This window comes from Hemitrygon akajei, unplaced genomic scaffold, assembly GCF_048418815.1.
Source record: "Hemitrygon akajei unplaced genomic scaffold, sHemAka1.3 Scf000130, whole genome shotgun sequence".
Lineage (NCBI taxonomy): Eukaryota > Metazoa > Chordata > Chondrichthyes > Myliobatiformes > Dasyatidae > Hemitrygon > Hemitrygon akajei.
The window spans coordinates 1,247,284-1,391,462 of record NW_027332016.1 but is presented as its reverse complement, the minus strand read 5'-3'; the positions used below and the strand labels follow the sequence as shown (position 1 = coordinate 1,391,462).

At 45.2% G+C, this 144,179-nt stretch overlaps 1 protein-coding gene across 1 annotated transcript; it reads left to right on the top strand.

The window, feature by feature from the left end:
* Positions 1–32,089: 32,089 nt before the first annotated feature.
* LOC140723724 (NACHT, LRR and PYD domains-containing protein 3-like) lies at positions 32,090–77,593 on the top strand. Its single transcript, XM_073038272.1, has 11 exons — positions 32,090–32,168; positions 49,704–49,866; positions 52,492–52,587; positions 57,329–57,495; positions 66,780–66,951; positions 67,050–67,115; positions 73,188–74,937; positions 76,004–76,090; positions 76,245–76,415; positions 76,571–76,738; positions 76,903–77,593. Exons 3-11 carry the CDS (start codon positions 52,578–52,580, stop codon positions 76,988–76,990), a joined length of 2,679 nt encoding a protein of 892 aa, XP_072894373.1. The 5' UTR covers positions 32,090–32,168; positions 49,704–49,866; positions 52,492–52,577; the 3' UTR covers positions 76,991–77,593.
* Positions 77,594–144,179: the final 66,586 nt, after the last annotated feature.

Below are 144,179 nucleotides of genomic sequence, written 5' to 3'. Positions count from 1 at the left end.
TAAGAGAACGTGGACATGTTATGATGGTGAGACGGCAAAGTGGAAACATGAAAAATGAACGCCGGGCTCTGAAAACATCCCGAGAGCTTTTCAAAGGGAGATAGTTCCTTTAGCAGCCGAAATGTGAATATTCCCTTTGATAATATGGTGCACACGTCCGAAGGTCTTAAAAGCAGAGGGACCTGGTTAATGTTCCGCAACGCCCTAGGGTGTAGATGACAGTCAGCGATTAACTTCGGGAACACTGGGGGTTTGCAAAACAGTTTAATTGCAAGGGAATCTCAAGTGGGGAAGCAACTCGCTTCACAGCAGATATTCCCGAGTCCAGGATACGGCGGATGGAAAGGGGAATCAGAGCGGATTAAAAATGTCATCGTTTCAGTGACTGGCCGCTGTGTGCAACACATTTATGCAAGTTTACTCATCATAACTTTTCCTATTGCATCTAGAACATTAGTGAGGCAACGTGACCAGAACACCTGCTGATGTTAGTTAATGTTTTTTTTTTCCACCCAGCACGTTTTTCTTGCCTTCTTTATATAAACTTTGATGGCCCTGTGAATTACACTGCTATAAATCTCCGCTTAAAAACGCCAATTATTTGGCCTCAGCAACCGCTCTGTGGTTGAAATGAATTGTAAACTGAGGTTATGACGATTGGGAGGAGCTTAAAGTTAGGTCAGCAACAAGCGACTGCACTTCCCACCGATCTCCCTCCTGGCACTTATCCTTGTAAGCGGAACAACTGCTTCACCTGCCCTTACACTTCCTCCCTCACCACCATTCAGGGCCCCAGACAGTCCTTCCAGGTGAGACGACACTTCACCTGTGTGTCGGCTGCTGTGGTATACTGTGACCGGTGCTCCCCGTGTGGCTTTTTATATATTGGTGAGACCCGACGCAGACTGGGAGACCGTTTCGCTAACCACCTACGCTTGGTCCGCCAGAGAAAGTAGGATCTTCCAGTGGCCACACATTTTAATTCCACGTCCCATTCCCATTCTGATATGTCTATCCATGGCCTCATCTACTGTCAAAATGAATCCAAACTCAGGTTGGAGGAACAACACCTTATATACCGGCTGGGTAGCCTCCAACGTGATGACATGAACATTGAGTTCTCTGAATTCCGTTAATGTCCCACCTCCCCGTCTTAGCCCATCCCTGACATATTTATTTGTTTGCCTGTTCTCCATCTTCCTTTGGTGCTTCCACCCCCCCACCTTTCTTTCTCCCGAGGCCTCCCGTCCCATGATCCTTTCCCTTCTCCAGCTCTGTATCACTTTCACTAATCACCTTTCCAGCTCGTAGTTTCATCCCACCCCCTCCGGTCTTCTTCTATCATTTCGTATCCCCCCCCCCCCCACTACTTTCAAATCTCTTACTATCTTTCCTTTCGGTTAGTCCTGATGAAGGGTCTCGGCCCAAAACGTCGACAGTGCTTTTCCTATAGATGCTGCCTGGCCTGCTGTGTTCCACCAGCATTTTCTGTGTGAGGAGATGAGTTATTAACTGCAACCTTTCTGCATAATCACTCAAAGGTTGAGCTGCATGCGCATGCAAAGAGAGCTCTATAACTGATCCCTATGAACCGTAGGCCACGAAATTATCGAGCACCCATCTGTAGACACTTTCTGGAGGTCCAGGATTCGTATACTGAACGACCGCTGGACTAAGTGTGTAAATGTAGGAGTGGACTATGTTGAAAAATAAAAGTGCCAGATTTTCTGAAATTGGCTCCTTCTACCCGAGGCCACGAATTATCAATCACCCCACGTTAAAATACTCAACACATCAAGTATGCGGTTTGTGGTCCAATTATGTACCAAGGGTTACAAAGCAAAATTTAGAGAACCACAATTTTCCATATTAGATGTAAGGTGGACAGTGCAGCTAATAGATAGATACAACCACACACGTTGTCACATTAGGGAATTCACCTGAACGAACTCCTCCGTGTATATTATAGGAATAGGTCGGGATCACTTAATGTTGGAACAGGTCTTTATATTTTTTAACCATAGTTAAAAATCGAACATGCCCACTATATTGTGGGGAAGCGTCAAGAAGGAGCTTGGATTTCATTCTCCACTCACCTATTCATGCTTTCAAACGGCAATAAACTTACAAGGGGGAGCATTTGACTCCCTGTGGTCAGTAGAAAGAATCGTTCAGCCAAAGGACGGTCCCTTATTTCAGTTTCTGGAGTTTGGAGAGGTATTCGGAGTCAGTATTGGTACCATAGGAACAATAGAATTCTGGATTTAATTAGTGGCCCTGGGGTAACCATAGTTACGGTGATATTTATCTGGAGACATTAAAGTACGAGTGTTAAATTATTGAAAATATGCGCAGAGTATTGCCAAATCTATATCAGTTGGCGATAGGCTAACACCGCGAGGCATCATCTGGTCCAATGCCTCTGTTCCAGCTTTCAAATTTGTATTCGTGATTTCGGTGAGAGTTAACATCGCAGCACAGCGTGAAATTAAATCCAATTTCATTTAATCCGTAATGTTAAGCTGGAATCTACATGAGAGTGTCTGATTGTGGTCAGAAGTTCCAGAAAGACGCAAAATCAGTTATTATTTTAGAGACTCTAGGCAATTGGCATGTACTTTTCTGGTAACATGTAGATGCAGCATGCAATCACAAAGATGAAATGCGAGCTGGTAGTTGTTGGAAATTTTATTAAACGAGAAGAACATCTCTATGAAAGGAAACATTGGTATATTGAGATCACATCCACAGTCTCACAATTCGCTGCAAATGGGCTAGGTCAGCTTCGTTTCAGCAGATTCCTTCCTAACACATTGGCTCAGTCATTTAAGGAAGGACTGAGTCGGCACGGCAACAATTGCAGGACAGCAGAAACAAAAAGAATATGGTCTCCACGAACATATGTACAGACCTCAGCAGAACTGTTGCAGAGATTTTTCTTAATTACAGGAAACCACCTTTGGTTAAACACTGAAGCAAATAAATCGTTCTTTGAAAGGAACGCCAGCCTTCCACTAGATAGTCTTGCCAATCGGCATAGCCAGCACTCAGTATATTTTCTACAATCGAACGCATCGCTGTTAGATGTTAGCATACCTCTATAGACTCTGTCGTCACTATCAATGCCATAGAAAGACTGTACCTCAATCATCCGTTGCAATGGCGCATTAACCTCGAGAAATCACAAAGATTTGAACGATATCTGTTCTAACAGATATCGTCATTTACAAGAATAAATCTAACGACTGCTACCATGGAATTACGGGGGTTTTGCATCACTGTTGGTGTAGCTTCGGAGATCGATATCAGTGGTTGGTAAGTAAATATGTGTGACACCCAGATATTGCGTATCTGGAAAATCCCTACGTATTGACAGGGGGGGGGGGGAGGGAATTGACAACGGTCATTGCTGGTCAGTATTTACCAAACTAGGCAATTCGTTGTAACAACTGTTCTTTGCAAATACATGTGCTCATTGGATCGGCATTTGGGTGCTAGTCGCTGATTAAATATGCAAAGGTGAAGTCTTTTCGAGTTTAGACCAAATTTCCGTAACGGGAAATGGAACGCAAAACATTGCAAAGTTCTCTGGACTCCACTCAATAGCTAGTTTTCGTAATGAACCCAAAAACTGAGGTGGCATGATTTCTCACTTGCTCCCTGAACTTTGACTGGGTCGCCACGTAAATAAATGTGTTCGTGCAGCAGCTTAATGTTCTTAGCAAAAAAGCGACTTTATAAAATATATATTCAGAATCATTCCACTCGCCTCCTGTTCCTGTTAACTGATAGTAGAGGAACTGTGAAACAGCTGTCAGCCACAGGAAGATGAAGCTGCCGGAGAGAGTGAAGAGTAAAACCACTGATCTCCTCCTGCTCTCCATCTCTGGGTCATTGCGACTCCCCCCTTTGGTCTGACCCCTCAGCCCCTTCCGGACCCGACTGGCCACTAAGATGTGTCTGACTGTCAGAGCGTTGAGCAGCAGAATTGCAGCGAAAGGGAGCAATGGAGTTAATACCGTATCACACCAGTCAAATCCAATCCAACCCGGATCAGTGTAGTAACTTAATTTTACAACAGTGAACCACGGCACATCGTTAATAATTTCTCCCGGTTCAAGCGTGAAGTAGAATGGGACGTTTTTCATGCAGAAGAGCACGCCGACTGCTCCCAGAACCTCGGTCGCTGTTTTCCCGGTGCAATATTTTGCTTTCAGCTTGTGGCAACAAATGGTGACAAAGCGATCAAATGTGAAAGGGACAGTGAACCAGACAGAACAATCGAGGGCTATAAGAGACAAGACAACTCTAACACTCCCCACGGGAGTAATGTTCAGGACACTCACTGGGAAATAATGTTCGCTGATCCGATACAAAATTTCCTCCTTGATAATGACCATCAGATCTGCCGTTGCCATGGCCACCAAGTAGCGAGTGGTGCAGGTAGACAAACCGCACTTCCTCTGGGACAGGACTGTAATCGCCAATAAATTCACTGGAGAAACAGAATTAAGAGGCATTATGGACGACAATATATACCTGACAAGAAAAGTGGCTGATATATTTAATCAACGAAATCAAACAAAAGCCTTTGCCTCGGAAGAGTGGATACTGAGAGTACACCTGACTCTGGTTACCAACGAGTCAAGTTAGGGGTGAATTGGGCGCAGAAAGATTGGACGAATCAAACAGATTTCCATTTTTTAACCCGTGCAGAGCGTGTAAGCAAAGCAACTGGACACCAAAGGGAAGCAAGAAGACGTTCAGAGGACAGACAAAGCTAGTCCGTTGTTCAGAAGAAAACGGTTTCATTACAGGACTACCTTTGCAATGAGTACAATTCTTTTTTTTTGCTGTGACATGTCCTGCTATTATGTGCCGGGTAAGGGAACATACCAACTGAAACCATCTTAGTCTATCCTTCCGATGTGACCCCTTTGCTCAGCGCTGGCACACCAACCTAGATAGTGTCCGTGAAGGCTGCTTACATTTACGGCTTTACCGTACGTTTCATAGAGTTTTCTCACTCACGTTGCTGCAAGTAATAGGCAAACTACGGGAGGAAAACTGTGTAAATGAGCAAAGGATTATCACCACACGAGGCTTTGGATGCAGGTCGCCGATATAGTAAGCAAAAAAAACAAAACAGTCTCACTTACAGAGTTGCTGTGTTCTTGGATTCGCTTACCTGGAACGCCAATCAGGGCAATGAAGACATAAAATATTTTCTCGACACGGTAATACGCTTCAAGCATTTTCTTTCCAGGCAATTAGCCGGTCCGTTTGCGTTACAGGCAGTCTCTTTGACTGAACTATTTGCTGATGCAATTTATATCCTTTATGACCTCCCCTGGGACAATGGTTCACAACGACTACCATTGGATTCCAGAAATGGGAACAAACAGATGACGCCATCTCAGTTACGTTCCCGACGTGGCAGATTTTGTAAATCTCTGAGATCGAATGAGCAGACCCGAAACAATTAATCCTATCAGACCTATTGCTTACATTGCAGCAGCTCCTTTGCAGTAAATGGGATACCTTTTCAAATGCCAACAGCTCATCCAAGCTTCTCATATTGCTGGAATTCTTTTAAATCTCCCAATCATTTACAAGTTCACTTTAGACACCGGAATCGGTGGATGTACTGTTTACCAATGCTATAGTCGTGTATGCATGGTACTGAAGTATACATATAATTAGGCCCCAATTCCTGGCCTAAATATGGACAGATGGAGGGATGGCGGCCTAAGAAATGTGAGTCTGCTCTTCATCACATTCTCTTGAATGAGTCTAAGACTACTCGTGAAAATGAACATGACGGACGTCACTGGGTGTTTGTGACAGTCCCAGTACCTCTACAGAGGAAGCTATTTACGTTTGTAACATATCAGTATATCCGGTATACTGGATTCCTAGAGAATATTACCCAAGTTCAGTCATACGCCAATAGGCACGCCCTTAAAAAATGGACTTTTTCCTAAACTTTAACTATTTATTTATTTCCATAGATGCTGCCTAATCTGCTGCGTTCATCTACCATTTTGTCTGTGCGGCTTTCATTTCCAGCATCTCCAGCATTCATTGTGTTTTTCATTTGCTACTTCACTGCAAACTAACTTCGAAGGATGCCTACACTGAAAAAAGTTTAAATCTTCTTAAATAATAAAAAAAAACATTTTTTTCTGTTCCATACTCTAACATCTTTTCTGTTCTCACTTATTTATCACTTGCTACTTGGTCCCTTCCTCCTTCGCTTTCTCCTTACGTCCGTTCCCTTTGCGAATTAGATTCCTTCCTCTGCAGACCTTTACCATTCCCGGCCACCAGCCTTCACCTATCAGCTTCTTGCAGAGATCACATCGCTGGCAGTGACACCAATGCATACCCACTCATGGAACTCGTGAGGGTAGGCGTCCCATGGGAAGACAAGCCAGAACAAGGCAGAATCAGATATTAAAACAGATCTTGCAACAGCACCTTCGATTGAGACCCAGGCCTCTCCGAGCTATTCTCTTTCGAGATCGCTGCCGCCAGTAAAACAGTATCAGCTTTGTAACTCCAAAGATGACCGACTGACGCCAGTGACATTTGCAGATCGAATGTTTATCCCGACGAAACGAGATACCTAACATCTCAAGGTCATTATCGATTATTTGAACAGTTAAATATTTTATTTATATTCTGGCTTTTAATTCAATGATCATTTGATGCTCAATGACCTGAGCATACTCCAATTCATCTGGATGACAGTAAGAAAGATGCAACTGTCAGTCAAATTCCACTAGTCAGTTCGAAATTGTTATTACAGGGCTGTAACGCCGTAGTTGAAAGAGTTAGCAGTGCTCTCACGCTCGTTGAGAATTGAACTTATCGGGATGAAACTCATGTGTACCCGGTGACAGTAGTACAACAAAGGAAAGGACCATTCATTCTCATATTAAATTAAAATCAAGAGAGGCCAATAGGGCCATGCGAATGCAATGTCCATATTTATGGATATTTACTGACGGATGGCGATTAGTTCGGGACGAAGAGTGGTTTGCAGGATCTATCATATACATGCGGAGGGGGTAAGAGTACAGATAGAAAGTATTACAAGACATCTGCCTAAATTAATGTGTACACAAGTGCCAGAACTTGTTTTAATGGCTTTTATTGTTAGCAACCCAGACGAATATCTTTCAGGGACGGTATTACACACATACAGTGTGTGTGTCTGCGATAGTCTGGCTGAATAATTTCCATTATGGGAAGCCAGATCTTACATTTCAGCCGAGGGTAAACCTCTACCACCAACACCCCGCATGCGGTATATGTTTGAGGAGGCAAAATAAAACACATTTGGAATTTTCTTTTAATGTGAACGCTCACAGAAAAAAAATAACAACATTGGTTGGGAAAAGGAAGCTCAATGAGTTGGCCAAACCAAGAACAAGGTGTGGGGTGGGGGGGGGGGGGTTGGGTTGATGTGGCAAATGGAGTCAAGAGTGATGTCACAGAAACCAAGATAATTTATACTAATGGGCTTGGTCAAGATAAAGATGGGTCTATTTTCAGATCAGCGTCTGCACCTCACTGCAAAGGTTTTGTAAAGTAGGAAATACTGGTTCCTCATTCCTTGTGAAGCAATGCAGGGAAATGGTTGAACACATGAATGGAACATTGAAAAAATGCTAGTTAAAATGGCTGAACAGCACTGGATCACAGTCGTTACTGTCTCACCTTATGTCCTTCTGATACAGCGGACCAACAAAACCTACTGGATTGATCATTTCTAGGTTGATCACCGGGAGTGAAATGGGAGCGTTAGATTTCCTGATTGGCCGGATTTATCAGAGACTGAGAATGAAGCTATTGTAAACGAGGAAGCGTCATTCAAACTGTATCTCCGCCCATAGCATCAGACCGTGTAAAGTTCAGAACAAAATGTGTTTATCGTGCGAACAGGACTTAAGAGTGGAACATGGTAAAAAAATAAGGTTCTGATCTCAGTTCATCAGCCATGTCTATTGATATCTTGGAGATCTGTAGGACCATATGGTGTCGTTGACAGAGCTAGTCTGTCAGCCTGTCAAATCAAGATTGCTCATAATATGTTCGGTTGGTGTCATAGTGACCAAACTGAAACGCCTCGGAGTATTTTAGCGTCCTCTCGTAACTGTGGTCCAAAAGCATCTGATGTTCTGGATGGAGATGATGAAGTTCTCATATTTTTTAGCAATTGAGGATGGTGAGAATGAGGAACTACAGCACTTTCAGAGGTTTGAGCAATCACCTCCAGGTTTCAACTGGAAGCTGAGGATATCACATTCAGAATCAGAAGGAAACAGTTATGAAAAGCAGTTATTGTAATTGCCCCAGCCAAGTCAGAGACAACAGGAGAGAGAAAAACAAATGGAATCATGAGATCTCTTCGGACGAAAGCGGGACGGGTAACAGCTGAATTTAGCGAAGTATCAGAAAAGCTTTGGAATATTCCAACTGAGTGCACCTTACCCATTGTAGAGTCGACAACAACTGATGACACAACGATTGCAATGCCAACTGTTCCTTGTTCTTTGTTATGTAATGTGTTTTAGAAGAATTCAATGTGAGTAGGACTGGTACTAGAAGTCTACAGTTGACTAAACCCCGATTCCTAGGTGGCGTGGAATAAGTCTCCAGGAGCTGAGCTAAATTTTATAAACCGTGAAAAGTACCAAATCAAAATTTAATGTCGAGAGACTGGAAAGCGCGACGCACGGCCAGTTTTACTGTAGTGATTGAGATACGCTGCTGTGGATTCCGCGAAAAATACTCTAAATATGGCAGAGGTAGACTTACGCTGATTTTTTAAAGGTAAAATATGGGAATGATTGTAACTCGAGATTGTGAAGATCTGGAAGGAGTTTGCCACTTAGCTAAGTAAAAAGGGAATGCATTGCAGTATTGGAAATACTCCATATTTTACAAGACTTGGGAAGCAGGAAAACCGAATTTAACCACGGCTAATCGAGAATCGGAGAATCAGAGCTGGAGGGTGTCAGCAACATTAAATTAATGGCGCCTAGATGTTAGATAACCAATCTGTTTGTCACCTGCGCACTGACAGAAAAACAACAGCAAACAGAATTGCGGAAGAGCGATGGATTGCTATGTTGAAACAGAATCAAAAATGTTATTCATCGGAATTCCAAAAGAACCATCGGTAGCCCGAGACGAATCATTTTAGAAACTCAAGGACTCCGCGATAAACGCTAATTGGAAGTCCGCTTTAAATTGTCAAAGTACGTGGAAAATTCGTGCCTTTCAGAATAAACTGCATTCAACAAATTCCTTCCCTTACGATCTGGCAGGAGTATGGAAGATTGGATGGCACGAGTTATCGAGTTCGAAACCAGGAAAAAAAACATGCAGATCCCAAGGACAGTTACAGGCAACTGGGATGAAGGGAAACACTGAAGGCAGATGTTGCTGCCTTCTCAAGATGGAACTATTATTTACATAATGGATGGTGCGATCTTTAAATTTGACGATTAAAGGTAAATCATAACTGTGTTGTGGAATAACTAGTTGAGGGGATATAGGCCCTCAAACATCTATGTGATCGTTTATGCATGGTGCCACCGCGGGTGGGCACGGTCTTCAGTGCGAATATATTTTCCTGTATTTTAACCGCCGAGAAATAAATCAAGGTACATAGAGTACATATCTAGAGTAAGTCAACGATGATATGGTGCTTGATAATTTAAAATAAAGGCCACTAAATCTCCAGAGCCTGACCAGGCGCACACAGTACACGTATCAATCCAGCCAATGCCGTAGACACAATGGAATGCATAAAGGCTGGAGACGTGGTGACGTTGTTTCGTTGTGCATGTGTGGAAAAAAACTAATTTAAGAAACGTTGACTTTAAGTGGTTTGAAGATCTCAGGAACAGCTGATCTCCTGGGAATTTCACTCACAACAGTCTGTAGGTACGAAAACCTAACGAACAGAAACCTAGTGAGTGGCAATTCTATAGGCAAAATGTCTTATTAATGAGAGGATCAGAAGAGAATGGCCAGACTGATTGAAGTGGTCAGCAAAGAAATACTAATTTAAATATCAATAGGTTGCAATAGTGTTGGGAAGGAGAGCATATCTGAATATATAACACATCTAAACTTACAGGATGTTCTAGAGCAGAAGAATACCATGAACTTATACTCAGTAGTCAATTCATCGGCGACGTGAGCTGCCTGATAACGTGGCCACACTGAGTGTATATAAATGACTTGGCGTAAAATGTGGACACACTGGTTAGCAAGTTTGAAAAAAAGAAATAGAAAAAATGGAGGTGCTGTGGATTGCAAAGGAACATTTCCATTGAACCAGAATCAGAATCAATTTTATTATCACTGGCATGTGTCGTGCAATTTGTTAACATAGCAGCAGCAGTTCAATGCAATACATAATCTAATATAGAGGGGGAAAAAAACCAACAACAATAAATACAGAAGTAAATCAATTACTGTATACCTATATTGAATAGATTAAAGATCGTGTCTAAAACAGAAATTATATATATATATATATATATATAAAAGTGAATTAGTGTCCAAGTGTGCCGTGTCTATTTCGGAGTCGGATGTCAGAGGGGAAGCAACTGTTCCATACTCTCTATTTATGTCTCTTCAAGCTTCTATACCTGATACCTGACGGTAACAGTCAGAAAATGGCATGCCTTGAGCGCGGCAGGTCTTTAATAACGGACGCTGAATTTCTGAGCCACCAATCCTTGAAGATGTCCTTTGTAGATTGTAGGGTAGTACCCAAGATGGAACAAACTAAGTTGGCAACCCTCTTCAGCTTCTCTCGATCCTGTGAAATTTCACCCACACCGGCCCCTGCCATACCAGACAGCACAGCTGACGGACACTAATCTGCACGTATCCCCAGCCTAAAAGTAGCAAAGTATTCGACACAACAACCTGAAATCTGCACATTCCAAAACCTGCGTGCATCCCATATTTGGGAGACCTATCCCTAAATCTTTGCGCAGCTCCAAATTACAACGCAGCCCAAATTGGCCGACATTTTCTTAACTCTATGCTTATTCCCACTTCCGTGTGCACCAATTTCATGTTTACTCCCCAAGTCTGTGCGCACCTTCAAATCCGGAAGCAACCCCGACATCAGCGTGCACACCCCAATCCACAGACAGCTGAAAGCATGTGCTCCCCTAAATCGATATGCGACCACAAATTCGCCGCCCCAAACCGTCTGACACTTCACCATTCACATTAGGTTATTCCTGAGCACGATTCATTTCGGAGTGCTCACAAAATAGCTTCTTCATTGAAACAGACTCGAGCTTCATCATACCTCCAAATTTGCTGATACCGCAAATATGTCCGAAATACACAGACACCCCGAATCCGCATGCACACCCAAATTCGTGTGCAACCCTAAATATGCCGAGATACCCAAATCTGTGCACATTTACTGTTCCGTGTACGCCCCCATATTCCAGAGCACATCCTTAGAACTACACGCATGCTTAAATCCGTTTGTACCCCCCAAACATCTGCACCCAGAAATATGCGCACATCAAAAGAGCGCACACACAAATCGAAGTGCACTTCAAATCCGCTGACACCCCCAGATGCACAGCAGAGTATCTCCGAGCAAGGATTATTTTAAGCGATTCACAAAATGTCTACCCTTTACCATAAAATACCAGGAATACCGTCGACAGTTCAAAGTACATTCGTTTTGAAAATATCTGCAAATGAAACCTGCAGATACGTCTCAATCCGCAGACGCCACAGATCTCCGAGAACCCCGAAATCCGTAAACATTTGAATACTGGCCTAAACACCCTTAACGAGCATCCCGACGACTGTGTGTACCTTTATAATGGCGGTCACATGACTAAATCTGTTCACATGCCAAGCCAAATTTGCTGACACCGTCTTAATTCTGCGCAATTCCCAAATCGCTGTGCACTCCAATCACGCAGGCACTCCCCAGATGCATAATCGATTTATCTGGACATGAACGAAGAGTCTGGTACGTCACAACTCCAAGTCCGCAGACAACACAAATCTGTGTGTACCCCAAATGCCGCAAACATCCCCATGTTCGCCCGCGCAATCCCCTAAATCAATGTGCTATCCAAATTTGCCGACACTGTTCGACATCTGCACAATCTGCAAATCAGCGCGCACCCCAAATAAGCTGACACTCCCCAAATGCATAATGGATTATCTCAGAGCTGGAATCATTTCAAACTATTCAGAAAAGCGTTGTCTCGATATTAAAGATCCTCACGTGCCCCAAAATCTGTTTGCAGATCGGCAGACGCATCCGGATTTGCTCATCATCTCAAATTCATGTACACCTTCATACTCAACAGTATGCACGTATCTGAAAAATCCGTGTAAAGCCCAAAATCTGCGCTCATTCCCAAGTAAGAGTGCACCCCGAAATATATGTGCACCCTAACCCGCACATTCAATGACCCAGACGAAGATTCATTTCAAACACTAAATGGCTGCCTTGACAGTAATCCCAAAGATCGTGAGCACATCACCAAATCCGCCGACCCACACAGATCACCACAATCCAGTTACACCCACAGAAACGTGTCGACACCATATTCGGCTACACACCCCGAAATATGTTATCCCCAATTACCAGTGCACCCCCATATTCAAGAACAAACCCAAAAAATCCGTGTGCATCCATGTACACCCCGAGACCCTGTGCAACCCATTTTCGCTGACAGGCCTAATTTCTGCGCAATCCTCAATGCAGCGCGCACCCTAACCCCGCTGACAGCCCCACATACCCATGAGATTTTCCCAAGCAAGATTCATTCGAACCATTTAAGAAATTTACAGTCTCGACGTTAACAATCCGCGCTCAACACATTCGTGTGCAAATCTTGATCGGCCAACACACCCAAATATGTTTGAGACTGTATTTCGAGTGACGTCTACGTTTCTTCCCTAATTCTCACCGGCGGTTCTCTTATCGCATTCCCTTCAAACTTGCAGTAATTTCCAAAAGCACAGCGCAGTACCTTTAAATGTGAATTGAAATTATTTTAGCGAATCGTTATAGAATTAGACCAATAGTCTGTAAAGTTACCCAGCGCTCCGGATTATCGGAATTTACTTTAGCAGAGTCTTTGCATTGATAAATCAAAACTGCTCGCCATGAATCCTCAAATCCTCTGCACATTAACAAATCAGTGCGCACTCCAAACACGCTGACACACCACATACATAATAAATTATTCCAAAGCAGAACTCATGTCCAGCAGTTCAAACAATGGCTGTTTCGACATTTAAAATTCGCACGCACCCCAAAATGCAATCGCAACTGTTGATCGGTAAACAAACCGCCCACGGAATATACAAACATCACATCATCTAATTACGCTCCCCTAATTGACTCCAAGCCCCTAAATTTGCGCGTATCCCCAAATTCTTGTGCATATTTGTTGTGTATAGGGGTTGTGCCAACCCCTAAATCTGCCCTAAAACAAACTGCGGGAGTTTCCATATTGGTGATACCCAACTTAGATTAGGGTACCGCGTTGTGGAACACCACCGCTTTGATCTCACACTCTCAAATTCATGCGTTTAGCATGAACGAAAGGACGTGTTAATCATTCCTAGTATTTCTATCCAAATTGGGTCAGCGGCCGGTCTATCAGAATGGAACTCAATGAATCCTAGGTAGATTGGCGAACCAATTTTCAATCTGCCTTGCCACCAGATGCAGAGATTCATTACGGAGACTTGCTCTGTGACTCGCCTCTCAACATATCTTACTTTCTGTCCACGCTTACATCTTCAGCAAGTCATTAGGAATGTTGATGTCATCCAGAAAAGGAAACTGGCTTCATCACTTTACATTCTGCAGTGTGAACCGTGTTCAATGCTGAACCAGACAGTACCTCCAGCGTCTGTAATAGTGACCACGATTACAGGCAATTCTCAGCACCTTAGAGGTCCCGTGCGAGTCAGAAATCTGCTTTGCCGAAAAATATATCTCCGTCCGTCACCGTTCTTCTCTACGTCTTTCCATTTGCTACTCGAAAGGCTGCAGTAGAAGTTAAGTTCTTCATTGCCATCTGAAGAGCAATTCGAGACACATAATAAATGACGCCTTGCTAACAACACATATTGCGCAAAGTTATAAACAAATTCAGTGCGAGGGTTGATATATTAATCAGTTAACCTAATGTCTTGGATAATGGCGCCGTTTACTATAAAATGGAAGAGTAGGAATGGAAATGAATTGCTGTCGCAACAAATAGCAGCTGTTTACGAGATAGGGATGAAAGCAATTCATAAGAAAAGGTAAGACTAGCGCCTTTAGGCTCTCAAATAGCATTCAATGTGCGAGAGGGAAAGCGTGTTATCAACGCTGAGAAATTCTCAAAGAAGCCAAGGGCCACGCATCAGTACGAGTTCCACAGTGCATACAGAGTGGCGAGTCATCCTATAGTGGTGATATCAGTTTGGCACATCGCTGATCGATACCAGTTCGCCAATGGATACAGCCGGATGAGACTTTCTCGAGACAATCGAGGACTGCACATTGGTACGAGTTCCACAAGGGATACAGAGTGGTGAGACTTTTTTTCCCCAATTAAGCCAGGAATTGCTCATTAGTACGAGTTCCTTAATAAGCACAGAGTGCAAGAGCAGAGGGAAGTGTTTGAAAGGCGAGCTTATTCTGCATAAATTTACATTGGCGATGAAGTGGAAAATGAGCAGACAATGAATGGCGAAATGGGCAGAGATATTCATGGAGTTATAGATTATTACTGAAGGGAAATAGGCTCTTCGGCCGATCTGGATCATCTCGCAATGAAATATCGGCTCCTCACATTTATTTTCACCGTCCATCCGTCTCTGAGTCACATACCCACTTAACCTTCACTGAAGTGACACCATTGAATTTACATCTTCTATTTACGCAGACAGGTCCTTCTTCAATCGCTCGACATCCTTCTCTCAAAACCTATGAACTCTAGTTGTTGATTCACTCAGAGGATGGGGAAAATCTCCGGGCATTCACCCTGTCTATAACTCCCATTATTTTCTGTACCTCTGTAAGATCTCCACTCATTTTCATGCTCTTCTGGGAATAAATTCGTCACCTATTCAGCCTTTCCCTGCAATTCTTGTCCTCAGTTCCCGAAATCTTTCTTGTAAATTGTCACTGCTCCCTTTGAAGCTCAGTAACCTTTTTAAACTGTTGGTAGGAGGCCAGAACAGCCCGCGATCTACGGCCTTGCAAACGTGCTTTACAGTTTCAACAAAGTGTCCCAACTCCTGTACTCAGTGAACTGATAGTGAAGGTCAATGCTAATAGAGCTCTCGTTACTGCCCGATCAGCCTGGGAAGCCGCTTTCCTGAAATTATTCATCTGTATTCACAGGTCTCTTTTTTAAATAAAGTCCACCTATGCAATATGTGCGTCTTAACCTGCTGTGTCTTTTCCTCACAAATTAGGCCACCTCACATTTGTCTTTGTTCAATTCTGTTTGCCATATCTCAACCCATTCTCCAGCCAGTGAAGATCAAGCGACCTGTTCCTGACTTCACATGAAGGTCCCAAATTTAGTGTCATCGGCAACTTTTTCGATTCAGTTTTCTGCAATAACATCTAAATGATTGATAGGTAACAAATAACAACGGACTTCACACCAATCCCTACGGCATACTAGTCGCAGTGAAATAAACAACCATCCACTTTCTGGCATCGTTTACTACCCCAGCGTTCGATCCAGTTGCTTTGCGTTGAAGTGTCTGAATGAAAAGTGGAAGACAGCATGCGATTTTCACCTGAAGGAAACAATGTGGTTACTCATCAGTGTTTCACAGGGATTTGGGATTTTCAGGCACAATTTCAGTATGAATATAATGTATTGCAGTTATTGGTGTTTAACTGGTGTTTAATTGGGGTTTAATAGACCCCGGGGAATAGTGTTCCCGGGGAACTTGCTGGTAGATAACTGATCCTAGTTTCTACTTCTGTTCAACCCGAATATGGATGGCGAAATGATGATAGAATGGTGGCAGCTCTGGCTAATGTCTTTAAAGTTCATTAGACTGTACCGCACGCCATTCCGTTGTGGTAAAGTGGCCAAGTCTAGGAGAGGTTCAATGTCTCAAACCGAACACCCATATGTGTGCAGGAAAAGAACGTTCAGCAATCGGTCCACAAACAGCAGCTAATATCGTGTGGGCTCGTATCTCTTTATTATCAAATATCCCTGAATTATTGTTCTCGATCTCTTTTAAATGCTTTGAAGAACATACGTACAGCGTGTTTTATTGTGATACATGACATCAGCTGTCACTGGGACTTTCAACATTCAAAACACTTGAAATAAGTAGAACGAACGACAGAAAGAATATCGCATCTGGGCCTTCAATAAAGTACTCCATTTCACCTGGCAAGCTGATTTCCCTCCCTCAATTTTAGAAGAGAATGTGCTCCGACGAAGGTGACAAAATAAATTTGTCTGCAGTTGATTGTCTGTGCTGATAGTTCAAGATGATAGCCGATGTTAGAAATAACACTGAGCAGAAAAATGTCCCATTTCAGCAGCTGAATCCTGATGTCCTGGAAATTAAATTGGCAATGTGCATGTTATCTATTGTTTTAAAGTGTAACACGCCTCATGGCACAGTGACAGAGTGAGAAAAATAATTTAATGTAATTGTTTGTGACTGACATGATAACAACACTAACTGTCTCAGTGGAATTACTCTGAATTATACATAACCCTGCAAAACTGATCACCGTTTAATATGAGTAGTTGGAACATCCCGTACAACTGAACGCTGCCTCTGACGGATTATGGGATATCCAGCAATTTACCACATCGCGAGCATTTTCTATCCTGCACTTGTAGCGATCGGTATCCCTGGTAAGATAATAGGTCTGGTAACTATATGTATGGTAGCGTCGTCATGCTTTTGTTCCGCGGTACTGTTCGGAGTTTTACTCAGCACAGACGCTACCGTCGTCTGATAGGTGTTTCCAGAATGGAGGGTTCAAACATCTGACAGTTTTATTTTCATTATCCATGCTTTCTCGATGCAATTCTTTTCCTTTGTCAATTACGTTTGGTACTGTAATAGTTACACAATTTCAGATTGTTCTGCTTTCTGAAGCGCTGCTGATCTATGGTTTTCTCAGTCCGAGCCTCTGTCAATACAGACACTTCGACCATACAGAACAACATGGCAGCTTTCTCAAATTGTTCTGTTTCCGACACGCAGGTCTGTTCATTCATAAATCAGTAAATGATAACTTAAGCTTTCAAACTACTTGATTTCACTAGAATTACTCTCTTCAGCCGTTTCACTTTTAATAATGGAAATGATGTTGATTAGGAAACGGTAGACTCCTGACGGGACATGAGTCGTGGAAATCGGATGTCTCGTTCGAAACTGTCTCAAGGTCGCTAGCCCACTGCCACTCCAGTCCTTTTTTGTCCCCAGCTGGAGTTCATTGATGGAGTTCGCACACTGAGTTTCTGCTTCTCAATTCCAAAAGAAAAAAAAAACGTCCTGCATAGCATGGGAAGAATGGTGGGCATTCAGATATCAGCAACTAACAATATTTCTGCTTTTTCCAAATTTCTTGCAGTTAATTTAACGGCGATTGTGATCCTATCTCGGGGAAAATGCGGACTCTCCAAATGCATCACCCGTTACCTGGTTGGAATGGCAACAGCGGATCTGATGGTGGTTATCGTTGTTGCTTTACTTGATCAGACTAACAATATCTACATTTACTCCAGATCGCTGCTCATTACTCCTGTTTGCGCTCTGACACTTGTACTTGGGGTTATAACGATCGACTGTTCTGTTTGGTTCACAGTCAGTTTTACCTTCGATCGTTTCATCGCAATATGTTATCGAAAGTTAAGGGAACGATACTGCACTGAGAGAACATCAACCTTCGTTATGGTGACCGTGCTTACAGTGAGTTGCGGGAGATGTGTCCCGTTTTACTTTGCCGTTGAACCTTACGTCATTATTGACAACATACCGTGGCGTTGCTCCCTCACACATGAATACGCTACTTCACCCGAGTGGAAAGGATTCGAGTTGCTGGATAGCATTTTAATACCGTTGCTACCAATCGGCTTCATTCTTCTGCTCAATGGGTTAACAGTAAGACGTATCATTGAGGCAAATAGTGTCCGCAGAGGACTTCGGAACAGCAGTGAAAACAAAAAGGATCCTGAAGTGGAAAACCGCAGAAAATCGATGATTTTCTTGTTTGCTATATCAGCTAATTTCATATTACTCTGGATGCCCTCTGTAGCTCATTCCCTGAAATGGCAACCGCAAAACTATTTTTATCTGGATAGATATTTGAGTTCCCCGGTGTACATACTACAACAATTTGGGTATATATTGCAAATGCTCAGTATGTGCACCAATACTTGTATCTATACACTGACACAGAGGAAATTCAGAAAAGAGCTGAAGAATGGAATCGCTTATGTGTTCACATTAAATGGCCGTCTGTGTAGATAATGCCCACGTCCAATTGCAAATCAGGAAGGTTTTCTAATGAAACAGTTTTAAAATTGAGAAGACTTGTCATAAATTCAAACAATCATTTGCCTGGTCATCCTGAAATCGCAAAAACAAAGGAAGATTGAGGAAGGAGACTGGCCAAATGTTCAATGCGCTGGCGTGATTGTTACATTGGTTGAATCACTCCCAACTATTGCAGAGACATGACAATCAGAAGAACAGGAATGGTCTCTGGTCATACCCGGGATCAGATGTTTCAAGATGTACAGGGTGGGGTAAAAGATGGTAAAGGAAGTGTCCTTGAAACACAGGGAGAGTATGATAGTATCACAGGTGCAGAAAGCGAAGTCACAGTGGAAAAACTGCCTATTGATAGACTTTGAGTGGAGCTCAGAAAAAGAAATGGAGCAATCACAAGCATGCGCGTATTCTGTGTAGACCAGACCTGCCCGAAACCAACAGCAAAAAGAAAACTGACAGCTCGGACTCTTTGGGAGATAGACCTTTGGCCAAGTGCCATATTAACATGGTTGTTGTCACGGATAGCTTAATCTCCCCGGATATTCATTGGCATTTCCTCAGGTTAAAAGGTTTAGACATGACGTAATTTCTCTGTTGTGTGCAGGAAGGAGTCCTCGTACAATTTGCGGGCATTCGGACTGGGGAACAGTCCATGCTGGATCTTGTACTAGAAAATGAAACAGATCAGGTGACAGATCTCGCCACGGCAAAGCGTTTCAGAACGATAGAGCACAATTTCCCTACATTTACTGTAACCTTGCACTGGGAACGGAGCAACACTATGGTATGTACTTAATTGGCGCTATTAGGTAGGAACCCGGGAGCCGAATCTGGTATATGGTGTGCTCCTTGAAATGCGCAACAAAATCTGGAGATTGGTAATAGAACATTTGATTTGGAGTCAGTACAGGATTGTCTCATTGAGGCTGGGAACGCATGGTCGCATCAAGTAACCAGGTGGACAAAGGATATGGAACACCTCGGCAATAGGAAGAAAGACAAATACTTAAGGATTTAGGAAGAAAAGTTAAGGCAGAACTATGGAAATTCACAATGTAGCCAGGAGGGATTTAACAATAGACTTAGAAGATTTAGAAGGAGACATGAGAAGGCCCTGGAGAGCCGCATTAAAGTACGTGAAGAACAGAAGGATTACCAGAGAGAGGTTGGGACAGATCAGCGATGAAAGAGGAAGAATGAGACTGGTGCAAGGAGGCAGTGAAGCTCCTTATTCACCAGTGAGTGCGACCTTGATGAATGTGGATACAGCATAAAAGGCAGATATGCTGGAAACGTAAAACATTAAAAATAAATGTCTGTTGTTAATTACATAAAACGAGCGATGATATCACTACGCTTTTGTACATGACATTTGCGTCCTCGCTGGTCACAGGAGTAGTTCGAGGTGACTGGAGCATGGGAAATGTTGTTGCTTTGCTCAAGAGATGTAATATGGACTGTCTTGTTAATTACAGGCCTGTGCGTCTTACCTAAGTAATGGACAAGCAATTGGACGGTGTTCTAAGAGATAAAATTCATGAGTATCTAGAAACACGTATGCAGGTTGGGTAAAACGTCTCTTCTAATCAGACGAGCAGATGAAATATTACTATCGGAATTGTTTGCTCTGTGCCAAGTTCAATACAGATAAATCGGATGCAAAACTCAGTTTGAAAACATAGGCGCCCTGTAGAAGTGAAATGTTTTAACTGCAGATCGTCTGCGGATAAACGTTTGCTTCCATCCCCTAGTGTACTGGAATATCAGGTCAAGTCAAGTCAAGTCACATTTTATTGTCATTTCGACCATAACTGCTGGTACAGTACATAGTAAAAACGAGATAACGTCCATGGCGTTACATGACACAGTACAAAAACCAGACAGAACTACGTAAAAAAAAACAACACAGAAAAAGAAAATACTAAACTAGACTACAGACCTAACCAGGACTTCATAAAGTGCACAAAACAGAGCAAGCATTACAATAAATAATAAACAAGACAATAGAGCAGTAAGGTGTCAGACCAGGCTCTGGCTTTTGAGGAGTCTCATAGCTTGGGGGAAGAAACTGTTACATAGACTGATCGTGAGAGCCCGATTGCTTCGGAGGGAGAAGAGTTTGTATCTGAGGGGTGCGTGGGGTCTTTCATGATGCTGTTTCCTTTGCGGATGCAGCGTGTAGTGGAAATGTCCGTAATGGCGGGAAGAGAGACCGCAATGATCTTCTCAGCTGAACTCACTATCCTCACTATCCTAGTGGTAGAGCATACTTTCGCCGAGATGTTAGGGGCTTCTGGAACTGCTAATGACACCGATACCCTTACAGCCAGGAATCTGCAAGAGAAATGTTTTACACTTTAAAATAGCTAAACGGGTCTATTTTCAGATCAACGTCTGCACCTCATTGCAAAGGTTTTGTAAGTTATGAAACACGGTTCCGCATTCCTTGTGAACCCCAATGCAGTGGAATGGTTGAACACACAAACGGAACATTGAAGAAAATGCTAGTTCAAATGGCTGAACAGCAGTGAATCACATGGGTTACTGTCCCACCTTATGTCATTCTGCTAAACCGGACCAACAAAACTTCTTCAATAGGATTTGTAATTTTTAAATTGATTACCAGGGGAGAAATGTGTGTGCTGATTGGCTGCATTTATCTGAGTCTGAGAATGATGCTATTGTAAAAGACGAAGGGTACAGGAATTCACTCGCACTGTTAACAAAGCTAATTTGTTTCGCCGCCCATAGCATCAGACCGAGGAAACTGCAAAACAAAGTGTGTTTATCGTGCGAACAGAACCTAAGAGGTGGAAAATAGTGCAAGAAATGTTCTCATCTCAGTACATCAGCCATGTCTGTTTATACCTCCGAGATTTGTAGGACCAGATGATGTTGTTGACAGGGCCAGTCCGTCAGCCTATACGATTCAGATTGCTTATAATATTTTAGGTTGATGTCATATTAATCAAACTGAAAGGCTTCAGAGAATGTTAATCACCTCTCGTAACAGTGGTCCATAAAACATATGATTTTCTGGGTGGAGACGATGAAGTTCTCATATTTTTAAAGCATTTGAGGATAATGAGAAGGAAGGAACATTCCAGAGCAGCTTCAGTGGTTTGAGCAAGCTCCATCTGGAAGCTAAGGATAGTTCACCTCATATTCAGAAGCAGAAGGAGACAGTTATGCAAAACATTTATTTTAATAGCCCCGGACACATCAGAGACAACGTGAGAGAGAAACAAATGGAATCGCTAGATCTCCTCGGACTGAAGCTGGAAGGATAAGAGCTGAATTTAGGGAAGTATGAGATTAGCATTGGAATATTCCTACTGAGTGCACCTTACCCATTGCAGAGTCGACAACATCTGATGACACAACGACTGAATATTACTACTATATGTTAGTACCGAGACATAGAGATCTGTAAACTACTGCACTTGACAAAACTCCAATTCCTAGCTGGTGTGGAATAAGCCTCCAGGACGAAATTTATAAATTGCAATGAGTACCAAATCAAAATTTAATCTCGAGAGATTGGAAAGGGGGACGCACCGTTAGTTTTAACTACGTGATTGGGATAGGCTGCTGTGGATTCCGCGGGAAACATCAGATGGCACGATTTATTGAGGTCGAAGCCAGAAAAAAAAAACATTGCGGATCCCAAGGTCAGTTACAGGCAGCTGGGATAAAGGGAAACACTGAACGCAGATGCTGCTGCTTTCTCAAGATGGAAATATGATTTGCATAATTGATGATGTAATCTTTACCTTTGTCGATTAAAGGTAAATCATAAGTGTGTTCTGGAATAATTAGCTGAGGGGGAAAAATCCCTCAAACATCTGTGATCGTTTATGCATGGGGCCACCGCGGGTGGGCACGGTCTTCAGTGTGAATATTTTTTCTTAGATTATAACAGCAGAGAAATATATCAAGGTACATGATATGGTGCTTGATATCTTAAAATAAAGGCCACTAAATCTCCAGAGCCTGCCCAGGCGCACATAGTGCAAATATCAACCCAGCCAATCCCGTAGACAGAACTGAATGCATAACGGCTGGAGATGTGGTGAGGTTGTTTCGTTGTGCATGTGGAAAAAAAAGTAATTTATGTGACGTTGACTTTAAGTGATTTGAATATCTCAGGAACAGCTGATCTCTTGGGAGTTTTATTCACAACAGTTTCTAGGTTGGAAATACTTACGAACAAAACCCTAGTGAATGGCAGTTCTGTAGGCGAAGATGTCTTATTAATGAGAGAGATCAGAAGAGACTGGCCAGACTGCTTGAAGCGCACAGCAAGGAAATACTAACTAAAATAACTATATGTTGTAGCAGTGTTGGGATGGAGAGCATCTCTGAATAGAGTACACATCTAAATTTAAAGAGGATGCGCCCGAGCAGAAGAATGCCATGAATTTATAATATACTCTGTAGTCCTTTCATCGGTGACGTGAAATGCCTGATAATGTGGCCAAACTGAGTGTATCTAAAAGACTTGTAGTAAAATGTGGACACACCGGTTAGCAAGAGCGAAGATGATAGGAAAAATGGAGGAGCTGTGGATTGCAAAGAAACATTCCCACTGAATCAGAATCAAGTTTATTATCAACAGCATGTGTCGTGAAATTTGTTAACTTACCAGCAACATTTAAATGCAATATATAAAGAAAAACAAAACAACAATAACAATAAATACATAAGTAAATCAATTACAGTATACCTATATTGAATAGATTGGAAAATCGTGTATAAAACAGAAATAATAGTCGAAGGATGCAATGTCCATTTTGGAGTCTGATGTCGGAGGGGAAGAAGCTGTCCCTGAATCGCTGAGTATGTCTCTTCAGGCTTCTGTACCTCTTACCGGAAAGTAGCAGTGAGAAAATGGCATGCGCTGGCCGCGGCAGGTCTTTAATAATGGACGCTGACATTCTGATCCACGGATCCTTGAAGATGTCCTAGTTACTTTGTAGGGTGGTACACAAGATAGAACCAACTAAATTGACAATCCTCTTCAGTTTCTTTCGATACTGTGCAGATTCATCCAACCTTTAGCCTGCCATAACAGACAGCACCGCTGATGTACACTAATCTGCACGCACGCCCAATCCAAGGGCATCAGAATATTCGACAAAACACCCTGGAATCTATGCACATTCCCAAACCTGCGTGCAGCCCATATTTGGGATACATATCCCTACATCTTTGTGTAGCACGAAATTACGGTGCAGCCCAAATTGGCCGACACTTTCTCAAGTCTATGCGCATCCCTACTTCCGTGTGCACCAATTGGAACTTTAACCCCACCCTAAGATTGTGTGCACCTCCAAATCTGCAAGAAACCCCCACATCACCGTGCACACCCAAATCCACAGACACCTGAAAGCGTGTGCTCCCCTAAATCGACATGCAGCCGCAAATTCCCCGCCCCAAACCCGTCGTCATTCACTTTAGGTTATTCCTGAGCAAGAATCATTTCGGAGTTCTCACAAAATAGTTTCTTTAATGAAACAGCCTCGAGCTTCGTTATACTTCCAAACCTGAAGTGTCACATACCCCGTAACTGGGCGTCAGACCAGCAGAGAGAAAAGTATCCGTTGGAGTCTGGTGGTACTATATTCAAAAGTGTTTATTAGTATAATAAGCAAAACAATACCAATAATGCAAATATACATATAACACGTTAGCAGTAATAAACCTAAAAATGTAGGAATAATAATAAGCAATAACAAACAAGTTCTATCGATGTCTAGGGGTAAATAAATTGTCATAGAAAAGTATAAAGTTCAGTTCAGTTCACGAGCGCTGAGGTAGTTATGGTTGTTGTGTTGTAATCGTTGGAGAGAGAGAGAGAGAGAGAGAGAGAGAGAGAGAGAGAGAGAGAGAGAGAGAGAGAGAGAGAGAGAGAGAGAGAGCGAGAGAGAGAGAAAGATGGAACAGCTGCAGCAGGCAAAACTTCTATTACTTTCTTAATCCGTCGTACCGTTGTGGTGGTCCCTTCCGTCCTTCAGCTAGACTGTTATTCTGTGGTGGACTCGTCACTCTGGCATGAGTAGACACACACACAAGTCCCCACCGGCCCTGCTGTTACACTGAGAGCTTTATTGACCAATATCCTGATTCGGTCTCCGAAACCCCTACCTTCCTTATGTGTTCACAACCCTCAGTCAATGTCCACTGGTGTGTCTGAAGGGTGTCTCTCCAGACCTGCATTTTATCCCTACTAACGGGGTCTCAGCTATCAATCAATTCTGAATGACTGTGTCCATCAAATCAGGCCACACCTGCAGTCCCCCGAGGAATTTTAACGAGCAAAATAATGTTCTTGCAGCGTAATGATAAATAATCCAGGAAGAGTCACAATACAATAAATCAACAGTCTCTCTCTCTCTTTTGATGTTTTGCCTGTGTCCCACCTCTCCCTCTCATAAGCAGCATAGCAACATTAATAGTTCATGTTTCTCAGGGAGGGGGATGGGTAACTCTGTACCCCATTGTCCATTAGGTCTGTTCATCACTCTTAACAGCAGATACCGCAAATAAGTCGGTAATACACAGTCATCTTGAATCCGCTTGCACGCCCAAATTCGTGTCCAACCCTAATTAAGCCGATATACACGAATCTGTGCTCAACTACTAATCCATGTACGCTCCCATATTCCAGAGCTCACCCCTAAAACTGCGCGCATGCCTAAATCCGTGTGCACGCCCAAACACGTGTACCCAGAAATATGCGCACATCATAAGTTTGCACACACAAACCAAAGTGCACTACAAACCTACTGATACCCCCAGATGCAGAGCATGAACCATTTCAAGTTATTTAGAAAAGGGTTGTCTCGACATTAAAAATCCTCACGTGCCCCAAAATCTATTTGCAGATCGGCAGACTCATCCAGATTTGCTTGTCAACTCAAATTCCTGTGCACCCTCATACTGAACAGCACGCACGTATCTCGAAAATCCGTGTGAACCCCTAAATCTACACACATCCCCAAGTAAGAGCGCACCCCAAAATGTATGTATACCCGAACCCGCACTATCGATTACCCGGACGAAGAATCCTTTCAAGCACAAAATAGCTACCTTGACAGTAAAAGCCACACACATCGCAAAGTTCGTGAGCACATCACCAAATCCGGCGACACATACAGGTCAACCCAAATCCTCATCAACTTCCAGATGCACCCTCAGAAACGTGGCGACTCCATCTTCGCCGACATTCCCCTATATAGGCTATCCCCAAAAACGTGCGCACCCATAGATTCAAGAAAAAACCCAAAATCCCGTTTGCATCCATGTGCACCCCGAGACTCTGTGCAACCCATTTTCGCTGACACGCCTAATTTCTGTGCAATCCCCAATGCAACGCGCACCCTACACCCGCTGACGCCCCCACACCCCCATGAGATTTTCCCGAGCAAGATACATTCGAAAACAGTTGAGAAATTGGTAGACTCGACATTAATAATCCGCAATCAACAAATTCGTGTGCAAACCTTGTTCCGCCAACACACCCAAACGTGTATGTATCCCCAGATCTGTGTGCACGGCCAATTTAAAAACGCAACCTCAAATCTGCACACAATCGCCAATTGAGCGTGCACCCTCTAATCTGTGTACTTCAGCAAATTAATGCGTACCCAAACACGCTGACACCCCACATACATAACAGATGACTCCAAATCAGAAATCACTTCAAACAGTACAGACGTTAAAATTGTTTCCCAAATTCCGAATTCCGATAGCAAATGTAGATCGGCCGTCAGACTCGACTCTGCGTTTGACCCGAAATCCGTCTGCACCCCCATAATCCAAAAGAGCCTCAAAATCTGCGCAATCCCCAAGTCAGTGCGTACCCGAATATTTACAATAGACAATAGACCTTAGGTGCAGAAGAAGTTCATTCGGCCCTTCTAGCCAGCACCACCGTTCACTGTGATCATCACTGATCATACACAATCAGTACCCCGTTCCTGCCATCTCCCGATATCCCTTGACCACGCTATCTATAAGAGCTCTATCTAACTCTCTCGAGAGCATCCAGACACTTGGCCTCCACTGTCTTCTGGGGAAGAGCATTCCACATATCCACCGTTGTTTGGTGAAAGATTTTTTCCGCATCTCTGTTCTAAGTAGCCTACCCCTTATTCTTAAACTGTGGCCTCTAGTTTTGGACTCACCCATCAGCAGGTACATGCTTCCTGCCTCCAGCGTGTCCAATCCCTTAATAATCTTATATGCTTCAATCAGATCCCCTCTCATCCTTCTAAATTCCAGTGTATTCCAAATTTCAGTTTGAGACCATAACCCTAAATTCGTGCGCATACTGAAATCCATGTGCACCCAAAGCCCCCAGGTGCACAGCAAGGTATCCCAGAGCAAACATCACGTGGACTATCCGAGTCTAAGATGAGGGGGAATGTCTCCACTCCGAGGGTGGGGAATGTCTGTAAATCCCACTCACAGAGGACGGTGAGGACTCACTGATCGTCCTCACATAAAACAGAGTTCGGCAAATGCGTGGCTACCGAAGGAATGGAGTAAATGAGCATCGGGAAGAAACATATAAATTAGGTGGGGCAACAGCCGCCATCTTGTTGATGGTTGGAGAGGCGGAGTGGCCACCTCCTGCTGTTTCTCAATTGGTGATGTGTATGAGTTACTGTCCAGTGAGGCCGGAGAAATGCGAATGGAAATCAATGACTGTAAACACTGAAGTGAATTAAATGACACATTTCGGTTTTGGGTGCAAATTGTATGGCGGAATGGTATGGGGATAAATCCCGTGACTGTGTGAAACTGAGGAGGTGAGTTGGGGGAAGATACGGAAGAGAAAATAAAAATGTAGTTGTTGTAAATATGAAATAATGTAGAAAATGCTGCAGGTGGGCAGGGCAGCGCATGAAGGTCGAGGAGAAGAGTCACTGGGTTACGTGGAAGTCCGTAAATCGGTCACGTGATCCGGCTTCCCGCTACAATTTTACCGCAGATTTGTAGCATCTGCGGACTTGTTTCTCGTCTACGTCTGGTTTAATCTGTCGTACGTTCAGACAAAGCATTGAGATCCAGATCTGTCACGTTCTCTTCTTGTATGTGGGCACATTTCCCCTCACTCATTTGCCGAAATGTGACCAACATTCCGCAGTATATGACCGTATCTTTCCAAGATTTAGAACTTTTTCATTTATCTAGGCTTCATAAAAATGTGCACAGTACATGTAAAGCTCCCTGCAGATGATCTTAGTAAGCAACCCAGGCTGTCTAATATTTACACACAATTAAAATGGCCAATCGGATTATTACTCTTCCATTTAAATTTTGCACTCGTTTATTTTAACACACACACACACACACACACACGCGCGCGCGCGCGCGCACACACACACACACACACACACACGCACACACACACACACACCTTTAAAACGCCGAGAGAATGAGACTTTTGGACACTTTTGTATTTCTACTGACTACAACATTGCTTGGTTAATATGGTGAGAGAAGAGCAGTTACATAATGTACAATGAATGTTTAGTTTCTACAACTTCGAGGCTTGTTTTTAATAAGCAAGGTCGGATGATCCTCGTACAGGCAGATATGCAGAGACACAGGCTGAGAATCAAGATGGATTCTGTCAATGGAAGACACCAGTGAGTCGGTCGCTGGTTTAAACTTCCAGTAGCCCAAAAGGGGTGAGTAGAGATTGTTACGTACCCGTGACACGTGATAGTGGTACCCTTGTCACGTGACTGGGGTTGAAGTTATACTGGACTTGAGGTAATGGTCTTGTGATGGTGGAGTGACGTCATTTTCCCGCCAGTAGATGTCATGTGACAGTTTTTTTTTACAGGTTATAAAAGGAAGACCCACCCTGTGGGGAGGGGCAGTTCGTGGCTTGATTTGCCATGTTGACTTCATGCCACTGCGTGATTTAATGTGATGACGCACTTTAGTTGAAAGATGAAGTTTTATCTAATGCCTAAAGTTTAATAGGTCATTGCCAGAAGTTTCTTTACAATACTGCTAGTGGAGAGTGAATATCGGAGTTCGGAAGTTAAAGATCGAGGAGAATCGATTTTCGACGGTGGATTGGGTTCGACCTTGTGTGATCCTCATTCGGAAGGATTTCGTTGACTGTTCTCGTGTTAATCTCTGCGAGATAGCAGGTGATTGAGGACAGAGTGTGGGAGGAAAGGTCAGTGCATTTAAACCGTTGCGTTTCATAAAATTCTACGTGGGAAGAGTTCGACGCCGGGGATTGAAGGAAAACGACGTGGAAGAGAATTTAAATCGCCTTAAAAAAAGTCTCTCCTTTTAAATGGACTAAGCATTTTGAACTTTTGCCGATATCGCTTTAAACAACTGTTTTTGCTGCATCGCTTTAAGAACTGTGAAGCTGCCGCACAGCAGCTGTTTTCCGATTACGTTAGTGTTTGTTTACTTTTGGGGGGGTTGTTTTCAGTGTTTAATAAACGTGTTATTTGTTATAAAAACTCTTGCCTAACTCATATATATTTATTGTTGCCTGAATACGTAACAAGATTGATCCAGAGTATTAATAATCCACTCTCACAAGTGCAGCAACTAGAAGAAATTGGCAGAGAGGAGGGGAGAGGAAAATTTGAAACAGAAGAAACTTAGTGACACAAAAGTCAAAGTTTCGACTCTCTCGAAGTAGCCCATAAAGTCACACCTGTGGCAAATCACTATTGCAATTATTTCGTATGTCGTGGAACCGGATGAGTGGCTATCACGTTGTGTGGTTGTGGTAACCTTGTGGAATCTACCGGTGTGTCGACCTTTGCCTGGGTGGTGGTTCACTTGAAGGATGTCCTCTTTCTGATACGCTATAGTTCGTGATAATCCATTTGTGGATTCGGTTTGGGATGTCCCATAGTTGAATTCGGGTGTAGTACCACTTGTGTCGAAAGGAGATTCGTTCAAGGTCACTGTCCGTGAGTGTGGAGTGGAACTACTTCGGAGATTAAAAAAAACTACTGCTATTGTTATTTTGTATTGCTGTCGTGGAATCTGTGAAATATCGACCTAATTGCCTTCTCACAACATTCGCCTTTGGATTACAAATATCTCGGGTCAATTCACCTGAGGATGGAACTGAACTTTCTTACATGCCGTCCTGAGATTTACTTACCACCTAAGCTTCAAGAAATTTGGGGGTTTATATACTTACAACTATATATGCATAACACCGTTAACTCTTGATTTACCTGGTTTACGTTACCATATGGCGTAATTACTAATAAACTAGTGTTTTGTTAACAAGACTGCAGGTTTGTTCCACTGCTGCTGATTCTTTTAGTATTGCGTGCATATAACCAGTACTTTCCCCAGCGGTGTGTGTACGTGACAATATATATCATAAATTCAGTTTATGCTGATTTACATTGTACAGCTGCCATAAAGACAATACATTTCCTGAACTATAACAGTGATGTTAACCCTGATTCGGAAGTTGTCAGGGGAGTCCCCCACCGGTCACGTGTTCACACTTTACTGGATATCTGAAACAGTTGCGGGTATGATTCCCATGCCCCGCCCGCCGCATTTATTTACTGAGCCGAGGGAGCGATCACTGACTGCGGCGTGAAGACATCAACTTTACATCGGTGAGTAATGAGGCCGGCCCCAGGAGGGCAGGTCTTATGTTGGGCAGTAAGTCCCGTTAACCTCCCAGAATTGGCAGTCTCGTTTAGTTTCCCACACAAAACCTGCTGGCGTCACACGGTATGGGATAACGGCAGCGGAGTCGGGATGAGTTGAAGAATTGGAACAGCCCAAGATTGAATGACGGAGTAGACTCGTGCACCGAATGGCCTACTTCTGCTCCTATAACATATGGTCTTATGGCGTCTGACCGGGTTGTGGGACGTTCACTGCGAACTGCCTGAGATTAACCGGGGCGGGGAAGAATGAGGCGGTGATGCCGGGATGAGACCCATCTTTCATCTATCACTCGCTCAGACAAGGCGGTGGGATCCAGATCAGACACGGCCACCCATTATGGGGATGCATTCGTTTCTCACTCCATTCCACTGTTATGACCTGACGATGTGTAGCCAATGTTTCCCGATATATGATCCTATTTATGGGAGAATTGAATCTCCTCCATTCATCTGTGCTTACACATCTGGAGAAGAAGGATGCCTATGTGAGAATGTTGTTCTTGAACTACAGTACAACATTCAACACAGTAGTTCCATCCAGGATCGACAAGAAGCTCAGAAACCTCGGCCCTGACCTTGCCTTGTCCAGCTGGATCCTGGACTTCCTGTCAGATCCCCAGCAGGCTGTAAGAGTAGGCTCCATCACCTCTGCCCCTCTGAATCTCAATAGAGGGGACCCTCAGGGCTACGTACTGAGTCCTCTCCTTTACTCGCTGTATACCCATGACTGTATCGCCACCCACAGCTCCAATCTGCTAACTAAATTTGCCGACGACACTTCATTGATTGGTCTTATCTCAAATAATAACGAGGTGGCCAACAGAGAAGAGGAAATCTCTCTGACACAGTGGTGTCAAGAAAACAACCTCACCCCAATGACGCAAAAGCAAAGGAACTGGTTGTGGATTACAGGAGAAATGGAGACGGGCGAACCCCTATTGACATCAATGAATCTCAGCTTGAGAGGGAAACAGCTTCAAGTTCCTCGTCATCCACATCACTGAGGACATCACGTGGTCTGTACAGACCAGATGTGTGGTGAAAAAGGCACAACAGCGCCTCCTCAACCTCAGACAGTTGAGGCAGTATGGTATGGCCTTTATATCATAAGAACTTCCTACAGGGGCATAATTGAGAGCATCCTGACGGGCTGCATTACTGCCTGGTATGCAAACTGTACCTCCCTCAATCGCAGGACTCTGCAGAGAGTGGTGCGGACAGCCCAGCGCATCTGTAGATGTGAACTTCCCATCATTCAGGACAGTTACAAGGATGGGTGTGTAGCAAGGGTTAATAGGATCATCGGGGACCCAAGCCATCCCAACCAGAGTCTATTCCAGCTGCCGCCATCCGGGAAGCGGTACAGCAGCATAAAAGCCAGGACTAGCAATCTCCGGGACCGCTTCTTCCACCAGGCCATCAGATTAATGAACTCACGCGGACTTGAGTGTACTCTATATTACATTGACTGCCCTATTTATAATAAATTATTTTAAATTACTATGATTGCACATTTCACATTTGGATGGAGATGTAACGTAAAGGTGTTTACTCCCCACGTATGTGAAGGATGGAAGAAACAAAGTCAATTCAATACAATTCATTTCAAAAAATTGGGCAGTTTAGTTACTCCTTCCTCCAGATCTTTCAATTCAGCAACCCAGTTTGTTTAATTGACATGGGGGAGTCACAAATCGGTCATGTGAGCCTCTCTACTGTGGAGCTGCAGCATCTGCGGGTTGGTTTCCGCCCACCCCGCCCACCTCAGCTCTGGAGGGGGAGCTCATATTGCGCATGCTCAGTCTCTGGATAGCTGGTGTGTCCTTTTCCGTTGCGTGTTGATGCTGATCGCCGGCGGGCAGCGGGGGGAAGATTTACGGTCTGCAGGAAAAGCTCCTTTCGGTGAGTATTGAGGACTGTCCTGAGCGGGGAAGCCTGATGAAATGTAAAGAGACCCGTTAACTCACCAGAACAGGTTGCTGGACAAAACATGCCGGGGTCGATTCGGGTTTTGGACCTTCACACCGAACGCCTGAAATGAGCCTACCCTCAACTCTGCTGCTCTAGTCCCAGGAGCGGGATGAGGCAGGGTGTCGGGACTGCTCCCATCTGTGGAGTTGTTGCTGGTGAACTTTACCTCCATCACCCGGCCCGGTAGCGGATCCAAACGTCACCTGGATCGATAATTGGCCATTCGATTATGCTGTGTTCTTGCAGACACAGAAGGCTAGAGGCAGTAGTCCCACCTTTGAGGTACTACCCCATGTGTATGAGCAGTTTAACCTTACTCCTGTTCAGACAAAGCAGTGAGATCCACATTTCTGACGTCCCCTTATTTTGTCCGGACATTTTTTTCCTAATTCCATTCCCTTGTTACGTCTTGCCGAAGTGCAGCCAGTGTTTCCGGGTATATGACCCTATTAATGCGAGAATTAAGCGTATTCCATATATGCGTGTTCCTCAGAGGTTTGTACACATTCGGCAAGTCTTCCTCCAGATGTTCCAGAGCAGAAGCTCAGTCTGTCTCATATTTCAGCACAATGAAAGTGGGAGTCGTTTATTATTGTCACTTACGGAGGTACATTGAAAAACTTGTCTTGCATACCATCCATCGAGATCAACATATTACAACAGTATATTGAGGTGAGAGAAGGTAAAACAATAGCAGAATATAAAAATTATTATCTCATGGAGTTAGATAGTGAGGTCCAGAGTCCAGATTATTAAGCTGTGTCTTATACTGGAGACATTCAATTTGATATAGAGCGGCATGCAAAAGTTTGGGCACTCCTGGTCAAAATTCCTGTTACTGTGAATAGCTAAGCGAGTAAAAGATGACCTGATTCCAAAACGCATGAAGTTCAAGATGACACATTTCTTTAATATTTAAGCAATATTACATTATTATTTCCATATTTTACAGTTTCAAAATAACAAAAAAGGAAAAGGGCCCGAGGCAACAGTTTGGGAACCCTGGATGGTCAGTAACAACCCCCTTGGCAAGTATCACAGCTTGTAAACGCTTTCTGTAGTCAGCTAAGAGTCTCTCAATTCTTGTTTGGTGGCTTTTCGCCCATTCGTCCTTCTAAAAGACTTCTAGTTCTGTGAGATTCTTGGGTCGTCTTGTATGCACTGTCTTTTGAGGTCTATCCACAGATTTACGATGATATTTAGGTTGGGGGACAGTAAGGGCCATGGCAAAACCTTTAGCTTGCGCCTCTTGATGTTGAGGTGTGTTTAGGATCATTATCCTGTTGTAGAAAACATACTCTTCTCATCTTCAACTTTTTTTCAGATGGTGCGATGTTTGCTTCCAGAAATTGGTAGTATTTAATTGAATTCATTCTTCCTTCTCGAGTGAAATGTTCCCCATGCCACTGGCTGCATCACAAAACCAATGCATGATCGATCCACCCCAGTGCTTAACAGTTGGAAAGGTGTTCTTTTCATGAAAATCTGCGCTTTTTTTTCTCCAAACATACATTAGTTCATTGCGGCCAAAACATTCTATTTTAACTTCATCAGTCCACAGGTTTCCGAAAGGCATTATGCTTGTTTAGATGTTCCTTTGCAAACTTCTGACGCTGAATTTTGTGGTGAGGACGCAGGAAATGTTTTCTTCTGATGACTCTTCCATGAAGGTCATATTTGTGCAGGTGTCACTGCACAGTGGAACAGTGTGCCTCCACTCCAGAGTCTGTTAAATCTTCCTGAAGAACTCTTGCAGTCAAACGGGGCTTTTGATTTGCCTTTCTAGCAATCCCACGAGCAGATCTCTGGGAAAGTTTTCTTGGTCTTCCAGATCTCAACTTCACCTCCACCGTTCCTATTTACTGCCATTTCTTACTTACATTACGAATTGAGGCAACGGCTACCTGAAAACGCTTTGCTGTCTTATAGCCTTCTCCTGCTTTGCGGGCATCATTTATTTTACTTTTCAGAGTGCTGGGCAGCTGCTTAGACGGGCCCATGCTGCTGATTGTTGAGACAAGTTTTGGGGAGTCAGGGTATTTATAAAACTTTGAAATGTGTGGCCTTTCCTAACCATGACTGTGAACAAGCCATAGCCTTAAAAAGTTTGTTAAGTTCTGAAATCTTGGTAAAAGCTATCTGAGAGCTCAAATCCCATGGGGTGCCCAAACTTTTGCATGTTGCTACTTTCCTTTTTTCATTTTAAAATTGTACAAAACAAATATACTACAATAATCTTTCTTAAAATGTTGAAAAGAATGTTTCATCTTTAACGTTTTGATTTTTGGAGATCAGTTCATCTTCTACTCACTTTATTCACAGTAACAAAAATTTTGATCAGGGGTGCCCAAACCTTTGCATGCTACCGTAACAGCAAAATGGAAGCCACGTTTGAGCCTAGTGGCATGTTTTCCGTTTTTTAAAAAAAGTCTTCGATCAGGTGGGAGGGTGAGAGGTGATCATGTCTGGGTTTGTGGGAAACTTAAACTATACTGCCTGCATTGCAGCGGGAAATGTAGGCACAGTCTATGGAGAGGCGGCCTGTTTCTATGTTGTGCTCAGCAGTGTCCACAGTTCTCTGCTGTTTCAACTTGTCATGGGCAGAGCAGTATCCGTATGAAGGCGGGAAGTATCCCTATGGGATATCTTCCTTGACGAATTGATGCTTGGTAATAAGCCAAATTTCAAATTTCAAATTCAAAGATCATGCCGAATTTCTTATTGTTTGTTGTAGCTTTGTCATAAGTATCAGCAAACTGTCTTCTGACCTACATCTTCATCGTAAAGTGATCTCTTTCACCGTTTCCTTCATTGAATTTTCTAGGAATAGTTGTTTTATTTGTTTTCTATTTTGTGTTTTTTGTTGTTTTTTTTTTCTTTTGTTAGCTAGGACGACCAGGGGTCGAATTGAGTACAGCACGAGGCAGAGTAAAAGCAGGCATTACAATTTTAGTTTCACCGTTATGAAATAGCTGCAGTGTTGATCGTTCTCATAATGAAACATAGCATGTTTTATTGAGTTTGTTATTTCCTTTCTCAGTAACTTTTGCTGACCCACTTCCTCTGTTTCCATGGTAACGGCCCGCCAGAGCTGCAACAGGTGTGGCACATTTTATCGCTCTGTGGTCACGGCCTCTCAGGGTAGAGACAGTTGCCCCAGGAGCAAATGCAACAGAATGACAGTATGAAGGAAGTATGCTGTGAGCACTGACTGTACGGGATGTATTACACCGGGGTCGGAATAAACAGAGAACTGACCAATTGGAGGGGTGGGGATGACATTTTGGGTTGTTCGAAAAATTTTGAAATCAGCTACTATCTGTGCAATAAAAATAAATACAAACTGTTCTTGCCTGAACGTTTAAAGTAAGAGAAAAGAGAATAGTGGAAACGGTCAGCAGACCGGCAGCATCTTGGACGGTTCCATTTCTGAAACTTCCACCTTTTCTCCTTTCATGGATGTAGCCTGATGTACTGAATTACCAGCATTTTCTATTTTATAATTTTACATTTCTGCTACTGAAGGAAACATGCAGCCAATCATGTAGGGCAGGATCCCTCCCAGTAATAAGATATTGATCAAATGTGCTCAGTTGAGCTGCTGGAGACAAACAGAAGTTGCATCCGTGTCCTCTCTCAAGCGATAGCCTGGTTAATCACCCGAATGACCCGGCGCAGCACAGGGTCATTAGGTTCCAGTTCCACCTTAGTCACCCGAATGACCCGGCTCAGCACAGGGTCATTAGGTTCCAGTTCCACCTTAGTCACCCGAATGACCCGGCACAGCACAGGGTCATTAGGTTCCAGTTCCACCTTAGTCACCCGAATGACCCGGCACAGCACAGGGTCATTAGGTTCCAGTTCCACCTTAGTTTGTAAATCTAAAGTGGCAGGAACACCACGACAAATCGCCGAGTTCAAAGCGTTTGTGTGTCATATTAGGATGGAGCCTCTCAGAATATACAACTGACACTGTACGTGCTTCAGTTTGGGATCGGAATTTCCTCAGTCTGCAGTGAGGCTGAAGTCTCAGATGGTTAGCGACTACACCACCCGTTGGGACATCATACTTCTCACGTTTTCTGGAGATGTGTGAAGAATAACTATGGAGATAGGTGAAGATGGGAAGTGATGTTCTGTATAAGGACTTTGGTAAAGCCCAACGATCCCGCATGGCAGCTGATCTGGAAGTTTTGGTCACGTGGGATTCACGGGGAGCTTGCAAGGTGGATTCACACCGGGCTCAATGACAGGAAGCAGAGAATAATAGAGTTCCTCTTGTCCTTATCTACCTCCCCTTCAGCCTCTGCGACTTCCACCATATCCAAAGTCTTACAACTAAACATATCTTTACCTTCCTCGCTCCCACCCCGCCCTCTTCTTTTAACAGGGATCTCTCCCTCCTCAATTACCTTGTCCTTTCATCCCTCCTCACTAATCTCCCGGAAGTCACTTGACGTGCAAGTGGCCTAAGTGTTATACCTACCTGTACACCTCATCCCTCACCTGTATTCGGAGCCCGAAACAGTCCTTCCAGATGCGGCAACACTTCACCTACGGATCTGCTGGGGTCACTTCTTGTATCCCGTGCTACCGCTGAGGTCTCATTTACATTGGTGGGACCCACATACCGTTTTGTCGAGTATCTCTTTATCATTTGGCACAAGAGGGACATCGCAGTGGCCAAACATTTTAATTCTGATTCCCATTCCGATACGTCTCGACCAATGGCTTTCTCTTGTGCCAAGATGAGACCACCCTCTGGGTGGAAGAGCAGCACCTTGTATTCCATCTGGTTACCCTCCAACCTGATTGTATGAATATTGAATTCTCCTTCCAGTAAATAAATACCCCACCCCCACAAACTTCTCAATTCCCCACTCTGAAATTTAATTTCTCCTCACCAACCTATTACTTCCCCTGTGTCCCCTTCTTCCCTTTCTCCTATTGACAGCTTTCCGATTTTTTCTTCTCAGCCCTTGACCCGTCCAACGCTTGACTTCACCTGTCACCTTCCAGCTTGCCTCTTCCTCCTCCCCGACCTTTTTATTCACATATCTTCCCCCTCCCTCCTCCGTAGTGAAGAAGGCTCTTTGTCCAAAATGTCGCCTCTTTACTCTTTTCCGTAGATACAGCCTGATTTACTGATTTCCTCCAGCATTTTATGATGTTGCTTTGGATTTCCAGCATTTGCAAGCTTTCACGTCTTTAAGTGAGGTACTTACCATACTAGTTACTTGTGCCTTGTTCAGATTGTATCTTGGATGTGGTGTAAACTCCTGATCCCCAGACTAACACGGGTTATATAGACCAAAGCACAAATTGCCAGAGGAACTCAGTAGGTCGGGCAGCATCTGTGTAGGGAAATGGACCGTCAACATTTCGGGCTGAGACCCTCCAGGAAATAGTCAGAGAAAAGAGTTGCGGGGTGGGACGGTGCAAGAGCTGGAGAGTAAGAGGTGGATCCGGGTGAGGGGGAGGTGGTAAGTTGGAAATAGTGACAGACGGTGGTGGTGAGTGGTTGGGGCAACACGGGGCTGCAGAAATAGAATTTTATTCCATGAAGGATTAACAAAGAGGTTAGAGACTATATGTGTTAGAGATTTACAAGTCTGATTCTTGGAGGACGATGATGATCCGTGATCGTCTTTACATAAAACAGAGGTCGGCAGATGTGTGGAGACCGAATGGTGAGAGGAAATGCGGATCAGGCAGAAACATATGGCTGAGATGAGAGAGCCGCCGCCATCTTGTTGATGGTTTGACGGGCTGAATGCTCACCTCCTGCTGCTTCTCATTTAACTTTTCAGTTTTCCTGTCCTATGAGTCCTCGGGGGAATCTGAATAGAAATTAGTATTTATAAACACAGAACTGATTTGCATGAAATCTTTTCGGGTCTGACTTGTGTATCGGACTGGGATAGGAATCAAACCCGTAATCGAACCGAGAGGTGGAGCGATGGGGACGCCGAGGATACGGGGGGGGGGGGGCGGGGGGGGGGAGGGAATATATATATATAAAACGTATGAAGTAACTTGCAAAAGTGCGGCAGGTTGGTCGGGCAGTATGTGAGGGGCGAGGAGCAGCGTCACCGGTTCAGGTGGGAGACCATCCACACGTCACCAGATCCAGTTTCTCGCTCCCATTTCAACGCAGATCAGCAGCATCTGCTTCCGCGGCTAGCCCCCGCTCTCACAGTCTCTGGAATGGCGGTGGTTTTCTTTCTGTTCGCTGCTGAAACGTATCGTCGGCTGTGAGCAGGTGGGCTGATCGCTGTCTGCGGGACAAGTTGGTCGGGTTCTCATCGGTCAGTGTTGAGGCCCGTCACTCGGGGTGAACGCGACCGGTAATTTCCCATCGGTGAGTACTGAACCCGATCCCGGGTGTGGGGAACCTGATGTTGGGCAAAGAGTCCTCGACCTGGCGGCCTCTTCCCACTTCTTGGATACAACCTGTCGCGGTCGGTCCGGGTTCACACCGAACCGCCTGAGATGAGCCGCCGCTCAGTCCCTGGTCTGGTCCCAGGAGCGGGATAATAGACAATACACAATAGACCGTAGGTGCAGGAGTAGGTCATTCGGCCCTGCTAGCCAGCACCCCCATTCACTGTGATCATGGCTGATCATACACAATCAGTACTTCGTTCCTGCCCTCTCCCCATATCCCTTGACCCCGCTATCTATAAGAGCTCTATCTAACTCTCTCTTGAATGCATCCAGAGACTTGGCCTCCACGGCATTTTGGGGTAGAACACTTCACATATCCACCACTCTCTGGGTGAAAACGTTTTTCCGCATCTCGATGAGGTGGTGATGCCGAGACTGAACCCATCCATTAAGATGCACCTGGGAAAATCTACCTCCATCACACGGCCCGGTATAGGATCCAAACTCCACCTGGATCAATAACTGTTTTACATGCTCCCAGCACGCTGGAAGCGGCCGTTCGGCCCGTTGTGTTCTTGCAGACACAGGGGTTAAACAGAGTAATCGCACCCTCGGGACACTGTTCCACGTATATGAGTAGTTTTAATTTCCCCCGTTCGGACAGGACAGTGAGATCCAGATCTCTCACGTCCTTTCGGGAGACTGGGAACTTTATTTCCATCTTATTTCCATGTCTCCGACTTGCCGAAATGCTGACAGTGTCCCCGATATCTGGCCCTATTAATGTGAGAATTAAGTCTTGTTCATTTATCTGGGATTCTCGGAAATGTGTACACTCACTCTGGAATTTCCAAATGAGCAACCCAGGATGTCTATATTTCCACACGATTGAAATGGGGAAGCTTTATTTTGTTTAAAATGTACAGAGTTAGAGTGAAAATCGTGTCTTTAGTGTTATCCACACAGATAATACATTGCAGCAGTACATTGAGATAAAACAATACCAGAGTGTAACGAATCCTTCTGGGTACAGAGAAAGTGCAGTGCAGGTAGATATGTGGTGCAAGGTCACATCGATTTAGACTGTGAGGTCAGGAGTCCACTCGTCACGCTGTTCGCTTCTAACAGCAGAATGGACACCGTCCTTGACCCGGTGGCATGTCTGTTTTATTTTATCTTCGCCCCTATGGGAGGGTGAGAAGTGAGAATGTTCAGAGTTGTGGGGATCTTTCATTCTGTTGTCTGCTTTATTGAGGCACTGGGGAAGTATAGATAGATTCCATGGAGGGGACGTTAGTTTCTATGTTGTACTCAGCTGTGCCCACAGTTCTCCACTATTTCATTCAGTTAAAGGAAGAGCAGTAACCGTATGAAGATGTAAAGTATGAAGATGGGATAATTTCTGTGGTGTATTGAAAAAGCTTGTAGAGAAGAAGAGTGCATATACCAAAGTTCTTATTATTTATTCTGGCTTTGTTATATTGGAATCTGTTATCTACTAGTGCTTACTATTATTTCAGGATCTGTGTATTGCTGGAGGGCTATCAAGGATCGTCCTTCATTCCCTTCTCCCATCTGGCTCCATCTGCTCATCCCCTGCCCATCGTGTTCAACCTCTGTCCAGCCTGTATCCCATCACCTCAATGATATATATCAACCACCTTGTTCAAACTGACCAGCCTGTATCACATTGCTGCAATAATATATTTCAGCAAACTCTCTTTCAAACTTTGTCTTCATTCTGATGTTTTGTTTTGCATCTTTTCCGGGACTGGTCTTTTGACAGCTAGGACTACCAGTGGTGTAACTGAACACAGCACACGGCAGGATGAAAACAACCCTGTTTAGTTTCCCCTTTACAAAATGGCTGCAGTGTTAATCTTTGTCAAAATGGAACTCATAGCATCTGATGTTTTTCGGTTATTTTCGGTGAGCCACTTCCTGTGTTTCCAGGGTAACAGCCCATCGGAGCTGCAGCAAGTGTTGCCCATTTTAGTGTTCTGTGGTCACCGCCTCTCAGCGTAGACACAGTGTCCACAGGAGCAAATGTAACAGAACGACAGTGGAAGGAAGGGATGCTGTGAGTATTAACTGTGTGTTATGTATTACACAAGGTTCAGAATGAACTCCGAACTAACAAATTGCTTGGGCTGGGGTGGCATTTACAGTTTAGGGTAGCAATCAGTTATTATCCGTGCATTAAAGTAAAGAGGGAAAAATACTATTGCAGGAAATTTAAGTTAAGGAGGAGAAAATACCGGAGATGCTCAGCAGATCGGCAACATCTCGGACAGTCTCAGTTCTGGAACTGGGTCTTCCACCATTTCTCCTTTCAGAGATGTAGTCTGATGTACTGAGTTCCCAACATTTTCTACTTTATACTTTTACGTTTTGTTCCTGCTACACTGCAGGAAATATGGCAACCAACTGTGCTGGGCAAGATCCTACACAGCAAGTGATTATGATCAGATGTGCTTGGTTTAGCTGCTGGGGACAGGCTGAAGTGTAACCGCATCCTCTACATAGCATCGGCCCCGGCAGAGGGTCATTAGGTTCCAGTTCCACCTTAGTTTGTGAATCGGAAATGGCAGGAACACGAAGGCAAATCGCCGGCACCAAAGCGTCTTTGTATTGGTTATAATATTGCGCATGTGACTCTGAGGATATGGAAATGGCAGTATCCAGGGCTTCAATCCTGGTTGGTAATTCGACAGCTGGGATCGGAATTTTCTCAGCCTGCAGTGAAGCTGATATTTGGGCATTGGTTATGGGGAAATCACTACCTACACTGCCCAATGGGACATCCTTTCTGTCAAGTATTTGGGAGATTATTTAAGAGTTAACTAGGGAGTTAGGTGAAGTTGGGGAGTGATGTTGTCAAGATGGACTTTGGTACAGTCTCTAACAAGATCCCGCATGGCAGCTGATCTGGAAGGTTCGGTCACGTGGGATTCACGATGAGCTGGCGCGGTGGATTCACACCGGGCTCGAGAACAAGAGCAGAGGGAGATTATTGAAGATGACTTTTGCAAATAGAGGCTTGTGATGAGGGCGATGTGTGTGCCAGTGTCGAGACCTCTATCATTCTTTATTCATGCCATTGATTTGTATATGAACGTACATGTCACGATTAATAAGTTTGAATTGAATTAAACTGAATTGATTTCTTACATCTTTCACATACACCAGGAGTAAAAGTCTTTACGTTACGTCTCGGTCCAAATGTGTCAATGTGTAATCAAAGTAATGTATATTAATTTATAATACATTGAATAGATCATGTGATATAGAGTTAACTCAAATCAGCGTGAGTTAATTAGTCTGATGACCTGATGGAGGAAGCTGTCTAGGAACTTGTTTGTCCTGGCTTTTATGTTGTTGTGCTGTCTCGCGGATGGTAGCAGCTGGAATAGATTGTGATTGTGATGACACTGGTCTCCAATGATCCTCAGGGCGCTTTCTACACACCTGTCCTTGTAAATGTCCTGAATCATGGGAGGTCCCATGCCAGGCAGTAATGCAGCCAGACAGAATGCTCTCGATTGTGCTTCTATAGAAAGTTCTTAGGATTTGGGGGCCAATTCTGAACTTACTCAACCGTCTGAGGTAAAAGAGGCGCTTGTGCCTTTTTCATCATACAACTGCTGTGAACAGTCCACGTGATGTCCTCGGTGATGTGGATGCCGACGAACTTAAAGCTGTTTGCCCTCTCAGCCCCTGATCCACTGATTTCAATAGGGGTTAGCCCGTCTCCATTCCTCCTGTAATCCACAATCAGCTCCTTTGTTTTTGCGACATTGAGGGACAGGTTGTTATTTTGCCACCACTGTGTCAGGGAGATGACTTCTTCCTTGTAGGCCACCCCAGTACTGTTTGAGAGGAGACAAATCAATGCAGTGTCGTCGACAAATTGAATTATCAGATTGGTGCTGTGGGTGACCACACAGTCATGGTAATACAGGGAGAGTAAATTCGGGAGACTGGTTGATAAGGCAACAGGTGACAATGAATTTCAAAGACATCTTGGTCAGTTATAGAGATGGGCTGAGGAATGGCAAATGGTTTTCAACTTAGACAAGTGAGAGGTGGTTCATTTTGGACAGTCAAACTAGGTCGGACTGTAATAGTGAATGGGAGGGCATCGAGTGTTGAGGAACAGAGCGATCTTGGAGTACACGTGTACAGTTCACTGAAAGTGGGCGTGCAAGTATAGAGGTTGAAGAAGAAGGCTTTAATCATGCTGGCCTTCTTCAGTTAGAGCACTGAGTTCTGGATTATGGGTATTGTATTGTTGGTGCGGCTACACAGTATTATGTACAGTTGTGTTCACCCTACTGTAGAAAAGTCATTATCATTCTGGAGAGGTTGCTGACGAGAAATCTGAAGATGTTGCCTGGACTCCAGAGCCGAGTCATAGGAAGAGGTTTGTCGAGCTGGATCTTTATTCCAGGGGAGAAAGAAGATGACATTGTTGGGTATCATAATATTAAGAGTGTAAATGAGAAGTGTAAGTGCAAATGAGAACAAAAAAGGATCCAAAGCAACAGAATTTTTTAAAAAAACAAAATTATAGCGATCACAAGAATAAACAAAATATACATTAAGTATGACAACTTAAAAATATTGATCGTATATCCCTACAGTGACGTTAGGCACAGGAGTGTCTGGACATATGAGACTGACATTGATTCTGTGTCCATAAAGTGACGTTAGGCACAGGAGTGCCCAGAACTAACAAGAAATGTTAAATTAGTAGTAGGTGTGGTGTGGAGAGTGGGTTAGTGAGTGCAGGTGTTGATCAGGCTTACAGTTTGGAGAAAGTAACTGTTTTGAGCCAGATTGTCCTGGCATGCGTGTTACAGATCCACAATTCCTTCAAGGTAGCACCAGGGCCGTAAAGGGAGATTTGGGCATATTGACCTTTATAACATAGGCTATTAAGAGGGGTGTCACTTGGGGACAGGAGGCTGGAACCAAGTGCAGGACGCAGGCACTGATGTACAAGTGGCGGGACAGGAATAACTAAAGGATAGAACCAGATGGGGAGACCAGGGCGTGCGAAAGAGAAAGGGCCTGCCAGGTAATCCTGGGGTTCAGAGAGAGTTCGTGGCTAGGCTGGATCCCGGAGACCGTGGCTTGGCAGGGTGCTTGGAGTTTTCCGTGGCTAGGCCGGGTCTTGGAGTTCCGTGGCTAGGCCGGGTCTTGGAGTTCCGTGGCTAGGCCGGGTCTTGGAGTGAGTTCCGTGGCTAGGCCGGGTCTTGGAGTGAGTTCCGTGGCTAGGCCGGGTCTTTGAGTTCCGTGGCAAGGCTGGAGAGCCCCCTGGGCGGCCGCATAATTCCTGGGCAGGGCCGCCTCCCTGGCCGGAACACGGAGGCCCGGGCAGGACGCGGAACACCTGGGCAGGTGCGGGCACAATCCGTAGAGGGCAAGGGGTAGGAAAGGGCAGAGACCTCAGGGTGGGCCGCATACTTCTGGGCAGGTTCGCCTCCCAGACGGGAACACGAAGGCCCGGGCAAAACGAAGGACCCCTTGGCAGGTAGCGGACACAACCCATCAGAGGTGAGGTGTAGGAAGGGGAAAGAACCCCTCCGCCGGGCAAAGGCAGTCCGGCCTGCTACCTGACGGAGGCAAGGTATCCGAGGGGAACTTGGTCCGGGGTGACTCCAAGGCTGATTCACGGAACTTGAGGTTGAAGACATGAGCCCTGCAAGCCGGGACGTCCGGAGCGAACAGAGCCGATCGGACGAAACACCTCGGAACATGGCAAACGAGCTCGTACAAGACAACCAGTGAACAGGACAAAACAGGTCAGAGTAAGACGACCACCCCAACTCGGCTCGGTCTCAGAGTCCCTTATATCCCCCTGCCAGCTGATAGGCAACAGGTGCACCTTCTTAAGCCAAGGTGATCCTGTTTGGCTTAAAGGTGACAGGAGGGACGGCTGCAAGACCCGGAGTCCGGAGTACGCGGACCGGATCAAGACCCAGAACGCGGCTCAGGACCGGACCATAACAGGGGGTTGGGATAATAATGATAAAGTTGTAAAAGACACCGTGATTCCCAAATATGCAGAACTGTGTGTAGTTCTTTTCAGCTGCTTGGAGGAAAGATATCGATAGGCGTGGAAGTGTACAGGGAAAATTACACGGACATTGCTGGTAACTCAGGAAATAATTATAGTGACAGGTAGAACTGGATAGAACTTGATTACCTGGAATGCAGGGGAATGAGGGGGTACACTAGAAGTTTTTCAATTTTTCTATGCCATTTGCCCTACAATTAAAGGGAGGGTCCAGTGACCCCTGGTTGAGAACCCCTGCAATATATGATGGTATAAATAGGGTAAATGCGGGTGGGCATTTTCCCCTCAGGTTGGATCAGATCATCGATCTAGGGGGATCGTACATTTACGGGGAATCTGAGGGGGAACTACTTCACTCAGAGGGTGTGCGAATGCGGAAACAACTCTCAGCAGAGGTAATAGATGAAGGTTCAATAGTAGGATCTGAGAGATGTTTGGTTGGGTATATGGATGAGCGAGATCTAGAGGGCTATGGTCTGAGTGCAGGGCGATAGGACCACACTGGACACGGCACGGACCGGATGGGCTAACAGGCTTGTGTTTGTCCTGTCATTGTTCTATGAATCTGAATTGAAACTTCTACACATAATCGACATTTGTTGCAGACGTGTCGTATCCAACAATGTGTTTTTATTTCGGACCAGCATCTGCACTGCTGAGAGTTCAGTAGAGCTGGAATTACCATGAGGTTTACTGAATGCACCTCGAAAGGGTAAAAACAAGCACTGGAATTTGGAAGGATGTTGAACATGTTTCTCGCTCTCTGGTTGCTGACTCTCAGTGGAGAGAGAGTGGACTGAGATAAGAGGATTCTTTGAGCATTTACTGTACGAGATGGAATGTATTGTAGGGATTGTATTTATGCAATTCCTTTCAGGGTATCAATCATCTTGCAGCCAGTCCATTGTTTCTGCATCAATAAAATATAAAAAAATCTCCTCTACTGAGTTTCCAGTGCTATATTTTCAAAGTTATATTTAACACATTTTGTTCCTGTTACACGACGGGGAAAGTGGCTGCTAATTGACCTGGGCTACACCGCACTCAACAATAAAATAATGAACAAATGTACTCAATGTAACTGGGAGACAATTTGAAGTGTATCAGCACCCTCTTTGTGACCAAATGCCCATGTTTCCCAACTGCGCTCCGTCCAGACAAAAGATCATCAGGCTCCATTTCTGTCATGGTTTGATCTGGGTGTGTACGTTTTGATGCTTGCTATACAATCTTGGGATTTGGCTCCAAGAATATGAAACTGTCAGAGTTTGGGCTTCGGTCTACGTTGGTGCTTTTACAGATGCGGCTGGACGTTCCTCCTTCCACAATGAAGCAGACGTCTCCGGTGACTGGATATTGGTAGCGCGAATCTCTCAGTGTGGGATGTAGGAACACCCAGTGTGAGATGTGGAAAAGATGTGTGAGGCTCTCGGTGTGGGCTGTGACCCTCTGAAGTTGGTTCCTGGGATACCACACATGTTTTGACCCAGATAAAATGAATCAGGTGTCAAGTTGTCCGGGTTTATGAGCTACTGAGCGAGTATTTCTGTTCTGTGCTCAGATGTTTGGTTCCTTTGGAAGTAAAGCAGAGAATAAGTTCCCAATCCTTCCATCACAGGGAGAGGCTGTGATTAAATGCACTGTTTTATGTTTGCACCAGTAGAAAAAGACTGGGGTTTCAGAATTCAATTCACATTTGGAAATTCCCCCCCCCCCCACTGTCACCTGTCTACCTGCCAGTGGGAGTCAAACAGAAATTCAAGATGCTGAAGATAGAACAGAACGTTGAACAGTACATCACAGGAACAGACCATTCAGCTACAATGATGTGCAAACCAGCTGAAAAGTAAATCAACCTCCCCAAAAAAAAGCTAATGACTCCTACCTACACAATGTCCGTATACTCACAATCTTCCTCGCACCCCTGTGTCTATCTAAATTTATTTTAAAAGCCTCCAGCGTATTTGCTTCCACCACCCTAACAGACAGCGCATTCCAGGAATCCACACCTCTCTGAGTAGAACAACTTACCCTCAAATTTCCTTTGCATCTACTCCTTCATACCTTCATTTCATGTCCTCTGGTATTAGACATTTCTAACCAGCAAAATGATACTCCCTGTCTACTCTGGTGATGTCTTTCATAATCTGAAAAACCTGTATCAGATCTTCCCTCAGTCCGCACCGCCCCATGGAGAAAAATCCAAGATTTCCCATTAAAAACTGGATGATGTTTGAATCCATTCTGACGAAAGGTCAGGAAAACGAATCGCTGACTTTTTTCCTCTCCCCACAGCTGTCCCTTACCTGTTCAGCGTTTCTAGTGATTCCAGTTTCTCTTTATTACATTCACCCTAGAACATTTGAAATCTCCTGCGAATGGACCAGTGTACCAGCGCTCGTTTTGTCAGAGTTGATAGAAGAGTAAAGAAACCATAGCTTTTCCCACTCCATTATCCTGGTAACAATTGTCATGTTTTTTCCCGGAAATGTATTCAGTACAGCTGTTGCTAACAAGGTTCACCAGAATAATTTGAGGAATGGTAAGCATTATTCATGAGGAGCATTTGATGGCTCTGGGACTGTGTTCATTGGATTTCAGAGGTATGGTGTTTGAGGCTTGTGGGGTGGAGTGTTTGGTGAGGGGTGATTATTTACACCAATTGAATAATAGCAAGTCTGGATGCAGTGAGAATGGAGAGTGTGTCTTGACTAGCCACGGAGTCTGGGATCTGAAACTACTGCCTTAGAATAAAGAAGCATCACTTTAAATCTGAGATGTGAGAAATTACTTCAGAAAAATGTTGGGTGAGATGTGGAATTTGTTACCACAGAGGGTGGTGGAGGATATCGTTGGGTATATTTATATTCTGGATTGCTAAATAGGTTGAGTATTATAACAGGGAAGCAAGAATACGGTGTTGGAAAAAAATCCTCCATGATTGATTATGAAGCAGAATAGATTGACCGAATCACATGATTCTACTCCTATGTATACTTGTATCTTATATCATGACTGAACGATGACTTCTTTGTATCCCATCACAAACAAGAGAACATTTTCAAATGCTGGAAATCCAAGCAACACACTAAATTCTGGAGGAACTCAGCAGGCAAGGTAGCATCTATGGAAGAGTGTAGAGTCGACAAACAGATGCTGCCTGGCCTGATCAGTTCCTCCAGCATTTTGTGCATGTGTTCTTGTGTATCCAATGTCAGGCTTCTGACTCCGAGTTTCCATTCATTCAGTCAAGAGAAAGTTTGGTGAGTCTCATTTACGCTAGCACTGGTCCTTTAGACATTACATTTCTGTAGCAAGGAAAATAGAAAATACCTGGAGTGAGACTGAATAAATCTAGAAGTACCAGTTATGCCAGTTGCAATCATCCCAGATCTGCTGCCAGCATCAGCTCTGTGAAGCCACGCACATTCTCTCATATTGGTTGCTCATTTCAAACATACCACTTCTGATGTTTCCTTGCTTGTCTGTGTTAAGTCAGAATAATTTCAAAATGCCTGACAATTTCCTCCCTCTAGAAGACGCCACAGTTGTTTCCTGCTGTAGTGATTATATCACTGCAGTGATAGCCTAACAAACTTTTTCAACCTTTGTCCAGTCTGTGTCCCACCAACTCAATGATATCTATCAAACATCTTATACAATTTCTGTCCAACCTGTGCCCACCCATAATTAGCTATCAACAATATTTCTCCGCCATTGTCTTCATCGTGATGTATTTTGCCTCACTAAGTTACTTCCGTAATCGGTGTTTATTACTTGTAACTACCAGAGGATTTATTTAATGCAGAATGAGGAAGGATAAAGACAGTAACCACAATTTTAGTTTCAAAGTTACCAAATGGCCTCTGTGTTAATCTTTGTCAACAGGTGACACTCCATTTAAAGTTGAGTCTGTTATGTACTGTTTTGGTCATTTTTGGAGAGTTAATTTCTCTGGGAGCAGATGTAACAGATTAATAGTGGGGTGGGGAGGAAGATGTGAGCATTGACCGTATCGGTTGCATCGACCCTGTGTTGGAATGAGGAGAAAGCTAATGAATGTGGGCATAACATTTGTGCAACTTTTTCCAGGCCATCACAAACATCTTGTAAACAGTTAATAGTTGTGCATCTTTTAAAGTAAAAAGAGAAAATGCTGGACGTGTTCAGCTGATCGGGCAGCATCTTGAACAGTCCCAGTTCTGATGCTGGGTCTTCACCAGTTTTTCTTTTCACAGATACGATCTGATGTATGGAGTTACCAGCAATTTACTTTCAATTTTATATTAAACACGTTTCGTTCCTGTTAGCCTACAGGAAATGTGACGGCCAACTGTGCTGGGCAAAATCTCGTTTAACAATAAGAGAATGATAAAATGTGTTCAGTTTAGATGCTGGAGACAATGCGAAACGTATTCATGCCTGCTGGAGATCCACGCCCATGTTTTCCAGCCTAATATCTGGCTCAGTCAGAGGATTATCAGGTGAAAATGAAGAGTATGCTTTCATTAGACCGAGAGTCTTGGGTCTCACATCACATTCTCAGTATAAGGAAGCTTACCTTTAAAATTGAGATGAGGAGAATATCTTAATTAAAGGGTGGCAGATAAATGTAATTTGGTGTCACAGAGTGTGGCTGAGGCTGCCATTTAGGCATATTTATGGCAGAGGTTAATATATTTGTGATTTGAAGGTAGCTTCGGGGTTACAGGAGGAATATGGTGTTGGAATAAAACTCAGCCATGGATTGAATTGTAGAGCAGACTCGATGGACTAAATCAGTAATTCTGTTCTTTTGGCTCATGTCCCACCATGACTGAATGATGACTCCTTCATCACCCATACCAGCTTTAGTACCGTGCCAGGGACAATTACAGATTTGTTCACTACGATCATTATATTTATCTTAAATGTTTAAATTTCAGTTTTTTTGGAACATTGAGCAGAAATGTTCTCCTTTGTATTGGTAACGTGGTTTATTATCTCTCTGGTTAAAGTTTGACCTGTGTTGAGAGATTTATTGGAAGAAAACCCCACAACTGGAAGCGAACCACAACTGAAAATAAAAGAACAGCAGCAGGTGAACCAGGGCTGAGAGCATCAGCTGAAGAGAACGCGTCTGACTCAGGGTTTCCTTTGATTTCGTCAGGAGAAAGACTAGTGAGTCTCAGTTACTCAAGCACTGGTCTTTACATACTACATACCTACACAAAGGAGGGTAGGAAATAGTTGGAGTGAGACCAAATCTGCCCAGAAATAACAGTTATGCCTCTGTCAGATCCAGTTACAATCACTACAGGTCTGATGATGTGCTGTCCGTATTCCAGCTCTTTAAAGTCACACTCATGCTCCCAGTGTTTGCTCATTTCAAGGACTTGCATCTTGTGAAATAGGATTTGTTCATTTCTGAGTGGGGAGATGGAAACAAAGTGGAGAGTTCATAAATAATATCTTTCAAATAAAATAATTGTTTGAACTTGCTACAAACTTGCTTGGCCTTTTCTCCTTGGAGCGATAGAGGATTGGAGCTGAGCTGATAAAGGTGGATAAGATGATGAGAGGCATTGATCGTGCGGATAGCCAGAGATATTTTCCCAGGGCTGAAATGACTAATATGAGGGGGCATAGTTTTAAAGTGCTTGGAATTAGATGGAGAGGGGATTTCAGGGGAGTAGGGGTGTGTGTGGAATGCAACGCCGACGACTGTAGCGGAGACGGATACAATAGGGTCTTTTAAAAGAGTCTTAGATGGGTACATGGTGCTTAGAAAAATAATTTTATACATTTGGATAATTCTACACAGTTTCTAGAATAGGTTACATGGTCGGCAGAACATTGTGAGCTGAAGGACCTGTAATGTGCTGCAGATTTCTATGTTCCATCACTAGGTTATTGATATAGGTGACAAGTAACAATAGGTGTAAACACGGGGAACATCACTAGGCACTGGCCTCGATTCCAAGAAAGAGTCTCTCAGTATCACCTTCTGTTTCCTGTCATTCAGCTGTTCTCAGACTCTGGGGCTGTCACAAACATAATGTTAACAGGAAGATTGGACAGTAATTACCGTGAAAAAAGAATAGTTGCTTCCTGAAAGGTCACGTATCCTGTCTGATTCAATGGACTAACTCCTCCCTTGTTTACGACTTAATTTGTCCTGGGACCCATCTTCTGGGTCACACTGCATCTGACGACCCATATCCCCAAACCTCCCTCCACCCCATCTATGGCGCCAAACCCTTTCTACCCTTTACACCACACCCGCACACTAAGACTGATCCACATCTTCCACATCCTCCCTCCATCCTGCCAATGGCCCTACACCCTTTCCACAATTTACCCCACACCCGCACATGTAGACTTATCCACATTCTCCCTCCCAGCTTAGGGAACCACAAGTAACTGATCCCACAGTCTCGGCTCGGGCACGAAACTAGAACGAGAGCTGCAAGACCAGACAGCCTGGACTCTCCAGCCATCCGGCTCGGTCCTGGAACCACTTTCACCGCAACAAACGCTCGATTTACACAAATCTGGGATCAGCCTCTTCTTCCCCGCCGCCTGAACTGAAGAACCAGTGGATGACACCTGTTAGGTTTCCCTTGTTGTTCCCCTGAAATCATTAAAAACGTCTGTTGAACAGCTTTTCAAAACAAGCTGTCACTCGCATGTGACTTCACTCTGCACCCCTACCTGCCTGATGATACGTGTGGGTTTCCCACACGGGGATCTTGACGTCACTCTGCGCCCCCACATGACTGATGTCATATGTGGGTTCCCCACACCAGGATCTGACGTCGAGTATGTAGTTCCTTATGTTACCTAGGCGCTGAGATGGTTGAACTTTACTGGCTAAGGTAACAACTACCTGACCCACCCTACCCCACCATAGATTCAACAGAGTAGTTACACTCTTCCCATTGGTGCAAAACGATGTCAATCACTGTTTACACTTAATAGCCGAGGCGGACTAGCCGTGTGGGTGTTAACCCTGCTGATACATCTTCCGCTCCCGCACCGAAACTTCCAATTGAATGGGAACAATTCCCAAAGTTAATGTCGCACTTTTTGATTTATTTCCATTTCCCTCCACGGGAAGTAGGGAGCGTTTGTAAAGTGATTTCTGCGGCTGGAGTATAATGTATCTCTGACAGGCAGGAGGAGACCGTCGGTCCATTGGCTTGATGCAGGCTCCCTGCGGAGGGAGTGATCCAGCAGAAAGATGAGGGGGAGGGATTTTACTGAGAGGATAAAGGTGGTGTGACAGGAGGTGGGCAGGATGGAGTCTGAAAGGATGTTTGGCCTGGTGGGGGATCAAGGAGCCGGATGGGGAAGGAGCCCATTAACAGTCAGGAAGAGACATGAGTGGTTCGTCTATGGAAATTCCTAAGCCCACGGTGGTGGCGAGCAGAGATATTCACTACTTTGTTGGACAAACACTGACAGACTGTTGAGCAGCAAGTGGGGTTGTAGGACCTTCACACCGAACTGCCGCTCAGCCCCGTTGGAATAGGCCCGACACAGGAAATTAGGACCATCTCTGTGGGCACTGTTTTTAGCATTTTCTCGTTGGGCTGAAGGGTCTGTGTCTGTGCTCTGTAGCTCTGGGACTCTATCAGCAGGATGCGCCAGATATTATTGGACAGACATACAGATGTGGTGTGGAAGTTGATGGTATTGGGAATGTTTAGTCCCTGAGCAAAGTGCTGCTCTGATACAGGGGCTGGAGGTACTGTCATATTCACAAAGTGATCGCTCTCCTTCTGACCTTTTCATGTAATTCAGAACATCACCAGCAGGTGGAGCTTTCCTGCACCAGGACCATTGTGTAAACAAGAAGAGACAATCAACAATCACCAGTCAGAAGCAGAATGGACACAGGTATGATCAGTGGAATCTATATAATCTATTATATTGGTGCACAATAGTTCAGATGATGAATCTTAAACAAATGCAAACAGGGCACAGAAAAGTTTCATCAAACACCGGTAACGGTCCAATCATTCCGCTCACCATGCAAAACGTCACCTGAGTGAAAGCAGCAGAAAGTCGTGAATAAAGTGGTTGTGAGCGAAACACAGTCAGGAATGTGACAGTGGTCCTGTGGTTGACGTTACAGTCCAGAGAAGAGAAAGGGTCTGTTTCACCTCCAGACAGGCCCTGATATGGAAGATGTTTCCAACTTTCATCTCTTAAATCTGGTGCCAGATAATTGGAGCATGTCCAGGAAACATAGAAACATAGAACATAGGTGCAGGAGTAGGCCATTCGGCCTTTCGAGCCTGCATCGCCATTCAGTATGATCATGGCTGATCATCCAACTCAGAACCCTGTACCTGTTTTCACTCCATACCCCCTGATCCCTTTAGCCACAAGGGCCATATCTAACTTCCTCTTAAATATAGCCAATGAACCGGCCTCAACTGTTTCCTGTGGCAGAGAATTCCACAGATTCACCACTCTCTGTGTGAAGATGTTTCTCCTCATCTCGGTCCTGGAAGTCTTCCCCTTTATCCTTAAACTATGACCCCTCGTTCTGGACTTCCCCAACAACGGAAACAGTCTTCCTGTATCTAGTCTGTCCAATCACTTTAGAATTTTATACGTTTCAATAAGATCCCCCCTCAATCTTCCAAATTCCAGTGAGTATAAGCCTAGTCGATCTCAGGAGTTCTGGGCTTGAGCGACATGAGTACATTTCGGCTTGTGGAAGGGCGATTACCTGTAGGTTTTTGATATTTTTGCACAGTGGAGATGTGGGGAGCTTCCTGGAGTCCGTTTTCTGTGGCTGAGTTGGAGAATGTTTACAATGGGTGGAATAGTTTAGGGATCAGCTCATTGTAAATGAGTCACTCTTACAAATTTACTGTGTGTTATCACACTTTAATGCACCAATGAGCATGAAATTCTACTGATGCTACAAATCCAGATTAAACACACATGCGCAATGCGGGAGGAATTCAGCAGGTCAGGCAGCATCCATGGAAATAACAAAGAATCTACGTTTTGGGCCAAAGTCCTTCTTCAGGACTGGCCAAGGAAGGTCGGCTCTCATGAAGGGTCTCAACAGTTTTGAAAGTCCGTGAAACCGGCTTTACGGACTTAGTCACAGCCCGGTGTATAGTCATAGACTAAAGAATGCAGCGCAAGTGGCGAGAACCAAGAAGAGTATCCTCCAGGGAGGCAGAGGAATAAGAGGCTGTACGGGACAATATTCAGGAATCTTTGAATCTGAATGAATACGGCACAGTTGTCCCCGACTTCATTAAGACCAATGTGGATGAGTGGGTTCCTTCGAGAACATTTCATAAATACCCAATCAAAAGCTGTGGGTGAACCAGGGGATTTAAACTTTCATAAACTCTGCCCGTTTAGAAAATCGCCTGTACTTGTGTTCCTTCTAAGTGCATAACCATACACATTTCCAACTCTGTATTGTCTGCCAGTTCACTCACTATTCTCCTAATCTCTCCAGAGTAGGTCCACCTCCTGCCCCTCTGCTTCCTCAATACAACCTGCCATTTTACCTATCTTTGTAATGTCTGTGAACGCGGCTGCACAGCCAACAATTCCATCATTGATGTGTAAACAGAAGAGGTCCCAACACAGACCCCAGTGGAACACCGGCAGCCAACAGGAAAAGGCTCCATTTGTTCCCATTCTGTGCCTCCTGACAATCACCCTGTACTCTGTGCATGCCAATATCGTTCCTATAATACCATGGACACGTACATTGCTTAGCAGCCTCAAAGATCTTCTGAAAATCCAAGTAAGCAGCATCCACTGATTTTCCTTTGTCCACCCTGCGTGTTGTTTCTTTAAACAATTCCAACATATTTGTCAGGCAAACCATGCTGACTTTGCGCATGAGAAAAACTGCAGATGCTAGAAATTCAAGGACACACAAAATGCCGATGGGTCGCAGCAGGCCGGGCAGCATCTATAGGAAGAAGTACAGTCAACGGTTGTAGCCGAGACCCTTCGTCAGGACGAACTGAAAGGAGAGGTAGTAATAGATTTGAAAGTGGGAGAGGGAGGGTGAGATCCAAAATGATAGGAGCAGACAGCAGGGGGAGGGAAGAAGCTGAGCAGGAAAGTTGATTGGCAAACGGGATCAAAAGTTGCAGAATGGGGAGGATCATGCGACGGGAGGCGTACTGAGAAAGAAGGAGGGAGTGAATCCAAAGGAAGTTGGACAGCAGGCAAGGCGTGATTGTGAGAGATGGAGAGAGAAGAAAAAAGTGAAACAAAGAAAAGGGGGAAAAGTAAAAATAAATACAAAAACAAAAGGTAAATATAAGTAAGGAATACGGTAAGAAGGGGAGGAGCTGCATTAACGGAAGTTAGAGAAATCAGTGTTCATGCCGTCAGGTTGGAGGATACCCAGATGGAATATAAGGTGTTGTTCCGACAACCTGAGTGTGGCTTCATCTTGACAACAGAGTAGGCCATGGATAGACATACCAGAATGGGAATGGGGCGTGAAATTAATATGTGTGGCCATTGGGAGATCCTGCTTTCTCTGGCGGACAGAGCATAGTTTTTCAGCAAAACGGTCTCCCAGTCTGCGTCGGGTCTCACCAATATATAGAAGGCCGCACCGGGAGCACCAGACGCAGTATACCACACCAGCCGACTCACAGGTGAAGTGTCGCCTCACCTGGACGGACTGTCTGGGGCCCTGAATAGTGGTGCGGGAGGAAATATAAGGGCAAGTGTTACACTTGTACCGCTTAAAAGGATAAGTGCCTGGAGGGAGATTGGTGGGAATGGGTGTTGGAGACGAATGGACGAGGGAGCCGCGTAGGGAGCGATCCCTGCGGAAAGCAGAAGGGGGCGGGCGGAGGGAAAGATATGCTTCCTTTTGGAGGTGGCGGAAGTTACGGAGAATTATATGTTGGACGCGGAGGATGTTGGGGTGGTAGACGAGGACAAGGGGAACCCTATCCTGAATGGGGTGGCGGGAGGATGGGGTGAGAACAGATGTGCGGGAAATGAGAGAGAGGCGTTTGAAAGCAGAGTTGATGGTGGAGGAACTGAACCCCCTTTCTTTAAAAACGGAAGACATCTCCTTCGTCCTGGAATGAAAAGCTTCATCCTGAGAGCAGATGCAGCGGAGACGGAGGAATTGTGAGAAGGGGATAGCATTTTTGCAAGAAACAGTGTGGGAAGAGAAATAATCCAGGTAGCTATGAGAGTCTGTAGGTTTATAGTAGACATCAGTGGATAAGCTGTCTCCAGAGGTAGAGACAGAAAGATCCAGAAAGGTGAGGGATGTGTCGGAAATGGAGCAGGTAAATTGGAGAGCAGGATGAAAGTTCGAGGCAACGTTAATGAAGTCAATGAGCTCAGCTTGCGTGCAGGAGGCAGCGCCAAAGCAGTCGTCGATGTAGCGAATGATAAGTGGGGGACGGATATTAGTATACGCTTGCAACATGGACTGTTCCACAAAGCCAACAAAAAGACAGCCATAGCCCCAGTGCTGGGCCCATACGGGTGCCCATGGCTACACGTTTAGTTCGGAGGAAGCAAGAAATGCAAAGAAAAAAAATAGAAAGTACCAATTCCGCTAGACAGAAGAAAGTGGTTTTATGGGCGTTCTGGTTATGTCTGGAATCCAAAAAGAAGCGGAGAGTTTGAGTCCTTCGCTCTCCACTTTTCTTTGGATTCCAGACCTAACCAAATTTCTATAGATGTATCATAGCGAGCCTACTAATTGTCTGCATCAACATCTGTTATGGAAGGGCCACTGTATAGGATCAGAGAAAAGCTGCAGAAAGTCGCAAACTCAGCCATTTCCATCTTGGAGGACACCTTTCCAGCATTGGGGACGACATCAAAAGGCAATAATTAAAAAAAAAAACAGTCTCCGTTATTAGGAACTCCCGTCACACTCTTCTCCTTCCATCAACAAGGAGGTACGGGAGCCTATGGACACATACTCAGTGTGTTAGGGACTACGTCCTCTCTGTTATCACTGGAATACTCAAAGCGTTAATCATCAGATTCAGTGGAACCGTTTGGAAATATTATGGCGCTTTACAGCATTGGTCGAGGATTGAGTACTAACATAGAAAAGTCTTGATATAGCTGTTGGAAACTTTGATCAGGGCCCAATTGCAGATTGTGTCCAGTTCTGGTTGTGGGGTCTCCCGACAAAGTGCAGAACAATGCTGTATGGATTACAGAGTATCAGATATAAGGAGACATTGGACAAGCTTGTATTTCTTTCTTTACATTCTCAGGGTTTGATACTGGGGTGTATAAAGCAGAGAGGCATATATTGCATAGGCAGTCGGCCACTTACTCAGGAAGGACATATCAAATCCAGTGGGCATGAGGTTTTGTGAGGGGATTGTGCAAAGGAGAATTGCAATGCTCGTTTTCCATTGAGAGTGATCAGAGCCTGGAACACGCTGCCAAGGAGCTAACGGTAGAGATACGACTGCAGTGTTTCAAACACAGTCAAACCGGCACATGGACAGGCAGGGATTGGAGGTATATAGACCATGAGCATGTAGACAGGATTGTTTCACCTTCGCCTCGTGGTCGACACAGATGGGCTGTCAAGAAGGGGATGTTCTGTGCTGTACTGTTCCAATTTCTATATGCCTGTTCACAGATCTGAATTCCGCTATCTCCAAGTTCTTGTCAAACTGTGAGGATCACCAACTGTTCTGGTTGACGATATTCTACATGGAGCGACTGCAGCAGGCTATAGAAGAGGGTGTGGAGAATCTCGGCCTCATGTTAACCGGCAAGGATCGCTTCACGGCACGAGAGTATCATGTAAGTGGAAAGGACACCAACAGATTGAGTGTCGCTGGTTCAACAGCCTGGCAGAACAGATGTAAACAAACAGGTCTGTGTGGTCAACAGGGCAGACTAGGGGTGCAGCCATGCTGAGCCTTTATTTGGCAGATACAAGATGTGACAGGAGTCTCTCCAATTACCTGAACACATTCGTTTTTAGTCGGGTTAGGATACAGTCAATGATTGAAGGGTGATTGTTAGTGTTGTGACATGTGATGGGTAGTTTCAACGATCAGAGAAAGGTTTTATATTAATCTGTCCAACTTCCCAAGATTTGACCAATGATTGACCCGGCCGACCATGCAACAGTGTTGCCTTGAAGACTTCTGGGATCCCACAATCCATAATGATTGTACTGTCTTTCTCCACCCATGTCTGAGCTCTGCATTCACTTGTCATTCGATCCCACGGAATCAGTTGAACAGACAGAACTGGACTAGTGTCTCTCCTTTGAACTACTGACGCTGTCTCTTTTGATCATATATCCTATCATGCCTTATTGTCCAGTTACATTCAGTTCCTTGTGACAGTGTCAGTTTGAAGTAGCAATTACTACAGCATGTGATGTCAGCACTGAGAATTGCATAATTAGAGTAACTGAAAATATTCCAAATATCCACAGCTAACCTCGGCACATTTACTTGCTGCCAACCAGACTGAATTTTAGCAAAGATACATTAATTGTAACTGTCCACTACATTTTCCATCAGACAGCTGACTGTTTCACTTCAAACTTCCTTCTCTACATTGCTACCAGTTAGATTTGGCCTCACATACATGCACAAAGGTCCTGCGATTCACTGTCAGTTCCCAGCTGTCGGCTGACACTGGACCCTCATGGATCCCAAGAGTGAATTGTGAAATTGCTGCAGTTCACCAGGGATTTACCGCAGCCGAAATCGATACCCTGCTATCGTCCGATCTCCACAGTACAGCAACGGGCACTTCGGCCCAACTATTCCACACTGACCCAGCAACCTGCTTAGCCCCATCGAACTGCAACCAGTCTGGAAATGTCGTACTCCTCCCATCCATGTACTTACACAAATTGCCCTTAAATGCAGAACAACAACTTCAGGTGGTAACCTCTAAGTGAAGAAGTACCCCTCATATTCCCTTTCACCTTTCACCTTTAATCGATGACATCCAACTCCATTCACACCCAACATCACTAGCAAATGCTTATTTGCATTTATCAGTACTATACATTTTAAAAACTTTTATACTTCTCTTTCTGTTGTAGCAGAGTTTTAACACTTTACTTAAAATAGAAGACAGAGACTCTCTGGGCTCAGTTCGCAGCGAGAACCTTTATTGTCGTGATGATCACGGAGAGTCACCCCTCACGGTGGAGAGACTGACTCTGACCAGACGCGTATGCGAGTTGACCTTTATACAGATAGATGAAACGGTTTAACGGACAAGAAAGTAATCACATCGTATGTCACGTCTTAGCCTGCGGTTTTAACTAAGCTGCTGCAGTTCTCGTAAGAACGTTGCTCTGCGGAAGTAAGGCGTTAATCACCTTTGACACACATACTAAACCGAATGTTCCAAACAGGGGCCCCTAGCAGCAAGCAATCAACATTCTGCAAATGCAGAGTTTTCACCACCATACTTACTCTTACAAATGTCTCTTGATTCTCCGACACTCTAGGTAATAATGTTCTAACCTATTCAGACTTCCTCTATCTCTCACGTTCGCAAGTCCTGGGGACATCCTTGTCAATTTATTCTGCACTCTTTCAATTTTACCTATAGGTCGGTACACACAATACTCCAAATTATACCACAGCAATATCTTATTCAATTTCAACATAATATTCCAACTTCGGCAGCCAATAATATGATATATGGAATCCTAAGTCCTAAGTAGTAGCAGAAGGTCATACAAGAGTCTCCTGCGGTCATCACCCTCCAAAGCAGGTATACCACTTTTGAGTCTGTTGGGGAAGATGGCTCATCAGGTGAAAGCAGCAGTAGCCAGGATCATGGCACCATGGGTGGACTACGCAAGAGGGCAAGAAAAAGAGTGGCAGAGCTGTTGTGGTAGGGGTTTCAATGGTAAGGGGGAATAGAGTGGCCGAAAACGGGACTCCTGTATGGAGTGTTGCCTCTCGCGTGCAAGTGCCAGAGATGTCGTGGAGAGGCTGCAGGGCACTCTGAAAGTGGACGGTGAGCAGCCAGCTGTCGTGGTGCATGTAGGTACTAAAGATATAGGACAAAAGCGGGATGCGGTCCTACACACTGAAGTTAGGGAGCCAGGAGATAAATTAAAGAGTAGGACCTCAAAGGTAATCATCTCAGGATTTTTACCAGTGCCACGTGCGAGCCAGAGTTGGGATAGCAGGATAGCTAAAATTAATATGTGGCTTGACCGGTGGAGGTGGAGGAGGGAGGGTTTCCGATTCTTGGGGCAATGGAACCGCTTCTGAGGGAGGTGGGGACAATACCGACAGGACGGTCTACATCTGGGCGGAGCCAGGATCAATGTCCTAGGGAGATTTGTTTTGCTGGTGCTGTTGGGGAGGCTTTAAACTAATATGGCAGGGGTTTGGGAACCCACACAGGAAAGAAGAAAGAAATGATGCAGAGACTGAAGCTACAGTTAGTGAAGAAAAAAGTAAGAGTGCAGTGCATTAAAGTAAAAAAAATACAAAAATCGCTTAGGTCACTAGATCCTAAAAGGAGAATGAATATAAGGGCACTTTATCTAAATGCCCATAGCATTGGAAACAAGGTTAGTGAAATTGTGGCACAGATGTGTACCAAGGCATATGATTTATTGGCCGTTACAGAAAACTGGCTGCAAGGCGGAGATGACTGGGAATTAAAGATCCAAGGGTATCAGGTAACATGGAAAGATAGGCAGGAAGGCAAAGGAGGTGGGGTTGCACTCGTGATTAAGAATGAGATAAGGGCGAATGTGAGACATGATATAAAATCTACGGAGCAGAATATTGAGTCTATCTGGGTAGAGATTAAGAATAGTAAAGGGAAAAATATATCTGTAAATATCACTGTTGGATGTTGTCTACAGGCCACCTAATAAAAGTATTGCAGTAGCAGAGACGATTAACCAAGAAATAACTGAGGCTTGTAAGAAGGGAACGGCAGTTGTGAAAGGGGTTTTTAACTTCCGCACAGATTGGGGGAATCGGGTAGGTTAAGGATGTCTTAAGGAGGACTTCACAGAATGCATCCGTGATGGCTTTATTGAGCAGCATGTTAGTGAGTATATAAGGGAAAATACTACTTTAGATCTAGTCCTGTGCAATGAGGCAGATGAGATTAACGATCTTGTAGTCAGTGATCCTCTTAGAAAGAGTGATCGTAGTATAATTGAATTTCGCATTCAGAAATAGATCTAAAACTAATGTATTATGCTTGAACAAGGGAGACTACAACGAGATGAGGGTGGAGTTGGCTAATGTGGATTGGCAGCACAAGCTATTTGGTAGGACAGTTGAGGAACAGTAGATTAATATCAGAGAGGTTTTTCACAGTGCTCAACAAAAGTAAATTCCAGTCAAACGTAGAGACAGTAAGTATGGGGAGAGTCAGCCTTGGATAACGAAGGAAATAAAAGACAGTATCAAATTAAAAGCTCATGTGTACAGAGTTGCAAAGGGTTGTGGGAGACCGGAGGATTGGGGAAACTTAAAAAAAAAACTGCAGAGAAAAACTGACGAAGGGTCTCGGCCCGAAAGTCGACAGTACTTCTTCCTATAGATGCTGCCTGGCCTGCTATGTTCCACCAGCATATTCTATGCGTTGCAGAGAACAACTAAACAAGAAATAAGGAAAGGGAAGATAGAGTACTAAAGTAAATTAGCACAAAATATAAAAATAGCTAGCAACATTTTTTGTAAATATATAAAGTGGAAGAAGATAGCTAAAGTCTGCCTAGGTCCCTTCGAAGCCAAAAAGGGGAAATCGTTATTAGATGAAAAGGACATTGCTGAGGCATTGAACGACTATTTTGTGTCGGTCTTCATGGCAGAGGAAATGACTAAATATGCCGAAGAAGGATGTTATCGACGAAATGGGAGGTGAGAACCGCGAGAAAATGAATGTCACTAAATAGATAGTAATGAGAAAACCAGAGGGCCTGAAGGTAGATACGTTCCCTGCTCCTGATGGGATGCATCCCAGGGTGTTGACGTTATGGTAGACGCGTTGGTAATAATTTATCAAAACTCTCTAGACTCCGGGCAGGTGCCAGCTTGGAATCCAACAAATGTCAGGCCACTTTTAAGAAAAAGGATGTGGGAAAACGACAGACAACTATACGCCAGTTAGCAGAACAGCTGTAGTCGGGAAAATGCTTGAAGCTGTCATGAATGAAGAGGTAGCGAAACATTTAGAAAAGAGTGGTTCCATCAGACAGACGCAGCATAGATTCAGAAAGGGCAGGCCCTGTTCGACAAACTTATCGGAGTTCTTTGAGGACATAATGAGTTCAATGGATGGGGGGGGGGGGGGGCAGTTGGATGTCGCATACTTGGATTTCCAGAAGTTGTTCGATAAGGTGCCGCACTAGAGATTTATAAATATGATACGGATTCATGGAGTAGGAGGAAGTGCATTGGCATGGATAGTGTATTGGTAAACCGATAGAAGACAGGCAGTTGGTACAAGTGTGTGTTTCTCTGGTTGGCAGTCAGTGGTGAATGGAGTGCTGCAGGTTTCGGTGCTGGGCCGGCACATGTTTACCATTTACATTGATGATTTGGAAGAGGAGACTAAGTGTATCACAGCAAGTTTTGCTGATGACACTAAACTGAGTGGAAAAGCAAATTCTAAAGAGCATGTGGAGAGTCTGCAGAGGGATTATAGATAGGTTATGTGAGTGGGTCAAGGTCTGGCAGATGGAATATAACGTTGGAAATGCGAGATCATCCACTTTGGAAGGAATAATAGAAGACCACATTATTATTTCAGTGGTGAAAGTTTGCAGCATGCTGTTGTGCAGAGGGATCTGGGAATGTTTGTTCATGAATCGCAAGAAGTTGTCTTGCATCTTCAGCAGGTTATTAAGAAGGCGATCGGAATGTTGGCCTTCATTGCTAGAGGGACTGAATTCAAGAGCAGGGAGGTCATGCTGCAGTGCAGAGGAGGTTTACTAGGTTAATTCCAGGGATGAATGGGTTAATGCACAAGGAGAGATTGAGTCGCCTGGGAATATATTCTCTGGAGTTCAGAAGAATGAGAGGGGATCTTATAGAAACATACAGAATTTGAAAGGGATAGATGAGATAGAAGTAGGAAAGTTATTTCCATAGGCAGCTGAGACTAGAACTAGAGGACATTGTCTCAAGATTCAGGGGAGAAAATTTAGGACGGAGATGAGCATAAACTGTTTTGCCCAGAGAGTGGTGAATCTGTAGAATTCTCTGCCCGGGAAAGCACTTCAGGTTTCCTCACTAAATATATTTAAGGAACAGTTAGATAGGTTTTTACATAGCAAGGGGATTAAGGATTATGGGCAAAAGGCAGGTAGATGGAGAATACGGACAGATCAGCCATGATCTTATTGAATGGCACAGCTGGCTCGATGGGCCGGATGGCTTACTCCTGCTCTTATTACTTATTACCTTATGTTCTCACTTTACAACCCTATCTACCATCGACACTTCCAAAAGATTATGCATCTGTGCTTCCTGATACCATGGTTCTAGTACACCTTGCGATGGCTTACCACTCACCATCTGCTTTTATTTTGTGGTTTGTCCTCCAAAACGTAACACCTTATCCTCATTAAATACCATCTACTATTTTAATTCCACTTTTTCCTGCTACAGGTCTCACTGCTTTCATTAACTTCTTCGTTAACCGCTGCCTTGGTGTCATCCACGAGTTTGCTGATCCTGTTTTCCACATTATCTTCCAGAGGGTCCATATATTTGAGAAACAACACCAGACCCAGCACTGATCCCTGCGTCACACCATTAGTCATAGACCTCCAGCCAGAGAGTCAAGCATTTACTACCATGCTTCTCCCATGAATCCAATATCTAAAGAATTTACTTAGCGTGCCATAAATGTCAATCAACTGAATTTTCTTGACTAGGCTTCCATGTGGGACTTGCTGAAGTCCAGGCAAACAACATCCACTGCCTTGTATTTTCTTGGGAACATCCACTGCCTTGTATTTTCTTGGGAACTTCCTCGAGAAACTATAAGATGGGTTAGACAGTATCTGCGCACACGAATCAGTGTTGACTACCCCTAATCAATCCTTGTCCATCCAAATACTCCTACCCAGTCCCTTAGAATAACTGTCAATAAGTTTACCACCGCCAGTGTTAAACGTACCAACCTCTACTTCGGTGATTTACTCGTACAGCCTTTTCGAACAGCAGGACAACATTAGCTATCTTCCAATCATCTAGTATCTCTTATTTTAAATAACTTTGCTGGGGCTCCTGCGATTTTTGAACTAGCCTCAAAGAAGGCATGAAGGAAAACCTTGGGGATTTATCCTGCCTGATCTGCCTTTAGATAGCAAACACTGCTTCCTCTGTAATCTATTTACAGTCCATGATGTCACTGCTGTTTTGCCTCACTGTATGTGTCCTGAGTAAATATAACTGCAAAACTAATTTAGATCTCTCCAACCTACTTCAGCTTCATGCATAAATGCCCATTCTGAACTTCAAGAGGACCAATTTTGTCTGTTGCTATACTTATGCTCTGAATATATTTGATGATCTGGTGTTCCCCTTTTCCTTATCTGCTAGAGCAAACATGCCGTACCTATACCCTCTTGAATTTCTCCTTTAGTATCTCTTGATTTATTTATACTCATTCAGTACCTCATTTGTGATTCTCTGCCAATACTTGCTATGTACTCTGTGTTCACCAGGGTCTTAATATCTGTCAAAAACCAAGGTTCCCTAAACATCAAACACGAGAAAATCTGCTGATGCTGGAAATTCAAACAACAAAACACACAAAATGCTGGTGGAACACAGCAGGCCAGGAGGCTGTGTAGGGTCTCGAAGGGTCTCGGCCCGAAACGTCGAAATTGCTTCTCCTTATAGATGCTGGCTGGCCTGCTGTGTTCCACCAGCATTTTGTCTGTGTTGTTGTTGTTCCCTAAACATGTTACCCTTGCCTTTTCGTCTGCCAGGAACATTTACACTCTTCACTTGAGGTCATTTATACATTTGAAATCTGCAGTCTCAAAATTTCAGTTTTGAATGCCTCACACTTACCAAGCACAGCATTGCCCGAAAACAACCTGTCCCAATCCACATTCATCAGATCCTTTCTGATACAATTAAAATTGGCCTTTCTCCAATTTAGACTCTTAACCAGAGGGTCAGATCTACCCCTTTACATAATTATCTTTAAACTGCTGGCATTATGATCCCAAGATCCAAAGTGTTCCCCTGCGCACACCTCTGTCATCTGTCCTGTCATGTACACTATCAGAATTCCAGAATGAACTGTCTGTACTTATGACCTCAATGTATTGATCACAGAAACTTCCTTGAACCCATTTGACCAACAATATCCTATCCAGCCCTTTAAAGTATGGGTGTTCCGGTCAATAAATGGAAAGTTACAATAGCTTAGTATCCTAACCCTATGTGTCTGGTAACTGCCTGTGATTTCTCAACAAATTTGATCCTCTTAAACCCCAGTTTCACCCATATAGCCTCAGTGGATGAGCTCTCCAATTTGTTCTCTCTGAGCAATGCAGTCACATTCTTCCTGACGAGTTATGACAAATCTCCTTTAATCCCTCCTGCTCTATCAAATTGTGTCTAAAGCAACGGAACCCTTGAAGTCTGAGCTTCTAAGTCCTGCACCTCCTCCAACCAAATTATATTGATATTGTCATTCAATGTTCTGATCGATGCTCTAAACTGATCTGCATTTCCTACAATACTCCTTGTATTCAAATAGTACACATGTTTGAGCATTTGGATCACTGTGCTCTTCCTTTAGATTCCTGGCTTTGAATGCAGGACTGACAACCTCTAACCACACAACTGCTCCACTATCCACTCTGGTTCTTCATCCCCCTGCAACTTTAGTTTAACACCTATGCAACGTTAACACGCCTTCCCGCAAGGGTATCAGTACCCCTCCAGTTGGGGTGCAAAATGATCAAGTCTGTCCAGGTCCCAACTACCTTGGAAGAGAGCCCAATCATTCAAACATCTGAAGCGTCCATCGTGCACCATCTCAAAAGTCATACGTTAGACTGTATTATCATCTTATTTCATGCCTCACTAGCAGGTGGTGAGGGTGGCAATCCTGAGAACACCATCCTGGATATCGTGCGCTTTAACCTACGTCCATGAACTCCCTTTCCAGGACTTCTTCACATTTCCTACCCTGCTATTGGTGCTGATGTGAACCCTGACCTCTGACTGCTCACCCTGCCCTTGAATCTGTTTCAGATTCCAAGCGAGATATCCCTGACCTTGGCAAAACACCGCCAGAAATCTTGTTTTCATCAACAGAATCTCTAATCTGTTCTCCTGACCATTGTATTCCCCGTCTGTGCAACTCACTGCTTTCACCCTTTCTGAACCACAAAAACCAACTCAGTGGCAGGGGCATAATCTCTGTGGCTTTGCTCTGCTAGTATTACTGAAACAGTAAGTTATTAGTTACCTGTTATAGAGGGATGTCCTGCAGTGTCTGCATTTCCGATTTCCAAATCCTGATAGTCCACCCAGTTACCTACGTACTGTGTAGCCTGTCAGCCAAACTCTCAGTTTCCTCGAATACCCTGGGTTCATCTGGATGCAGCTCCATTTCCTTCGCTCAGGCTGCAGCTGGATTCATTTCTTGCAGGTGTAGTTTTCAGGGATACCGGTGGTCTCTTTGCCTTGACACACCCTGTAGGAATAGTTCTCCGCTTTCCTGCCTGGCATTCCAACTGTTCTAACTGTGAAAAAGAAAGAAAAGGAATTGCCCAAACTCTAATGAAAAGCTCCAATTCCGCTCACTGAACGCTCTCTGATTTAAAATCTCAACTTCCCACTCTATCTCTGGCTCACTCACGTGATGTCTGCTCCACTGAACCCTTGGCAAGCAGATAATTGCTCCGCAAACAGAGGCGTTCACAAATTCGTGACTGAACCCGCTCACTTCTTTCAAAATCTCTTTCCTAATACGAACACTTCAATGCCTATTAGTGATATGTGGCGTGCAGAATATGCTTGCTCAGTCCATGTTCGTGGTAGATTTGTACCCATCCCTCCGCTCCTCAATATATTCCCCATTTTTCATTACAGAGCGTGACTGAGCTTGCGAAGAAGGGAAACAGAGCGGGCGCTTCCAAACTCCTCCTGGATCTGGTGATGGAGAAGGGCTCCGGGGCCCGGAGGGTGATGTGGGAATCCTTTGTAAAACTACACCACCATTTACCGAAGCTGAGCAGAATACTGAATGAAATACGGGAACGAGGTACGGTGAACAATACACTGTGTGTTACAGATGTAAATGCTGATGAATTTACAGTATTACACAGAACAGACTTCATGCAGATTACTCTGTTTGAACAGGTGACGGCCAGTTCACCTACATGGACACTGAGCGGGGTTTATCTGAACTGCCCAAGCATCTGAAAGGTAAGCGATGGAATGGAAATCTCAAAGTCATTATTTCATTCTGAGTCTCTGAGTTCTTGTCTTTGGAGATTGTTAGAGTTTGGCTGAAGCTGGAGGACAGGAAACCAATTGCATGTGTGACAACACGTCGCATGTTCCGGGCCTCGGGCTGCGACCCAGAGATCTCTGTGACATTTATAAGCAGACTTTTCCGTCAGTCAGAGGAAGCCTCGGCGTTCCCTCTTTCCCTAGCGCCGAATATCCCGAGATCTGACCAAGCTGAAGCCAAACCATTCCAATTGGAACATCCACCACTGGTACGGGAAATACCACACCTCGGATCTGAAGATGAGATGAGATTTGCTGTTATTCCTCCATAATACCACAAGGCATGGGAGCAGAACTAGGTCATCCAGCTCACCGAGTCTGGTCCGCCATTACATCATGGCTGATCCCGGGTCCGACTCAAACACATACATCTGATTCTCACCATATCATTTGATGTTCTGACCTGTCAGGACACGATCGGCTTCCGACCTAAATATACCCACGAAATTGGCCTCCAGCGCAGTCTGTGCCTGAGTATTCTATAAAATCACTACTCGCTGGCAAAAAGATTTCATCTTTGTAGGGGCATCAGCTCCGGAGTTCGAAGCAAAGGCTCCCGAGTTCCAATCCAGCCGTTTGCCTTACACGCTTTCCATCCGTACTGTGTAGAGCGTCGAGCTAGCAACCTGGTCTCGTAAAAATAAGAAAGCCTGCTAAAAACAACGCCGTCACGACGGCGTCCCAATTACTCCATTCGGAGTTAAGCGCCTTCTCCTTCTTCTTCTTCTCCTTCTTCTTCTTCTCCTTCTCCTTCTTCTTCTTCTTCTTCTTCTTCTTCTTCTTCTTCTTCTTCTTCTTCTTCTTCTTCTTCTTCTTCTTCTTCTTCTTCTTCTGTTCTAAAGGATCACCCTTCAATTTTGAGGCTGGAGCCTCTAGCTATGGAAATATCCACCATAGAAATCACCACATCCACAATATTTTGGTCTTTCAACATTCTGTAGGTTTCATGTAGATCACCCTGCATTATTTTAAATTCCAGTGAGTACAGACCCAAAGTTGCCAAACCTCTCCACATATGTTAACCACTTCATTTCCAGAATCATCCACATGAATCTCCTCCGGACTTTCTCCAATGACACACATAATTGCAAAGATATGGAGCCCATAACTGTTGACAGTACACCAAGTGCGGCCTGCTTAGTGTCCATAAAACCTCAGCGTTATGGCATTGCGTTTATATTCTGTTCCCCCTTCAAATAAATGGCAACATTGCATTTGCCTTCTTTACCACAGATTCAACCTGAAAATTAACCTTCTGGGAGCCTTGCACTAGGACTCCTAAGTTTCTCTGCACCTGTGATATTTGAACCTTCTCCCCATTTCTACTTTTACCAAAATGCATTTCAGCCATTTCCCAACGCGGTATTGTATATGCACTTTTTTTTATTGACGTTTCTTACAATTTACCTAAGTCCTACTCCATTCACGTTGGTGCGTGGCCTAGTGGACAAGGCATCAGACTAGTAACCTGAAGGTCATTGGTTCGAGCCTCAGCTGAGGCAGCGTGTTTGTGTCCTTGAGCAAGACACTTAACAACACATTGCTCTGCGACGACACCGGTGCCAAGCTGCACGGGTCCTAGTGCCCTTCTCTTGGACAACTTCGGTGGCGTGGATAGAAGAAGGCCTGTAGCTTGGGCAACTGCCGGTCTCCCATACAACCCTGCCCAGGCCTGCGCCCTGGAAACCCCAGGCGCAGATCCATGGTCTCTCGAGGAGACCGACGGATGCCACACACACTCCATTCACATTGTTTCTTCAAGTACTTACTAACTACCCCTCCAGCGTTCTTCATATCTTCCACAAACCTTGCCACAAAGCCATCAATTTAATTATCTAAATCATTGACAATCAATGTAAAAAGCAGCTCTTCCCCTGAGGAACTCCAGTTGTCACCAGCAACGAACTAGAAAAGGCCCTTTTTATTCCCACTCACACCGTCCCACCTGTCAGCCATTCTGCTATCCATGACGTTATCTTTCTTGTAATGCCATAGGATTTTATTTTGTTAAGCAGTCTTCTGTGTGGCTCCTTATCAAATGTTTTCCGAAAATCCAAGTAAATGAAGTCCACTGCCTCTGCTTTGTCTTCGATAAACTCCAACAGATTTGTCACACAAGATTTTCCTTTACAAAATCAATGCTGACTTTGGCTTATTTTGATCATTAGTTCTCATCAATAATAGAGTCGAACATTTTCCCAACCGATATGGTTAGGCGAACTGGCCTATAATTTCCACACGTTTCCCTTCCTCCCGTCTTAAGGAGATGAGTGACACTTGCAATCCTCCAGTTCCTCGAGGCCATATCAGAATCAAGTTAGTACTGAAAGATCATGAGCAATGCATCCGTTATTTCTTCAGCAAACTCTCTCGGGACTCTGGAATATAGTCCATCTGGCCCAGTTGACTTATTCACCTTCAAATTTTTAGGTTTCCACAGATGACTTTTTCCTTTGTAATAGTGATGACAGTCACTGCTTCTTCCTGTCACTCACGGTACTCTGGTACACTGATAGTGTCTTCCACAGCGAAGACATATACAAAGTACGCAGTAGCCGCATAGGACACTGATCAGACCCTACTGGGAGTACTTTGCTCAGTTCTGGTCACTCCACCACCGGAAGGATGTGGAAACTCTAGAAAGGGTGCAGTGGAGATTAACAAGGAGGTTGGCTGGATTGGGGAACATGCCTTATCAAAACATATTGAGTGAACTCAGCTTTTTTCTCCTTGGAGCGGCGTACGATGAGAAGTGATCTGATAGAGGTGTTTAAGATGATGAGAGGCATTGATTGTCTGGATAGTCAGAGGCTTTTTCCCAGGGCTGAAACGGCTGATACGAGGGAGCGCAGATTTAAGGTGCTTGGAATTGGAGAGGAGAAGTCAAGTGTAAGTTTTTATGCAGAGATTGGTGAGTGCGTGGAATGGGCTGCCAGCGATGGTGATGGAGGCGGATTCGATAGGGTCTTTTAAGAGACTCCTGGATAGGTACATGAGCTTAGAAAAATAGAAGGCTATGGATAACGTTAGGTAACTTCTAATGTAAGTACGTGTTCGACAGAGCATTGTGGACCGAAGGGCCTGTATTATGTTATAGGTTTTCTATTTCTCTAAAGTTCATCTGCTAATTATTTGTCCCGCATTTCGACTTCACCAATATTATTTCCCATGGCCCAATATCAACTCTCAACTCTATTTTACTCTTTATATAACTGAACAAAAACAAATGCTATCCTGCTTTACATATTGGCTAGTCTAGCGTCATATTTCATCTTTACCTTTCTTATAGCTTTTTAGTTGCCTTTTGTTAGTTTTTAAATGTTTTCCCATTATCCAGCTTCCCACTGACTTTTGATTCCGTTTAGGCACACAGACACACACACACACACACACACACACACACACACACACACACACACACACACACACACACACACACACACACACACACACACACACACACACACACACACACACACACACACACACACACACACACACAACAAACAAAAGGCAATCAATAGAGATCACCAGCATTTCATTCGAAGTGGCACTGATGATATTGCCTAGCTGGTTAATGAAATATCTGCAAGCTAACAAACCAGCTCGCCGAGCCACACAAAATCAAGATCTGAGTTATTACACAACACTCAATCTAAGCTCGTTTTTCCCCAAGTAAGCTCGAGCACAATCACAATACAGACCCTTTCCTGTGACCCGACAACTGAAGTAGGCTTAATTTTTCTATTCCCTTTCTACATTGAAGTCCCCCAGTAAAAAAAAAGTATCATTACCCCTATTACTCGTACATGCCTTTTCCAGGTCCTTTACAATCTCAATTCCACATCTTAGCGCCTATTTTGAGGACTATATATGATTCCCATAATGTTTCTTGTTACCCTTGTAATTTATTATCTGCACCCACAATGATTCAACATTCTCTGACCCTATGTCCCCTCGTTCTGAAGATGTAATTCCATCTCGAAAATACAACCACACCACCGCCTAAGTCTTTCTGCCTGTCCTTTCGATACAAAATATACCCTTTGATGTAAGTCTCCCAATCAAGCCCTTATTTCTGCCAATACTCAGTTACGCCCACAACGTCATACCGACGAAAATCGCATGTTGCCTCTGTGGTACAATTTAATACTCGGCTGAGTCGGCATTTAAACCGAGCGGCACATCCTCAGCTCTATCATACTGGTTTCCATCACCATGCCTTATTAGTTTAAAACACTTGCAACAGCTCTAATAAATCTGCCAGCAAGAATATTGTGCACCCCTCGTATTCAAACGCAACCCATCACTTTTGTACAGTTCCCACCTGCCCCAGAAGTGCTCACAACTATTCGGAAATCTGACTCCCGTCCCCCTAATATAATTTTTTGGCCACACGTTTATCTGATACCTCAATCTATGCTCTGTACCCTTGCTAGGTCGGTGGTACCAATACTTACCACGACTCCCGGTGGCTCGCCCTCCGTTTTCAGGATATTGTGAATGTGTCCAGAAAAATCGGGCCCAGGAACCTGGGAGGCAAAGTACCATCTGTGACTTCTTTTTGTGTCCACAGAATAGCACATGACTATAGAGTCCCCTATTACTGCCCACATCCTCTTCAGTTTCCTGCTCTTCCACGTAACATCAGGAATTGCCTCAGTTCACGCACCAGATTCTCGGAACAGAGGGGACTGCAGAGATGGGGTGGGAGCAAATTGCCTGAGTTCATGTACTAGCTCCTTGGAGCAGAGGATACTGTTCAGGTGTGTGGTAGCGTGTTACACAGTGCCAAGCTCAGACTGGAATTCGAAACAGAAATTATGTTATTTTTCTTTGGCTCAGCACCGAGAGTTTAAACCTAACGGAGTATCAAGGTCTATTGTGAGAAAAGCAAAACAGAGAAGTATGTTCCACCCACCCCCCGCCCACTGTAACCCTCTGCAGTGTTGCACATTTCAGCAGAAGCTGAGCAGTGAAACCAGCCGCTCCACACAACACTCTCCTCTCCAGAATCACGTGTGCACTTGGTGCTTGCTGGAACACCGGGGAATCTGCAAACTACCAACAGAGCGGAGAGCGGAGACTTTAATAGCGAATCTGAATCAGATCAGAATTGTTTCTGCAAGATCGTTCACTTTCTGACACTCTTATCTCTGATTTCCCGATTTCACCCAAAAAATGTCGTTAACAAGTGTATTTTTTGTAACCCCCCCGGCTCACTTCAGGCTCGCTCAGCTCGCTTCCGTTTAGGGGGAGCAGCCTTCGGCCCCGCCAAACTGGGTAATCAGCTTGAGTGGATGTTGTGTGATGTCCCCAACCCCGCCAAATAACAGACAGTACAACATATGCGATTAAATGATTACACTTTATATATATTACTAGAACTAAGTGATTAATAAGGATACAGTATATATGAAGGGAAAAAAAATAAAAAAGGCGCCAAACTTATCGAAGTCCAAACCACTTCGTGCACAACCGTTGGAGCTCAATTAACGAAGTCTTCCGGCCACCAGTCGATTCCCTCAGACCTCCTCGACTCGCAGCTCAGCACCACCCGAAGTGATCAACCAAACCCATTTGTCCTTGTCTCCTCTCAACGCCGAAACTCCTGGTCTCGGAACCCCGCTTGGGGTCCTTTCCTCACCCAGCTTACAGCATCGCGCCATCTATCTCTGACCCCCTCGCGCTGACACCCCAAAAGCCCGCCAACAATAGCTTACAGACCCAGAAGAGAGAATAACATTAATCCCAATTGGTTAGAAAACGAATACAATTCTCGTCATGAGTAAATTTAACCCAAACTGCGAGAGAAAGCACTTATCATAACAAAGAAGCATTCCTAATTTTAACAAAACAAAGAAGCCATTTTGATTAACATACGCAGTTACAAAAGAACCCCCTTACGTTTTTAAATTTGCAAAATGTGTTCATTGTTCTGTTCATCAGATTAAGCATTGATAACTTATTTATGTCCGTTCGAAGATGTTCGACGGAAACACATGGAGAGTCTGCGGACACGGACTGAAACATTGAGAGCGAACACAATCCTGATGAGGGAGAAGGTGAAGGTTTTCCAGCTGGTTGATCGATACGCTGAGCTCACGGTCATTTCCACTGTTCAGGACTGGGCACTGGTGGAACATGAGCTGCTGGCAAGAGGCAGAGACCACGAGGAGTGGACAGAGAAACATCTCCACGGAGAGCTGGACAAAATCCGGACGGATGAGTTTTTCCAGATGCACTTTGTTAAAAAACTGGGAAGATCTTTCTGTGGAAACAAATCCGGGAAGTTCGCAGCAGTGGCCGGGGTCGCGGGGATCGGGAAAACAACAATGATACAAAAGATTGTTTACGACTGGGCCAGGGGAAAAATATACCAGCAGTTCCAGTTTGTCTTCAGTTTCAAATTCCGAGATTTAAACAACTTTAACTGCGGAATAAACCTGAGGGAACTGATACTGCATCAGTATCCTTACTTTTTGAATTGCCTGAGAGAGGTCTGGAAACACCCAGAGGTGTTGCTTTTTATATTTGATGGTCTGGATGAATTCGAGGACAGACTCAATTTTGCTGATGGTCGGAGAGACACAGAATCACAGTATACAGATCCTGAATTCCGGTGCAAGGTGTCTGACATTGTGTACAGTTTAATCCAGGGTAAGCTGCTCCCAGGGTGTTCAGTGCTGGTGACCACACGCCCCACTGCGTTACATTTCTTGGAAAAGGCAGAGATTTGTACCTGGGATGAAATCCTGGGATTTGTTGGCGAGGAATGGAAGGAATTTTTCATCAGGTATTTTGAAGATGACACGGTGACGGCAGCTGTTTTCAAACACGTGGAGGAGAACGAGATCCTGTACACCATGAGCTACAACCCCTCCTACTGCCGGATCCTCGCTCTGGCACTGGGCCCCTTCTTCACACAAAGAGTCAAGGACCCGCAGCGAGTTCCCAAGACCATCACCCAAGTGTACTCCTACTATATTTACAACATCCTGAAAAACCACGGCCGTGAGATTGAGAACCCCCGTGATGTGTTCCTCAGGGTTGGTCAGATGGCCTTCAGAGGAGTGTCCGAGAAGAAGATTGTGTTTACAGATGGAGATCTGATCAACTACAATCTGCAGCCTTCCCAGTTCCTGTCCGGATTCCTAGAGGAGCTTTTGGAGAGAGAGGATTCTGCCCTTTGTGTGGTGTACACATTCCCACACCTCACTATCCAAGAGTTTGTAGCTGCACTCGCAATATTTATGAATCCATATCCCGGGGATATCCTGAAATCCCTCACTGAAGCCTGCAATACGACAGATGGGCGATTTGAGTTATTTCTCCGTTTTCTTGCTGGTCTCTCCTCGCCAATAACAGCTCGGGGCCTGGAGGAGTTTCTGGGTCCATTTCCTCATGAAACAACCTGCCGGGTGATTGACTGGTTGAAGGAGGAGGTTAAACGCCAGAGTGGAAACACAAGGAGTGAAGCTGGTAAAAGGAGCCTCCTGAACACATTGCACTACCTGTTTGAGTCTCAGAATCGTGGGCTGGCTCAGGCCACAATGGGATCTGTGGAAACACTTTCATTCCGTGGAATGACACTGACCCCGATTGACTGCACGGTCCTGTCTCATGTCATCGGGCTCTGCGATACAATAAAACACCTCGACCTGGAGAGCTGCCACATTCAGTGTGATGGAATCCAGCGGCTGGCTCCCGGACTGCACAAGTGCCTGGAGTTGGGGTAATTTGATTTATCTCTCACTCTGAACTGTGAAACAGCTCTATAGTCTTATTTCAATGTAAAGGGATTTGGGTAAAACAGTAGTAAATCAGATTATGAAGAGTTATGAAAAATGCCCAGACATTGCCCAGGTCAGTAATTCCTCAAGAACAGGAAAGTTCTGGAGTTCTTTGTGAAGGGTTGTTATAGAGTTCATCAGATCCGTGAACAACGGCCAATGGCTTAATGGTAGTAAATCACAGGAATGGCCGTGTTTCTCGCTGCCCCTGACACGTCCATTGACAATGTTCCTTCTCACTGTTACTGACACCCATAGTGACACTGACTGCAGCGGGTGGGTCACAGATTTACACCCCCTTCCCGGTGAGGGACAAGAGACCGTCAGCAGACTGTCCGAGTGGGGAGAGAAATACCATTGAGTGATAGTCCTCCCCTGCCGTTCCCCGCGTGTGCCTATCACCATCAGTCCACCTTTGTGACTTTGCTCACTACCAGATATCCACACCACATGGCTTCATCTCATTTCCCATTGTGGTCCTCAGTTCGGACCCACCTCTCGTGTACGATCTATTTCTGGATCATCTCATCCCATTGGATTAACTTTTCTCATCGGTATACTGATATGGGATCTCTCATACCAATCCCCTCCCTACTTTTGGATCTCTGTTCCCCGTTCCCCTTTAGGGAGATAGGGGGTTTTCTCTCCCTATCCCTTTGCCTCAGGTGGGATCTCTTCCTCCATCTCCCATCGACATTTCCCCAGTCACAAACCATTCTCTCACTTTTCATCACGCCCCTCCTGACCATCTCACATCAGGAACGTTTGCCTCACCATTGGGGAATGAGACGGAATATGTGGAGTTTACAGGGTCACACCGACAGACTAAATTACTGACATTTGGTGAATGCCCTGGAGCTGGGTAATGAGGGACGTTGACAGTGATGGGAACTCCGATTGGCGATTTACTGAAGGGTTTAATGTTTCCTGCAATATCCGAGTGAGAGAAATTCCCTCAGACCTGCAGTTTGAATCACTTTGTTCATTAATTTTTCTGTTTGTGTTTAGACTCGGGGGGAATGAACTGGGAGATTCAGGAGTGAAACTGCTGTCTGCGGCTCTGAAGAACCCAGAGTGTAAAATACAGAGACTGTGGTAAGACCAGACTGTGGGAGATTGTGTTTACTCTCACTGGTTGACTGATACGGAACATTAATGTGATCAGTAATTGTGTTACTGATAAACACTGGGGATTTGTACCGTCTACCGTCTCCCTGTGACCTTCACCTTCACTCTCTCTCAATCCCAGGCTGCAGAGAGTCAGTCTCACAGATTCTGTTGCCGAGGATCTCGCCTCCGCACTCAGTACAAACACATCACTGAAGGGGCTGGACCTGAGTGAAAATGAACTGGGAGATTCAGGAGTGAAACTGGTATCTGCGGCTCTGAGGAACCCGGAGTGTAAAATACAGACACTACGGTAAGCACCCGACTGTGGGAGATTGTGTTTACAGTCACTGAGTGTTTGAAAGTGAACACTAATGTGATCAGTAATTTAGTTACTGATAAACTCTGGTGGGTTGTACCGTCCCCTGTCTCTCTGTGTCCTTCACCCTCACTCTCTCTCATCTCCAGGCTGTACCGTGTCGGTCTCACAGATTCTAGTGCTAAGGATCTCGTCTCCGCTCTCAGTACAAACCAATCACTGACGGTGCTGAGCCTGAATTCAAACTCGCTCACAGACCGATCTGTCTCTGCTCTCCGCCGCGTCATAAAGACCCTCCCGAGTCTGGAATGGATCAGGTGAGTGTTTGTGTGAATGTTCAATCTGGTAAAATATCAGCGGATCTGCGGATTTTCTGGTGATAGTTGTCTGTGAATGTTGTTGAAATATTACCACTGGTCCCCTGTTACTGACACTGTCCTGTAATCTGTTTAATTCATCTTTATTCTTCCATCTGTTTCAGCCTGTGGAGCAATAATTTCAGTCGGGCCGGGAGGAAGGAACTGAAATCCCTACAGGAACCCAGACGCGGACTGGCAGTGGCCGTGTGAACATCTGAATGTGTGGACATCCCCGCCCTCCCCTTTAACTCCCTCCCCCCCCCCCCATTCAACAGCAGCCCTTACCTTTAATGGCCGCTCGCCGGTTTTAAATCACAACTGTTCTAACGGAACTGGCTCCGGTCTCGCGCTCTGTGACATCGGAAGCGATCTCGCAGTGACGTATTTCCGCCTGTTGTCTGGCGGCGCTGCTTCCTTCCGCGGGATGTCCGGCTTCGAGACTGCCCCTGGTGAGACCGTGGGTAATTACACAGACAAGAAGAGGCCGGGACCGGGGCTCAGTCTGGGACTGCCGTGTCCCTGGATGGGATTATCCGGAGAGAATGCTTTTCTTCACTTTGCTGAGGACGGTGCATTGGGCAGTCTGGCCGATATAATGATGTTAATTTGACAGATCCCTCGGCAGTGACCGTGGATCTGCAGCGATCCAAGACATGTCCCTGAAGTGTGATTTTATTATCAACGGTTCCCCGGTGCAGAGTGGCGGTGATAAAGCGGGATTGATTATTCAACCTGTTACTCACTGTGGCCGGTCAGTTAATTGTGTGTGACTGTGCGAATCGGGAGCAGCTTATTTATTCCCGCAAGTTAGAAGCTCACATGTTCTTTAATTTATATTTGTCATGATGAAATCAATAAATCGCAGTAAGTTCCTGTCTTGGTCTCAGAATTGAGTCTCATTAGAGGAGAAACACACTCCCAGCGTCGGACACAGAGGGAAGCTCCCTCCACACCGTCCCTTCACACATGCCCAGGTTCAAACACACAGTGAAGCTCCCTCTGCACGATCCTATCACTCACTCACAGGAGCAGACAGAGACCGAAGCTCATGCCGCACTCTTGCCGGTCAGACACAGAGTGAAGCTTCTACCATATCTTCCCATCACACACAACCCGGATCACTAACAGATTGAAGCTCCCTCCACACCATCCTATCACACACCCACAGGGACAAACATAGGGAATTCTCTCCACACCATTCCATGATGCAATCCCAAGTACAGTCATTGAGAAAATCTCACGCCCGGTGTCACAATACAAAATTCTTCTGTCAGAGACAAAGTGAGGCTCCCTCCACCGTCACATCACACACTCACAGGGGCAGACGTTGACAGAATCTCTCTCCGCACCACCCAATGTCACACTTGCCGTTTCAGGAACAGGGTGAAACTTCCTCCACACCGCCCCATCAAACTCAACATGGGGTAGAAACAGTGAAGCTCCCTTTAAATCGTCCTCAAATCCCACACTGCCAAGATCAGACAGAGAGCGAAGCTCGCTAAACACCGTGTCATATCAGACACCCCGGTTCAGATACAATGCGGAGCTCCCTCCTCATCATCCCATCACTCTCTCACAGGGGCAGACGTAGAGTGAAGCTCCTTCGGCAGAGTCTCATCACATACTCCGCGGATCTGACAGAGATTGTAGCTCCCTCCACTAAATCCCATTACACACTCATCAGATCAGAATTGGAGTGAAGCTCTCTCCACATCAGCCCATCACACACTCCAAGATCAGACACAGAGTGAAGCTCGCAAAACACCGCCTCACCTCAGACACCCCGGTTCAGACACAACGTGAAACTCGTTCCGCATCATCCCATCACTCACTCACAGAAGCAGTAGCAGAGTGAAACTCTTTCGATAGTGTCCCATCACACATTTCCCGGATCTGACATAGACTATAGCTCCCTCCACAAAATCCCATTACACACTCCCCAGATCAGAAATAGAGTGAAGCTGCCTCTGCATCAGTCCATCACATACTCCCAGATCAGACACAATGTGAAGCTCCCTCCGCATCATTCCATCACAACCTACCGGATCTGACACAGAGTGAATCTCCCTCCACATCATCCCATCACACACTCCACTGATGAGACAGAGTGCGAGAGAGGAGTCAGTCTGGTTAGAGTCTCGGTCCTGTTCGCTGCAGTAGTGACGTTGGTCGCAGAACAATTTCTCCCAACTATCCAACGCTCGGACTGCAACCACAGAGGCGGGGAGTTGCGCCTTCAGATTCAAGATCAATTGCGCCTTCGAAACATGCTGAGCGCAATCTTTTGGTATGGCGAATGTAAGGCAATGAGTCGCTATCAGTAATACTTATCTCAATGAAATATCATGGTGACTGTCGAATGTTATCCACTGGAAAGTTGTGTCGTCCATGTTTAACTCTTTCCTTTGGAGAAAGACGCCTGTCCTCCACTCCACTCCGCATTCCAGATACAGGGCTAAAGTTTGTATATTGTCATTCTTCCATAGCCAGTGCGAAGGCCAGCGTGAGGTTCCTTCATCCCGATCCAATAATACGGTAGTGCAACGCCCGCAGTCAAGAGACTATTGTGCCGTGGCTGTTGAATTCACATAAGCCAAAATGGGGCCGTCGACACAATTGAACCATACCGATCAAGATTACATCTACGCTAGTTCCATTTCTCTCTGTGTGGCTCGAAACGCTCTAACATATCCTGTCCATGTGTCTATCAAGTTATCTTTCAACTGCTGTTGATATATACATTGCCTTGACCACTCCCTCCAGCTCATTTCATACACTGGTCACCCTCAGTATGAACAACCTTTCTCCTCGGGACCCTACTCAAATCCCCCTTTCCCCTGACCATAATGCTATGCCCTCTAGTTTGTCATTCTCTTCCCCTGGGGAAACGACTGTGTGTTCACTCTACAGATGCCTTTCACGTTTTATGCTCCAGTGTAAAACCAATTTCGTAAGGACCAGTGTAAACAGTCTCAAACTGGGCAGCTGTTCTCTATGACCCAGTCCCTCAAGTACCAGAAAATTCCTCTAAACCTCCTCGGCACTCTTTCAAGCTCAGTGTCATATTTCTTGCATCGGGGGGACTAAGACTGAAAGCTGTATATGAAATGTGTCCTCGCCAGCATCTGAAACTGAAACGTGCCGTCGCAAATTCTCTACCCAATTTCCTGATTGATAGAGACAGCAGGGAATCGTCGTCTTTTTCCCCTGCTCATTCTGGAGATAGCTGCGGAACTGCAGAGAATACTCCAAATTACGCCTCGCCAACATCTTTTAAAACTACACAACATCCCAACTTCTGTATTCAGTACTGTGATTTATGAAGGCCAACGTGCCAGAAACACAAAATATGAACATAGTTATATAATTGCTTACATCTGAATTTCCGGATCCCTCTGGGAATTACTATCTGTACTCCTGATCCTTCTGGGTATCATCAGCAGTGTCCCAGATCCCTCTTGTATTATTATCTGTATTAAATATCCCTCTGGGAAATATCATCTGCATTCCAGATCCCTCCACTCTGCTGGCCTCTCATTTCATTGTGTTAGCCCTGCCATGCCATGTCCTCCCAAAACGCCACACCTCACTCTTATCTGCATTAAATTCCACCTGTAGTTTCAGACCATTTACTGTAAACCATTGTGGCCTTCTTCACTACACACCCAGTACCGGTGTCCTCCGAAATTGTGCTCATCCATTTTAGAACGCTATCATCTAGATCGTTAATATAGGAAACAAAACCCAGTACGGATCCCTGCGTCACACTAGGACTCCAGTCAAAGAGGAAGTCGTCGATTACAGTCTTTGGCTTCTCACGCAAAGCCAAAGTACAATTCAACTTTCTTGTCCTAAATGCCAAATGACTGAACCTTGATTAACCTCTGCATGCGAAATTCTGTCAAACTGTGCTGTCTTCTTCAGTTTTCCTGGAAATCTCCTCAACAACTCTATAGGATTGGCTAGATATGACATACCTAATCTGCCTCACTGTTCTTTTGCCTCAGTCTGTATACTCTGCAACAGTCTCCAAAGTAAACAAAAATCATCAGCTCCATGCAGAGATGACAAGGCTAATCTTCGAGAACCAATTTTTCTCTTTGATATTCCTTTGCTTTCAGTAAATCTGTAGATGCCCTTACGATTCTCCTTTGCCTGGTCTGCTTGGGCATCCTCATGCCTTTTTTGTTCTTTTTCTTTTCCTTTTTAAATGTCCTCTTACAAGAGAATGTAAAATGGAAGATAAATGCAGAATATGCTGTGGAAGTCTCCAGACAGATGAAATATGAAGGTATTCTGGCCAATAATATTAAAAAAGGATACCAAACGTTTTTTTTTATTGTCATGTAAGGAAGCTAAAAAGAAGAGAGAGTCGATATTGGATCACTGGAGAGGTAGTAATTGGAGACAAAGTAACAGCAGGAGAGTTCAATAATTATGTTCCCTCACTGTGGAAGACACCAGTCATATTTGGAAATCCGAGTGTCAGAGGGCAGAGCTGCGCACAGTTCCTATTACAAAGGGGGAGGGAACTATAACGGATGGATTGCAGCCTAGGGCGCAGTAACTTGATGCTAAGTAGACTGTGGAAATATTCACAGTGATCTTTCCATTTGGAATGATTCCGGAGGTCCAGTAAATTGCAAATACTGTGCTACTCAGGACGACAGCAGAAGAAAGGAAATTATTGGCCAGGTATCCTGACCTCAGTAGCTGGGAAGATGTTGGGGTCCATCGTTAAGAATGAAGTATCGGGATAAAACAGGCCGAAGTCAGCCTGGCTTCCTTGAGGTGAATCGGTCAGATTTATTTGAGCTAAGACCTAACTCGCACAATAGACAAAGGGGAGTCAATTGCCGTGTTACACACTTGGATTTTCAGAAAACACGAGAGGGAGCGGCAAACGAGGATGCTAAACAAAACAAGATCCCATGGTATTACATAAAAAAAAAACATAGCAACATGGACAGAAGTTTGGCTGAGTGACAGGAGACAAATTGTTGGAATTAAGGGGACTATTTTTTTTTTCCAGCATCCTCGTGCGCGGCTCCCTGTCAAACACTTTCTGAAAATCCAAATGCGTAAATAAAGCAATTGACCCTAGGATTTTCTAGTTGGAAGCTTTTCCAGCAAAGCTTAGTTTCGGGACCTCTTCTGTTCACGTTATATATCCTAACGAGCTGGATGACTTGGGGCCAGGTTTGATGAAAGAGAAAGGCTGCGAAAGTTGAAAAAGCAGAAGTGTTTGGACAGAGGGGAATGAGCAGATGGCATAGGTGTAGGGAAGTGAGGTGTGGAGTATTTTTCAAACGGAGAGCAATTTCAGAAATCGGAGGTTCAAAATGGGAGTTTCAGTGCTGGAATACCTAAGAGTTACCTTGTAGATTGAGTCGGTGACAGGAAAAGCAAATGTAATCATATAATTAACTCGAGAGTGTGAGAAGGTACAAACATAGATATAATGCTGAGACATTGCTCGGGCCGTATTTGGAGTATATTCTGCACTTTGAGGGTCCCTTAAAAAGGATAAGCAAGCATTGGAGAGGGGACAGAGGTGACACATGGAAGTAAAGGTTTAATAGACGAGGATCGTTTTGTGGCTCTGGGCCCTTGTTCCCTGGAGTTTGGAAGACTGAGGGAGAATCTCATTGAACTGAAATGATTTTGATGGCCTGGTGGAAGAAGTTGTCCTGCAGCTTTTCTGCTGCGGTACCGTTTCCCAGTTGGTACTAGCTGGAACAGATTGTGGTTGGGGTTGACTCTGGTCTCCAATGACCTTTTGGGCACTTTTTACACAACACTCTTTGTAAATGTCCCCAACAGTGGGCAGTTCACATCTGCAGATGCGCTGGAAAGTCCGCACCAACATGGAATATTGAAAGGACTGGAGAGTGTGGACTGTGGAGTTATTCCAATATTCCGAAAGTTTATGCGCTGATGGGCCAGCATCAGAATGTAAGGACATCCCTTTAGATCAGAGATGAGGAAGAATTGATCAGCTGGGGCATTTGTGGAATTTGTCTTGATTAGTTCAGGCATCAGGGCTTACAGCGAGAAGGCAGGAGAATGAGGTTAAAGGGGTAATTAATCGGCCATGACGTAGGATAGACAGAACCAGGCCTGACCCGGACGGCAGCACAGAACCCAGCATCGATGACGTCATGCTTTGCGTGACCACGTCAGAGTTGTAACAGCCACAATTCACGTGTTCACGGACCACCTCTGCCTGACGTCACCATCACTGCCAACGCAGTGAACAAGGGCCAGGGAGTTACGGAGAAACGTGGCAGTGGTGCATCGCCCCGCGCCCCCCTAAATATGCCACCGGACCGCTGCCTTGTAGTTGCCTTAACGTACAATATTTATTGACATGCCTGAATTCAGAGATTTACAGTTGAGGCAGACGAGTGGTTTCTCCGGTGCTCAGAACTATCCAGCCGTCCGGCCACCGAGCAGAAAGTTTCCTCACAGAGCAGTCCGACAGTCCGCTCATAGAACATAGAATAGTGCAGCACAAGAGAGGCCCATTCGGCCTACAATGCTGTGCCGACCTAAACCCTGATCCGTCCAACCCACACCATGTCCATATACCTCCAACCTCCTTACAAACGTGCGCCTATCCAAACGTCTGGTGAAAGCCTCTAATGTATTTGTTTCTACCACCACAACAGGCAGCGCATGCCAGGCATCCACGAGTCCTGATTAAAAAAACTGACCCCCACACCCTCCTCCCGTTGAACCGATCCTCTAAATATACACAATATATTTAATGCTCTCCTTTACAGAAAGTCGCCGAGCTCATGGAGAAGGGAAACCGAGCAGAGAGATCCAAACTCTTTCTCAGTCTAGTGATGGACAAAGAAGCTCCGGCCCGGAGGGTGATATGGAAATCCTTTGTGAAAATGAGGGACGGGTTACCGAAGCTGAATAAGTTACTGCAGGAAATCCAGGAATTTGGTACGGTAAAACAATGCATTCAGCCTGAAATCAGATTTGAATGTTCCAGATTTAACCATGTTTGCCAGACATGATTTCATGAAAGCTTTACAATGTCAACAGGTCCTGATCCTTATGAGCACTTGAGTATCACCCGAGGCTTTTGTGGTTTGTCCTCGCAACTGAAGGGTGTGTGATGATGCGGTCATCTCAAACCAATTACTAAACTGCAGTCCCATGCAATTTCAGGTGGTTTAACGTGTGGATTACAGAGATCTGCCGAATGTTCAAAGGACTAGTTAGGGTGGATGTGGAGAGGGTGTTTCCGATGATAGGGAACATCCAGATCTGGAGGGCACTGCCTCAAAATTGAGGGGTAAAACAGAGGTAAGAAAGTTTTTATTTTAACGAGTGGTGAATCTGTGGAATGCTCTGCCATAGACCGTGGTGAAGGCCAAGTCCGTGGGTATATTTAAGACGGAAGTTGATCGTTTGCTGATCGGTCAGGACACCCAAAGATATGGTGAGAAGGCAGGTCTATGGGGTTGAGTGGGATCCGGGATATATAGATAGTTGAATTAATAGATTGATAAAATGGATGGATAGATAGATAGACGGATGGATAAAGAGATAAGCAGTAGATGGATAAAGAAATGGATGGATAAATAGTTAAATGGATAAATAGATGATAGATAGGTAGATAGATAGTTGAATGGATAGATAGATAAATAGGTAATGAGACAGATAGATAGATAGACATGCGGAAATCTGCAGTTACTGGAAACGCAAACAACACATACAAACTGCTGAGTTCTTTCCAGCATTGTATGTGCTGCCAAGAAAATGGTCGCTGTATTTTCAAAAGGAACATGCGTGGTGAACGAGCAGGGTATCATGGAGTACCGGGGGTGTGGGGCACAATCTACCTTCACCGCTCAGGATGGGATGTGAGATTTCCTTAGTCATTGACCGCATTCTCATCGATAGAAACTGAGTTATTTCCTGTCAGTTTAACAATGTTCCAATCAGAGTGTTCAATGTTTTCTAGTGCAGTGATAATTTTCTCACCGTTTCTATTGAAGATGTTCAACAGAAACACAAGGAGACTCTGAGGATACAGACTGAAACACTGAGAGTGAACACAATCCTGATGACGGAGAAGGTGAAGGTTTTCCAGCTGGTTGATCGATACACTAAGCTCCCGATCATTTCTAATGTTCGAGATCGGAGACTGGTGAAACACGAGCTGCTGGCAAGAGGCCGGGTCCAAGAAAAATGGAGACAGAAACATCTCCGCACGGAACTGGAAAAAATCCAGACTGATCAATTGTTTCAGAGCAGCTTTACCCAGAATAAATACTGGGAGTTCTGCAGCAGTGGCCGGAGTGGCTGGGATTGAGAAAACAGCAATGGTTCAAAACATTGTTCACGACTGGGCCACAGGGAAAATATACCAACAATTCCAGTTTCAAATTCCGAGAACTGAACTCCTTTAACGGTAGAATAAGCTTGAGGGAATTGATTCTGGCTCAGTATCCTTACTTTGGGAAGTTGCTCAAAAAGGTCTGGAAGAACTCAGAGGGATTATTGTTTACATTCGATGGTTTGGATGAATTCAAACACAGCATCGATTTTGCAGACAGTTGGAGAGATACAGAACCCAAGCACCAGTGTCCAGATCCCGAGTGGTGGCGTTAAGTATCTGACATTGTGTACAGTTTAACCCAGGGCAAGCTGCTCCCAGGGTGTTCAGTGCTGGTGACCATACGCCCCATTGCGTTACATTTCGTGGAAAAGACGGAGATCAGCGTCTGGGCTGAAATCCTGGGATTTGTTGGTGAGGAATGGAAGGAATATTTCGTCAGGCATTTTGATGATCAGACAGTGGCAACAGCGGTTTTCAAACACGTGGAGGAGAACGAGATCCTGTACAACATGAGCTACAACCCCTCCTACTGATGGATCCTCGCTCTGGCACTGGGCCCCTTCTTCACACAAAGAGTCAGGGACCCGCAGCAAGTTCCCAAGACCATCACCCAAGTGTACTCCTACTATATTTACAACATCCTGAAAAACCACAGCCACGAGGTGGAGAAACCCCATGCTGTGTTACTCAGGGTTGGTCAGATGGCCTTCAGAGGAGTGACCGCGAGAAAGATTGTGTTTACTGACGGAGATTTGATTTTGATTAACTACAATCTGCCGCCTTCCCAGTTCCTGTCCAGGTTCCTGATGGAGTTACTGGAGAGAAAGGATTCCGATCGGAGCGTGGTGTACACATTCCCACATCTCACCATCCAAGAGTTTGTAGCTGCACTCGCACAATTCCCGAGTTCAGTGCGCAGGGATCTTGTGAAACTTCTCACTGTGGCACATAGCAAGGAAGATGGGCGGTTTGAGGTGTTTCTCCATTTTGTTGCTGGTCTCTCCTCGGGGGTCAGCCTGGCGCTGGAAGGAGTTTCTGGGCCCATTTCCTGACGATACAGCCTGCCAGGTGACTAACTGGGTGAAGGAGGAGGTCAAACGTCGGAGTGGAAACACGAGGAATGAAGGAGGTAAAAAGCGCCTCCTGAACACTTTACACTACCTGCTTGAGTCTCAGAATCGTGGACTGGCTCAGGCCGCAGTGGGTTCTGTGATACAATAAAACACCTCGACCTGGATCACTGCTACATTCAGTGTGACGGACTCCAGCGGCTGGGACCCGGGCTGCACAAGTGCCAGGATTTGAGGTAAACGTCATTTTTTCTCACACTCTGGATCGTATTTTTATCACACGTTTTATTACTTTTGCCACCCCCAACTAAAGTCCCTCTCACTCTTCTTCTCTCTCCCTCGCGCTCTTTCTCTCTTTCTGTCTCTCCTTCTCCGGCTTTCTGTCTCTAGCTCTCTGTCTTTCTTTCCTCTGTCTCTCTTTCTCTTTCTGTTTGTTTCACTCTCTTGCTTTCTCTCTCCCCCTCCCACTCACACCTTCTCCATCTCACTGTCTCTCACTCCCACTATTTCTATCATTGTCTCTATCTCTCACTCACTCCAAAACTTCTTTTCCTCTCTCCTTTCCTTACCTCTCCCCAGACTCACTACCCACTCCCCCCTCACATCTCTCTCTCGCTCTCCTATATCGTCCAGTAACAATTCCTTTTCTTTCACTCACTCTGTCCCTCTCCATCACTTCACCACCCATCTCACTCTCATTCACCATCTCTCTCGCTCTGCCCTCTCCCCTTCTCTCTACCTTCTCTCAGTCACTCTCTGATCTCCCACTTTTCTTGACCTCTCCCCCTGCCTGTCTGTTAATCTCTCCGTCTCTCTCTCTCTCCCTCACTCCTCGCACTCACTGTTACGTTTCTCCGCCTGACGCCACCGCACTTTTTTTTTTTGCTGGCTCCTCCCTCCCCCGGTCGAAAGCATTATGATCTTGGCAGGCCCCTGTCCCCCTCGTGAGTGGGAGATTTCTCTCGATAGCTCTCACGCACAGCAGACAATGTACGGGAATAAGGTGCATTTACCAACGCGCACACACAGGATTTTATTTAGCATATTTCATAAATAACCAGGAGCCGCGGTGAAAGAGGGATAACTTGTAAATGACTTAATTTCATTATGTTTCCTTTGTTAGTACAGTGAAATCCTGTTATATTAGACCCAAGGTTTTGAATCTATCAGCATCTCTCTTTGTGTTTAGACTGGGAACAAATGACAAGTGAAACTGGTGTCTGCAGCTCTGAGGAACCCGGAGTGTAAAATACAGAGACTCGAGTAAGTACCAGACTCTGCGAGAACGTGATTGCGGTCAGTGGGGGGGGGGGGGGGCTGACACTGAACAGTAATGTGATCAGTAATTGTGTGACTGATAAACACTGGGAATTTGCACCGTGTTCATTCAATATCTCCTCTATATATCTCCCCCCCCCCACCCTCCCTCGCTCTCCTTCACCCACATCTCCAGGCTGGACAGGAGCCGTCTCAAAACTTCTTGCATAGAAGATCTCGCCTCTGCTATCACCGTGAATCGTTCTCTGACAGATCTGGACCTGGGTGGGAATAAACTGAATGATTCGGGACTGACTGTAGCTCTGAGGAAACCGGATTGTAAAATACAGACACTGGAGTAAGTACCACACACTGAGAGAACGTGTTTTCATACACAGAATATTGATGCCATCAGTAATTGATTCAATAATTAGATTTTCACCATTTCCTCTTAACCTGTCCTCCACTTTCTCTTCCCCTCTCCCTCTTTTTCTTCCAACCTCTCCCTCTCTATCACTTCCACTCTGTCTCTCTATCTCTCCCTCTCTCTATCTGTATCTCTTCATCTCTCTCGCTCTCTTTTTCACTCTCCCTCACTCCCTCTCCTCGTCCCCTCCCTGCCTTTCACACACTCTCCCTCTCTTTCTGTCTCTCACTCTTGCTTTCTCTCTATCTCTCCCTCCTTCCCTCATCCCATCTCCCTCCCTTCTCCACTCGCCGCACCTCTCTCTCCTGCTCACTCCAAATCTATTTCTCTATGTGTCTCCATCTCCCCCTCCCTCTCACCTCCAGGCTGTACAATGTCAATCTCACAAATGACTGCGCGGACGATCTCGTCTCCGATCTCCGTGTGCACGGCTCTCTGAAGGTGGTGAATCTGAAATCGAACTCCTTCACAGACAGATCTCTCCCTGTTTTACGCCACATCGTACAGGCCCTCCCGAGCCTCAGACAGATCTGGTGAGTGCTTTGTGTTCTGGTTCGATGTGATGAGAAGTCGGCGCATGCGCGGTCATGGTGTTAAATGTCAGTGTTGTTGAAACATTATCTCCGGTCCACTGCGATTGACCCTTCTTTGTCATTGTTGCTTTCCTCGCCCTTCTTCGATCTGCTCCAGCTTGTCGAGGAATCAGTTCAGTCAAGATGGGAAGAAGCAACTGAAGTCTTTGCAAGAGTCCAGACGCGGTCTGAAAGTGACCATCTGAGCATCTGAATGGGCGGACATCCCTGCCACGGAGTGGGGACATTCCTGGCCAGTTCCACGCACTGCATTTTAACCTTCGGGCAACGGTCCTATCGGATCCCAAGTTCCAGTCCAGGCAGAGGCAGTCTTACGGTGAAGTGACTCACACACCTATCCTTTCGGGTGTGTGTGCGCCACACAGAGGGGCATTCAACTATCCGAGAGAAACCTCTTGAGGACGGTGCAAGTTGTGAAGGGCGCGCTAACACGTACTCGAGTGATCCACAAGATGTGTCCTCCTCCCATCTTTTACCGAGTCACTCGGAGAGGTTAGAGAGTTGGAACACGCGATGGGGGAGCGGGAGGCCTCCGTCAGCAGGGCGCAGGCCTCGGTGGTAGCCGCTGTTACTCAGGCAACCTCTAGTGTCCAAAAGTTGTTTTACAGGATGTCGTGAAAAAATTTACAGCCAATGTGTTCTGGTCGATATCGGCGGGTGCTGTCACCAAGCAGGACATAGCCAATAAGGAGCCGGGCCCACTAATGGCATGTACCAAGCAGAGGCCTGCTTCTGATCTGGGTCCCTTGACTAGAGCAGTGACCGGTAGTTTCCATTATCACTGTGGAGAAGATGGACACTTCAAGTGAGAGTGCGAAGGACAGGAAAATCTTTGGAAATTCAGCGGTCAATCAGTCAAAAAGAGGTAAACTTACAGAGGGACCCAGTTAAGGAATGTAATGACGTTTGGGAGACCATACGTTCCTATCAGCGTGTCAAGGCATATATTCCTGAGGGGTGAGTGGGATGAAGCTCTGCTGTATTTATACGGATTGATGGTGCTTATTGCTAGAGCTACACCTGACACCGGCTCTCAAGTTACTTTAATTTATAGACCCTTTTACAACCAGTATCTGACGCGCTTATCATTGATGACACGCAGTGCCCTGGAGACTCTGGAGCACCCATATGATGGCTCCTCTCCTCGGCATTGGAGTTTATGCAAGCAGATGCTGGAGTGACTGAGTCCATTGACTCACTAGTGTTGGTCTGCCCAGATCCGATTGAGAAGGGTGGAGCCTCCGTTCATGTGGAGACAAATACTGGCGTTGTGAGAAACAGAGAAATGGAGAGAACTTTTAGAAAACTTACTCCATTCACCCTGTGTTCAGAGCAGCGTTTGAGGAGCTGCAAACTCCTCATAAGCAGGATGAAGAGGAGAATGAGGGAAATGTGGGTTGCACCCACACTAAACCTATCGTGTTCCCTCATGGGTGATTCGCGAGAGCGACAGAATCCCCCAAAATTGCCGGAATATCTGAAGAATGGGTAAGAAGCTTAACTGAGAAGATGTTGGGGCACAAAGCTCTGTTTTCTACTGGTGAGGCCACTGTTGGTCACTCCATTGCTTGCCACACTATTAAAGCAGCTGAGGACACCCCTTTCTGAGAGAATTCACACCGGTTAGCACCAGCGGAGGGTAAGGATGCTTGGCCGTGTCGCCATTCACTGACAAAGTTAAATTCGATCACTCAGTCGGGCTGTGGAGCCTGGGCTACCGGACGACACGAGTGGTAGACAGGGAGAGGCACCGCCCAGTAGACGGGAAGCCGGAGCAGGCCATGATACGAGAAGGAAGTCTGAAAGACTCAAGAAACCCCCAGATAGGCTTCCTGATGAAAAAACGAGGGAACAAACTGTTGCGCCTATCCCCCGAGACACTACCATTCACAAAAGAATTGGAGATCCTGATGTCACAAATTCTTCGAGAATTCGTATTAATGGTGGGCTGATACATTTCAAGGTCATGAGGGCACGATTATTTTTGGTGGGGGTAGCGCTCGTTCAGATTTTTACTGCTATGCTGTAGGTATTTGTATAGAACGTAGAAGTTTACATCATATGACAGGACTGCGGTCCACAATGTAACCTACTCTAGAAACTGCCTTGAATTTCCATAGCGCATAGCCCTCTATTTTTCTGAGCTCCATGTCCCTATCTAAGAGGATCTTAAAAGATCCCTTTATATCCGCCTCCACCACCATCATGGCTAATGCATTCCACTCACCCACCACTCTCTGTATGGAAAAAATTATCCCCGACATCCCCTCGGGACCTATTTCTAAACACCTTAAAAATATATCCCCTCATGTTAGCAATTTCAGCCCTGGGGAAAAAGCCTCTGACTATCCAAACGATCAATGCTTCTCATCATCTTATACACCTCTATCGGGTCACCTCTCATCCTCCATTGGAGAAAAGGCCATGTTCACTCAATTTCATTTCATAGTTCTGTACGAGCAGCCTCTTCGGCTTTCAGCTTGTTTAGGTTTGAGCTGAGATAAGGGACAATTTAGCAAAGTGCTGTTAGCCAATCGGGGTAGTGGAGTTGGGAGAAGGTTCTGGAGAATGCTTAGTTGAGAGTCTTTGTTGGCGGGACGTGGAAGAAGTTGGGTGGGGTGGGGGGGTGTATGGCTGAGGATGCCGTCCTTGTCGCAAAGATGCTTTGTGCAGATGAACGGCTTCAAGAAGGAAGAACCAACACTCCTGTGGGAGATCAGCTTGTTCAAGATGGATTGCGAGTGATGACCAGAAAGTGGTGTGGGCTTTCACGCTGACTGAGGGCCCAGTGCCTGAGCGACAGAGAAGCTCAAGATGAGCTCTATCTTCTGCACTTTTAACTGTTTAAGAGTAATGGACCATTTTTGATTTTTTTTTCTTTCATTTAGTAACTGATTAAATTAAGATTCTTAAATCCACTTAAATCGAAAACATAAACTGTCTGCAGTGTACGATTTGTTATTTATTGCCTACGGGGGGCTGGGGGGGTCAATCACACAAACTGGGGATCGGGTGGGCAAGACATCCCAACCTGACAGGTTTTGCAGGAACGAAACTGTACACACCCGAGACGTATGGATAAAGGTGGGTTTGTTGCTGTCTGATTCGGTGGCTGCTAGCGAGGGGCTAACAAGCCGGGATTTTACTCAATGAGTAGATGAGAAAAAAGCCTGTGTAAAGAATTGAATTGAATTGATTACTTATATCCTTCTTATACAGGCAACGATGCAGCCTGTCAGGATGCTCTCAATTGTGCCCCTGTACAAAGTTCTTAGGATCTGGGGGACCCATGCCAAACTTCTTCAAACATCTGAGGAGAAAGACGCACTGCTGTGCCTTTTTCACCACAGAGACAGTATGAACAGACCAAGGAACTTACAGCTGTTCACCCTTTCAACCCCAGATCCATTGATGTCAATTACAGTTAGCCAATAGACTGGTGAGTTTACATCTCTGGTAAGGAAGTTAGTGGACAAAATTCGTACAGATAGGATTGATGAGCATTTGATAAACCATGGCCTAATTAGGGATTCTCAGAATTGCTATCTGCAGAACAAGTCTTGTTTTACTGACAGCAGAGTTTCTGATGATGATGATACCAAACTTCTTCATGTAGGTCCGGGTGAGGATTGTGCGATTGACAAATGTAGGAAGGAGGGATGGAAAGAGGCGTAGAGGGATGGCGGTGATAGGTTTGTTGCAGATAAGCGTCTCTGATGGGGACTGAATGTGGAAAATAGACAAGTGGGGGAAGGAGGGTGGGCAGTTGGGAACTGAGGGGGAAGTGACATCATAGATGTAGAGTGAACTGGGTGCAGGAGGAGAAGGAAGCTGGGTGAGGCAGAGGGGGTTTCTGTCGGATTTTTAACGAGGAGTCGGCTGAATCAGGGCTGGGAAGGGATAGAGTAGTGCAGGTTAATTTTAACTGAATAATTCAGTCTATATACCAGCGCCTATCACCACCAAACCTCACTGACTATTTCCACCCCTGCCTCTTCCAAGTTATGACTGGCTTTACACCGCCGTCCGTATCAAGCCTGTACATTCTCCCCGTAACCGCATGTGTTTCCTCCGGGTGCTCTGGTGTCTTTCCACGGTCCAAAGACATATCGGTCAGTAGGTTTGCTGTTCGTTGTAAATTGTCCCGGAATTGCATTAGGATTATATTGAGGAATTGATTGGCCTCATAGCTCGGAGGGCTGGAAGGGCCTATTCTGCAATGAATCTGTAAACTAAAATTTAGGCATAACCTTCACAGTTGATGAGTGGGAGGAGAGGTTAATCTCCAGGTTAGAAACTTAGAGAGTGAAGTTTATTCAATGGTTTGAGGTGAACGGCTCCTGTCTCTGGCACAAATCCCTGCAAGCAGGTCAGGTGGTACACATGCCCCTTCGCCAACAGTCAAGGTCCTAAGCAATACTTCCAGATGAGGCGACACTTCCCCTGCAAGACTTTCTGGGTCACTGACTGTGTCCTTCTATCCCTTGCTCCCGGTGAGGCTGCCTGTACTTCAGTGAGGGGAGAGCCTCCATTGGGGGAATGGGAAGGAGGTGAGATGCTGTAAATGGGAGGTGTATGTGGAGAGCGGGGAGAAGTAGGACAAAGGCAGAGAAAGGGAGGGGCGTCACCATCATCGTTATATACACGTCAGGAATCAGACCTTCCCGTCTCCTCTCCCTCCTGAAACACGCATCCCCACCATACTCCCACCGCCGCATGGAACACTCTGCCCTACCATATCATCTCTCGCTTTGCGGTGGCTCGGCTGGTAGAACCCCTGGCATTCTGCGCCAGAGACCAGGGTTCGATCCCCACACTCTCCCACCCCAATGTGCAGACTGCCTGTGAGGCTTGCAACTTCCCTCCTCCATAGCGTAGAGGGAGGGAATGTGGGGGGGGGGGGGAGAGAGAGAGAAGGGAATGGGGAGGGGAAGCAGAAGGAACAGGGAAGGGGCTGCAGTGAGGGTCGAATAGAGAGTGACGGGTGAGGGAAGGGTGGAGCATAAGAAGGGGAAGGGGAGGGGTGTCAGGGAAGGGAGAAACTGTGAACGGATGCAGGAAGGGGAAATGGGAGGGAAAGTTATACGGATTGGTGAGGATTGGAGGTAAAAGTGGTGGAAGGAGGTGTGAACGGTGAGTAGAGGGAGGAGAAAATGGTGTGAAGCAGTGGTAGATGAGAGTGAAGGGAGGGGGAAGGTGTGGGGAGATCGGAGAGCGAGAGAGGGTGAGGAGGGAGGAGCAGATGGGATGGGTAGGAGGAGGGTATAAGTTGTGAAAGAATACAAGGAGGTTGTGAAAGGAGAAGGTGGACATAAACTGAGGGAGGGGGTGAAGTGAAAAGAGTGTGAGGGTTCTGGGATAGGAGGAAGGTGCAAGGGGAGGGGTAAGTGTCTGAGAGGAGGGATGAGAGGGTGAGGTGTGGAACAGGAGGCTGATGGTAGAAGGGTAGAAGGGTCGGATGGGGTGAATGGAGAGACAGAAGGGGTGAGGCTATGAGGAGAATAGGGAGGCCAACAATAAAGGGGCTGGAGAGCGGGACGAATAGAAAGTAAAGGGTGAGGGAAGGGAGGAGGGGTGTAGCGGAATTAGGAGCATATGAATGGAGGGAGGAGTGGGAAATGGGAGGGAGGGTGCGTGGGGAATGTTGGGGTTGGGAGGTCCGGTGAAGGTTGGTTACGGGTGTGAGTGGAAGTGGAGGGTGTAAAGGGGGAGATTGAGGGGATTAGAGAGGGAGGAATGAGGTTGGGTAGGAGGATGGAGTAAGGTGTGAAAGAGTGGAAGGAATGGAGAGAGGAATGGTGTGCACAGGAAGGTGGATAAGGGACGAGAGTAGGACATAAACAGAGAGCGGGTCGAAAGGGAATGAGGAGTGTCAGGACGGGGTGATGAAAGAGGAGAGCTGGGATGGTGAGAAGTTTGGATGGGATAATGGGAAGGTGGGGAGGTTGAGTGGATAGAGGAGGGTTTGAGGGGAATGGTGAAGAGTTGACAAGGGAACAAAGGAAGTATGAGGGGGACAGGACGTGAGGGAAGTGCAGAAGGGTGAGAGGATGGAGGGCACGAAGGGAGAGGAGGTCTGAGGGATGTGAGGATTGGGTATGGAAAGGGAGTATTGGTTGAGGCGATCAAAGAGGGGTGAGAAGGATGCTGAGATGGGATGGAGGACGTACATGCAGAGTACCGATGGAGTTCAACAGCGACTTCTCCGAGCTCATCTGCAGAAACAGCTTCATTTCTGGCTTTAAAGTCTCTCTTCTCCCTTTTCAAGGGGGATGGTGTTCTCTCTCTCTCTCCTGCTCTTTTTGCTCTTGCTCGCTCTCTTAACCTCCATCTCAGCCTCTTTCGCTCTCTCCCCCTCTTTTTATTCCCCCACAGTCACACCCTCCAAATTGGTCCAACCAGTCATTAGAGAGGAAGGGATGACGGTGAGTATAAATACCGATGGACTAGACATTGCCAGGCATCACCCCGATGGAGATGGCAAAGTTTGTCATGAAGGCGTCAATTACAAACTACATCTGCAACCGGCTGGAAGCCCGACAAGAGCTTAGTGGTGGGGGGAGGGGGAGGAGGAGGGGGGAGTTACAGAAGCCTGAAGCCCCATATTCAACACTTTCAGAACAGCTTCTTCCCCTCAGCCATCAAATTATTGAATGGTCCATTGACACTACCTCCCTATTCCCCTTTGGGTTACTTTGAATCACAGAAACGTTTATGCCCTGCTGCCCAAAAGGAACAACTTTTACGAGTTGGGTACTTTTTTGTTATTGATTCTGTGAAAGTTATTATTCTTCACCTTTGTTGAGTCTGCCCGTAGGAAAGTGACTCTCAGAGCTGGTATATAGTGAGATAGCTGTAATTTGATGCTAACATTTGCTTCGAACTTTGACTGACGTCAGTGATAAAAACTTGTCTGAGAAGAGCATTCATTTGGACAATAAATTAATTAGTACAGCACAGTACTGTGGGACGAAAGGCCTGTTCCTGTACTGTTCTATAACACTGTTAACTCTACAATGTTTCAATCTGATTTTCAGTGTGCTGTTTTACCGTACCGATGGTTCAGTCATTATCAGCAAAGCTCTGCCCCTTTCCAACCCGCATCCACCACTTCTGATGGCAGCTCGTTCCACATTCTAAGCAGTTTCACCCCAGCTTCCTGTAAAATATTTTACCCTTAAACTATGACCCCTAGTGTTGGTGGGAGAACGTGTGGTGGAAAGCGAAGGCGGGTGGGAAGAGTGGAAGGTGCAGGAGGATAGAGACGGCTTGATATCATTACTTAAAGAAGACCAAGCAATCGATCTGCTCCGACAAACACAAGTCTCACTCGCTGAGTCAGACCTCCGCTTGTACAAGTTCGCATCAAACTGTCAGGCAGTAATGGAGGCTTTTTCACACGATGACTGTGCTCCGGCAAATAAGGGCCTAGATCTGGATGGAGAAACCAAACCCACACAACGGAGCTTGGGCCTCCATTGGGAGATGACAACTGACACATTCACGTTCTCCGTGCCGACCGTGATCAGCCATTCACCCGCCGTGGAGTTCTATCCACTGTTAACAGTATTTTCGATCCCTTGGGTCTACTGGCGCCAGTTACGATCCAGGGAAGAGCCCTTATCAGGGAACCTACCTCTGAGCTCTCCGACTGGGATACTCCCCTATCAGATGACAAACTATGCAGATGGGCTTGGAGAGATTCACTTCAAGATGTAAAACAGATTCATATCCCATGCAGGTACACTGTGACCTCACTCACCGAGTCTGCGCACAGAGAATTGTGCGTGTTTTCGGATGCGTAAATATAGGCTATCGGTGATGTGGCCTACTTGAAAGTAGTTGGGAAGGATGGTCAAGTTGAAGTCGGATTTGTAACTGGTAAGGCGAAGCTCAATTCTCAGTCCGAGCCGACAATTCCAAGGCTTGAACTGTGCGTAGCTGTCCAGGCTGTGGAAATGGCGGATCTTATCCAGGACGAGCTAGACCTAGAGCTGGACGATACCAAGTTCTGCACAGATAGCAAAGTAGTGCTTGCTTATATTTATAACGAATCAAAACGCTTCTACGTGTACGTTCATAATAGAGTTCAACGTATCCACCTGTCATCAAAGTCCGAACAATGGCATTATGTGCGTACCGAGGATAACCCTGCAGACCATGCATCGAGATCCTTACCTGCATCCCGTCTGGCGCAGACTTCCTGGTTCACCGGACCCCGCTTCCTGTATAAGCCACCAACGCACAAAAAAAACTAAAATAAGCGGGACATTTGACCTGATCGAAGCAGAAAGAGACTCGGAAATTCGGCCGCAAATACAAACCGGTGTCACCTACCCGGAAGAATCAACATGTAGCACCGAACGCTTTCAGAGGTTCTCCACTGTGAATTGCTTAGTGAGAGGACTTACGTTCCTCATTCACATGGGCAGATCCCACAAGTACTCATCCACAAATAATAAATGCAAGGGATGGCACAAATGTAACTTACCTCGCACTGCGGACGAATTGACCCAGGCAAAGGACGTCATCCTTAAAGCAACTCAAAGAGCAGCTTTTGCAAAGGAGTTTTCGGACCTCCTAGTTAATAAGCCAATACGAAAGGACAGCCCTTGGAGGAAACTCAACCCCATCCTGAAGAACGATCTCATTTGCATTGGAGGCCGGTTCATATACTCTCATCTTTCAGCTGCAGAAAAGAGCCCAGTAACCCTGCCCAAAGACAGCCACGTGTCCTTACTGCTCATGCGCCATCAGCATGAACAGGTAACGCATCAGGGCCGTCGCCTGACGGAAGGAGCAATCAGAGGAGCGGGACTGTGGATCTTGGGAGGCAAAACACTGATCAATTTAGTACTCCACAGATGTGTAACCTGCCGGAAACTGCGAAGGGAGCCCCCACCAGAACGCTTCAAAGCCTGCCCTCCTTTTACGTGTCTGGTCCCTGTCTATTTGCTCCCTGGACTATCATCACTAGACGCACCAGAGGATGACAAGCAAAGAGCAAACGGTGGGCCATCATGTTCAGCTGCATGAGTTCGAGAGCGGTACACAGTGAGGTAATCGAATCTTTAGATACATCCAGCTGTATTAACGCTCTCAGGCGCTTCTTTGCACTAAGAGGCCCTGCAAACAGTTAAGGTCCGATTGTGGCACGAACTTTGTTGGAGCGTCCAAGGAGCTCAGGATAGACAAAACGGTGCAAAGGTACCTCAGTGAGCAGGGATGCAACTGGGAGTTCAACACACCACACGCCTCTCACCCCGGAGGCTCATGGGAGCGGATGATTGGTATCGCCAGAAGAATCTTTGATTCAATGTTTCTGCAGCAACGCACCCGACTGATCCACGAAGTACTGTGCACACTAATGGCAGATGTCACAGCTATTATAAATGCGCGACTACTCCTATCTGCGCCTTTCGAACCGGAAAGCCCCTTCATACTCTCGCCATTAATGCTCCTTACGCAGAAGGCAGGAGCTCCCCCTCCACCTGGGGACTTCTCAGTTAAGGATTTGTTCACAACGCAAAGGAGACAGGTTCAGGCTCTCGCAAATCCGTTCCGGTCCCGTTGGAGACATGAATATCTACTTTTGTTGTAACACAGACAAAAGTGGACAGAACCTGGCAGAAACCTTCAGCTTGGAGATTTAGTCCTGCTCAAGGACAAGCAGATGTCCCGCAACTGCTGGCCAATGGCCAGAATCACTACCATATTCCCTCGTAGGGATGGACATATCAGGAAGGTTGAGTTGAAAGCTTCTGACCAAGGCGATGTGAAAACTTACCAAAGGCCGGTTGCAGAAGTCGTTCTACTTCTACCTAAAGACTGATTTAGAGATTGAAGTTTTGTATCATGTTCATAGTGACGTTGCAAAGGTCTGGCGGGGAGTGGGTTGCCCTTAAGGTATTTGTTTAGCTTTATTCCTCTCTCTTTTTCTCTCTCCCTCTCTCTCTCTCTCTCTCTCTCTCTCTCTCTCTCTCTCTCTCTCTCTCTCTCTCTCTCTCTCTCTCTCTCTCTCTCTCTCTCTCTCTCTCTCTCTCTCTCTCTCTCTCTCTCTCTCTCTCTCTCTCTCTCTCTCTCTCGCTCTCCCTCCTCTCTCTCTCTTTCTGAACCAACTGAGCACTATCTGAAAGTGTAATCGATTTTTGGGGAAAAAAGATTAATACTGGAAATCCGGATTCAAACATAAGTTACTGGAAACGCTCTGCTTATAAAATACAGTCGGTTAAAATATTCATTAATATTTCAGTCATCTATGCTTACCGTTCATCACAAAGGTTAATTTTAAAAAAGTCAGATACCTAGTGTCTGAGGATTCAAAAAGTTTACCTTTTAACATTGATTATCGGATGCGGCAAGCCACACATAGAAATGTCGGAGAATTACTTTAAATGATGTTGTACCGCTTTCTGACTCTGTTGCATTTCCACGTCCGTCTCGATGATCTCTGTCCCTCAACCGTTATACAAAACCGGTGATTATTCTCGCTCGGGGTTTAACGGAAGTAAGTGTTCACCCGACGGGTAACTTCTCGAAGGATTTACGCACCTTTAGCCAGTTATTTGTAACTCAATAATTTTTCATAAATAATATTTGCAATGATACAGAAGTATTTTGTCCCATCCCCGGCCACCACGTGAACACAATAATCGTCTCAATTCCAAGAGAATTAGAAACATGGAAACAGAGAAAATATGTACTTACTTCAGAAGTTACCTCGGATTTCCCATAGCCCTCTAGTATTCTAAATCCCATGTACCTATCCAGGAGTCTCTTAAAATACCCTATTGTATCTGCTTCCACCACCGTCGCGGGCAGCTCATTCCACGTACTCGCCACTCTCTGTGTAACAAACATACCGCTGTTATCTCCTCTGAACCTACTTCTAAGTAGTTTAAAACAATGCCCACTAATGTTAGCTATTTCAGCACTGGGAAAAACCTCTCATTATACACAATCAATGTCCCCATTATCTTAAACACCTCTATCAGGTCACCAGTCAAATAAAGTCGCTCCAGGGAGATAAGGCCAAATTCACTCGACATATTCTCATATGGCATCACACATACAAAATGCTGGTGGAACGCAGCAGGCCAGGCAACATCTATAGGGAGAAGTACAGTCGACATTTCGGGCCGAGACACTTCGTCAAGACTAACAGGAAGATGAGATAGTGACAGATTTGAAAGTGGGAGGCAGGTGGGGAGATCGGAAATGACAGAAGACAGCAGGTGGAGGAGTGAAGCTACGAGCTGGAAAGTTGATTGGCAAAAGGGATACCAGGCTGGAGAAGGGAGGGGATCATGGGACGGGAGGCCTAAGGAGAAAGAAAACGGGAGGGGAGTCCAGAGGATGGGCAAGGAGGTATAGTCAGAGGGACAGAGGGAGAAAAAAGGAGAGGATAAAAAAATAAATAGGACATAATAATAACAATAAATAAATAAACAAACAAAGAAACGAATGAATGAACGAATAAATAAATAAATACATACATAAACAAACAAACAAACAAATAAATAAATAAATAAATAAATAAATAAATAGGTAGATAGATAGATAGATAGATAGATAGATAGATAGATAAATAAATAAATAAATAAATAAATAAATAAATAAATAAATAGATAGATAGATAAATAAATAAATGAATGAATGAATGAATGAATGAATGAATGAATGAATGAATGAATAAATAAATAAATAAATAAATAAATAAATAAATAAATGGATAGGGTGCGAAAGGGAGGTGGGGCATTAACGGAAGTTAGAGAAGTCAATGTGTATGCCATCAGGTTGGAGGCTATCCAGACAGAATATAAGGTTTTGTTCCTCCAACCTGAGCGTGGCTTTAACTTGACAGTAGAGGAGGCCATGGATAGACATATCAGAATGGGAATGGGACGTGGAATTAAAATGTGTGGCCACTGGGAGATCCTGCTTTCTCTGGCGTACAGAGCGTAGGTGTTCAGCGAAACGGCCTCCCAGTCTGTGTCTCGTCTCACCAATATATAAAAGGCCGCACCGGGAGCACCGGACACAGTACACCACACTAGCCGACTCACAGATGAAGTGTCGCCTCACCTGGAAGGACTGTCTGGGGCCCTGAATGGTGGTGAGGAGGGAAGTGTAAGGGCAAGTGTAGCACTTGTAAAGCTTAACGGGATAAGTGCCGGGAGGGAGATCGGTGAGTAGGGATACGTGGGATGAATGGACAAGGGAGTCGCGTAACCCTGCGGAAAGCAGAAAGGGGGAGCGAGAGGGAAAGATGTACTTGGTAGAGTGATTCCGTTGAATGTGGAAGGAGTTACGGAGAATTATATGTTGGACCCGGAGGCTGGTGGGGTGGTAGTTGAGGACAAGGGAAACCCTATTCCTAGTGGGGTGGCGGGAGGCTGGGGTGAGAGCAGATGTGCGTGAAATGTGAGAGATGCGTTTAATGCATTGATGGCGGAGGAATGGAAGCCGCTTTCTTTAAAAACCGAGGACATCTCCTTCGTCTTGGAATGAAAAGCCGCATCCTGAGAGCAGATGCGGGGAGACGGAGGAATTGTGAGAATTGGATAGCATTTTTGCAAGAGACGGGTTGGGAAGAGGAATAGTCCAGGTAGCTGTGAGAGTCTGTAGGCTTATAGTAGATATCAGTAGATAGGCCGTCTCCAGAGATGGAGACAGAAAGATCAAGAAAGGGGAGGGAGGTGTCGGAAATGGACCAGGTAAATTTGAGGGTAGGGTGAAAGTTGGAGTCAAATTTAATGAAGTCGACGAGCTCAGCGTGCGTGCAGGAGGCAGCGCCAATGCAGTCGTCGTTGTAGCGAAGGAAAACAGGGGAACGGATACCCGTATAGACTTGGAACATGGATTGTTCCACAAAGCCAACAAAAAAGCAGGTATAGCTCGGACCCATACGGGTGCCCATGGTTACACCTTTAGTTTTGTGGAAGTGGGAGCAGCCAAAGGAGAAATCATTAAGAGTAAAAGATAATTCCGCTAGAAAGAGGGGAGTGGTGATAGAGGGGATCTGGTTACGTCTGGAATCCAAAAAGTTGCGGAGAAATTTGAGACCTTCCTGGTGGTGGATGAAGTTATACAGGGACTGGATATCGATGGTGAAAATAAAGCGGTGGGGCCAGGGAACATAAAATCATTGAAAAAATTCAGAGCGTGAGAAGTGTCACGAACATAGTTGGGAAGGAATTGACCGGGGGTGGAGGGGAATAAAACAGTGTCGAGGTATGCAGAAATGAGTTCGCTGGGGCAAGAGAAAACTGAGATAATGGCTCTACCTGGACAGGCAGGTTTGTGGATCTTGAGTAGGAGTTAGAAACGAGAATTGAGGGGTGTGGGAATTATAAGGTTGGTAACAGTGGATGGGAGATCCCCAGTGCTAATAATATTGGTGATGGTGTAGGTGACAAAGGCCTGGTGTTCCTTCGTGGGGTCATGAACGAGGGGTAAATAAGAGGAGGTATCCGAGAGTTGTTGCTGTAGCTCGGCAAGGTAGAAGCCAGTACGCCAGACTTCTACAGCAACCCCCTTCCAGGTGAGGCGACAGTTCACCTGTTAGTCTGCTGGGGTGGTATACTGCGTCTGATGTTCCAGATGCGGGCTTCTGTATATTGGTGAGACCCGACGCGGGTTGGGAGATCGTTTCGCTGAACACCTACGCTCGGTCCGCCAGAGAAAACGGGATCTCCCAGTGGCCACACATTTTTTAAATTCACGTCTCATTCCCATTCTGTTATGTCAATCCATGGCCTCCTCTACTGTCCAGATGGAGCCATGTTCAGGTTGGAGGAACAACACGTTATATTCCGTCTGCTTAGCCTCCAACCTTGTGGCATGAACATTGACTTGTCTAACTTCCGTTAATGCCCCACTTAGCCTTCGTACCCCACCCCTTATTTATCTATCTATCTATCTATCTATCTATCTATCTATCTATCTATCTATCTGTCTATCTATCTATCTATCTATCTATCTATCTGTCTATCTATCTATCTATCTATTTATTCGTCTATTTATTTATTTACTTACTACTTACTTACTTATTTAGTTAGTTATTTAGTCAATCTTTTTTTTTCCTTTTTTCCCCATCTCTCTCCTTTCTCACTCTGTCCCACTCACTATAACTCTTTGCCCCCCTCTGGGCTCCCCTCCCAGTTCTTTCTCCCTAGGCCGGTCCCATGATCCTCTCCCTTCTCTAGCCTTGTATCCCTTTTGCCAATCAACTTCCCAGGTGTTAGCTACATCCCACCCCCTCCCACTTTCAAATCTGTCACTATCTCTTCCTTCAGTTAGTCCTGAAGAAGGGTCTCGCCCCTAAACGTCGAATGTACCTCTTCCTATACATTCTGCCTGGCCTGCTGCGTTCACCAGCACTTTTTGTGTGTGTTGCTTGAATTTCCAGATCTGCAGATTTCCTCGTGTTTGTTTCTCATATAGCATGTTCCCTAATCGAGGCATCATCAGCGTAAATCTCCTCTGCACCTTTTTGTTATAGTTTCCATACACTTCCGGTAGTGTGGTGACCAGAACTGTGCCAGTATTCCAGGTGGTGTCTGAACAAAGTCCTGTATAGCTGTAACATTACTTCTGGGATCTTAAACTCAATCCCACGGTTGATGAAGTCCAATGCACCGTATGCCTTCTTAACCACAGAGTCAATCTGCGCAGCAGTTTCTACTGTACTATGGACTCCAGGATCCTTCTGATCCTCTACATTGCAGTTCAGTCTTGGCCAATTGAAACCCAATCAGATTGCGTGGCATAACGACAACAACGTAACTACCTGGTAGGATGTAATGACAATTCCATTGCATTCCACAGATGACAATGACCTGGGGTAGACTTTGTTCTCTGTACGCAGCTCATGTCCTTCTTTTGTTTATTGCTCTCTGTCGAATCACAAACAAGATAATATATGCAGAGCTGGAATTCAAAGCAATACACACAAAATCCTGGAAGAACTCAGCAGGTCTTTGTAGACCCTTCATCGGTATGTCTTTGTAGGCATATACTCATCCACACAGGTTTTAGTGAAGTCCTTGCTGTTCATTTACAAATAATTGGAACAGGAGCTGGATAGTCAGATATGCCCAAAGCAGGGGCGGTTGACAAAACGATGTAAGAGTATTAGAGGCTGTGTTAATTTCCTGAGTCCACTGTATTTCGGAAGACATGTTCAGTAAAGTGGCTTGTCGAAGAGGAGCCTCCATCATTCGATAATCTGGAATCCAACGTCTACAATAATTGACCCTTCCCAAAACGAGAAGCACTTCAGTTCGGGTGCGGAAAGGTGGAGCATTAATCAAAGCTACAATTCGTCCTTTGGTAAGTTGCTCAGTTCCCTGAGAAAGCGTGTGTCCTAAATAATGCATAGTGGTCTGACAAAAACTGTGGTTTATTGAGGGATACATTCCGTCCATTTTCAGCCAGGTTTGTCAATAAAGCAACAATATCTTTTTCACAATTTACTGGGGCGGGGGACGGGACAGTCAGATAATCGGCACTGTGTAAAATTCTAATTTCCCCTGGGAACCGGAGGACGTTTAAATTTAGTATGACAGCTGCGGCATAAACCGAGGGGCTCTCAGTATACCCATGATGCAAACGGGTCCAAGTTCACGGTCCACTGTCACTGTAAGTAAAAGCAAACAAATACTGACTGTCCTTATGTCATGGGACGTAGCAAAACTCAGAACAGAGTCTATAACAGGTCAAATTTTGTTTTATCGATGAAGGAGACAAATATTTTCCTTCCACCCTAAGCGGACTGACGTTGTCGGGTAGCATTAGTATGAGGTGTACACTGTGTGCGTTTAAACTCTTGTAAAGTCTGAAGCACGGGTCTGTGTAGTTCAGGAGTTGCAGGGGTTTGATAACTATAGTGACATGAGGGGTTAGGTTTGGCAATTTAAATCCCTCACTCTATTCTTCACTCAAAAACACTTCTGCCACTTTGCCCTCTGGACCAGAATAGATGCGTCCGGTTAAAGAAAGAGTTTCTGCTCTGTTACGCACAGAAAAAAACCTTTTGGTGATTGCCCGGCTGAGACATTTCAGTGTATCGGACGGTGCAATAGAAATGTATCGGGGGTTGGCATGTCAGAATAAGCTGTATTAGATAACAAACGTCGTTAGGCAGCTTCTGTCTGTACTGCAAAGATGTTCTACAAGTCTATTCCAGTGGATGATTCCCATGTGTGAAGGAAACGGGAAATAAAGTTTTATTTTCTCCTGTTCTTGTCTGCACCTCGGAACCTCTCCGCAAGCACTATGCGAACGGGATGCCCCACAATGACAGCCTTACACGGTCTCTTTCAACCACTTTCTCTGGTAACGTTGTCTCTGCCATTATCGTTTCTACTTGCATTCCTAAGGGGGAATCCAAAGCCGCCTTGCACTGCAGATCAAGTGGGCTCATTGTGTGTGTTGTGGTGGGGGGGGGGGGTGGGGGGATGCTGTGTTCAGAGGTTGATGTCTCTTTGCTTGCTCCAGCACTTATTCAAGTCAAGTCAAGTTTATTGTCATTTAACTGCACACGTGCACAACCATAAACGAGTCAACGTGTCTCCGACCTCTGCAAAACACAGCAGCACACACAACACACACAAACTGATGAAAGCAAGGACAACATCCTCCAATGAGCCACGCTCAAATAAACAAAAGTAAAGTAAATAAAGCAAACACGTGTTTTTTTTAATGATAATCCCAAGTATCTTGTTTAAAATATTTAATTTGCTTTAAATCAACAGACCCCATAGCCTCGCCGACCTTGTGTGCAAACAGACAAGCCACACAGACAAACAGACAAAAGGAATCACAGATCTAGTCTACCCACTTTCTAACCAGACCGTATCAGGAGGGAGACACCAGCGGATCTCCCAGAGATTTATTTACTTGTTCAGCCTTCTGGTGCTTCTTTCTTCTTTTCTTCGTTACCTTTACAGAGAAAACTCTGCCCGCAATTCTCTTTACACAGTTCCAATCATTACTTACCATCTAACCTCAATCTACTTACATGGTTTTTATTTTTATCTTTAACGGTATCTCTCTCCCCGCATTCATAGAAACATAACATAGAAACCGTACAGCACAATACAGGCCCTTCTGCCCACAAGGTTGTGCCGAACATGTCGCTACCTAGAAATTACTAGGCTTACCCATAGCCCTCTATATCTCTAAGCTCCATGTACCTATCCAAAAGTCTCTAAAAAGACACGATCGTATCCTCTTCCACCACCATTGCCGGCAACCCATTCCACAAAGTCACCACTCTCTGCGTAAAAGACTTACCCCTGACATCTCCTCTGTACCTACTCCACAGCACCTAAAACCTGTGTCCTCTTGTGACAACTATTTCAGCCCTGATAAAAGCCTTTGACTATCCACACGATCAAAGCCGCTCAACATCTTATGCCCCTCTATCAGGTCACCTCTTATTCTCCGACGCTCCAAGGAGAAAACGCCGAGTTCATTCAACCTATCATCATAGGACATGCTCCCCAATTCAGGCAACATCCTTGTAAATCTCCTCTGCACCCTTTCTATGGTTTCCTCATCCTTCCTGTAGTGAGGCGACCAGAACTGAGCACAGTACTCCACGTGGGGCCTGACAAAGGTCCTATATAGCTGTACAATTACCTCTCGGCTCCTAAATTCATTCACACGATTGATGAAGGCCTTTCTAACCACTGAGTCAACTTGCGCAGCTGCCTTGATCGCCCTATCGACGAGATCCCTCCAATCCTTCACACTTCCAAGAGTCTTACCATTAATAATATACTCTGCCATCATATTTGACCTACCGAAATGAACAACTTCACAGGTCTGGGTTGAACTCCATCTGCCAATTCTCAGCCCAGTTTTGTATCCTATCAGTGTCACGTTGTAACCTCTGACAGTCCTCCACACTATCCACAACACCTCCAATCATAGTGTCATCAGCCGACTTACTAACCAATGCCTCCACTTCCTCATCCAGGTCATTTATAAAAGTCACTAAGAGTTAGGTTCCCAGAACAGATCCCCGTGGCACTCCACTGGTGATCGACCTCCATGCAGAATATGACCCGTCTACAAACGCTATTTGCCTTCTGTGGGCAAGCCAGTTCTGGATCTGCAAAGCAAGGTCCCTTGGATCCCATGCCTCCTTTCTATCTCAATAAGCCTTGCATAATGTACTTTATCAAATGTCTTGCTGAAGTCCATATACACTACATCTACTGCTCTTACTTCATCAATGTGTTTAGTATCCTCAAAGAATATCAATCAGTCTCGTAAGGCACGACCTGCCCTTGACAAAGCCGTGCTGACTATTCCTAATCATATTATACCTCTCAAAATGATCATAAATCTTGCCTATCAGGATCTGCTCCGTCGGCTTACCAACCACTGAGGTAAGACTAGCTGGTCTATAATTTTCTAGGATATTTCTACTCCCTTTCTTGAATAAAGGAACAACATCCGCAACCGTCCAATCCTTCGGAACCTTTCCTGTCCCCATTGATGATGCAAAGATCATCTCCAGAGGCTCAGCACTCTCCTCCCTCGTCTTTCCTAATAGCCTGCTGTACATTTTATCCAATTCCGGCGACTTATTCAACATGATGCTTTCCAAAAGCTCCAGTACATCTTCTTTCTTAATATCTACATTCTCAAGCTTTTCAGTCTGCTGAAAGTCATCACTACAATCACCAATGTCCTTTTCCATAGTGAATATTGAAGTAAAGTATTCATTGCATACCTTTGCTATTTCCTTCGGTTCCATACTCACTTTCCCGCTGTCATATTTGATATTCTTTCACGTCCTATCCTCCTTCTCTTCACTTGTGGAATTTCTTTGGGTTTCCTTAATCCTGCTTGCCAAAGCCTTCTCCTGGCTCCTTCTGGCTCTCCTAATTTCCTTCTTAAGCTCCGTCCTGTTACCCTTATAATCTTCTATATCTGTAACATTACATAGCTCTCTGAAACTTTTGTAAGCTTTTATTTTATTCTTGACTAGATTTACTATAGGTTTTGTACACCACGGTTCCTGTACCCTACCTTACCTTCCCTGTTTCATTGGGAAGTACCTATGCAGAACTTCACACAGATATTCCCTGAACATTTTCCACGTTTCTCAGGTACATTTCTCAGAGAACATCTGTTTTAAGTTTAGGTTTCTACTTTCTTACCTGATACCTCATAATTCTCATTACTCCAATTCAACTCTTTTCTAATGTGTCTGTTCCTCTCCCTCTGCAATGCTATGGTAAAGGAGATAGAATTATGATCACTATCACCAAAAGTACAAATGAGAGATCAGACACCTGACCAGGTTATTTTTCCCAATACCAAATCAAGTACAGCTTCTCCTCTTGTAGGCTTATCTTCATATTGTGTCTCTGAGATGCTAAGGTCAGTGATGCCGTCCGGACCAGCTGCAAAAACTTGTTTCGTAACTCTGGCAACATGCTCCAATTTCTGGAGAGACTCAGCAGACCAGACAACAACTGTGAAAAATAGAAGCCAGTCGACTTTTCGGTTCGAGACACTTCATTAGGACTCTGATTGTGAGTGTGTTGGTTTGTATTTCGGGCATCGGCAGATTTTCTCGTGTTTGTGTTGTAACTCTGTTCGTCATATCTTTTCCATTTACCTACCAGTGGGGGTGCAGAATCGGGAACATGAAGGCAGCTGAATTGTAATTCTTCACAAAATTTATTTCTGACGTTTCAACAGTTTTAAAATCCAACTCAGTGGGTATTTCACCGCATTCTTTAGTTCCCCTCGAAATTTGCTCTGCGTCAGGGCGTAAATACACGTGTTGGTGCAGGAGCTGAGAATCTGCAGCATTATCGATGTGTGTTCTGTGATGTAACGGGGATCTGTGACAGAATAACCAAAACTCATTGAAATTTGTTTATAGATATAAAATACCAGCTGTGTAGCCCACAACAATATGAAACTACCGGTTATGCCGAAGAGCAAAACGATGGATTTGCGTCGGTTCTCCATCTCCCGGTCCTTGTCATTCTCTCCACTCTTTTGTTCCCGGAGCCCCCTGCGGGCTCGACAGGCCGCTAGAATCCGCCTGACGGTCAGAATATTGAACAGCAAAATCAGAAAGAATGGGACACAAGGTGTTAGTATGCGGTGAAATATCGCAAATGCAGCCCATGACGGAGACTTTTGGAAGCTCCATGTAAAAACACAATACCAGGGAACACCATCAATCATTACCGAATACTCGTATATAAAGCCCCAGGGAACACACTCCAACCAGGCCAGCACACTCACTGTCCCGACAACCAAAGCCGCCGTCCTCTCGGTGCAATGTTTTGTTTTCAGCCTCTCACAACAAATAACCACAAATCAATCGACGGTGAAAGCGGCAGTCAGCCAGACAGAGGTAGCTGTGCTTCCAAACATCATCCATTCACGGAGCCTGCACACAGGAGTGATGAACAGGAATGAACGGAAAAAATAAATCGAGGCTGTCCTCGTCAGCAGCGGATCGGAGATAACGACCAGGAGATCGGCCGCTGCCATTCCCGTCATGTAGCGAGTGACGCATTTGGAGAGACCGCACCTCCCCGGAACAGGATCGCAATCGCCACCAAGTTCGCTGGAAGAGAGACAGAGAACAGCATGTAGGGAATATACTGAACAAAGAGCAATGCAGCAGTGTGAGCGGATCCTTTCATGTTTTCACTGTATTGTTGCCTTTACCGGTGGGAGGGTGGAGTGAAGTTCCAGAGCTGACGGAGACAGAGAGGAGTTTATGCAGTAAAATAAGATCAATATGATCTGAATACAGATTCCTTACTGAGGATCGAAATGTGAAGTGGCAGGGGAAATCTGAAACTGGGTAACTACCTCCTCAGAGTAAATACTGAATGGAACAATTTGTACCGGCGCCTTTCGCTTCTCGTGTGGATGAAATGAATAAATCCGGACTCTAATGGCCGGATGTTTCCATTAGACAATCAGCAACATCCATGACCAGCTTGTCAACGACAGAAGATCCGAAGGAATAAAACAATACCAGAAAATGCTGGAAATACTCCTCTAGGCAACAAGGAAAATGTGGAAATGCATTTGACGATTCTTTCCTCACAACTGTTCTAAGTGAGGTCCCTGACACGAGTGTTAACTAGCTTCGCTTTCCACACAAGCTGCTTCGGGCTTCGTTCTTCTAGAATTCCCCGGGTGAGTTTCCTATTCCCCCATTTGCATCTTTACTGACTTCATAACAGAACATTGACATACCATCAGACACAGCGCAGTCTGACACAACCTCTCAGACCGACATGGCGCCTCCCACTGAATCCATCACATGGAAGCCGGGGAGAGGAAGTCGACGTCCAGACTGAGCTCGGTGTCGTAGTCCCATGTTTGTAGCAGTGTCAGATGTAGACAAAAAGGAAGGCACTTCACGCTACTGATAGCTGAGAAACAACACGTCGATGGCGTTAATTGCTCAGCAATGACTTCATTGTGTTGTCCATCAATTGTTTCACATTCAATCATATCGTACACATTTATTAAAGATCCGCGATGTTCATGACACAACATGCAACTGCGCACAGTTGCTGAAGTGTTACTACCAGTCGATGATTTAGTTGCTACACCTAACTCAGACAACCGCTCCCATACAAACGTAGAGAATCAATCGGTATAATGTATGCGGAACAATATTTCCAAATGCAGTTCACCTGCTACAAGACCCGATCATCACATCATTGAACACAGGCAACTGGGAGATCACTGCCTGACACTTTGCGTTCCACAGGTGTTGGCGAAATCGCGACATTTCTGCAGCGGTCTTCAGATCCAGATACCAGAATCCACAATCCTTGTGGTTACATTCAATTCCTAGACATTGGAATGTTAGGACTGGACATGTGACAGTGGAAACCAGCGACAGAAATAATCACAATATTGGAATTAAGCCTCATTTCCCAGCAACGGCAGCTGACACTGGGGCTTACCGGGAATTCCAAAGGCTGAAATAAAAGGATAGTAGACGTCCTCTATCCGCCAGATGACTGGATACTCCATTTCAGTGAGAATGTGTGACCGCTGTTGCTCCTGACTCTACAGCTCCGGCAGACGCTCTGAGCTGATCCTTTCCAAACGGCCCCGATTTATACAGAGGATCGGTCTCCAGAGATACGATTATGCCCCTGACTAGCTTCCTTCGTTACAGTCACTTGAACGAACACTTGAATTCCGCACCATTGACTCTAATGTAAATACTAACCTCATTGAGGATAAGCGCATCAAAATTCGCGGGCGTTACCTGGGGCATTTTCCACTCATGTGGTGGAGCTCGAATGTTTGATATTCATCTGTAAGGAGTTCACCAGTACTGTCCGATCCCTAACATCTTTCTTTGCGGTATCCCAATTTAAACCCTCCTTCAGTACTTCATCCCTCCTGGCCACACACATTGTCCAACACACATACACGTGAGCGAAGACAGACAGACAGACAGACAGACAGACAGACACACACACACACACACACACACACACACACACACACACACACACGCACGCACGCGCGCGCGCACAGACACACACAGACACACACACACACACACACACACACACACACACACACACACACACACACGCACACACACACACACACACACACACACAGATACGAACAGAGATAAAATAGACAGAACAAGGTCGGCATAGCAACGGTCAGATGACCAGGTTGCTCATGTACAAAATTCGAGGACAACACAAACACACAGAATGCTGCATAAACTCTGCTGAGTTCCTCTCGCAGCTTTGATGTTGCTGATGTAATAAAATTTCATGAGCATCTCAAATCTGCCACAGGTCAAACGAACATTGAAAATAATTATTTCAACCGGCAGAGAAATGGCAATCCGGTTATATAAGAAAAAATGTACTCTATATTGGGAGATGAACAATTTCACGGACAAAGACAGCGTCAAACAGATAGACTGACAGGTTGACTCTGGCACTGTCCGCAACGGCCAATTCACAGAACCGTCTGACACGTAGATCCTCCTCACTGGTCCAGTTTCCTTCTCCTACCCACTCCCGCTATTCCTCCTGTCGAGGCACAAGGCACAGAACAGCCACCCCTCTCTCACTGGCAAGGTGTGTTAGAGAACAGAGAAGTGCTGACACCTCATGGTTTGCACATTCACGGAGAGAAGAGATATTCAGGCCCACCCTGAGCACAAACACGAGATACACGTTTCCAATACAGCTGTTAGCAATATACATTGTATAGCATATCAGTATCCTACACAGACCAAGACTCCATTTACCCACGCGAGGTTTTGGGAGGACAGTAACAAGAGCGTTCGCATAGTCAGTGTGGTGCAGGAAAGGACAATCAGATGGAAAATTGGGAAACGATGAATTAGGCGTGGGTGGAATTTAGAAAAGGTACTGACAAGCACATGGTGTTGCGGATAATGAGTTTGTGTGGGCTGACAATCAGAAGCAGGTCAAAGGCAGAAATGGGGAATGAATGGGGCACTTTCAATTTGGGTATCTGTGGCCAGAACGGAAACTGGTGGATTGGGTCTAGGCACCCAACTGTTCGCTGTCGATATAGTAATCCGGATGTGGGGCCCAGTGTATTATATTCGTGTCCGCTGCAGGAACAGAGCTTGGTGGCAGAATCAGTATTGCGATAGGTCGAGAGAGCGTTAGTGGATGCAGACAGAAGTGAGTGAGTGAGCATCTGCAATTGAACAATTTGGGGAAAAGTGATTCCATCCGCTCCGAGAGGAACAAAGTAGAAAAGATATATACTTCTGGAAAGAGATAACGGTTCAGAGGAACCTGGGGCTTGGAAACAAATCATTAAGAGTTAGCATTCAGCTACAGTGAATAATTAGGGGAAGAAGCTGTCTTTTATTCAATGATGCCGGAGAATTGGAGAAGAGTAAAACGATTGATTTGTGACAGCTTTCAATCTCCCGGTCCCTGTAAATCTCTTCACTCGTTTGTCCCCGGAGCCCCCTGCAAACTCGACAGGCCGCTACAATCAGCCTGACAGTCTGAACACTGAACAGCAAATTCAGAAGGAATTGGACACAAGGGGTTAAAATGCGGTGAAACAGTGTAAATGCCGCCCATGAGGGGGAGTTTCTGTAGCTCGCTGTAGCAACACAATACCAGTGAACTGGGTCAATAATTTCTATGTGCTCGTATATAAAGCCCCGGGGACACTCTCCAAACAGGCCAGCACCCTCACTGTCGCTACAACCACAACCGCCGTTCTCTCGGTGCTATATTTTGTGTTCAGCCTCTCACAGCAAATAGCCACAAATCGATCGACGGTGATAGCGACAGTCAGCCAGAGGGAGGTCGCTGTGCTCTCAAAAATTAACCTGAAGCGGATTCTACACACAGCAGTGATCCGCAGGTATAATCTGGGAAAGTAAATCCCAGCAGTCCACTTCAGCTGCAGATTCGAGATAACGACCAGGAGATCGGGCGCTGTCATTCCCACCATGTCGCGAGTGACACGTTTAGAGAGATCGCACTTTTCCCGGGACAGGATCAGAATCGCCACCAAGTTCGTTGGAAGAGAGACGGGGAACAACAAGTTTAGAAAATACTGAGCAGAAGGCAATGAAGCGATTGGAGTGGATCATGTAATGTTTCCATTTTATTGTTGCATTTAGCGGTGAGTGGATCGGGAAAGAATGCAGAGCGGGCGGAGACACGGAAGTTTATCAGTAAAATAAAATTAGTACAATCTGATTCCAGATTTCTTACTGATGACCGAAATGTGAAGTGGCAGGGATAGCTCAAACTGGGAAACTACCTCCTCAGAGTCAACACTAAATGAACATTTTAGGCCGGCACATTCCGCATCTCCTGTGTATGAAACAATAAATTCGACGCTGATGGCGAGATTTTTCTATCTGACAATCCTCAGTATCCTTGATGCTCACTGTAAGCATCAAAACAGCCGAAGAAAGGAACGAAAATCAGGAAATGCTGGGAAAAGTCATCCAGTAAAAACAGAATGTGTGGAAAAAAACAAAGAGTCTTTTCTCAGAACAGTTCTCAGATAGAACCCTAGCACGAGTGTTAACTGGCTTCTTTCCATACGAGCTGTCTGGGGTGTAGTGCCTCTAGAACTTCCCGTGTGTGTTTCCTATTTGCCACCTCACACCGGACATTGACTGATTCGAGCAGAGACAGCGCAGTCTAACCCAGCCGCACAGACGGACATGACGCATCTCACAGAATCCATCACCAGAGGAATTCTCCGTCCAACACTGAGCTCGGTGCCGCAATCCCGTGTATGTAACAGTGTCAGATGTAGACATAATAGAATACATTTCACCGTATTCATAACCATGAATCGACAAATATGGAAACACAGAAACATAGAAAACCTACAGAACAATACAGACACTTCGGCCTTAAAGCTGTGCCGAACATGTCCTTAACTTCGACATTACCTCGGTTTACCCATAGCCCTATATTTTTCTAAGCTCCATGGACTTATCCAGGAGTCTCATAAAACAGCCAATCGTTTCCGCCTCCACCACTTCTGCTGTCCGCCCATTCCACGCACCACCACTTTCTGCGTTAAAAAAAAAAACACAATTTACCCCTGACATTTCATCTGTACCTCCTTCAAAGCACCTTCCAACGAAGCCCTCTGCTTCCAACCATTCAGCCCTGGGAAAAACCCTCTGACAATCCACACAATCAATGTGTAATCTCCTGTAATCACCTTAAACACCTCTATCAGGTCACCTCTCATCCTTCGTCGCTACAAGGAGAAAAGGCCGAGTTTACTCAACCTTTTCTCATAATGCATGATCCCCAATCCAGGCAACGTACTTGTAAATCTCCTCTGCACACTTGCTATTGTTTCCATGTCCTTCCTGTAGTGAGGCGACCAGAACTGAGCACAGTACTCCGGGTGGGGTCTGTCCAGGGTCCTATATAGCTACAACATTAAACTGCGCTCTTTATCTCATTCCCACGATTGATGGACCAATACACTATTTGCCTTCTCAACCGCAGAGTCAACCTGCTCAGCAGCTCTGAGTGTCCTTTGGACTCGGACCCCAAGATCCCTCTGATCCACAACACTGCCAAAAGTCTTACAATGAATGCTGTATTCTGCCACCATATTTGACCTACCAAAATGAACTACCTTACCTTATCTGGGTTGGACTGCATTTGCTCCTTCTCAGGTCAGTTTTGCATTTTATCAATGTTCTGCTGTAACCTCTGACAGGTCTCCACACTATCCACAACGCCTCCAAATTTGTGTTATCAGCATATATACCAACACATCCGCCACTTCCTCATTCAGGTCATTTATAAAAAATCACAAAGATTAGGGGTCCCAGAACATATCCCTGAGGCACACCACTGGTCAACGACCTCCATGCAGAATATGACCTGGTAATAACCACTCGTTATCTTCAGTGGGCAAGCCAGTTCTGGAGCCACAAAGCAATGATCCCTTGGATCCCATGCCTCCTTACTTTCTCAATAAGACTTGCGTGGGGTATCTCATCAACAAAAACTTTATTGCTTTGTACAGCAACTGCTTCACATTCACTCACAGCTCACACACTTATTAAAAATCCACAAGTTTCATGATACAACATCGAACTCCCCGCCGTTGCCAAAACGTTACTACCAGTCGATGGTTTGATTATTACAACTAACAGAGACAACAGCTATTATCCAAGTGCAGACAACCAAATGGTATAATCTCCGTCGGCTGCATCAATTCACTAAAGGTTGAACAAGTTAGGTCTTTATTCTTTGGAGCTTAGAAGGTTGAGGGGGGACTTGATAGAGGCATTTAAAATTATGAGGGGGACTGATAGAGTTGACGTGAACAGGCTTTTTCCATTGAGGGTAGGGGAGATTCATCAAGAGGATATGAGTTGAGAGTTGAGGGGCAAAAGTTTAGGGGTAACACGAGGGGGAACGACTTAGAGAGTGGTAGCTGCGTGGAACGAAATTCCAGTAGATGTGGTAGAGGCAGGTTCGATGTTGTCATTAAAATAAATGGATAGGTATATGTACAGGAAAGGAATGGAGGGTTATGGGCTGACTGCAGGTAGGTGGGACTAGGTGAGAGTAAGCATTCGGCACGGACTAGAAGAGCCGAGATGGCCTGTTTCCGTGCTGTATTTGTTATATGGTTATATGGTTGTATTTGCCAAACTAGTGCAGCTGCGACAGGACCAACAGCACAGCGATCCGGACAACATATTATTAAACATAAATGGCAGGAAGGACGCTGCCTGGTCCGCTGAATACCAGAGGTATTGGTGGAATCGCTAAATTCCCGCAGTGGCTTGATTTTATATCCGGAATCCGGAATCCACAGTCCCTGTTTCCATTCCATTGTGGAAATGCGAGATACCTAGGACAGAACATCTGACAGTGGAACCTAGCGACAGAAACAATCTCAACATTGGAATTAAACTTCAATTCCCACCAACGGCAGCAGACACTATGTCTTACCGGCAATTCCAAAGGCTGAAATCAAAGGGTAGTAAACTTCTCGTATCCGCCAGATGACTGGATACACCATTTCAGTGAGAGGCTGTGACACCTGTTGCTCCTGGATTCACAGCTCCGGCAGACGTTCTGAGCTGATGCTTACACAGCGCCCATATTTATACACAGGATCAGTCTCCAGAGACACCTTTGTACCCTTGACTAGCGTTCTTTTTTTCAGTCAGATGAACAAACACTTAATTCAGTCCGATTGAATTAAATACTGGACCAGATGTAGGCACTGTCCGATTGAAGACAAATACATTAAACTATTGGGCGCACCTCAGCAGTGACTCAGCAGGTGTAAATATTGCAGGAACTCCAATGACAAGCTGAGCTTCGTCACGGAGCCGACACATTCACAGATTTCACCTTTTTTTTTTATTATTCATCTGTAACCGGAGTTCACCGACACCGACAGATCCTTAGCTTCTTTCTCTACGGTTTCCATTTTGTACTGTCCTGCAATTCCTGTCAGGAAGTCTCTCTCTCTCTCTCTCTCTCTCTCTCTCTCTCTCTCTCTCTCTCTCTCTCTCTCTCTCTCTCTCTCTCTCTCTCTCTCTCTCTCTCTCTCTCACTCACACACACACACACACGCACGCACACACACACACACACACACGCGCACACACACACACACACACACACACACACACAACCACACAGTGAGAGAGTAAGAGTAGCACAATAGGAACAGAGATGCAACAGACAGAACAGTGTCGGGATGGCAATTATCAAAAAACCCTAATGGTGATGTACAAAAACGAGGAAAATCTGCGGAATCTGGAAATTCAATACAGGACAAACCAAGTGCTGGAAAATCTTTACTGAACTCCTACAATATTTTGTATGGTGCTGAATTTGTAGACCTTTATGAAAATCTCAAATCATCTAGAGGTCAAACAGATCTTGAGAAGAAATATTTCAATCTGCAAAGGAATTGGGAGACACGTTAAATAATAATAAAAAATAGTACTCTGTCTAGAGTAGATGCAGGATATCTGGAAGCGAACGAGAGAAAGAGAAGCATCACGTGCAATGTCAGATATGAGAGCGAACGAGATAGAGAGTCAGGCAGACACATAGATAGACATGTAGGCAGACAGACAACCAGAGGCAGATGAGTAGTTGTCTCATGTTGCTGCTGTATGTCCTAGTCTCTGATACAATAGATGAATGTCGGGTTCAGTCCCTGTCGGTCTCCTGTACCATGTGAGAGTGCTGTATTGTGTGTGAGTGTGGGGTTCATTCCCTATCTGTCAGCATATTTTACAGTTTGAGAGTGTGGTGTTCATTCTGTACGTGTCAGTCTCTGGGACAGTGTAGGGTTCGTTCTGTTCCTGCTGGTCCCTGCTGGAGTGTGAGAGTGCGGATTTCATTCTGTATCTCTCTGTCTCTTCTACAGTGTGAGAGTGTCGGTTTCATTCTGTATCTCTCTATCTCTTCTACAGTGTGAGAGTGTCAGTTTCGTTCTGCATCTCTCTGTCTCTTCTACAGTGTGAGAGTGTCAGTTTCGTTCTGCATCTCTCTGTCTCTTCTACAGTGTGAGAGTGTCTGCTTCAATCCGCATCTCTCTGTCTCTTCTACAGTGTGAGAGTGTCAGTTTCGTTCTACATCTCTCTGTCTCTTCTACAGTGTGAGAGTGTCGGTTTCATTCTGTATCTCTCTGTCTCTTCTACAGTGTGAGAGTGTCGGTTTCATTCTGTATCTCTCTGTCTCCTCTACAGTGTAACAGTGTGGATTTCATATTGTACCTCCGTCTCTGATGTAGCGTGAAAATGACGGGATCATACTTTTTCTTTTTGCTTTTGTCCCATAAATTTGACATTAGATCATCGTGTACAATTAGCTGCATTTTTTTTATTCAAACTACATTTTGCACAACTATATCAAGCTACCTCCAGCTGACACCTCCAAATTCATTATACACGCTGACAGCTGGACGATAGTAGTTATGTTGGAATAATACTGCAAAAGTCATTCAGGCGGAAATAGGACTACGGGCCGACAATCTCAATGTTCACTCCTAATGATTAATATACGCTATTGCATTAACTTTAGTAGTTCTCGGGACATGTGCTGGGAGTCACTGAAAAAAGATTCGCAACGGTTCTATACTATTCAATGACGTAACTGTGGCCGTAGTAGTTGAAACAATAACGGAATGCAGAATGAAGTAGAACCGCTGTAGAGAAAGGTAGATGATAAGGTGCAACATCAAAAGTAGGCAGATTGTGAAGCCAACAGTACATCATATAATACTAATTCTATAATAAATGTTGTAATTAAGCCCCGTATATGTGTTTTCAGGGTGATGTCGTATTCACTCCTGTATCTTTGCTACTTTTTCCCCGGAAATGGTGATGAGAGCGTAGATTTGAGTATTTTGAGACAGCCGTTCGCAGATATTTGACAAATAAATGACTAAACGTTTCCAGAATGTACATCGGGATATGGAGTTTGGATTCTTATGAATCCATGCCTGGCATTGAAGGCAGAAGTGCTCTTGCACATCACATCCTCCTAATGTTAATGTTACTGTTTCTGTATTTCCCTTTGGCGTAATGGCCGGGCTGCGCACAACGCTTCATGTTTATGCAGGCAAGTGTTTCTATAGATCCAGCAGAGCTACCTGCTCTGGCATTCAGTACCGTCAGTCAACAGAATCAGATCTCAATTCGGCTGCTAAATTTCCCACCGAACTGGACCCTTACCTTCAGAGATCTGTCCATGTGCTTTCCGGGATCCCTCAGGTCCACCATTGTACTTCACATTCCACCATTTGATATGGATCTCCTGGCCTTACGTAGACATTTTGTCTGCATTGCCTCACTTGTGCATTGTCATGTACCCTCCAGATTTAATGGGGAAAGTTTCTCGTTTTACATCTATCTGTTATCATACAGAACGTAGAACATAGAGTTGTGCAGCACATTACAGGCCCTTCGGCCCACAATGCTGTGCTGACCCTCAAACCCTGCCTCCCATATAACCCCCACCTCAAATTCCTCCATATACCTATCTAGTAGTCTCTTAAACTTCACTAGTGTATCTGCCTCCACCACTAACCCAGGCAGTGCATTCCACGCATCAACCACTCTCTGAGTAAAAGACCTTCCTCTAATATCCCCCTTTCACTTGCCACCCCTTACCTTAAAGCCATGTCCTCTTGTACTGAGCAGTGGTGCTCTGAGGAAGAGGCGCTGGATGTTGACTCTGTCTATTCCTCTTAATATCTTCTACACCTCTATGATGTCTCCACTCATCCTCCAACTCTGCAAAGAGCAAAGCCCTAGGTCCCTTAATCTCTGATCATAATCCATATTCTCTAAACCAGGCAGCATCCTGGTAAATCTCCTCTGTACCTTTCATGACTTTTTAAATTTCAAACATCAACCATACCCCCCTCCCCTCCAAGAAAAAAAACAATTTCTCACAGGGCGAATAATACTCGAATATTAATTCATATCCTATCAGAATATTAATTCGGAATGCTCACCATTTGAGGAGAATGTAATTCAGCCTCAGCCCTTTGCCCTGTACAGACGGTGTTTGCAAGATGGCTGAATTTTGTCACAGTGCATTGCAAGTAGGCAGAAGCTGCGAGCTCCCGTGACGGTAGTAAAAGGACCCTGCAACCAGAAAAGCAGCGAGCTGTTGTAAGTTGTACATGCGGTGTGGGTGATCTAAACATATCTTTCCCAAGTAACATAATCCCACAGAACTCTGCACAACAAACTTACTATTCCTACAGGATTGACCAGAAATGACGTATGATTTTCGTTCCAGGGAGAGCTCCTTTCGACACACGGGGTGGAATGGCAGAACAACCCACTGTAAGTGAAATCGCATTCCCAGTACTCCAGTCCCACCCAGCCACAGTGGAGGAATTCACCTGGTCCCGGAACTGGTGAGAGTTGTTCCTGGAAACTGGCACCGACTCTTGCTGCTCCACAGCCAAGGGCAAAGGATCCATTCTGATCATGAACAGGGACTCAGACTAAGAAGGACATAACTGCCGCCGATATGGCTCTGACACTGAACACGGTGATTTCCCAGTCACCCATCGCCTCTTTCCTCCTTCTGTCACCTATGTACAGAAAGGACGGTATCCAGTTGCCAATGAACGTGCCATCCAGCTCGCGTCGTGTCAATGAAAGGAAGGCAGTGTAGTCACATTTTACTCTTAGTATCCAAAATCTGGCCTGTGGCCTGCTGTCCGAGACCTCCAGTGTCAGAGCACAGCAGATTTTAATCCAGATTCTCAGACAACAGCCCGAGTGCAATGACACTATCGATGTGTTTTGTCTGTACCAAACTATACGAATTTATTTAATTTCAAAATATGACTAAAAATTATTGGCGGTTTTCCTATGGCTAATCCCTTCAGCAACAAGTTTACCGATTTGGATACAACAGGGTGGGGTTGATGACCCCTCAGGGCAAAACAGCAGCCGTAGCAATGGAGCCGGCTCTGAGGCGCTGTATATAAGGGTAAAGTCAGGCAGTATTGTAGTGATAGGTGACTCGATAGTGAGGGGGACAGCCAGGAGACTCTATGACAGCAAATACACAAGGTTGGTGTGATGCTTCAGGGACGCAAGGTTCCAGCATGTATTGGAGTGGCTCAAGGATATTTTCAAGATGAAGGCGGAACAGTTAGAGCTTGTGAAGTGTGTTGGTATGAATGGCACAGGCAAAATGAGGATGAGCTTCACGCAGTGAGTATGTAGAGTTGGGAATATGACTGAACAGAAGGACCTCCAAAGTACTTATCTCCGGATCACTTCTGCTGAATCGAGCTCAAATCATCTAGAGGTCAAACAGATCTTGAGAATAAATATTTCAATCTGCAAAGGAATTGGGAGACACGTTAAATAATAATAAAAAATAGTACTCTGTCTAGAGTAGATGCAGGATATCTGGAAGCGAACGAGAGAAAGAGAAGCATCACGTGCAATGTCAGATATGAGAGCGAACGAGATAGAGAGTCAGGCAGACAGATAGATAGACATGTAGGCAGACAGACAACCAGAGGTAGATGAGTTGCTGCTGTATGTCCTAGTCTCTGATGCAATAGATGAATGTCGGGTTCATTCAGTCCCTGTCGGTCTCCTGTACCATGTGAGAGTGCTGCATTGTGTGTGAGTGTGGGGTTCATTCCCTATCTGTCAGTATCTTTTACAGTTTGAGAGTGTGGTGTTCATTCTGTACGTGTCAGTCTCTGGGACAGTGTAGGGTTCGTTCTGTTCCTGCTGGTCCCTGCTGGAGTGTGAGAGTGCAGATTTCATTCCGCATCTCTCTGTCTCTTCTACAGTGTGAGAGTGTCAGTTTGATTCTGTATCTCTCTGTCTCCTCTACAGTGTGAGAGTGTCAGTTTCATTCTGTATCTCTCTGTCTCTTCTACAGTGTGAGAGTGTCAGTTTCATTCTGTATCTCTCTGTCTCCTCTACAGTGTGAGAGTGTCAGTTTCATTCTGTATCTCTCTGTCTCCTCTACAGTGTGAGAGTGTCAGTTTCATTCTGTATCTCTCTGTGTCCTCTACAGTGTAACAGTGTGGATTTCATATTGTACCTACGTCTCTGATATAGCGTGAAAATGACGGGATCATACTTTTTCTTTTTGCTTTTGTCCCATAATTCTGACATTAGATCATCGTGTACAATTAGCTGCATTTATTAATTCAAACTACATTTTACACAACTATATCAAGCTACCTCCAGCTGACACCTCCAAATTCATTATACACACTGACAGCTGGACGATAGTAGTTATGTTGGAATAATACTGCAAAAGTCATTCAGGCGGAAATGGGACTACGGGCCGACAATCTCAATGTTCACTCCTAATGATTAATATACGCTATTGCATTAACTTTAGTAGTTCCCGGGACATGTGCTGGGAGTCACTGAAAAAAGATTCGCAACGGTTCTATACTATTCAATGACGTAACTGTTGTCGCAGCAGTTGAAACAATAACGGAATGCAGAATGAAGTATAACCGCTGTAGAGAAAGGTAGATGATAAGGTGCAACATCAAAAGTAGGCAGATTGTGAAGCCAACAGTACATCATATAATACTAATTCTATAATAAATGTTGTAATTAATCCCCGCAATATGTGTTTTCAGGGTGATGTCGGATTCACTCCTGTATCTTTGCTACTTTTTCCCCCAAAATGGTGATAAGACCGTAGATTTGAGTATTTTGAGACAGCTGTTCACAGATATTTGACAAATAAAGGGCTAAACGTTTCCAGAAGGTATATCGGGATGTTAAGTTTGGATTCTTACGAATTCATGCCTGACATTGAAGGCAGAAGTGTTCTTGCACATCACATCCTCCTAATGTTAATGTTACTGTGTCTGTATGTCCCTTTGGTGTAATGGCCGGACTGCGCAGAACGCTTCATGTTTATGCAGGCAAGTGTTTCTATAGATCCCGCAGAACTACCTGCTCTGGCATTCAGTATCGTCAGCCAACAGAATCAGATCTCCATTCGGCTGCTAAGTTTGCTACCGCACTAGGCCCTTACCTTCAGAGATCGTTCCATGTGCTTTCCGGGATCCCTCTGGTCCACCATTGTACCTCACATTCCACCATTTGATATGGATCTCCTGGCCTAACCTAGACATTTTGTCTGCATTGCCTCACTTGTGCATACTCATGTACCCTCCAGATTTAAAGAGGAACATTTTTCGTGTTACATCTATCTGAGATCTTCATGACTTTTTAAATTTCAAACATCAACCTCCTTCCCTCCAAGAAAAACAAATTCTCACAGGGCGAATAATACTCCCGAATATTAATACATATCCTATCAGAATATTAATTCGGAATGATCACCGTTTGGGGAGAATGTAATTCAACCCCTGCCCGTTGCCCTGTACAGATGGTGTTTGCAAGATGGCTGAATTCTGTCATAGTTCATGACGAATAGGCAGAAGCTGCGAGTTCCCGTGACGGTAGGTAAAAGGACCTGCGATTACAAAAGCAGCGAGTTCTTGTGTGTTGTACATACTGATTGACAGATCTAAACATCTGTTTCCAATGTAACATAATCCAGCAGGACTTCCAAGAACAATCTTACTGTTCCTAAAAGATTGAACAGAAATGAGTATAATTTCGTTCCACTGAGAGGTTCTTTCCACACACGGGGCAGATTGGCAGAACAACCCACTGTGAGTAAAATCGCATTCCCAGTACACCAGTCCCATTCAGCCACAGTGGAGCAATTCACCTGGTCCCGGAGTCGGTCAGAGTTGTTCCTGGAGTCTGGCACCGGCTCTTGCTACTCCGCATCCAAGTGCAAATGTTCCGTTCTGAGCCTGAACAGGGACTCAGTCTCAGATGGACATAAATGCCACGGATGTGGCTCTGACACTGAATACGATAACTTCCCTATCACCCATCGCCTTTTTCCTCCTTCTGTCACCTATGCACACAAGGGACGTTATCTAGCTGTCAATGAACGTGGCATCCAGCTCGCGTTGGGTCAATGAAAGGAAGGCAGTGTAGTCACCTTGTACTCCTAGTATCAAAAAGTTGGCCTGTGACCTGCTGTCCGAGATCTTCGCTGTCTGAGCGGAGCAGTTTTTAAGCCAGATTCTCAGACAACAGCCCGAGTGAGATGACACTATCGATGACTTTTGTCTGTACCCGACTCTACGAATTTATGTAAGTTCAAAATATAACCCACTGTGAGTGAAATCGCATTCCCAGTACAGACCCTATACCTGAAGGCTTAGAGTGATCACGCACCCGGGTGTCGTTACGGATGGATGGAAGGCACGTTAAAGCCATCCTCGACAACGGGGCGCAGGTCAAGTTGCTGTACAGTTCGTTTTACAACCGGTATTGGACGCATTTACCCTTGTCGACATTGAGGGCAATGGAGATTTGGGGTACCAGTGCCGGTGATTATCCAGACGACGGTTATTGGTCAGTGAAATTTGAGTTCCTGGAGGCCAGAGTGGTGGTGACTGATGATCGTGAATCGTTAATGCTGATGTGTCCGGACACTGTTGAGATGGGCAACGTTTCGGTTCTGGAAGGGACCAATACCCTGCTGGTGCGCTTGGGGGTCTGCAAGGAGGAGGCGGGTGAGAGCTGTTTGGAGGCATTGTCGAAGCCCCAATAGTTTCAGCTGCTTGTGCGGAAGTGTGTAGCAGCATGGGGCCGGTACCGAATTCAAACGAGAACCGGTGGTGGTACGGCCTGGGGGAAGTATCTGAGGATGAGACCCTATCAGGAGACGCTCCGAAATGCCACGAGGGAGGGGAGTTGACCGCTGAAGACACCACGGTGAGAGTGAGGTCGCGGCGACTGGGCCCTACAGCGGAGGGAGGCGTAGGCAGCGTGTGTGCGGAGTATAATGCGCTGTGACGCGCACTGTCGTTGATCAGAATACGGCCCCGAGGGCGGAAGATGCGATGGCCTGTCTGAGGGGTGCGAAGTGTTATAAGGGGCTAGATCTGAAAAGTAGATGTTGCCAGATCACGATGAGTGAGGCAGACAAGGAGAAGACGGCCGTTATAGGTCCCCTGTGATTCTTCCCGTCCGAAAACATGCCACGGAGCATATCCGGAGCCCTTGAAACCTTCCTGTGGGGCATGTGGAAGACCATGGCGGATGTGGAGGTGTTTGGAGTTTTGGCGTATGTGGATGATCTCCTGGATTTGGATTTGCCTCGGGAGCATATGAAGCGAAGTTGATGCAGGAGCAGCTGAGAACTACAGAGTTAAAGCGTTCTCTGGACACATGCCAGGGCTGGCGAAGGTCGCAGCTCGTGAGTGACTGTCTCTACGGGATCCAGTTTGAAGTGACGATGGAGAGACTGGAGAAAGTGATCGGGAAACTGAAGACCATCGACAGTCTAAATGAAGTGGAAAAACTGAATGTTGACCTGGAAGAAGTCATGAGGAAGAAAAAGCTGGAGATATGTGCAGTGAATACTGAACTGGAGGCTGGCCAATCTTTAATTGCTGCTTTTCAGGTCGGGGTGGAAGAAGCTGGTGGAGTAACTGCGTCCCAGATTGAGACGACCGGGACGCGTGAGACAGAACTGCTGCGCCTGTGGGGAGATTTGGAGGAGCCAGAAAGGAAGCTCCGGTCTCGATTGCAGGATGCTGAAAAGACTGCAGGAGCAGTCTATGCCACGTGATTCCGTTTGGAGAAGATCAAACAGAACCTACCGATCGCAAAAATGAGCAAGAATGCGGATTCGATGGATGCTGACTTCCCCTCGATTGCGGAAGAGACCTTTTGCGCTTCTGCCCCTTAGTCAGATGTAGTGTGGAGGGTTAGCCGTGGGCTGCAGGGGCTCAGAGTTGCAGAGGGGACATGAGTCAGAGATTGAGAAAGGAGTTGGAAAGCGGACCCGAGGTATTCCCAGTTGTGTCTGAGCCTGGAGGGTTAGGGAGCTCCCAGATAAGTTGACGTATGTAGGGCCTGAGGAACAGGATGTGAGGTTTACTGTGTGGAGAGCAATGTCACTGTTTGTGCCTAGGTTAGGTTGTGTGTTGGCAGGAAGAGTGGCGAGTTATTTAGTAGTCTTGAGGACATGACTAGATTTGGTGTGGGGAGAGTGTAAGGGGATTTCTTCTTTTGTGGGTGGGTTGTTGTGTAAGGGGGTTCTTTTGCTACTGCGTATGTTAATCAAGATGGCTTCTTTGTTTTGTTAAAAGTAGGAATCCTTCCTTGTTATGATAAATGCTTTCTCTTCCAGTTTGTTTGGGTTTAGAGTTGCTGATAATGTGAATTGTATTCATTTGTTAACTAATTGGGATTGACGTTATTCTCTCTCTTCTGAGTCTGCAAACTATTATTCACGGACTTTTGGGGAGTCGGCGCGATGGGGTGAGAGAGAGAGAGAGAGAGGACGCGATGCTGTAAGCAGGGCGACGAAACGGACCTCGAGCTGGGGTCCGAGGCCAGGAGGTTCGGCGAGGAGAGGAGAAGAAGACGGACGTGCCGGGGGTGCTTGGTTGATCACGTCTGGTGGTCCTGAGCTGCGAGTCGAGGAGGTCTGAGGGTATAGAATGGTGGCCAGAAGACTTCGGTAATTGAGATCCAACGGCTGTGCACGAAGTGGTTTGGACTTTGACAAGCTTTGGCGCATTTTCTCTTAATTTTGGCGCATTTATTTTCTCTTAATTTTTACTGTATCGTTATTCATCACTTAGTTTTAGTAATCTCTGTGAAGTGTAATCGTTTAATCGCATATGGAGAACTGTCTGTTATTTGGCGGGGTGGGGATATCACACAGCATCTACTCAAGCTGATTATCCAGCTTGACGGGGACGAAGGCAGCTCCCCCTAGACGGAGGCGAGCTGAGTGAGCCTGCGGCCAGCCAGGGGGCTACACTTAGCTGAAATGCATGCCCTAAGCGGGGATCGTTTTAAGACTTGTAAACCCTGGAATGGAGATAACTTTTGCGTGCTCTACCATTATCTATCCCTGAAAATATACGAAACGTCTATCAGATTCCCCGTCACCTCCGATGCTCCAGAGAAATAGAACAAGTTTGTCTAAACTCTCGTTATTGCACAAACAGTCTAATTCAGGTAGCATCTTGGTGATGCTCTTCTGCACACTCCCCGAATCCGCGTCATCCTTTCTCTGGAGGTTGGCCTGAACGGAGTGCAGCACAATTCCAGTGCTGTGATGCTGTACGCTCTGATTCCGCACATGCTCGGCAATCTGAGAAAATGCATACCGTCCATATTCATTTAAAATCCCAGGGTATAGTGTGTGTTTGTATGTATACCCTCGCAACAAAGCAGTCATTTAGTCCATTCCGAAATAAAGTTGTTTATCACCGATGTGAAGAGGGTACTGCAGGGCTGTCAGGGAGGCCGAGTGGTCTGAGCCGCGCGACTTAAGGCGGGAAAATCGCTTCCAAGAAAACGCGAGTGTTCTGTTCTCCACCTGGAGGCGTGGGTTCGAATCCCACTTCTGTTCTTCACTTGCTGTTTTTATAATGCAATCACTGTCATTTTACTGCAGCGATCAAAGTGTTGTCGTAAACATATGTATCCTTAAACTACCTTGCCATCTGTTCTAACGATCTGTAGGCTTGCAGTACGTGACAAGCTGTTGCAAAATCAAATTTACTTACAGCATGGTGCCGCCTATTGCAATGACCTATGACCTTACTCAGGAGCCAGCTGTTGTAAATATACGTATGTGTCCCTACAGAATGGTGCTTGGTATTATAAAGGCCTGTGACCTTACAATACAGTGCTGACGATGTTTTTATGACAGCATTATAGTGCAAAACTGGTATTGCCCAGCTCTGCGCCATCAGGGTTGTGCTTTAATAAAGCCTGGCGTTGTTCTAGAGTTTTGTATTGTTCTGTGCCCTCACTGGGAGGTGCTGTGCTCTGGCAGCTCATTGTGCTGAGAACCTGGGTGGATTAGAGGTCTGCTGGAGATTTGGAGGAAATTTGTTACCATTATTGGGCACAGGATCACCGTTTAACCGATCGAGTCTATACTAGCTCCTGGTTCAATATTCCCTCTGCCCCCTTCCCCCAATCTCTCCCACAGATCGGCAGGTACACACAGATTCAGCTCAAGCTTCAATTTAATCAGAAGAAAAGGTGAGGAGAAACGGACCTCCGGGACGCTAAGCCCAGTGATGCCATCGTGAACAGCTTTAAACAATTGCTTTGTAACTCAAAGACAACTCACTCAAAATGCTGGAGAAATTCATCAGACCACGCAACAGCTTTGAAATGAGAAGACAGTCGTCGTTTCGGGCCCAGATCTGACTTTGTGTGTGTCGTTTTGTATTTCGAGCGTCTACAGATTTTCTCCTGTTTGTTTTGTAACTCTGCTTATCACATTGTATACATTTACCTACAAGTGGGTGTAGAGAATAGGGAGCAGGAAGGCTGCTGAATGGTAATACTTTACATCATTTATTCCTAACGCGTCCCGAGTTTTAAAATCCAACTCAATGGATATTTCGCCGCATTTTTGAGTTCTCCTCGGAATTTGCTCTGAGTCAGAGCGTAAATACACGTGTTGGTGCAGGAGCTGAGAACCTGAAGCATTCCCGATGTGTATTCTGTGATGTAACGGGGATCAGTGACAGAATAAACAAAACTCCTTGAAATCCGTTCATAGATATAAAATACCACCTGTGTTACCCACAACGATATGAAACTACCGGTAATGCTGAAGAGCAAAACGATGGATTTGCGTCGGTTCTCCATCTCCCGGTCCTTGTCATTCTCTCCACTCTTTTTTCCCCGGAGCCCCCTGCGGGCCCGACTGGCCGCTAGAATCCACCTGACGGTCAGAATATTGAAAAGCAAAATCAGAAAGAATGGGACACAAGGGGTTAACACACGGTGAAATATCGCAAATGCCGCCCATGACGGAGAGTTTTTGTAGTTCGCAGTACGAACACAGTACCAGGGAACGCCATTCATTATTACCAAAGGTCCGTATATAAAGCTCCAGGGGACACTCTCCAAACAGGCCAGCACACTCACTGTCCCGTTAACCACAGCCGCCGTTCTCTCGGTGCAATATTTTGTCTTCAACTTCTCACAGCAAATAGCCACAAATCGATCGACGGTGAAAGCGACAGTCAGCCAGACAGAGGTCGCAGTGCTCGCAAAAACCAACCACATATTGAGTCTGCACACCGGGGTGATGCGCAGGAATGATGGGGGAAAATAAAACCCAGCAGTCCTCGTCAGCAGCGGATCGGAGATAACAACCAGGAGATCGGCCGCTGCCATTCCCACCATGTAGCGAGTGACACATTTGGAGAGACCGCACTTTCCCCGGGACAGGATCACAATCGCCACCAAGTTCGCTGGAAGAGAGACAGAGAACAGCATGTAGGGAATATACTGAACAAAGAGCAATGCAGCAGTGTGAGCGGATCCTTTCATGTTTTCACTGTATTGTTGCCTTAACCGGTGGGAGGGTGGAGTGAAGTCGCAGAGCTGATAGAGATAGAGAAGGAGTTTATTCAGTAAAATAAGATCAATATGATCTGAATACAGATTCCTACTGATGATCGAAATGTGAAGTGGCAGGGGAAATCTGAAACTGGGTAACTACCTCCTCAGAGTAAATACTGAATGGAACAGTTTATACCGGCGCCTTTCGCTTCTCGTGTGGATGAAATGAATAAATCCGGACTCTAATGGCCGGATTTTTCCATTAGACAATCTGCAACTTCCATGACCAGCTTGTCAACGACAGGAGTGCCGAAGGAAAAAAAAAAACAATACTAGAAAATGCTGGAAATACTCCTCTAGGCAAAAAGGAAAATGTGGAAAAAAAGCAGTTGACGATTCTTTCCTCACAACTGTTTTAAGTGAGGTCCCTGAAACGAGTGTTAACGAGCCTCTGTTTCCACACAAGCTGCTTCGGGCTTCGTTCTTCTAGAATTCCCCGTGTGTGTTTCCTATTCACCCATTTGCATCTTCAGTGACTTCATAACAGAGCATTGACATGCCATCAGACACAGCGCAGTCTGACACAACCTCTCAGACAGACATGGCGCCTCCCACAGAATCCATCACAGGGAAGCCGGGGAGTGGAAGTCGACGTCCAGACTGAGCTCGGTGTCTTAGTCCTATGTTTGTAGCAGTGTCAGATGTAGACAAAAAGGAAGACACTTCACAGTACTGAGAGCTATGAAACAACACGTCGATGGCGTTAATTGCTCAGTAATGACTTCATTGTGTTGTCCATCAATTGTTTCACATTCAATCATACCGTACACATTTATTAAAGATCCGCGACGTTCATGATACAACATGCAACTGCGCATACCTGCTAAATCGTTACTACCAGTCGATGATTTAGTTGCTACACCTAACTCAGACAACCGCTCCCATACAAACGTAGAGAATCAATCGGTATAATGTATGCGGAACAATATTTCCAAATGCAGTTCACCTGCTACAAGACCCGATCATCACATCATTAAACACAGGCAAATGGGAGATCACTGTCTGACCCGTTGCGATCCACAGGTGTTGGGGGAATCTCAACATTTCTGCAGTGGTCTTCAGATCCAGATACTAGAATCCACAATCCTTGTGGTTACATTCAATTCCTAAACATTGGAATATTAGGACTGGACATGTGACAGTGGAAACCAGCGACAGAAATAATCACAATACTGGAATTAACCCTCATTTCCCAGCAACAGCAGCTGACACTGCGGCTTACCGGGAATTCCAAAGGCTGAAATAAAAGGATAGTAGACGTCCTCTATCCGCCAGATGACTGGATACACCATTCCAGTGAGAATGTGTGACCGCTGTTGCTCCTGACTCTACAGCTCCGGCAGACACTCTGAGCTGATTCTTTCCAAACACCTCGATTTATACAGAGGATCGGTCTCCAGAGATACGATTATGCCCCTGACTAGCTTTCTTCGTTACAGTCACTTGAACGAACATTTGAGTTCTGCACCATTGACTCTGATGTGAATATTGGGCTCATTGAAGATAAGCGCATCAAAATTCGCGGGCGTTCCCTTGGGCATTTTCCACTCATGTGGTGGAGCTCTAAAGCCAAAGGCTGAGTATTGTCACCGAGCAGCCACGTTCACAGAGTTCACTCTTCTGATGTTTGATAATCATCTGTAAGGACCTCACCAGTAATGTCCGATCCCTAACATCTTTCTTTGCCCTTTCCCAATTTAAACCCTCCTTCAGTACTTCACATCCCTCCTGGCCACACACATTGCCCAACACCCATACAGGTGCACGAAGACAGACAGACAGACAGACAGACACACACACACGCACACACACACACACACACACACACACACACAGATACGAACAGAGATAAAATAGACAGAACAAGGTCGGCATAGCAACGGTCAGATGACCAGTTTGCTCATGTACAAACATGAGAAAGTCTGCAGTTGCTGGAATCGAGGGCAACACGAACACACAGAATGCTGCATAAACTCTGCTGAGTTCCTCTCGCAGCTTTGATGTTTCTGATGTAATAGAATTTCATGAGCATCTCAAATCTGCCAGAGGTCAAACGAACATTGAAAATAATTCTTTCAACCGGCAGAGAAATGGCAATCCGGTTATATAAGAAAAAATGTACTCTGTATTGGGAGATGAACAGTTTCACTGACAAAGACAGCGTCGAACAGATAGACTGACAGGTTGACTCTGGCACTGTCCGCAACGGCCAATTCACAGAACCGTCTGACACTTAGATCCTCCTCCCTGGTCCAGTTTCCTTCTCCTACCCACTCCCGCCATTCCTCCTGTCGAGGCACAAGACACAGAACAGCCACCCCTCTCTCACTGGCAAGGTGTGTCAGAGAACAGAGAAGTGCTGACAGTTCATGGTTTGCACACTCACAGAGAGAAGAGATATTCAGTCCCACCCTGAGCACAAACACGAGATACACGATTCCAATACAGCTGTTAGCAATATACATTGTATAGCATATCAGTATCCTACACAGACTCAGACTCCATTTACCCACGCGAGGTTTGGGGAGGACAGTAACAAGAGCGCTCGCATAGTCAGTGTGGTGCAGGAAAGGACAATCAGATGGAAAATTGGGAATCGATGAATTAGGCGTGGGTGGAATTTAGAAAAGATACTGACAAGCACATGGTGTTGCGGATAATGAGTTTGTGTGGGCTGACAATCAGAAGCAGGTCAAAGGAAGAAATGGGGAATGAATGGGGCACTTTCAATTTGGGCATCTGTGGCCAGAACGGAAACTGGTGGATTGGATCTAGGCACCCAACTGTTCACTGTCGATATAGTAATCTGGATGTGGGGCCCAGTGTATTATATTCGTGTCCGCTGCAGGAACAGAGCTTGGTGGCAGAATCAGTATTGCGATAGGTCGAGAGAGCGTTAGTGGATGCAGACAGAAGTGAGTGAGTGAGCATCTGCAATTGAACAATTTGGGGAAAAGTGATTCCATCCACTCCGAGAGGAACAAAGTAGAAAAGATATATACTGCTGGAAAGAGATAACGGTTCAGAGGAACCTGGGGCTTGGAAAGAAATCATCAAGAGTTAGCATTCAGGTACAGTGAATAATTAGGGAAAGAAGCTGTCTTTTATTCAATGATGCCGGAGAATTGGAGAAGAGTAAAACGATTGATTTGCGACGGCTCTCAATCTCCCGGTCCCTGTAAATCTCTTCACTCGTTTGTCCCCGGAGCCCCCTGCAAACTCGACTGGCCGCTACAATCAGCCTGACAGTCTGAACACTGAACAGCAAATTCAGAAGGAATTGGACACAAGGGGTTAAAATGCAGTGAAACAGTGTAAATGCCGCCCATGAGGGGGAGTTTCTGTAGCTCGCTGTAGCAACACAATTCCAGTGAACAGGGTCAATAATTTCTATGTGTTCGTATATAAAGCCCCGGGGACACTCTCCAAACAGGCCAGCAACCTCACTGTCCCTACAACCACAACCGCCGTTCTCTCGGTGCTATATTTTGTGTTCAGCCTCTCACAGCAAATAGCCACAAATCGATCGACGGTGATAGCGACAGTCAGCCAGATGGAGGTCGCTGTGCTCTCAAAAATTAACCTGAAGCGGATTCTACACACAGTAGAGATCTGCAGGCATAATCTGGGAAAGTAAATCCCAGCAGTCCACTTCAGCAGCAGATTCGAGATATCGACCAGGAGATCGGCCGCTGTTATTCCCACCATGTCGCGAGTGACACGTTTAGAGAGACCGCACTTTTCCCGGGACAGGATCAGAATCGTCACCAAGTTCGTTGGAAGAGAGACGGGGAATAACAAGTTTAGAAAATACTGAGCAGAAGGCAATGAAGCGATTGGAGTGGATCGTGTAAAATTTCCATTTTATTGTTGCATTTAGCGGTGAGTGGATCGAGACAGAATGCAGAGCGGGCGGAGACGCGGAAGTTTATCAGTGAAATAAAATTAGTACAATCTGATTCCAGATTTCTTGCTGATGAACGAAATGTGAACTGGGAAACTACCTCCTCAGAGTCAACACTAAATGAACATTTTATGTCGGCACATTTCGCATCTCGTGTGCATGAAATCAATAAATTCGACGCTGATGGCGAGATTTTTCTATTTGACAATCCTCAGTTTCCTTGATGCTCCCTGAAAGCGACAAGACAGCCGAAGGAAGGAACAAAAATCAGGAAATGCTGCGAACAGTCATCCAGTCAAAACAGGATGTGTGGAAAAAAACAAAGAGTCTTTTCTCTGAACTGTTCTCTGACAGAACAATGGCACGAGTGTTAACTGACTTCTCTTTCCATACGAGCAGTCTGGGGCGTTGTGCTTCTAGAACTTCCCGTGTGTGTTTCCTCTTTGCCACCTCACACCGGACATCGACTGATTCGGAAAGAGACAGTGCAGTCTGACCCAGCCGCACAGACGGACATGACGCATCTCATAGAATCCATCACCAGAGGAATTCTCCGTCCAGCCGTGAGTTCGGTGCCGCAGTCCCGTGAATGTAACAGTGTCAGATGTAGACATAATAGAATACATTTCCCCATATTCATAACCATGAATCGACAAATATGGAAACACAGAAACATAGAAAATCTACAGAACAATACAGGTACATCGGCCTTAAAGCTGTGCTGAACATGTCCTTAACTTCGACATTACCTCGGTTTACCCATAGCCCTATATTTTTCTAAGCTCCATGGACTTATCCAGGAGTCTCATAAAAGAGCCAATCGTTTCCGCCTCCACCACCTCTGCTGGCCGCCCATCCCACGCACCACCACTTTCTGCGTTAATAAAAACACAATTTACCCCTGACATTTCATCTGTACCTCCTTCAAAGCACTTTCCAACGATGCCCTCTGCTTCCAACCATTCAGCCCTGGGAAAAACCGTCTGACTATCCACACAATCAATGCCTGTAATCACCTTAAACACCTCTATCAGGCCACCTTTCATCCTTCGTCGCTACAAGGAAAAAAGGCCGAGTTTACTCAAACTTTTCTCATAATGCATGCTCCCCAATCCAGGCAACGTACTTGTAAAGCTCCTCTGCACACTTGCTATTGCTTCCATGTCCTTCCTGTAGTGAGGTGACCAGAACAGAGCACAGTACTCCGGGTGGGGTCTGACCAGTGTCCTATGTAGCTGCAACATTAAACTGCGCTCTTTATCTCATTCCCACGATTGATGGACCAATACACTATTTGCCTTCTCAACCGCAGAGTCAACCTGCTCAGCAGCTCTGAGTGACCCCAAGATCCCTCTGATCCACAACACTGCCAAAAGTCTTACAATTAATGCTGTATTCTGCCACCATATTTGACCTACCAAAATGAACTACCTTACCTTATCTGGGTTGGACTGCATTTGCTCCTTCTCAGGTCAGTTTTGCATTTTATCAATGTTCTGCTGTAATGTCTGACAGGTCTCCACACTATCCACAACACATTCAAACTTGTGTTATCAGCATATATACCAACCCATCCGCCATTTCCTCATTCAGGTCATTTATAAAAAATCACAAAGATTAGGGGTCCCAGAACAGATCCCTGAGGCACACCACTGGTCACCGACCTCCATGCAGAATATGACCTGGTAATAACCACTCGTTATCTTCAGTGGGCAAGCCAGTTCTGGAGCCACAAAGCAATGTTCCCTTGGATCCCATGCCTCCTTACTTTCTCAATAAGACTTGCGTGGGGTACCTCATTAACAAAGACGTCATTGCGTTGTACAGCAACTACTTCACATTCACTCACAGCACACACGTTTATTAAAAATCCACAAGTTTCATGATACAACATCGAACACCCCGCCGTTGCCAAAATGTTACTACCAGTCGATGGTCTGATTATTACAACTAACAGAGACAACAGCTATTATCCAAGTGCAGACAACTAAATGGTATAATCTCCGTCGGCTGCATCAATTCACTAAAGGTTGAACAAGTTAGGTCTTTATTCTTTAGAGCGTAGAATGTTGAGGGGGGACTTGATAGAGGTATTTAAAATTATGAGGGGGACTGATAGAGTTGACGTGAACAGGCTTTTTCCATTGAGGGTAGGGGAGATTCATCAAGAGGATATGAGTTGAGAGTTGAGGGGCAAAAGTTTAGGGGTAACACGAGGGGGAACGACTTAGAGAGTGGTAGCTGCGTGGAACGAAATTCCAGTAGATGTGGTAGAGGCAGGTTCGATGTTGTCATTAAAATAAATGGATAGGTATATGTACAGGAAAGGAATGGAGGGTTATGGGCTGACTGCAGGTAGGTGGGACTAGGTGAGAGTAAGCATTCGGCACGGACTAGAAGAGCCGAGATGGCCTGTTTCCGTGCTGTATTTGTTATATGGTGATATGGTTGTATTTGCCAAACCAGTGCAGCTGCGACAGGACAAACAGCACAGCGATCCAGACAACATATTATTAAACATAAATGGCAGGAAGGACGCTGCCTGGTCCGCTGAATACCAGAGGTATTGGCGGAATCGCTAAATTCCCGCAGTGGCTTGATTTTATATCCGGAATCCGGAATCCACAGTCCCTGTTTCCATTCCATTGTGGAAATGCGAGATACCTAGGACACAACATCTGACAGTGGAAACTAGCGACAGAAACAATCTCAACATTGGAATTAAACTTCAATTACCACCAACGGCCGCTGACACTATGTCTTACCGGCAATTCCAAAGGCTGAAATCAAAGGGTAATAAACTTCTTGTATCCGCCAGATTACTGGATACACCATTTCAGTGAGAGGCTGTGACACCTGTTGCTCCTGGATTCACAGATCCGGCAGACACTCTGAGCTGATGCTTACACAGCGCCCATATTTATACACAGGATCAGTCTCCAGAGACACCTTTGTACCCTTGACTAACGTTCTTGTTTTCAATCACATGAACAAACACTTAATTCAGTCCGATTGAATTAAATACTGGACCAGATGTAGGCACTGTCCGATTGAAGACAAATACATTAAACTATTGGGCGCACCTCAGCAGTGACTCAGCAGGTGTAAATATTGCAGGAACTCCAATGACAAGCTGAGCTTCGTCACGGAGCCGACACATTCACAGATTTCACCTTTTTTTTTTATTATTCATCTGTAACCGGAGTTCACCGACACCGACAGATCCTTAGCTTCTTTCTCTACGGTTTCCATTTTGTACTGTCCTGCAATTCCTGTCAGGAAGTCTCTCTCTCTCTCTCTCTCTCTCTCTCTCTCTCTCTCTCTCTCTCTCTCTCTCTCTCTCTCTCTCTCTCTCTCTCTCACACACCACACACACACACACGCACACACACACACACACACACGCGCACACACACACACACACACACACACACACACACACAACCACACAGTGAGAGAGTAAGAGTAGCACAATAGGAACAGAGATGCAACAGACAGAACAGTGTCGGGATGGCAATTATCAAAAAACCCTAATGGTGATGTACAAAAACGAGGAAAATCTGCGGAATCTGGAAATTCAATACAGGACAAACCAAGTGCTGGAAAATCTTTACTGAACTCCTACAATATTTTGTATGGTGCTGAATTTGTAGACCTTTATGAAAATCTCAAATCATCTAGAGGTCAAACAGATCTTGAGAAGAAATATTTCAATCTGCAAAGGAATTGGGAGACACGTTAAATAATAATAAAAAATAGTACTCTGTCTAGAGTAGATGCAGGATATCTGGAAGCGAACGAGAGAAAGAGAAGCATCACGTGCAATGTCAGATATGAGAGCGAACGAGATAGAGAGTCAGGCAGACACATAGATAGACATGTAGGCAGACAGACAACCAGAGGCAGATGAGTAGTTGTCTCATGTTGCTGCTGTATGTCCTAGTCTCTGATACAATAGATGAATGTCGGGTTCAGTCCCTGTCGGTCTCCTGTACCATGTGAGAGTGCTGTATTGTGTGTGAGTGTGGGGTTCATTCCCTATCTGTCAGCATATTTTACAGTTTGAGAGTGTGGTGTTCATTCTGTACGTGTCAGTCTCTGGGACAGTGTAGGGTTCGTTCTGTTCCTGCTGGTCCCTGCTGGAGTGTGAGAGTGCGGATTTCATTCTGTATCTCTCTGTCTCTTCTACAGTGTGAGAGTGTCGGTTTCATTCTGTATCTCTCTATCTCTTCTACAGTGTGAGAGTGTCAGTTTCGTTCTGCATCTCTCTGTCTCTTCTACAGTGTGAGAGTGTCAGTTTCGTTCTGCATCTCTCTGTCTCTTCTACAGTGTGAGAGTGTCTGCTTCAATCCGCATCTCTCTGTCTCTTCTACAGTGTGAGAGTGTCAGTTTCGTTCTACATCTCTCTGTCTCTTCTACAGTGTGAGAGTGTCGGTTTCATTCTGTATCTCTCTGTCTCTTCTACAGTGTGAGAGTGTCGGTTTCATTCTGTATCTCTCTGTCTCCTCTACAGTGTAACAGTGTGGATTTCATATTGTACCTCCGTCTCTGATGTAGCGTGAAAATGACGGGATCATACTTTTTCTTTTTGCTTTTGTCCCATAAATTTGACATTAGATCATCGTGTACAATTAGCTGCATTTTTTTTATTCAAACTACATTTTGCACAACTATATCAAGCTACCTCCAGCTGACACCTCCAAATTCATTATACACGCTGACAGCTGGACGATAGTAGTTATGTTGGAATAATACTGCAAAAGTCATTCAGGCGGAAATAGGACTACGGGCCGACAATCTCAATGTTCACTCCTAATGATTAATATACGCTATTGCATTAACTTTAGTAGTTCTCGGGACATGTGCTGGGAGTCACTGAAAAAAGATTCGCAACGGTTCTATACTATTCAATGACGTAACTGTGGCCGTAGTAGTTGAAACAATAACGGAATGCAGAATGAAGTAGAACCGCTGTAGAGAAAGGTAGATGATAAGGTGCAACATCAAAAGTAGGCAGATTGTGAAGCCAACAGTACATCATATAATACTAATTCTATAATAAATGTTGTAATTAAGCCCCGTATATGTGTTTTCAGGGTGATGTCGTATTCACTCCTGTATCTTTGCTACTTTTTCCCCGGAAATGGTGATGAGAGCGTAGATTTGAGTATTTTGAGACAGCCGTTCGCAGATATTTGACAAATAAATGACTAAACGTTTCCAGAATGTACATCGGGATATGGAGTTTGGATTCTTATGAATCCATGCCTGGCATTGAAGGCAGAAGTGCTCTTGCACATCACATCCTCCTAATGTTAATGTTACTGTTTCTGTATTTCCCTTTGGCGTAATGGCCGGGCTGCGCACAACGCTTCATGTTTATGCAGGCAAGTGTTTCTATAGATCCAGCAGAGCTACCTGCTCTGGCATTCAGTACCGTCAGTCAACAGAATCAGATCTCAATTCGGCTGCTAAATTTCCCACCGAACTGGACCCTTACCTTCAGAGATCTGTCCATGTGCTTTCCGGGATCCCTCAGGTCCACCATTGTACTTCACATTCCACCATTTGATATGGATCTCCTGGCCTTACGTAGACATTTTGTCTGCATTGCCTCACTTGTGCATTGTCATGTACCCTCCAGATTTAATGGGGAAAGTTTCTCGTTTTACATCTATCTGTTATCATACAGAACGTAGAACATAGAGTTGTGCAGCACATTACAGGCCCTTCGGCCCACAATGCTGTGCTGACCCTCAAACCCTGCCTCCCATATAACCCCCACCTCAAATTCCTCCATATACCTATCTAGTAGTCTCTTAAACTTCACTAGTGTATCTGCCTCCACCACTAACCCAGGCAGTGCATTCCACGCATCAACCACTCTCTGAGTAAAAGACCTTCCTCTAATATCCCCCTTTCACTTGCCACCCCTTACCTTAAAGCCATGTCCTCTTGTACTGAGCAGTGGTGCTCTGAGGAAGAGGCGCTGGATGTTGACTCTGTCTATTCCTCTTAATATCTTCTACACCTCTATGATGTCTCCACTCATCCTCCAACTCTGCAAAGAGCAAAGCCCTAGGTCCCTTAATCTCTGATCATAATCCATATTCTCTAAACCAGGCAGCATCCTGGTAAATCTCCTCTGTACCTTTCATGACTTTTTAAATTTCAAACATCAACCATACCCCCCTCCCCTCCAAGAAAAAAAACAATTTCTCACAGGGCGAATAATACTCGAATATTAATTCATATCCTATCAGAATATTAATTCGGAATGCTCACCATTTGAGGAGAATGTAATTCAGCCTCAGCCCTTTGCCCTGTACAGACGGTGTTTGCAAGATGGCTGAATTTTGTCACAGTGCATTGCAAGTAGGCAGAAGCTGCGAGCTCCCGTGACGGTAGTAAAAGGACCCTGCAACCAGAAAAGCAGCGAGCTGTTGTAAGTTGTACATGCGGTGTGGGTGATCTAAACATATCTTTCCCAAGTAACATAATCCCACAGAACTCTGCACAACAAACTTACTATTCCTACAGGATTGACCAGAAATGACGTATGATTTTCGTTCCAGGGAGAGCTCCTTTCGACACACGGGGTGGAATGGCAGAACAACCCACTGTAAGTGAAATCGCATTCCCAGTACTCCAGTCCCACCCAGCCACAGTGGAGGAATTCACCTGGTCCCGGAACTGGTGAGAGTTGTTCCTGGAAACTGGCACCGACTCTTGCTGCTCCACAGCCAAGGGCAAAGGATCCATTCTGATCATGAACAGGGACTCAGACTAAGAAGGACATAATTGCCGCCGATATGGCTCTGACACTGAACACGGTGATTTCCCAGTCACCCATCGCCTCTTTCCTCCTTCTGTCACCTATGTACAGAAAGGACGGTATCCAGTTGCCAATGAACGTGCCATCCAGCTCGCGTCGTGTCAATGAAAGGAAGGCAGTGTAGTCACATTTTACTCTTAGTATCCAAAATCTGGCCTGTGGCCTGCTGTCCGAGACCTCCAGTGTCAGAGCACAGCAGATTTTAATCCAGATTCTCAGACAACAGCCCGAGTGCAATGACACTATCGATGTGTTTTGTCTGTACCAAACTATACGAATTTATTTAATTTCAAAATATGACTAAAAATTATTGGCGGTTTTCCTATGGCTAATCCCTTCAGCAACAAGTTTACCGATTTGGATACAACAGGGTGGGGTTTATGACCCCTCAGGGCAAAACAGCAGCCGTAGCAATGGAGCCGGCTCTGAGGCGCTGTATATAAGGGTAAAGTCAGGCAGTATTGTAGTGATAGGTGACTCGATAGTGAGGGGGACAGCCAGGAGACTCTATGACAGCAAATACACAAGGTTGGTGTGATGCTTCAGGGACGCAAGGTTCCAGCATGTATTGGAGTGGCTCAAGGATATTTTCAAGATGAAGGCGGAACAGTTAGAGCTTGTGAAGTGTGTTGGTATGAATGGCACAGGCAAAATGAGGATGAGCTTCACGCAGTGAGTATGTAGAGTTGGGAATATGACTGAACAGAAGGACCTCCAAAGTACTTATCTCCGGATCACTTCTGCTGAATCGAGCTCAAATCATCTAGAGGTCAAACAGATCTTGAGAATAAATATTTCAATCTGCAAAGGAATTGGGAGACACGTTAAATAATAATAAAAAATAGTACTCTGTCTAGAGTAGATGCAGGATATCTGGAAGCGAACGAGAGAAAGAGAAGCATCACGTGCAATGTCAGATATGAGAGCGAACGAGATAGAGAGTCAGGCAGACAGATAGATAGACATGTAGGCAGACAGACACCCAGATGCAGATGAGTAGATGTCTGATGTTGCTGCTGTATGTCCTAGTCTCTGATGCAGTAGATGAATGTCGGGTTCATTCAGTGCCTGTCGGTCTCCTGTACCATGTGAGACTGCTGCATTGTGTGTGAGTGTGGGGTTCATTCCCTATCTGTCAGTATCTTTTACAGTTTGAGAGTGCGGTGTTCATTCTGTACGTGTCAGTCTCTGGGACAGTGTAGGGTTCGTTCTGTTCCTGCTGGTTCCTGCTGGAGTGTGAGAGTGCGGATTTCATTCTGTATCTCTCTGTCTCCTCTACAGTGTGAGAGTGTCAGTTTTATTCTGCATCTCTCTGTCTCTTCTACAGTGTGAGAGTGTCTGTTTCAATCCGCATCTCTCTGTCTCTTCTACAGTGTGAGAGTGTCAGTTTCAATCCGCATCTCTCTGTCTCTTCTATAGTGTGAGAGTGTCAGTTTCATTCTCTATCTCTCTGTCTCCTCTACAGTGTGAGAGTGTCAGTTTTATTCTGCATCTCTCTGTCTCCTCTACAGTGTGAGAGTGTCAGCTTTATTTTGCATCTCTCTGTCTCTTCTGCAGTGTGAGAGTATCTGTTTCAATCCGCATCTCTCTGTCTCTTCTACAGTGTGAGAGTGTCTGCTTCAATCCGCATCTCTCTGTCTCTTCTACAGTGTGAGAGTGTCAGTTTCATTCTGTATCTCTCTGTCTCCTCTACAGTGTAACAGTGTGGATTTCATATTGTACCTCCGTCACCTGATGTAGCGTGAGAAAGACGGGATCATACTTTTTCTTTTTGCTTTTGTCCCATAAGTCTGACATTAGATCATCGTGTACAATTAGCTGCATTTTTTTATTCAAACTACATTTTGCACAACTATATCAAGCTACCTCCAGCTGACACCTCCAAATTCATTATACACACTGACAGCTGGACGATAGTAGTTATGTTGGAATAATGCTGCAAAAGTCATTCAGGCGGAAATAGGACTACGGGCCGACAATGTCAATGTTCACTCCTAATTATTAATATACGCTATTGCATTAACTTTAGTAGTTCTCGGGACATGTGCTGGGAGTCACCGAAAAAAGATTCGCAACGGTTCTATACTATTCAATGACATAACTGTGGCCGTAGTAGTTGAAACAATAACGGAATGCAGAATGAAGTAGAACCGCTGTAGAGAAAGGTGGATGATAAGGTGCAACATCAAAAGTAGGCAGATTGTGAAGCCAACAGTACATCATATAATACTAATTCTATAATAAATGTTGTAATTAAGCCCCGTATATGTGTTTTCAGGGTGATGTCGGATTCACTCCAGTATCTTTGCTACTTTTTCCCCGGAAATGGTGATGAGAGCGTAGATTTGAGTATTCTGAGACAGCCGTTCGCAGATGTTTGACAAATAAAGGGCTAAACGTTTCCAGAAGGTATATCGGGATATGGAGTTTGGATTCTTATGAATTCATGCCTGACATTGAAGACAGAAGTCCGCTTGCACATCACATCCTCCTGATGTTAATGTTACTGTGTCTGTATGTCCCTTTGGCGTAATGGCCGGACTGCGCACAACGCTTCATGTTTATGCAGACAAGTGTTTCTATAGATCCAGCAGAGCTACCTTCTCTGGCATTCACTACCGTTAATCAACAGAATCAGATCTCAATTCGGCTGCTAAATTTCCCACCGAACTGGGCCCTTACCTTCAGAGATCTGTCCATGTGCTCTCCGAGATCCCTCAGGTCCACCGTTGTACTTCACATTCCACCATTTGATATGGATCTCCTGGCCTTACGTAGACATTTTGTCTGTATTGCGTCACTTGTGCATTGTCATGTACCCTCCAGATTTAAAGGGGAAAGTTTCTCGTTTTACATCTATCTGTGATCTTATAGAACATAGAACATAGAATAGTGCAGCACATTACAGGCCCTTCGGCCCACAATGTTGTGCTGACCATCAAACCCTGCCTCCCATATAACCCCCACCTTAAATTCCTCCATATACCTGTCTAGTAGTCTCTTAAACTTCACTAGTGTATCTGCCTCCACCACTAACCAAGGCAGTGCATTCCACGCATCAACCACTTTCTGAGTAAAAGACCTTCCTCTAATATCCCCCTTTTACTTGCCACCCCTTACCTTAACGCCATGTCCTCTTGTACTGAGCAGTGGTGCCCTGGGGAAGGGGCGCTGGCTGTCCACTCTGTCTATTCCTCTTAATATCTTGTACACCTCTATCATGTCTCCTCTCATCCTCCATCTCTGCAAAGAGAAAAGCCCTAGGTCCCTTAATCTCTGATCATAATCCATATTCTCTAAACCAGGCAGCATCTTGGTAAATCTCCTCTGTACCCTTCATGACTTTTTAAATTTCAAACATCAACCATACCCCCCTCCCCTCCAAGAAAAAACAATTTCTCACAGGGCGAATAATACTGGAATATTAATTCATATCCTATCAGAATATTAATTCGGAATGCTCACCGTTTGAGGAGAATGTAATTCAGCCTCAGCCCATTGCCCTGTACAGACGGTGTTTGCAAGATGGCTGAATTTTGTCACAGTGCATTGTGAGTAGGCAGAAGCTGCGAGCTCCCGTGACGGAAAGTAAAAGGACCCTGCGATCAGAAAAGCAGCGAGTTGTTGTAATTTGTACATGCGGTGTGGGTGATCTAAACATATCTTTCCCATGTAACATAATCCCACAGAACTCTACACAACAAACTTACTATTCCTACAGGATTGACCAGAAATGAGGTATGATTTTCGTTCCAGGGAGAGCTCCTTTCGACACACGGGGTGGAATGGCAGAACAACCCACTGTCAGTGAAATCGCATTCCCAGTACACCAGTCCCACCCAGCCACAGCCAAGGGCAAAGGATATATTCTGACCATGAACAGGGACTCAGACTCAGAAGGGCATAACTGCCAGCGATATAGCTCTGACAATGAACACGGTAATTTCCCAGTCACCCATCGCCTCTTTCCTCCTTCTGTCACCTATGTACAGAAAGGACGGTATCCCTCTGCCAATGAACTTGCCATCCAGCTCGCGTCGGGTCAATGGAAGGAAGGCAGTGTAGTCACTTTTTACTCTTAGTATCCAAAATCTGGCCTGTGACCTGCTGTCCGAGACCTCCGGTGTCAGAGCAAAGCAGATTTTAATCCAGATTCTCAGACAACAGCCCGAGGGCAATGACACTATCGATGTGTTTTGTCTGTACCAAACTATACGAATTTATTTAATTTCAAAATATGAGTAAAAATTATTGGCAGTTTTCCTATTGCTAATCCCTGCAGCAACAAGCATACCGATTTGGATACAACAGGGTGGGGTTGATGGGCCATCAGGGCAAAACAGCAGCCGTAGCAATGGAGCTACGGGTAAAGTCAGGCAGTATTGTAGTGAAAGGTGACTCGATAGTTCGGGGGACAGCCAGGAAACTC

Bases quoted from the DNA above. Each gene is read 5' to 3' on its own strand.
- LOC140723724 (XM_073038272.1), top strand. The intron at 76,091-76,244 runs GTAAGACCAGAC...TCTCAATCCCAG, and splicing joins TGTAAAATACAGAGACTGTG to GCTGCAGAGAGTCAGTCTCA. The intron at 76,416-76,570 runs GTAAGCACCCGA...TCTCATCTCCAG, and splicing joins TGTAAAATACAGACACTACG to GCTGTACCGTGTCGGTCTCA.